Source organism: Haliotis rufescens, unplaced genomic scaffold (assembly GCF_023055435.1).
Source record: "Haliotis rufescens isolate VD_foot unplaced genomic scaffold, xgHalRufe1.0.p SCAF_11, whole genome shotgun sequence".
Lineage (NCBI taxonomy): Eukaryota > Metazoa > Mollusca > Gastropoda > Lepetellida > Haliotidae > Haliotis > Haliotis rufescens.
Genome location: NW_025963791.1, coordinates 23,487,198 through 23,631,376, shown reverse-complemented (window position 1 = coordinate 23,631,376; position 144,179 = coordinate 23,487,198). Strand labels below are relative to the sequence as shown.

At 40.4% G+C, this 144,179-nt stretch overlaps 9 protein-coding genes across 11 annotated transcripts; 5 read left to right on the top strand and 4 right to left on the bottom strand.

Moving 5' to 3' along the window:
* Positions 1-2,737: 2,737 nt before the first annotated feature.
* On the bottom strand, positions 2,738-8,611 carry LOC124132864 (ovoinhibitor-like). Of its 2 annotated transcripts, XR_007220006.1 has the most exons (6): positions 8,553-8,611; positions 7,537-7,617; positions 6,413-6,592; positions 4,243-4,343; positions 3,580-3,774; positions 2,738-2,994 (listed from the first exon to the last, which is right to left on the bottom strand). XR_007220006.1 is itself a non-coding variant. In XM_048392909.1 (5 exons), the coding sequence occupies exons 1-5, from the start codon at positions 8,584-8,586 to the stop codon at positions 3,688-3,690; spliced, it is 483 nt and encodes a 160-aa protein (XP_048248866.1). In that variant the 5' UTR covers positions 8,587-8,611; the 3' UTR covers positions 2,738-3,687. The 2 variants fall into 2 exon arrangements, 1 of the variants encoding a protein (XP_048248866.1); XM_048392909.1 differs by having other exon boundaries at positions 2,738-3,774.
* A 7,760-nt stretch (positions 8,612-16,371) lies between these two features.
* On the bottom strand, positions 16,372-24,630 carry LOC124132795 (ovoinhibitor-like). The gene is made up of 6 exons (XM_046496921.2): positions 24,500-24,630; positions 23,495-23,575; positions 22,229-22,408; positions 18,588-18,688; positions 17,866-18,061; positions 16,372-16,519 (listed from the first exon to the last, which is right to left on the bottom strand). Exons 1-6 carry the CDS (start codon positions 24,531-24,533, stop codon positions 16,401-16,403), a joined length of 711 nt encoding a protein of 236 aa, XP_046352877.2. The 5' UTR covers positions 24,534-24,630; the 3' UTR covers positions 16,372-16,400.
* Positions 24,631-32,741: 8,111 nt separating this feature from the next.
* LOC124132797 (agrin-like) lies at positions 32,742-42,036 on the bottom strand. The gene is made up of 6 exons (XM_046496924.2): positions 41,947-42,036; positions 39,905-39,988; positions 38,689-38,868; positions 35,902-36,002; positions 35,126-35,321; positions 32,742-32,886 (listed from the first exon to the last, which is right to left on the bottom strand). Exons 1-6 carry the CDS (start codon positions 41,978-41,980, stop codon positions 32,795-32,797), a joined length of 687 nt encoding a protein of 228 aa, XP_046352880.2. The 5' UTR covers positions 41,981-42,036; the 3' UTR covers positions 32,742-32,794.
* Positions 42,037-50,340: 8,304 nt separating this feature from the next.
* Positions 50,341-56,266, top strand: LOC124132796 (extracellular protease inhibitor 10-like). Its single transcript, XM_046496922.2, has 6 exons — positions 50,341-50,419; positions 52,046-52,132; positions 53,127-53,306; positions 53,845-53,945; positions 55,055-55,238; positions 56,148-56,266. Exons 1-6 carry the CDS (start codon positions 50,386-50,388, stop codon positions 56,216-56,218), a joined length of 657 nt encoding a protein of 218 aa, XP_046352878.2. The 5' UTR covers positions 50,341-50,385; the 3' UTR covers positions 56,219-56,266.
* Positions 56,267-64,892: 8,626 nt separating this feature from the next.
* On the top strand, positions 64,893-71,618 carry LOC125377993 (ovoinhibitor-like). The gene is made up of 6 exons (XM_048392431.1): positions 64,893-64,953; positions 66,197-66,283; positions 68,508-68,687; positions 68,972-69,072; positions 70,021-70,186; positions 71,251-71,618. The coding sequence occupies exons 1-6, from the start codon at positions 64,920-64,922 to the stop codon at positions 71,319-71,321; spliced, it is 639 nt and encodes a 212-aa protein (XP_048248388.1). The 5' UTR covers positions 64,893-64,919; the 3' UTR covers positions 71,322-71,618.
* Positions 71,619-73,447: 1,829 nt separating this feature from the next.
* LOC124132800 (NFU1 iron-sulfur cluster scaffold homolog, mitochondrial-like) lies at positions 73,448-87,728 on the bottom strand. Its single transcript, XM_046496926.2, has 8 exons — positions 87,654-87,728; positions 83,624-83,739; positions 82,317-82,452; positions 81,426-81,492; positions 80,454-80,568; positions 76,710-76,813; positions 75,997-76,131; positions 73,448-74,990 (listed from the first exon to the last, which is right to left on the bottom strand). Exons 1-8 carry the CDS (start codon positions 87,707-87,709, stop codon positions 74,916-74,918), a joined length of 804 nt encoding a protein of 267 aa, XP_046352882.2. The 5' UTR covers positions 87,710-87,728; the 3' UTR covers positions 73,448-74,915.
* A 154-nt stretch (positions 87,729-87,882) lies between these two features.
* Positions 87,883-91,686, top strand: LOC124132801 (UPF0728 protein-like). Its single transcript, XM_046496927.2, has 4 exons — positions 87,883-87,966; positions 88,120-88,216; positions 90,473-90,592; positions 91,554-91,686. Exons 2-4 carry the CDS (start codon positions 88,123-88,125, stop codon positions 91,616-91,618), a joined length of 279 nt encoding a protein of 92 aa, XP_046352883.1. The 5' UTR covers positions 87,883-87,966; positions 88,120-88,122; the 3' UTR covers positions 91,619-91,686.
* A 6,167-nt stretch (positions 91,687-97,853) lies between these two features.
* On the top strand, positions 97,854-118,840 carry LOC124132802 (myosin-2 heavy chain-like). Of its 2 annotated transcripts, none has more exons than XM_046496928.2 (2): positions 97,854-98,000; positions 112,638-118,840. In XM_046496928.2, exon 2 carries the CDS (start codon positions 112,745-112,747, stop codon positions 115,430-115,432), a length of 2,688 nt encoding a protein of 895 aa, XP_046352884.2. In that variant the 5' UTR covers positions 97,854-98,000; positions 112,638-112,744; the 3' UTR covers positions 115,433-118,840. The 2 variants fall into 2 exon arrangements, with proteins under 2 accessions (XP_046352884.2, XP_046352886.2); XM_046496930.2 differs by lacking the exon at positions 97,854-98,000 and adding an exon at positions 108,441-108,526.
* A 17,971-nt stretch (positions 118,841-136,811) lies between these two features.
* LOC125377992 lies at positions 136,812-140,508 on the top strand. Its single transcript, XM_048392430.1, has 2 exons — positions 136,812-137,132; positions 137,168-140,508. The coding sequence occupies exon 2, from the start codon at positions 138,535-138,537 to the stop codon at positions 139,153-139,155; it is 621 nt and encodes a 206-aa protein (XP_048248387.1). The 5' UTR covers positions 136,812-137,132; positions 137,168-138,534; the 3' UTR covers positions 139,156-140,508.
* Positions 140,509-144,179: the final 3,671 nt, after the last annotated feature.

Here is a 144,179-nt window from a genome sequence, read left to right as displayed (position 1 = left end):
TTAAAGCCGCACCCAGTTTGGTCACATGTCATGAACTTTGGTAGATTTGATAATGTCATGATATGCTAATAATACTAACGTACGAAATTTTCATAAAACAATTGAAATATGCGATATTTCATCTGCCTATTACATCAGATTTTCCTATGTGTTTATGGCCCGTGTGATATGTTTATAATAATTTCTAAAATGCTGGCCCACTTTTCCTGCCATATATGATGGTCGAAACCAATGGGCTCACATGTGTATACCGCCAAGCTTCGATAGGCTGGAGAAAAGCTGATAATCAGTTTCTAAATGTGGGCCCACTTTTCTCCCCACAGCGATTACAACAGAAGGGACCACATTTATAAATGGCGAAGCTTCATTATGTTGGCTTAACTGATGACCATTTTCTAAAATATCGACCCACTTTCCGTCAAAAATAGTGATCCAAACAGGTAGCGCACGTTTGTAGGTGGCTCAGTTGGCCAACATTTGTAGTTATAATTCTTTGCATGGATATATATATATAGCAACAACAATTATTCTCGTTTTGCCACATTGATGAGAAATGTCATTAAAAATGAGTTAGTGTGACGTAACCTCTGCGATAAGTATAGATGGAGTTTTGATAGTGTCACCAGGTGACCACTCTGATTGGCTATTCTTTCGTTAAGGCTACCAGAGTTAGTTCCCTTCTCGACCCACCGTTATTAGAAGATTAAGCTGAAGCGCTTGGTTCCAAATTATAATAAGTGATATCTAATCTACAACAAATTCTAAAACACATTAGGTTTATCTACGTTCTACCATTACAACAAGAGCGCTTTGAACACTGTGCTCTCTTGGAACGCGTAATGACACATTGGTTCAAAGGTCCGCTGTCTTAGAACATTCCGAAAAGGGGTCACAGGCAGTTAAAAATGTAACAAATATTTCTAAAGTTTAAGATTAAAATACTCATAGGCTCGACTAGTTCAAAATAATGGTTCCAAACACATAGGTTTTAATCAAAAGTTTCCAAATAACCCTCTGAAGGTAGATGTTTTAATTTCAGTGCAACCTGTGGCATATTTGCACTGTTTGGGCTCAACCCAGTAAATTCTTGGAAGTCATTTTTCACCCAGGGGTTTAAGGTTATAGAAATAGTGAACGAATTTATTTCTCCAACAAATAACGGATTTTAGTTATTTTGAAGTTGTACTAATGTAGAATTATACGTATTACGACTGACGATCTCTCCACCCCGAACTTCGACCTGGCTGAAGTTAAGCTGCAGACGACGACACGAGAGTAACTTCTCATCATTGTGACCGATGAGTATGTTACCCTCATACAGTGTGTGTTTTACTTACTTGTGTGTGTTCTGAAACAGTTTAACCAACCAGAATCAGTATCATGGCTTGAGTTGTTTGTGCAGGTTGATAATGTCATTATGTGCCTAATATGGCAGCTGGGAGTGACTGGGTGTATTTTATATGTTTCAATATACAGTTGTTTATGTGTAAAATAGTATGTGACTCAAGATGACGTTTTTGATACATGTTTGTACTGCCTTAACCTAAATCAGATTGGGTCAACTACTGATTCATGTTCACATTTTAAAGCATGTTTAACGGAAAGCTTCAATCAGCTACTATGTGAACTGAAGGACTTGCTCATAGACAACTTATATGTGCAAGTTGGCGATATGACATTTAGGAAAGTAAATGGGCATCTCCCATTGGCACCAATTGTTCTCTCCTTCTTGCAGATCTTTTTCTCTATGCATATGAATCGGAATTTCTGCTCCGATTGGCAAGATCAAAACGAGAATTTGGCCAAGAAGTTTAGCTTATAATATGCTTCAGGTATATCGATGATCTGATATCGTTCAATAACGGTCGAATAACAAAGTAGCTTCCATCGATATACCCACCTGAACTAGAAATGAAAGACAGCAATTAAACCGCATCATGTGTTTCACAGTAAGATTTATGCAGAAAGATTCAGAGTGGTTTACTATTCCCAACATGACTGAAACACAAGGGATGACTTAATCTTCCAATAGTCATTTTTCCCTTTATGTCGAGCAATATTCAAGTAACTCCAGACTTCGGTGTCTATGTTTTACAACTTTTGAGGTGCAACTGAGCCGCGATTCTCTTTGCATGACGATTTCAAACAGCGTCATACGACTCGAGCTCAAACGTTGTTTGATCAAAGTTACAACTTTCAAGGCCTCAGAAAAGCTTTCAAAAGTTTTTATGGTAGACATGTGGAGGGTATTTACAAATTTGACGCACCAGGTACAAATATTATGTCGGATGCAAGTACCTGATTTGACTTGTACCATATGTTCCCGTGGTTTCTTTTTTCAGGTGAACAATTGACTTGCCCTTGCACGTATTTGTGACGGTGCCATCGATTGAGCAGGATACGCTCACCTTTTCGCGAACACCTGCTATCATCACTACTTGATGAGCACATGCTCATAACATAGTAAGAATATTATAATGATTTCGTACAGAGCTACACCACTTCGGCCTGTACGAAATCGAGGCTGGCCAAGATGAACCAGTGGGTTATTTCATGACCCACGCTAACAGGATGACACACACTTGTTGAAATCGTAACAAGGTGACAGACTGATCCTAGTGTTCGTGGGTTTCAACCACAAGCTTGAGGGTTTGGCCAGGGTACATAGTCCCACATAATGATGGACACCTAGGACTTATTTAGGCATATTCTGACCAGAGTTCAACATGGAAAACCTGTCACTCTGATGAAGGAGTTGTGGGATGACGTTCGTTTTTCAGGTTTATGTACACCTCACGGGATGCAGCTAACGTGATACTAACAGAAACTTACTTTGACTCATTATCGAACGTTCATATATTTATTGTTTCAGTTTTTACTATCTGACAGTTTCATCAGTTTAGGAGGGGTTAGCGACGACGGGGTCTCCAGGGTAGTACTGTGGTTATCCGATATAGTGGCATGTGCCACTGTAGAGGATCTTGAAATCTGGAACTGAAACAAATGTATGGTGTGAATAGTTACCAAAAAACAAACAGTTCACAGTCGTGCTTTCAAATTTGCAAATCATTGTTCATACTTCCCTGAATCTGAAACACATACAACTATATTACTGTCGGTAATCCTTACATATTCCTATATTACTATATTTACATGTGTCATCTGACTGATCCTTTAGAAAGAATGTGACACGGATGCCCCCGTTGTTAAAGACACCGCAATTGGATGTGCGTTAATTATTATTTTCAGACTCCTTTGTTCGAATGCTCAGATGTGATCTTGACCTTGGTTTGTGAGTACAATGCTTGGGTTACATAAATGTCTAAGGCCTATTTGATTGTAGTTTTTACTCCCACTTAAAGCCGACATGGCGTGATAGGAACGAACGGATGTTCAAACACACAAACTTGCTCGCTCGTCGTACTTAGAAAACATTGACGTTGAACACGGGATATGGTTTTATGAACATTGATACATCCGTATGACCTTACAGTTTTCCAACTGTCGAATTAGCCTTTAAATAGCAGATATCCACTTGTCTTATCAGTCTTACCAGTGGAAGCGTTGCATCAAACGTACCTTTAAGTGAAGGGTTGATCTTGACTTTCTCAATGAATGAGTCGATGTATCTGCACAGTTCGCATTCACCCCTGAAGGTTCCATGGTTAGTACAAATTGACATTTGCATCAGGGGACAGAATGTCTGGATGCTACCACCGAGAGGTCACCCATGGCGATGTCAGATGTGTTTACTGCAAACTTCTCACAGTTAGCCTGGATAGGGTATATGAGCACTGTGTCAATCTCTGTTCATAGTTGCTCACAGTTTGGCTCGTTCACTCATTTTTGCAATATTCGTATACACGAAGAAGGAGAAGTAAGAAAATCGTGCAAGTGTATGAAAGAAAAGAGGCTAATTTGTCAACTGTTTGAAATTTCCAAATGGCCAAAAAGGGCCCACACCCTACCTCGCCCTTTATAAGTTTGGCACCTTTCTGATACTCATTCAGTTGCGCTGACTACTAAAGTATGTCTGCACCCTGCATCCGCTATCCTTGGACAATTCAACTTGAAATTTGGAATTATTGAATGCATTCAAATGAATAAAAGCGACAAAACCCCTTTCATAATCACAAGAAATCTCTGACAAAAGCAGATTCAATTGAACGATTCCGACTATATCATGAACATGTGTTTATGAATCGTCATCAAACAGTGATACCAGCATTTTGGAAGACTTACTTCCAAAGGCGTGGGGCAGAAAGTGGCGTGCGACACAATGGAGAGACGGGTGCCGTTCTTGGAAGCAGCACACTGGGCCAGGGTGAAGCGACATTTATTTTCTGTTGAAAAACAATAACCATTGGTTGCAGTTTTGTGAAGTCTTCACATGTTCTGGGTGGGTTTGAGTAGGCAGCGTTTCCTGGGAGAAGTCCCATTCGCTGTCTGGGCTGCGTGTAGAGGGGGCAAGGGCCCTGAGCTGATGGTGAGCCTAATCAGCCTGACTGTGCCAGGATCACCCAAACCCTCTTTGCTGCATTTTTTTTATTTTAATATATACATAAGAAGAAGAAGAAGATATCAGCATGTCCTTTAGACTCGAAAAGTGCAACCTTCTTCATCTGAAACGTGGCAAGGTAGAAGAGGGAGGATCAGTCAGTTTACTTGGAGGAGGAGTTATTGACCATCTTGTGGAAGGTCAGGCCTATACGTACTGAGGGATGCAGATAAGGGACAAACTTCAGAATGCCCATATCAAGGAAAGACTTCGGACAGAGTACAAATGTAGAACATCTGGAATTCAGAGCAACAAATAATTATGCTGTATCCGCCCTTTCCTATTTTTTTGGGGTGTTGTTGATTGGACGAAACAAGAAATTCAGGGTATTGGCACCCTCACACGAAAAATCATGGCCGACAATAGATCCCACCACCCTCGCTCTTCCCTCAATCGCTTAAATTTACCAATCATTATGGAAGGGCGTGGTTTGGTGAACGTTTTGGACTCTTCATGATAGAATTGTTTTCTGCACTTTTGCACACATTTATTTGTCTGATGATCCTCCTGTGAAGCATGTCAAGACTCATGATGAAAACAAGGCATTCAACCGATTTCTAAAACGAGCCAAGGATGTGGGACATAATCTCGATGTCGATGTTGATTTCGTTGATGCTTCTGTACTGCTGGACGGTACAGAAATGAGTGTCAACCAGGTGAAGTGCTGTCATATCGGCCCAGACTGAAGGAGAGGCTATCTGAACGGCCACTGCATCGAGTTTGTGTGCAGTGTGTTGCGAAGTTCAGCAACCCTGCAAACAATGTCAGTCAACAGATTGGGAGGTACCAAACCTAAGGCACCGAGAACAATGGGGAGTCGGACAACTTGGTACTTGGGATGCAAGCGTCACATTTCGAAAGCGAGGTCCGCATATATGCCATGTTATCCCTCATTCTTGTCAAAAACATTAGTGTCAAAAGGGACAGAAAATTCAATAATGTAAATGATTTCATTGGATTTATCAAAAAGGACCAGGTTTAAATGGGCCTATTCCAAAGAATGTTCTATTTATCATTTTCCATGACGAACTCTACATATTCCGGGTCGTAACATTGGTGGACCTTTGTGTCAAAACCACAAGCTTGGCGAAAATGATAGAGCTACACCATCATGTCGCTTAAGATACTGTGTTTGTGCCAAAGCTGGGCAATCACTGACAATGTGTCATTAAATTCATTATATAATCGACATTATAATTATTATTATTTAAGAGGGGTCGGAATCGGAAAAAAAATCAAAATCTTCCAGGCCACCATCAGGAATAATAACAAAAAATTAAACCAGGCAACTCTGCTGTGCGATTACAGATGTCTACACACATACAGCTATTACTTCGTAATTATTTGATATATTTTCACCGAACGATCGAGTCCACTTGAATGTTGTCCGAATAAGGTTACACTGTATACAAAAAATGTTGAACATATGTTTAGTTATTAGTATGCATTTTGATTGGCGCCGGTATATTGCCTTGTGAACGAAACACGATATTACGACACACCAGTTATGCTATAATCAGTGTGTGCCTATTGCATCAGCTACAAATCTCTAGCCGAATTGACAAAACACTGCCAGACACGCAGTATACCCCCGCGAAGATCCGGGTTAGAATTGGTATTTAGCAACCCATGTTTGTTGTTAGAAGCGATTCACAGGATCGGATGGTCAGGCTCGTTGGTTTGGTTGATGCATGTTAGTATCCCAATTGCGTTTATAGATGCTCATGATGTCAATCACTGGATGATCTGATCCAGGCTCGATTATTTTCAGACCGGCGACGTATAGCTGAAAAGTTGCTGAGTGCGACGCTACACAGCAAACAAACAACTAAACTCCAGTTACAAATCTCTCACCGTACACAACACCGTCAGACGCGCAGACAGGGGATTTTTCCTCGTCGCAGATCTGGTCACAAGTGGCGACATGATAGCCGCCGAGGATGTTGCCACAAGGTCCGGCATAAGAGAGGCGGATGTGTGGGAGGCCTAATTGCTCTTTCTTGCAGTTGGTGATGTCCAGCTGACAGGAACTGCCTGAATATCACAAATAATGTATTTGAGTTTCATACCGTATTTACCAATATCTAAGTCACAGCCATATTAGCTGAAAAAAATTATATGAATTCAAATTTGCGGGTGTTATTTAGTATTTAATGGCAGCAAATGTCATTTGTAATGGTCAAATGCACACGCTTATCTGAAAACAGGTAATGTTTATCAACAGTGTAAAATTATGAAACCATCAGTAAATTTCTGTAGCTCTCTTTTGGATGAAGCCGGGATCCGAACTGACGAATATAAGATCATTCCAGGACTGAGGGACACAAATCAGAGCAGAAAATTGCGACGCCGTAGACCGATTGGACAAGCTGTGTCAACGCTAAATATCAATTTGTATGACTATCAAGTAAGAAAGCAGACTATGAAGGGTATGGACATTGAAAAGAGCATTTTAAATCATGATACGCATGTGTTTGTCACATTTATTAAGTACAGATAAACCAGACGAAAAAGTGTGTGGCAAAATAGGAACGTCATGGCAACGTCTGGACTTCTTGGTGTGTTTTTTTTAAAATACAATTTTTACCATTTAATCACAAATGTAAACAAATGCGACGAATCCCTTTCCATAAGAATCATAAGAAATCTAAGCTAATTGTACCATTCCGATTACACCACAACGTTGTTGGTGTGCGCCAAAAGTTCATCGTATCCAACCCGCAAACACATGCAAAGGCACGTCACCCGCACAAAAAAAACGCTGGAACACATGGTTCAAGTCAAAATAAGGAATTACATCTGACAATATGTTGGTCACTGATGAGTCGTATTTTGAAATGTGTTACACATGTCTTCCATAAAAACTTTCGAAAGTCTAAAGACTTGAATGCTGTAACCTTGATCAAACACCTTTAGAGACATTTGAGACTCTTTGAAATCTTCATAGTAATTGCAAATTATGATAAAGTAATACTTACTGTAAGTTTGGCCGTCCGATCCACACACAGGCGAGGATGTGTGACAGGCCAAGTTGCAGGACGTAGGGGCACCAAGTGACACTGAAATTCAAAAGTCAACGCCAGAGAGTATCAGTCTCGGGTATCTGCCGAAACAGATTTCAAAGGGCGTAAAAGCCACAATTGGGATGAAGCTTATATGAATGGGTCACTGAAAGTAAGTGATGACACCAGGTACGGAAGGATAATACATGTACGTAACTGCTGTTTTACTGGCACAGTTGATTGCAATAAATAGAGTCTTGATCTTGATTTCACCTGTTTCACAAAGCGATCGCTGCTTTACGGCTGTCGTAAATCTATATTAAACTATGGATGTTACGACAGTCTCAGATCTGCAATCTCTTTGTGAAACCGGGCCAAAGAGAAAGCTTAAACGACATGAATAAACTGTTCAGATCGATCTGAATGGGATTTACAAACTGCGCCTAAACAGTAGATCAGTGATAGAAACAAATGAACAAAAACACATAAAATTCTACTGAAACTTCTCAGCCTAGTTTCAGGGTGAGTTTAGAAAGACTATATATACAATGTCATCATATTAATTTTTCTTATTCACATCAAAGCATCAGGCAAAAGTACATATTTCCAGAAATCAAGGTACCTGTGACAGAACAAATATGCAAATCAATGTTATACTACCAATTATCCGTAGTATAAACATATATAATGTATGATATACCAATAAGCTTCAAGTTGCTTTTCCTACAGTGCTGAAAGTAAGTGTTTCAAAATATTTTGATGCAGAAAACACGACAGAGAGTGACAGAGAACAAAGTATATTACACTTAAAGAGACAACAGAGAGCATTCGGTTCTAAATTCAATTTACCACAGTTCAAAACACAGGTAACACAGCTCAACTTTGAAATCGCCGTATGATTATATTCCATCTGTAAAATTTGCAGATCCCCTTTGGTCCTTGTACAACAAAACTACGTACGGCCTTCTGATCTAACAACCACGGATACATACCACCAAGAAAGGAAAGACAAACAAGAGCCAACATGTCTGTTGTCCACGAGATCTGTACACAGAACTGGCCTATACGTAATTTTGTCCTATTTCTAGTTTTTCCTTTCTAGGTGACCTCTGTTTTTCTTTCTTGATTTTGTTTTGTCATATGATAAAAGCACACGAGTTAAATGTAGACTAACTTTGGCTAAGTGCCAATGCTTGCAATTTTGGTTCACGTCTCACATCATCTGCTTGTTCAAACTTTATGATGGATAACGATTTACTCGTTAATGATAAGTCTATTTTTACGGGGACAATGTATGTCTTGTATATACTGCTGCGCGGCGTCAGGCAACGAACACATACTTTTATGCAAGTAATTGGGGCGGCGGGTGCTACTGGTAGGGCAGGACATGCTTGCTATTTTCACAAACACCTTGTGTCATCACTGATTTTCAGTGATCCATTCATATAATTTTCACTACTATCATATCTTTTACGCCCAAGGGAATCTGTTTCAGCAGATAATCGAGACTGATTATTCTAGGGGGCACGGGTGGCCCAGTCGTGTAAGGCGCCGCGAGTTGCGTCCCTTGGGCACGCCAGAAACCTATGATTGTTGGTTCGAATCCCGGTTCGCCCGATTATGATTCTAGGTTTTTCAACACCATACCCGTGCTCGTCACCATGGGTTTCACCGAAGTGGTAAACGTCTGAGACCTGCATCACTTCGGGCTTTCCTCCCACATTAAGCTGACACACCTTGATTTAACTGGAATAATGTTAAAAGCGGCGTTAAACCCAACTCACTCACTATGGCCTTGACGTTTCAGATTCAAATCATGGAGCATCGTCTCCCTTTGAGGTCCATGTGTATGACAACCTTATTATGAAGCACATGTCCTCGGGGGTATGCTGTAATATGATGCTTGCCATTCGTGGGTTCTCCATACTCATTGGCAGGGTTCCAAGAGGTAATCAGTGTTATTTAAACGCTTCTTAAGATGTAGACACGTGACAGAAACGTGTATAAAAGTATACTTTGTCCCACATACGATTCCTGGAAATTATACAATGTGACACACCTGTACCCACAAGACGTTAACAGTGCGAAGCAAACGTATAGTGAAGAGTAAATAATGTTCTCGGAGATCACAATGTCACATGTTCTAGTTGGCCGCACTCAGCAATATTTCATCTTTATGACGGCGGTCAGAAAATAATCGAGTCAGGACCAGACAGTCCAGTGAATGACATCATAAGCATCGATCTACGCAATTGGGATACGATGACATGCATCAACAAGGTTGAGAACCTGACCAGCCGATCCCGTTAACCGCCTCTTGTGACAAGCATCGGTTGCCGAGGGCACACATGCGTCCTCAGAGGTTTATCCTCAGAGATATAGTATATAATGTGACACACACGTATCCTCAAAGGTACATAATGTGACACGAACGTGACCTCAGAGATATATAATGATATCACATATGCATCCTCAGAGGTATATAATGACCCACTCACGTGCCCTCAGAGGTATATATGATATCGCGTATGCATCCTGGGAGATATATAATGTAATTACACAAGTGCCCTCGGAAGTATAAGATGTGACACACGAGTACCCTCAGATGTTTGTTTGTTGTTTAACGCTGCACTCAGCAATATTCCAGCTATATGGCGGCGGTCTGTAAATAACTGAGCGTGGACCAGCGGTCCAGTGACTGATGTTATGAACATAGACCTACTCAATTGGGAGACGATGACAAGCATCAACCAAGTTAGCGTGCCTGACCACCCGATCCCGTTAGTCGCTTCTTACGACTTGCATAGTCGCCTTTTACGGCACGCATGGGTTGCTGAAGACCTATTCTACCCAGATGTATATAATGTGACACTTAGACGTATATTGTGTGACACACACTTGACACGGGTAGACCATAGTGTTTCAGTTAGATCAGTGTTTCAGTTAGGTTCGAGCAAGGGTGTTTTAGTTAGATCACAGTATTTCGTTTAGATCACAGTGTTTCGGTCAGATCAGTGTTTCAAGTAGGTTACAGTGTTTCATTTAGAGTACAATGTTTCACTTAGATCACGGCGTTTCGGTTAGATCACAGAGTTCCACTTATTTCACAGCGTTTCAGTTAGATCAGTGTTTCAGTTTGATCACAGTGTTTCAGTTAGATCACAGTGTTTCGGGTAGATCACAGTGTTGCAGATATATCACAGTGTTTCTGTTAAATCAGAGTTTCGGTAAGATCACAATGTTTCAGTTAGATCAGTGTTTCAGTAAGACCATAGTGTTTTCAGTTAGATCGGTGTTTCAGTTAGACCACAGTGTTTCAGTTACATCAGTGTTTCAGTAAGATCACAGTGTTGCAGATGTATCACAGTGTTTCAGTTAAATCAGAGTTTCGGTAAGATCACAGTGTTTCAGTTAGACCATAATGTTGTCAGTTAGATCACAGTGTTTTCAGTTAGATCACAGTGTTTTCAGTTAGATCACAGTGTTTCAGTTAGATCACAGTGTTTCAGTTAGATCACAGTGTTTCGGGTAGATCACAGTGTTTCAGATCTATCACAGTGTTTCAGTTAAATCAGTGTTTCAGTTAGATCACAGTGTTTTCCGTTAGATCACAGTGTTTAAGTAAGATCACAGTGTTTTCAGTTAGATCACAGTGTTTCAGCTAGATCCCAGTGTTTCAGATCTATCACAGTGCTTCAGGTAAATCAGTGTTTCAGTTAGATCACAGTGTTTCAGTTAGATCACAGTGTTTCGGGTAGATCACAGTGTTTCAGTAAGATCACAGTGTTTTCAGTTAGATCACAGTGTTTCAGTTAGATCACAGTGTTTCAGTAAGATCACAGTTTTATCAACTCGTTTATCCCCGTGGTACATCCTTCGAGCAAGGGTGCGGTGATGTGACCAAGGATTATTATCAAGATGAATCTATGATCCAGTGGCTCATCGCATCACTGTCTTACCCGGTTGGTCAAACGTGCTCACAACTAGATTACAGATGAAACGATAACTGACAATGATGCACCAGCTAATTGCTTTTTAACCAACATCAGTGAAAAGAAAGAGTTTCAATATCACTAAGGTTACATAACCATGGTGTTTAACATCTCTCCGCCTGTTAATCAAGTCTAATGTATTGCAGCACCCGTCTGGTCTGAAACACAAAACACATTAAAGGGTTGTTTGTATGCATTAAAAAAACCTAAGGTGGTCGTTTTATGCTTTTAAAAAGCCTTAGATGGTCGTCAAATGGAACAAGGTTATCGTCCTGAAGGCAGCATACATCAACATGATTTTTGTTGATTCTCGTAGATTTTTTTATGTGCTGGCAATGTGTAGGTAAACTCTAAACCTATAACGTCATTGTTTATCAAAAATGGTTATTTATGGGGAGTATTGACGGAAGATATTCTATCATCCGAAAAGTATGTCAACATAGATGGTGGAGAGAACAAGCAGGCTTTGCAACACACTTTTCACCATTAAAAATAAAGAATTAAAATGACTGACCTAGACGGCTCCAACAATAGATTTCTATCACCAGATTAACAACTGATAAACCATTGTTCTGACCTAATAGCTATGGGAAATATGTACCTGGAAAGTAATGAAACAACGCTCACCATATATATACTTCTTCTTTATTGACTCGACGAGGCATACAGTGTATGAGCCTCCCCGTAGCGTTTTGAAGGAGTCTGTCCCACTCATCTTGCAGCGTTTGGTCACGTTCAGCCAACGTTGTCGGCGGCCAATGACTTTGACGCACACGTCATGCCCCAGACATTGCTGGTCATGACATTCTGTGGATGCTGTCCTTTTGTACGTGAGCATTGACGATTCGTGTACAATTTACACAGGCGATGTCGTCCTGAAGAATTCACACGACTTCCGAACAGGACAACAAAGAATGTCAGTTTGTTGTCCCGAATGTTCTGTCCTGTGACCCTTTCCTTGGAGTGGGGATCGCACAGTCATAGTAACGCCACCCGATAACCGATCCACCAACCAACATTGGCTTTACGTTCATTTGGGCGTCGCCAGACAAGACAACGCCTATCAAGAAAGTGAAAAGTGAATCGGGACTCATCAGAACACATGACACGCAACCAGCGACGATTACCCCTTGTCGTTGTCCTGAGACGCCCTGAACGGGGTCGATCGTCAACAGTTTGGGTTTCTTGGTACCCGTTCCATAGTCTGCTAATCAGAGACTGTTAAACATTGAACTATTGACCACCGCACGCTGACTTCTGCATGTTTCCAGCATGCCAACAGCCCGTAGAACCTCCATGCGTTGTCGACGCCGCATCGCTAGTTTATGCACAAACAATCGAATCAAGTAAAACACAGCTGTACGATCAGCAGAATCGATAAGATTGATTATAATATTGGTCCACAGAGATTAACACACCTTCCTTGAAAGTGTCAAAAGAATGCCACCCTACGCACGTGTGTGGCGCTGCTACGTGAAGCACGTGAAAACTATAAAGGTTGTGTTTTGTTCTCAGATTTTACAGACATGAACGCTCTTGCACATGTTTGTCGTCAACACTTCCCTTTGTTCTAAGGATTGGCATTAAAATATATATTTCATGATCCACTACTTGTTTAAGTAGTAAATTTCACTATTAAAGAGGCAATTCCTAATATTGTATCCCACATTTTATTTCTTAACAAAACACAATTTGCTTTTGTTTACAAAAGGACATACTTATATTGAGATACATGGTTGGTGATTGATTATCTCACTATATGTTTTGTAACGGCTTCATAGCGACAGTTATAGAGTACCCATTGAATCATCTGCTTCTTTGCTTCATAAAATATGGCCAAGTACTGGCGGCCATCTGAAGACACTTACAGTGTTGATAATCAACTTTTCATTAATAGTGTCATACATAACGGAACGCAACTCCTGCTAAAATCTGATAATCACGATCACTGCCTGAACTAAAACAAACTTTCCGTCAAAACACGTCCACTGTATATTTACAGTGACCACACGTCACAAGTTTATTTAAGAATTGACCTTCACTTTGTGTGAGTTCATTGGTGTATGAACCTTCATAGAGTGAGGGCCAAACTGTATGAACATCGGAGCTTGCGACAATTTCTTACCTTAAAGGATGTAGGCCAGGATCTAAACACAGTTTTTTTTTGTACGTGTGACTTCTTGTTTACACTCTCAGCCATACAACAAGCAGTTTTACCGCGGAATAAAACAGTTCCTCAAAAAGAGAGGTGACATGAGCGTATGGATGCACAACTTGCTCTTCAGAAACTTCTTGCGCAACACATGTGTTCAAATAATATCACCATTAGATGAGAAAGGTCTGTAAAGAACCACCTCAGTAAGTCAATCACAATGACAGCGCGTCGTAGGACATTTACATCAAGTCCAAGACGTCAGAATGGCCGGCACTATAAACGTGACGCAAGAGATTTCCGAAGTTGAACCTGTGGCAGTTACATGTGTTAGTCATCATTGATCAACTGGCTGATCATTGATGGTGATTAAAGATGCGTCAAACAGACACTAAGGTTAATTCATAGATTGCTGGAGACGGTTAGCCCAGACACGGATCGAGTCGATACTACGATAGTTGTTCATAAGGATGGGCCGTAGCGAGGAAATTCGTGACCAATCATGCAGTCAAGCTCTCTGGCGTGTCCCAATGTATACTGAAACGTTGAGACCAAGATTAAAGGTTCTAAATGATCAGAAAGAACGCTTATGTATGTTTTCGTGCTTGGGAATTCCCAGAAGTTTCCCCAGAATTGTGGAAGTCGTCCGTCATTTCAAGAACACGGTCTCGTGAAAAACGTATGAACGTCAATTTCGCGGTCATGTGACCGACCTCTCGTCCAATGGATAAGCCGAATATCGTGTAAACGTCAAATTAAAAAATTATATAGAAATATCAAATGTAACGTAGTAATAAGTTTTATAGAATACTGAAGTAAACAAAAGAAGGCTTAGGGAACAACAGCTGCAACATGTTTATGGCTCCAATATGGATCGTGGTCGCTGTCGAACACGTCGATCCATGACATCCCAGGGGTGTTCTACGAGGATTATGTCATCCGTGTAACGCTGAGCTGTCATTTCCCATTAACGATAACCACTTGCGTCCTCTCCTCCCCACATCATAACACCCCCTCCACCATACGACACGACCTCCTGAATGCAACAGGCCGCCGTTCGTTCTCCCCTTCAGCGGTAAACACGTTGTCTTACATCAGATCTGAACTGACAGAACCGACCCTCTGCCAGTCATTGTATGCCTCATTTGTGACTGGGAGCATTTTATCTATTTCAATCTGTAGTTGGTTATGTGTAAAAATGTATGTAACACAAGATGAAATTTTTACTACATGTTTATACTGCCTTAACCTAAATCAGATTGGGCCAACTACTGGTTCATTTTCACATTTTGAAGCATGTTTCGTGAAAAGCTAAACAATCAGCCACTATGTGAAATGCTTCACTTCCTCATTGACAATACATATGTGAGAATTGGTGAAAGATCATTTAGGCACGTAATAGGCAACACTGAATGCTCCCTTCCTTTCTTATCTGTTTCTTTGTGCATATGAATTGGAATTTTTGCTCGGATTGGCAAGACCAAAACGAGAATATGGCTAAGAAGTTGAGCTTATAATATGATTTAGGTATATCGATGACCTGATAACGTTCAATAACGGTCAAATAAAAAAGTCCCTTCTATCGATATACCCACCTGAACTAGAAATGAAAGAGAGCAGTGAAACCGCATTATTTGTTTCGTATTTAGATTTATGCAGAACGAAGGTGGTTAAAAACTCCCCACACGACTTTATCAAAAGGGATGACTTAACCTTCCAATAGTCAACGTACACAACTTTTGAGGTACAACTGAGCCGCGATTCTCTTTGCATGAAGATTTCAAACAGCGTCATACGATTCTAGCTCAAAAGTTGTTTGATCAAAGTTCAAGGACTCAGCAAAGCTTTCAAAAGGTATTATGGTAGACATGTGGAGGGCATTAACGAATTTGATGCATCATCTGATGCAAATACCTACTTTGACTTCTACCATATGTTCAAGTGTTTTTTCAGATGAACAATTGATGTATTTGTGACGGGTTCCATCGATGAACACATGCTATCATCACTACTTGATAGTGATTTATAAACACATGCTCATGATATAGTAAGAATCTTTCAATGATTGCGTACAGAATTTCGAATGATTATGGAAAAGGTTTTTGTCGCTTATATTTCCATCAGTGTGTTATGTGTACACCAGCATATGTCATTTCTTTCCAGTAACGTATGCATTATTTGTCGATTTAAAATGAAGTATTTTAAGGATACCTTTCATTCAATATCAAAAGTTCATATCATAAAGTTTTAATACAGTTCTACAATATCTGTACAAAATTACTGTGAACAATAAACGACTTTAAAACATCTTTGCCCATTTTGTGTATCAATAAGTTCAAAAACATTTCAGTGGGTGGCACAATCTGATGTAGTCGAGCTACACCAATGTACGAAATCGAGCCTGGACAAGATGAACCAGTGGGTGATATCGTGACCCACGCTAATAGGATGACACACACTTATCGAAATCGTAACAAGGTTAATCCTCGTGTTAGCGGGCTCCTGCCACAAGCTTCAGGGTTTGGCCAGGGCACATAGTCCCACATGTGGACCATAGTTCAACATGGGAAAACCCCATGCGAGATGACGTTCGTTTTTCAGGTTTTTGTACACCTTACGGGATGCAGCTAACGTGATACTACCATAATCGTACTTTGACTCATTATCAAACGTTCATATATTTATTGTTACAGTTTTCACTTTCTGACAGCTTCATCAGTTAAGAAGGGGCTAGCGACGACGGGGCCTCCAGGGTAGTAGATTGGGTATGCGCCATTGTGGCATGTGCCATTGTAAAAGATCTTGAAGTCTGGCACTGAAACAAATATATGATGTAAAGAGTTACAAAAAAACAAACAGTGCACATTCGTTCTTTCAAATTTGCAAATCATTGTCCACACTTCTCTGAATTTGTAATATAAAAAAACTATATCACTGTCGGTAATCCCTACATATTCTTATGTTATTATATTTTACATGTGTCATCTGACTGATCCTCTTGTACGTATGTGACACTGGTGTCCCAGTTGTTAAAGACACCGCAATTGGATGTGAGTGAATTATTATTCTCAGATGCCTTTGATCGAATGCTAAAAAATGTGACCTTGACCTTGGTATGTGAGTACATTGCTTGGGTTACATAAATGTCTACAACCTTTTTGATTGTAGGCGTTTCTCCCACTTAAAGTGATAGGGGTTAAAGAATGTTCAAAGTCAAAAACTTGCTCTCTCGACGTACTAAGACAATTTTGACGTTGAACTATTTAGACAGACAGACAGACACGTTTATTCAGTATTATGGCCATATAGCCTAAAGTACAATTGATACTAGTTCATAATAATGCCACGTACATATACAGAAATTACATATTCTTGTTTCTGATAGTAAGAACTTGCTACGTATAAGTAGCCACTGAAAAAATGACATGTGAATTGATAAAATTTATCATTAACATTTCAGATTTATCGTCATTATTCAAGAAGGGGTGATATGTAGATCTTAACTTGGAATACTTGTTACACTTAAATGAGACACGGAATTCATCTTCAATTTCACCTCAGTCACAACTGGGACAAACACTGTTAATAACATCAATATCTTTCGATTTACGACACATATTTACATTAAAATTGTGTAATGAGATTTACAAAACGATCTTATTAATGACTTGTGTAAGACAGATAAATACATTTCCCGTTGAAGATGTGACTTTAGTTTACTATAATTGCTAAGATAATGTCAAGATGAAACAGTTTCATATATCGTAAATATATCTTTCACTCGCTGCTTAAATAATCCCATAAACACTTGAATGTTACCAGTTTTTGTGCAATCCACATAAAAGAAAAAATAAATAATAGATTTCTTACTTCAGATACCCAATTATTTTTACCTTTATCATCCAACTGAACTATTTAGTAGCTACGATAAGATTACTTAACGCGAACAGCGATATATATACACTGCCGTCAAACAAAATATTAAACTTGACTTAATCAATCCACGTGTACTAATGACGTAACGTTATAAATATATAATGTCATGAAAAGATGATATGATTCTGTAAACATTGATGCAGCCGTATGACGTCACAGTGTTCCAACTGTTGAATGTGACATGTCTTATCAGTCTTACCAGTGGATGGGTTGCATCAGACGTACCTTTAAGGGAAGGGTTGAGCTTGACTTTCTCAATGAATGAGTCGATGTATTTGCACAGTTCGCATTCACCCCTGAAGGTTCCATGGTTAGTACAAATTGACATTCGGCTCAGGGGACAGAATGTCTGGATGCTGCCACCGAGAGGTCCCTCCAGGGCGATGTCAAATGTGTTTACCGCAAACTTCTCACAGTTAGCCTGGAATAGGGTATATGAGCACTTTGTCAATCTCTGTTCATAGTTGCTCACAGTTTGGCTCGTTCACTCATTTTTGCAATTTTCGTGTACATGAAGAAGGAGAAGTAAGAAAAACGTGCAAGTGTATGAAAGAAAAGAGGCTAGTTTGTCAACTATTTTATATTTCCAAATGGCCGAAAGGGCCCTCATCCTACCTCGTCCTTTATAGGTTTGGCACCTTTCTGATACTCATTCAGTTGCGCTGCCTACTAAAATATGTCTGCACACTGCATCCAATGTCCTATCTGGACATGTAAAAGTTCAACTTGAAATCCGTCATATGCATTACAGTTTTTCCTGATCTGTACTCATGCGCATTTGAAATTAATGAATGCATTCAAATATATAAAAGCGACAAAACCCCTTCCATATTCACAAGAAATCTCTGAAAAAAGCAGATTCAATTGCACGATTTTGACTATATGATGAACATGTGTTTATGAATCACCCTCAAACAGTGGTGATACCAGCATGTTGGAAGACTTACTTCCACAGGCGTGGGGCAGGAAGTGGTGTACGACACAATGGAGAGACGGGTGCCGTTCTTGGAAGCAGCACACTGGGCCAGGGTGAAGCGACATTTATTTTCTGTTGTAAAACAATATCCATTGGTTATTCATTCGACATCGTCTTTGAAAACAGGTGTGTATCTCAGTCTGTGCTTTGAAAAGCAAGCGCCAGATACAAATCTCTGTTCAACAGTGAACGTTAAACTGGTAATATTGCATCTTTGACGAAAACTATTAAACTATCAAGATAATAATAATAATAATAATAATAATAATAGTGCCAGAATCACCCAAACCCTCTTTTCTGCATTTTTTATTTTAATCTGTATATAATAATAATAATAATAATAATAATAATAATAATAATAATAATAATAATGCAACGTTCTTCATCTGAAACGTGGCAAGGAAGTCAGTTTTGGAGGAGTTATTGACCATCTCGTGGAAGGTCAGGCCTATACGTACTTAGGGATGCAGATTAGGGACAAACTCCAGAATACCCATATCAAGGACATACTTCAGGCAGAGTACAAATGTAGACTTAAGAAAATCTGGAGTTCAGAGCTGAATGCTCCCAACAAAGTAAAAGCCACAAATAAACTGACGGCGTAAAGAAACGTTACCAACGATATTTCTAGGATAAAATATGACCAACACAATTTGAAGCAGCAATAACAATTGTATTGTAGAAATTCTTCATTAAGAACAGTAAAATGCGAATGTACTAATTCAACAAAAACGTTTTTGATCTCCAACAGGGACATTTCTTGACAAGGGGTCATTCGTCAAGTATTCGATCAACAACATTGGTTACAACTTTAAGGTGACGACGGCCCAGACAGTTCAATACGGGATATGACCTCCATGAGCGGCAATGCATTTTCGAATACGGCGTCTAACTGAGTAGACAAGCCTTCACACATCGACTGCAGGTATCCGATTCCATTCCTCACGGAGGGCAACGATCAACGCTTGTCTCGTGAAGGGAGGATGTTGACGTTTCCGAAGACGACGCCCCAGCTGGTCCCAGAGATGTTCTATGGTTGACAGATCTGGTGATCGAGCTGGCCACGGCAGGGCAGTCACGTTGTTGACATTGAGGAAGTCTTTCGTATTACGGGCTTTTTGGGACGTGGCGTTATCTTGTTGGAACACCGTCCGTTGTTGACGCTGGATGAAAGGAAGAACCACTGGCCGTAAGATATTGTCAATGTAGCGTTGTGCTGTCAGATTGCCTTCGATGATGACAAGTTCCGTCTTCTCGTCCCCGCAAATGCCGCCCAAGACCATCACACTTCCGCCCCCGTAAGGTTCCACCTCCTGGACACATCAAGGAGCCGTACGTTCACCACGTCGTCGATAAACTCGCGTCAGCCCATCAGGTTTGAAGAGTTGGAACCTGCTCTCGTCACTAAACAGCACTCGCCGCCATTCCCTTTGTTGCCATCGCTGAGTTTGCCTGCACCACGTCAATCTGGCACGTCGATGTTGACGGGTCAAGGTCATCCCCTTGAAACGGCGATAAGCCCGGAGACAATAATGTCGTAGTCGTCTCGTCACTGTTTGTCTGCTGACCGGATGTCCTAAGCGATTGGCCGCTGATGACGTCACAGTAAGAAATCTGTTCCTCAGTTGAAGTACCAGTAAAAAGCGGTCATCCTGCGGGGTCGTGACCTTTGGACTGCTACTCTGCGGTTCTGCCAGTCTGTCGGAGACGTGCGACCAGTCTGGTAATAGTCATCTTGGAGCAGTTCATGTTAATGGCAACCGCTCTCTGTGTCGCTCCCATCTGCAGCATACCTATGGCTCTCTCCCTCTGGACAGCGGTCAGTCTTGGCATGTTCGTTGGTGTTAATCATCGCAACCAGTGATAGGGAACAGATCCGTGCGTTATTTATACCAGGAAATTGCACGATAATTTGGGAAAGAATGTTTTAAAAAATTGCTTAAAAACACCAATATCTCCCAAAATCCGCAAAGCACGTGCAATGAACGACAGAGGACATGAAGGCTGTATTCGTGAGATGTGTTTTTTACTGTTTTTGAACAGGTTGGCATCTTTGTTTCAACGTGGCAAATCAGTTAATGTTGGTAACATTTCTTTTGGCCCTCAGTTTACTTATGCTGTACCCGTCCTTTCATATTCTTTTGCTGTTGTTGATTGGACGAAACAAGAAATTCAGGGTATTGACATCCTAACACGAAGAATCATGGCAGACAATAGATCCCACCACCCTCGCTCAGTCGCTTATAGTTACCAATCATTATGGGAGGGCGTGGTTTGATTAACGTTGGGGCTCTTCGTGATAGAATTATTTTGAGCACTTTTGCACACATTTATTTGTCTGATGATACTCTTGTGAAGCATGTCAAGACTCATGATGAAAACAAGGCATTCTACAGTTTTCTAAAACGAGCCAAGGATGTGGGACCAGTCACTTCCCACTCGAAACCGTCAGTTTGTGATTTTGCATCATAATGTTAATATGAAATGTAGATTAAGTAATGAATTAAATAAGACTGTCCAACACATTGTCAGTGGATGTCCAGCTTTGGCACAAACACAGTATCTTAAGCGACATGATGGAGTGGCTCGATCATTTTATTACCGTCTTCGCCATGCTTGTGGTTTGACACAGAGGTCCATCCATGGTACGACCCAGAATATGTAGAGGGCGTCGTAGAAAATGACAAATACAAAATTCTTTGGAATAGGCCCGTATACAAGTTGTCCGAGTCCCCATTGTTCTCGGTGCCTTTTTGGTACCTCGCAATCTGTTGACTGACATTGGGAGAGTACCCGGGTTTGCTACCAGGAATACAGCCCTTCTGACATCCTCCGGAAAGTTCTGGGTGGGTTTGACTAGGCAGCGCTTCCTGGGAGAAGTCCCATTCGCTGTCTGGGCTGCATGTAAAGGGGGCAAGGGCCCTGAGCTGATGATGAGCCTAACCAGCCTGATTGTGCCAGGATCACCCAATTTTTTATTCTGTATATAATAATAACAATAATAATAATAATAATGATAATTGTAATAATAATTGTAATAATAATAATAACAAAAATTGAAACCAGGCAACTCCACTGTGCGATTACAGATGTCTACACACAAACAGCCATTACTTCGTAATTATTTGATATAAGTTCACCGAACGATCGAGTCCACTTGAATGTTGACCGAATAACGAGGTAACACTGTACACATAAAAAAATGTTGAACATATCTTTAATTATTAGTATGCATTATAATTTACCCCAGTATATTGCCTTGTGGAAGAAACATGATATCACGACACACCAGTTATGCCATGATCAGTGTGTGCCTGTCAGTGCTACAAATCTCTCACCGAATTGACAAAAAACTGCCAGACACGCAGTATCCCCCGTGAAGATCCGGGTTAGAATTCGTAATCAGCAACCCATACTTGTCGCAAGAAGCGAGTCACAGGGTTGGATGGTCAGGCTCGTTGGTTTGGTTGATGCATGTTATCGTATCCCATTTGCGTAAATCGATGATCATGATGCTCGATTATTTACAGACCGGCAACATATAGCTGGAATGTTGCTAAGTTCGACCTTAAACAGCAAACAATAACCAAATTCCAGCTGAAAATCTCTCACCGTACACAACACCGTCAGACGCGCAGACGGGGGATTTTTCCTCGTTGCAGATTTGGTCACAAGTGGAGGCATGATAGCCGCCGAGGATGTTGCCACAGGGTCCCCTGAAAGACAGGCGAATGTGTGGGAGGCCTAATTGCTCTTTCTTGCAGTTGGCGGTGTCCAAATCACAGGAACTTCCTGAATATCACAAATAATGTATTTGAGTTTCATGCCGTTTCATGCCGTTCTGTTGTAAAACAATATTTATTGGTTATTCATTCGACATCGTCTTTGAATACAGGTGTGTATCTCAGTCTGTGCTTTGTAAAGCAAGCGTCAGATACAAATCTCTATTTAGCAGTGAACGTTAAACTGGTGATATTGCATCTTTAATGAAAACTATTAAACTATCAAGATAATAATTTTAAGTCATAGCCATATTAGCAGATAAGCATTATATGAATTAAAATTTGCGGATGTAATTAAGTATTTGATGGCAGCAAATGTCATTTGTAATGGTCAAGTGCACACGCTTTTCTGAAACCAGGTAATGTTTATCAACATTGTAAATTAATAAATTCATCAGTAAATGTCTGTAGCTCTCTTTTGGGTGAAGCCGGGATCCGAACCGACGAATATAAGATTATTCCAGGACTGAGGGGCACAAATCAGCGCAGAAAATTACGGCGCCGAAGACCGATTGGGCAACGCTGAATATCAATTTGTATGATTGTTAAATTCATTGTATGACTATCAAGTAAGAAAGCAGACTATGAAGGGCATGGACATTTCAAAGAGCATTTTAAATCATGATACGCATGTGTTTTTCATATTTATTAAGTATAAAAAAACCTATGTGCTGATTATAGTGAAGTTGATAAACCAGACGAATAAGTGTGCGGCAAAATAGGAACGTCAATGCAACGTCTGGAAAATACGTTTTTACCATCTGGTCAGAAATGTAAACAAATGCAACGAATCCCTTTCCATAATTAGGATAAGAAATCTAAGCTAATTGTACGATTCCGACAACACAATGAGCATGTATTTGTTAATCACTATCAAATAGTGATGACACTTGGAATATTTAGGGAACTGCATCGGACAATATGTTGGTTACTGATGCGTCGTATTTGGAAATATGTTACACATGTTTTCCATAAAAACTTGCGAAAGTTTTGCTAAGGACTTGAATCCTGCAACCTTGATCAAACACCCTTAGAGACATTTGAGACTCTTTGACATCTTCATAGCAATTGCAGATTATGAATAAGTAATACTTACTGTAAGTGTGTCCGTCCGATCCACACACAGGCGAGGATGTGTGACAGGCCAAGTTGCAGGACGTAGGGGCACCAAGTGCCACTGAAATTCAAAAGTCAACGCCAGAGAGTATCAGTCTCGGGTATCTGCCGAAACAGATTTCAAAGGGCGTAAAAGCCACAATTGTGATGGGTCCCTTAAAGTTAGTGATGACACCAGGTAAGAAAAGGTAATACATGTATTAAACTGCCATGTTTTACTGGCACAGTGGAACATATCGTTGATTGCAATAAAAAGACTCTTGGTCTTGATTTCACTTGTTTCATAAAGCGAATGCTGCTTTACGGCTGTCGTAAATCTGTATTAAACTATGGATGTTACGACAGTCTCAGATCTGCAATCTCTTTGTGAAACCGGGCCAAAGAGAAAGCTTAGATCGATCTGAAGGGGACTTACAAACTGCACCTAAACAATAGATCAGTAATAGAAACAAATGAACAAAAACACACAAACGCCTGCTGCAACTTCTTAGCCTTTTTTAAGGTAAGTTTAGTCAGTTATAGGAAAGACTATATATACATCATATGGATTTTTCATATTCACATCAAAGCATCAGACATGATTATATATTCCCGAAATCAAGGCACATGTGCCTGTTACAGAAAATAAGCATAAGACACAAATTTAAAAAGTTCCAATGTTCCGTAGTATAAACATTAATAAGATGTACCATTTAGCTTCACGCTGCTTTTCCTACAGTGCTGAAAGAATGTGTTTCAAAATATTTTGAAACAGAGAGTGTCAAAGGTAATAGTATATTACACCGAAAGGGACAACAGAGAGCCTTTGGTTCTAAATTAATTTACCGCAGTCCAATACACAGGTAGCATAGCTCAATTTTGAAATCACCGAAGGATTATATCCCATCTGTAAAATTTAAAAGGTGACAACATTTGCAGATCCCCGTTGGTGCTTGTACAACAAAACTACGTACGGCCTTATGATCTAACAACCACGGATACATACCACCAAGAAAGGAAAGACAAACAAGAGCCAACATGTCTGTTGTCCACGAGATCTGTTCAGAGAACTGACCTATACGTATTTTTGTCTTTTTTCTAGTTTTTCCTTCTAGGTGACCTCTGTTTTTATCTTGATTTGGTTTTATCAAATGATAAAAGCACAAGCGTTAAATGAAGACTAAACTTGGCGAAGTGCCATTGCTAGCTATTTTGGTTCACGTCCCACATGATCTGCCTGTTCAAACTTTATGATCGATAACAATTTACTCGTTAATGATAAGTCTATTTATACAGGGACAATGTCTGTCTTGTTTATACTGCTGCGCGGCGTCAGGCAACGAACACATACTTTTATGCAAATTGTGAGTGGCGGGTGCCTGGTACCCTATTCCCCTATTCGCATAAACCTGGTGTCATCACTGATTTTCAGTGATCCATTCACATAATTTTCACCACTATCATATCTTTTACGCCCAATGGAAGCTATTTCGGCGGATAATCGATCGTTATTCTATGGCGTTGACGTTTCAGATTCAATTCCTGGAGCATCGTCTCCCTTTGAGGTCCATGTGTATGACAACCTTGCTCTGAAGCGGCGTCAGGCAACGAACACAAACTTTTATGCAAATTGTGGGAGCGGCGGGTGCTACTGGTAGGGCAGGACATGCTTACCCTTTTCACAAACACCTGGTGTCATCACTGATTGTCAGTGATCCTTTCATATAATTTTCACTACTATCATATCGTTTACGCCCCATGGAATCTGTTTCGGAAAAACATTGAGACCGATTATTCTGTGGCGTTGAAGGGGGCACGGGTGTGCAGACTTGTGTCCCTTGGGCACGCCAGAAACCTATGATTGTGGGTTCGAATCCCGGTTTCTAGATTTTTCAACACCATACCCATGCTGGTGTGTTTCACCGAAGTGGTAAACGTCTGAGACCTGCATCACTTCGGGCTTTCGTCCAACATTAAGTTGACACGCCGTGATATAACTGGAATAATGTTAAAAGCGGCGTTAAGCCCAACTCACTCACTCACTATGGCGTTGACGTTTCAGATTCAATTAATGGAGAGTCGTCTCCCTTTGGATCCATGTGTATGACAACCTTGCTCTGAAGCAGATATATCTCATGGGGCTCTTCTTCACACATGTCCTCGGAGGCACACTGTAATATGGTGCTTGGCATTCATGTGTTCTCTATAATCTTTGGCAGGGTCCCAAGAGTGTTTCAGTTTATAATCCCCTTTATTTCAGTTAGATCACAGTTTTTCAGGTAGATCACAGTGTTTATCCCCGTGGTACATCCTTCGTGCAAGGGTGCGGTGATGTGACCAGGGATTATTATCAAGATGAATCTATGATCCAGTGGCTCATCGCATCACTGTCTTACCCGGTTGGTAAAACGTGCTCACAACTAGATTACAGATGAAACGATAACTGACAATGATGTACCATGCTATTTGCTTTTTAAACAACATCAGTAAAAAAGCACTCCGGTTTTCTTCTGGTCACTTGGCAGTTTCAATATCACTTAGGTTACATAACCATGCCGTTTATCATCTGTTCGCCTGTTAATCACGTCTCATGTATTGCAGCACCCGTCTGGTCTGAAACACAAACACATTAAAGGGTTGTTTGTATGCATTAAGGCGCCCAAGGTATTCGTTTTATGTTTTTAAAATGCCTAAAGTGGTCGTTTAATGGAACAAGGTTATCGTCATGGGAGCAGCATACATCAAAATGATATTTTTTTTATTCTCGTAGATGTTTTTATGTGCTGGCAATGTGTAGGTACACTTTAAAGCTACAACGCCATTATTTAATAAACATGGCTATTTATGGGTTGATATTTTATCATCCGAAAAGTATGTCAACATAGATGGTGGAGAGAACGAGCAAGCTTTGCAACACACTTTTTACCATAAAAAAAAGAAATATTGACTGACCTCGACGGCTCCAACAATAGATTTCTATCACCAGATTAACAACTGATAAACCATTGCTTTGACCTAATAGCTATGGGAAATATGCACCTGGAAAGTAATGAAACAACGCTCACTATATATACTCTTTAAAAAGTAGGGCGTAATACCGCCACGATTTGTCAAACATTTATTCACTCGACGAGGCATACTGTGTGCTCCCGAAAGCTTTTGGGGGAAGTCTGTCCCACTAATCTTGCAGCGTTTGGTCACGTTAACCCAACGTTGTCGACGTCCTATGACGTTGACGCATACGTCATGTCCCAGACGTGTCCAATTTGGGAACGGTCTGGGCTTATTGCTGGCCATGACATTCTGTGGATGCTGTGCAGCTGTACGTTGGCATTGACGATTCGTGTACGGTTTACACGGGCGATGTCGTCCTGAAAGACAAAACGTCCATCCACACGACCTCCAAACGGGTCAACAAAGATTATCAGTATGTTGTCCAGAAAGTACTGTCCTGTAACCCTTCCTTGGAGTGGGGATCGCACAGTCATAGTCCTGCCTCCTGACACGATAACCGATCCACCAACTAACATTGGCTTGACGTTCATTTGGACGTCACCAGGCGAGACCACGCCTATCAAGAAAATGAAAAGGGAATCGGGACTCATCAGAACACATGACACGCAACCAGCGACGATTACCCCTTGTCGTTGTCCTGAGACGCCCTGAACGGGGTCGATCGTCAACAGTTTGGGTTTCTTGGTACCCGTTCCATAGTCTACTAATCACAGACTGTTAAACATTGAACGTATCGGCCACTGCATGCTGACTTCTGCAAGTTTCCAGTAGAAACTCCACGCGTTACAGACGCCGCATCGCACAAACAGTGACTGAAATCATGTAAATCATAACTGTATGATACGCAGAATCAATAGGACTGATTGAAATAATGGTCCACAGAGAAAGTGTCAAAATCAGGTATGACACCCTACGCACGTGTTTGGCGCTGCTACATGAGGCATGTGAGGTGTGTTTTACAGACGTGAACGCTCATGCACATGTTTGTCGTCAACACTTCTCTTTGTTCTAAGACTTGGCATTAAAATATTTCATGATTCTCTACTTTTTTAAGGAGTATATTTCACTATTAAGGAGGCAATTCCTGACATAGTATCCAGCATTTTATTTTTAACAAAATACAATTTTGTTTTTGTTTATAAAATGACAGACTATTGAGATGCATGGTTGTTAATCGATTATCTCACTTTATGTTTTGTAACAGCTCCATGGCAACAGTTATAGAGTACGTACCAACGGGATCCTCTCCTTCTTTGCGACCTACAATATGGCTAAGTACTGGCGACCATCTAGAGATACTTACAGTGTTAATAACCAACTTTTCATTAAACGTGTAATACACAAGGGTTGTGATTTGTTCTCAGATTTTACAGACATGAACGCTCTTGCACATGTTTGTCGTCAACACATTTCATGATAATTAATGAAATACAATTTTGTTTTGATTTACAAAAGGACATACTTACATTGAGATACATGGTTGGTAATCGATTATCTCTCTACAGGTTTTGTAACAGCTCCATGGCAACAGTTAAAGAGGTCCTACCAACTGAATCCTCGTCTTCTTTGCTTCATACAATATGGCTAAGTACTGGCAGCCATCTAGAGACACTTACAGTGTTAATAACCAACTTTTCATAAATAATGTTACACATAAGGGACACAACTCCTGCTAAAATCTGATAATCACGATCACTGCATTAAAATAAACTTTCGATCTGAACACGTCCTCTTTATATTAACAGTGACCGATGGGTCCATGCCCACAGGTCACAAGTTAATATAGAAACATGAAATCTAACGTATTAGTATGTTTCATAGAATACTTCCGAAAAAAAGATAACTCGAAAATAGCTAAGGGAACAACAGCAAAAATGTTATGGCTCCAATATGGATTAATGTACAATGGTATTCTGTATCGTTATTGCTCTAATGTTGGGATCTACGTGAAGATGTTCGTTGTAGAAGTGGTGATGATGAGGAACGTTGAGATGGTAGTCGTGTCAGGGATGTTAAAGCCGGTCGGATACTGGTTATTAATGTTGTGACTGGTATGAATGTGTAGGCCTCAGGTCCATTCTTTAACTGTTAGTAGCCCCAATTCGATATGTAGGCATCACCGGTTATATATTTAACTCGAATGACGGTTCCAAGCACGTTTATACTAAATAAAGAAATGGTATAAGAATACAGAATCATAACATTCATCATACCAAACTAGAAAATTGATTATATCCATATAAAAATGCACGGGACAGTGTCGTCGGTGAAGTGTTAAAAATATAAACTACCGGGCGAAAGAAAGTATACACCCATGTTTGAGTGTGGTTAAAATGAAACAAGCAAGAAATTCTTCGATGGTGACGTATTTGATACGGGGAAAATAACTGTGTTTAGGACCTGACGTTTGCAGTGCCTCGGCGACTGTTTTCAGCCTAGTAACGTTTTCATAACGTTTGTAATATTTAGGTCGAATCCACTTTTCGAAAAAATACTTTCTTTTGCCTGGCAGTATATATAGCAGTGGAATGATGGATATGTATTGTTTTTATCTATTATTTCACACACATCTTACAGATTACAAAGAAATGTGTTCGTCCTCAACTAAAAGTTAGCATTCTGAGATTTATATTTCCATTTCATTACTTTTTTAACGGTTTTGATCAGTTGCCTTCATTATTTTTTCATCAAATTTACTATCAAAGAACGAAATGGTTGAATCGTTAAACCCTTTCTTTTATTAGTAATGTTTTGCTCTGAAGTCTAGCTCCTACAAGGAATAGGTTAAAATAATACTAAAAGTAAGTAGAGGTTGTGGTAGTTTCGTCGTCATGCTATTTCACTGTGCAACATACAGCAAGAAAACTAACTCTTGAAAAGTGAGTGAGTGAGTAAGTTGAGTTTTAAGCCGCTTTGAAAAGTATTCCAGTTATATCACGACGTGTCAGCTTGACGTGAGAGGACAGCCAGAAGTTGATGCAGGTCTCAGACGTTTAACATTTTGGTGAAACCCACGAGCACGGGTATGGTACTGACAAACTTAGAAACATAAATGGGGCGAACCAGGATTAGTCAACGGCATACGGGCTTTTTACCATGTGTGATATAGCTGTGTACGCAGATGTGAAGACATATGGAGAGGTGCCAGTTGAACGAGCCCACATATTTCAATGTTAAAGAAATGACTCAATAACTGCATTGAAAAGGTTTTGTTTTCATGAGCCACTGACATACGACGTATATGGTGTTGCCTACGAGGAACCATTGTTACATACCCTTATGATATAGTCGGAATCGTACAATGGACACTGCTTTTGACAGAGATGTCATGATTATGGAAATTGTTTTGTGGATTTTAAATACCAAGAACCATTGCCATACATGCAATCCGACATAAGAACCACTGGTTTTTTCCTTAAAGAAACGCCGACTTCGTGTTTATTATGAATTATTTCCATACATAAAATCCGACACATTCTTTCCCAAGAACCACTGACACACACTTTACCATAGTTTTAAATCACTTTAGTTTAAAAAACAGAACAGATAGTATGAAGTAAAATGTATTGAAAAGATCAAAATCTCAACGAAATCCACTTTTAGAATGAGTCATACAGCATCCGATATTGGTATGCCCGTCGCCCGAATTGATGTGCGGTAGCAAAAACAAGTTTTCAACGTAATGGACAAAGGGAACACACATCTAAAATCGCTCAAGTTCAAAGACACGTCATAGCAATAGCGTATATGACCAACCCCTGCCACAAGACACGCAAAAGCTCTCCGGCGCACAGGTCGGTCGTCAAAGGTCGGTCGTCTGACGTCACGTGTGATACGTTGCCATTTTCCTTGGAGGGCCTGGGTCAGTTTGGGGGATGTGGTCGCTGTCGAACACGACGATCCATGGCATCCCAGAGGTGTTCTACAGGGGACATGTCGGGGGAGCGTGCAGTTGTTGGCTGCAAAGAAGTTCTGTACGATTCTGGTGTTAGTACTGCTAGTGAAGGATAGGATTCCCCTGCACGAAAAACAGTTATTAAACAATGCTTCTGAGCAGACTATCTCTATCGAGATATCTAACAATATGATCTAGGCGAGAACATAGGTTATGGAAACTTGCTATTGATAGACCAGAATATTATACTACTAGACTTTTTCGCTTAGGTGCAATGTCAATAGAATCAAAGGAATGTATTTGTGGTTGATATTTTACACACGTTTTATGTCATGTCAAAAGTATTTAGAAGAAAGAAGTATCATGATTGATTAAATGTGTCTATCCATCTATCTATCTATCTATCTATCTATCTATCTATCTATCTATCTATCTATCTATCTATCGTAGCAGCTGTTGTAGAAATTGTACGACAATCGGACGAAGAATGTCGTCCGTGTAACGCGGAGCTGTCACATTTCCCGTTAACGATATTCATTTGTGTCCTCTCCTGAACACAAATTCCTCCCCACACCATAACAACCCCTCCATTATACGACACGACCTCCTGAATGCAACAGGCCTCACGTTGTCTTAAATCATCTCTGAACAGACAGAATCGGCCCTCATCAGTGTAAACGACTCTCTGCCAGTCATTGTTTGCCTCATATGGCAGTTGGGAGTGACTGGAAGCATTGTATCTGTTTCAATCTGTAGTTCTTTATGTGAAAAAAAGGATGTAAGTCAAGATGACGTGTTTACTACATGTATACGGCCTTACCCGAAATCAGATTGGGTTAACTACTGGTTCTTGTTCACATTTTAAAGCATGTTTCATGAAAAGCTAAACAATCAGCCACTATGTGAATTGCTTGACTTCCTCATTGACAACATAGATGTGAAATTTGGTGATAGAACATCTAGGCACGTAATAGGTATCTCTCAAATGAAGGCTCCCTTCCTTGCTGATCCATTTCATCGTGCATATGAATTGGAATTTCTGCTCGGATTGGCAAGATTAAAAGAGAATATGGCTAAGAAGTTGAGCTTATAATATGATTTAGGTATATCGACGATCTGATAACGTTCAATAACGGTCAAATAACTAAGTTCCTTTCATCGATATACCCACCTGAACTAGAAATGAAAGAGAGCAGTGAAACCGAATCATTTGTTTCATTTTTAGATTTATGCAGAACGAAGGTGGTTAAAAACTCCCCATATGACTTTATCAAAAGGGATGACTTAACCTCCCAATAGTCAACGTACACAACTTTTGAGGTACAACTGAGCCGCGATTCTCTTTGCATGAAGACTTCAAACAGGGTCATACGACTCCAGCTCAAAAGTTGTTTGATCTTAGTTACAACATTCAAGGACTCAGCAAAGCTTTCAAAAGGTTTTATGGTAGACATGCAGAGGGCATTTACAAATTTGATGCATCATCTGATGCAAATATCAATTTTGACTTGTTCCATATGCTCCCGTGTGTGTTTTTCAGGTGGACAATTGACTTGCCCTTGCACGTATTTGGGACGAGTGCAGGAAACGCCCAACTTTTCGCGAACACCTGCTATCTTCCCTATTTGACAGTGGTTTATAAACACATGCTCGTGATATAGTTCGAATCGTACAAAGATTTCGTACAGAATTTCGAATGATTGTGTTAAAGGTTCTTGTCGCTTGAACTTCTATCAGTGTGTGGTGAGAGCCTTATCCACGTCATGTGTTCACGAGCATATGTCATTTCTTTCCAGTAACGTATGTATTATTAGTATTTTAAGCATACCTTTCACTCAATATCAACAAATATATCATAAAGTTTAAATACACTTCTACAATATCTGTACAAAATTACTGTGAAAAAATACGACTTTAAAACATTTTATACATGGCGCCTTATTTGTGTATCAATGAGTTCAAAAACATTTCAGTGGGTGGGTGTTCTTTAATTCCACAATCTGATGTATTCGAGCTACACCACTGTACGAAATCGAGGCTGGACAAGATGAACCAGTGGGTAATATCATGACCAATGCTAATAGGATGACACACACTTATCGAAATCGTAACAAGGTGACAGATTGATCCTCGTGTTAGCGGGCTCCTGCCACAAGCTTGAGGGTTTGGCCAGGGTATATAGTCCCACATGATGATGGATATATGTGGACAGCTAGGACTTATTTAGGCATATCCTGACCACTCTGATTAAGAAGATTCGGGAAGACGTTATGTTTATGTACACCTCATGGGATGAAGCTAACGTGATACTAACAGAAACTTACTTTGACTCATAATCAAACGTTCATATATTTATTGTTTCAGTTTTTACTATCTGACAGTTTCATCAGTCTAGAAGAGGCTAGCGACGGGGCCACCAGGGTAGTACTGTGGGTATCCGCTAAAGTGGCATGTGCCATTGTAAAGGATCTTGAAATCTGGCACTGAAACAAATGCATGGTGAAAAATAGTTACCAAAAACAAAGAGTTCACATTCGTGCCTTAAAATTTGCAAATCATTGTTCACATGAATCTGTAATACATATAACTATATCACTGTCGGTAATCCCTACATATTTCTAAATTTTTATATTATACATGTGTCTTCTGACTGATCCTTTGGTAAGAATGTGACACTGGTGCCCCCGTTGTTAAAAACACGGCACGTAGTTGTGTTGGAATTAATTATTCTCAGACTCCTTTGATCGTATGCTCAAATCTGACCTTTACCTTGGTTTGAGCGTACAATGCTTGGATTACATAAACGTCTTCGTCCTTTTTGAGAGTAGATTTTCCTCCTACCTAAAGCCGACATGGCGTGATAGGAATTGAACATACAAACTTGCTCGCTCGTCGTACTTAGAAAATTTTAACGCTGTACTATTTAGCAGCAACGATAAGATTCCTTATGAAACCAAATATGAAACTTGAGCGAACCCAACCTGGTGTTCTAATGACGTAACGTTATAAATATATACACATGCACAAAAGTTAAGCGCCACCATATTCATAGACTCTTGATTTCACGTGTGGGAATCAGAAATACGAACTATGATGATGTATGACTGAATTAGGCTTCCATAGTTTCATGAACCCAAATTTGTCCAGATACCACAAGGAAAGCGTGTTTTACGTGTTGCTGCAGTTCCCCTACCCTATAAATAGTGAAATTCAAGTTTCAGACACGTGGTTGCATTTTGCTCCTGTGTGAGATCCCCCATCCAATAGAGGTTGAAAATCAGCCATGGTGAGGAGAAAGTTAAACAACGCTGAAAGATGGCAAGTGATAGGCATGAAAAATGCTGGCATGTCATGCAGGGCCATTGCAAGACAAATGGGTCGTCATCACAGTGTTATCACTCGTTTGATTGTCAAACATGGTCAAATCAATGATGTCAATGACAGGCATAGGTCTGGTAGGCCAAGAAAGACCTCTAACCGAGAAGATAGACGTCTTTTCGGGATAGTCAGACGAAATCCATTTGCCACTTAAACAGATTTAAGACTGCAGTGGATTACCCATCAGAGACTCTCGACGGTGACCGTAAGGCGTCGCCTCAGAGCGGCTGGTTATAACGCCAGAAGACCAGTAAAACGTCCTCAACTGACTGAGGGGCACATGCGGAATCGTCTGATATGGTGTCGTGCCCGTAGTCGATGTAACTTGGCCAACTGGAGAAGGATCCTTTGGTCTGACGAGACCAATGCTGCTACAAACTGTTGATGGTCGAATACGTCTTTGGAGGCAACGTAACACTTGTTTTGCACCAAGGAACATCCAGAAGACCTTAGCATGTGGCGGGGGTTGTGTTTCCTTCGGCTGCAAACTTCATCTGGTGACAATTCGTGGAAACCTGAATGGCAAACAATACCAAGATGCCGTTCTTCGTCCAGTGGTAGTCCCTCATTTTGACAACCATCCTCTTCAGACAAGACCTGTTTACATGGACGACAATGCTAGACCACACAGATCTCGGGCAGTTTTGGCTTATTTGCGTCAAGAAGCTATTGCCACTCTTCCTTGGCCGGCCTGTAGTCCGGATCTTAATCCGATTGAGCATCTCTCGGACATTCTTGGCCGGAAAATCAGACATCGTGATCCCCCAGTTCAAAATCTCGCTGGACTTGAAGCCGCACTTCATGAAGAATGGATCCGTTTGCCTCAGAGAAGCATTCAACGACTTGTAATGAGTATGAGGCGTAGGGTTAAAGCTGTGGTCAATGTCCTCGGAGCATACACACGTTACTGACGTTTCTGTCTTGCAATAGACTCTGCACTCCCTATGGTGTCTATGTGACACCTGATATGGTCAGCTGATATCATGACAGTTTCTGGTCTTCTGTAAAATTCCTTTCTGCTCATATTCTTTTCGATCACTAGATAAACTTGCTTGGGGACAGGTTTTGCATCACATGAGGTTTACATATACGGCTTATAACAATCGTACATCTCGTTATAATAGTCATCATTAAGTGCCAAAAGTAACAGCTCACAAATATGGTGGGTGGCGCTTAACTGTTGTGCATGTGTATATAATGTCATGAAAACGGGATATGGTTTTGTGAACATTGGCACAGCCAGATGACGTCACAGTGTTCCAACTGTCGAATCAGCCTTTGAAAAATCGCAAATATCCACATGTCTTATCAGTCTTACCAGTGGATTGGTTGCATCAGACGTACCTTTAAGGGAAGGGTTGAGCTTGACTTTCTCAATGAATGAGTCGATGTATCTGCACAGTTCGCATTCGCCCCTGAAGGTTCCATGGTTAGTACAAATTGACATTTGGCTCAGGGGACAGAATGTCTGGATGCTGCCACCGAGAGGTCCCTCCATGGCGATGTCAGATGTGTTTACCGCAAACTTTTCACAGTTAGCCTGGAATAGGTATATGAGCATTGTGTCACTCTCTGCTCAAAGCTGCTCACAAATTGACTCGTTCACTCATTTTTTTCCATTTTCGCGTACACGAAGGAGAAATAAAAATAACTTGCAAGTGTATGAATGATAGGAGGATAGTTTGTAAACTATTTGTACATGTCTGATAATATTCATACCATTATCAAAAGGTATTTTTGTATCTTTTTTTATTTGACATTTCCAAATGGCCAGAAATGGCCCTCATCCTACCTCGTCCTTTATAGGTTTGGCACCTTTCTGATACTCATTCAGTTGCGCTGACTACTAAAGTCTGCACCCTGCATCCACTGTCCTATTTGGACATGTAAAAATACAACTTGAAATCCGTCATATGCTTTACAGTTTTTCCTGATCTGTACCCATGCGTATTTGGAATTAATGAATGCATTCAAATGAATAAAAGCGACAAAACCCCTTCCATAATCACAAGAAATCTCTGACAAAAGCAGATTCAATTGCACGATTTTGACTATATGATGAACATGTTTTTATGAATCACCATCAAACAGTGATGATACCAGCATGTTGGAAGACTTACTTCCACAGGCGTGGGGCAGGAAGTGGTGTACGACACAATGGAGAGACGGGTGCCGTTCTTGGAAGCAGCACACTGGGCCAGGGTGAAGCGACAGTTATTTTCTGTTGTGAAACAATATCCATTGGTTATTCATTCGGCATCGTCTTTGAAAACAGGTGTGTGGTTTTGTCCACATCTACATACAACATTATTAATTTGACATCGTCTTTGAATACAGATGTGTATTTCAGTCTGTGCTTTTAACAGAAGAGTCAGATACAAATCTCTGTTCAGCAGTGAACGTTAAGCTGGTAATATTTCATCTTTATTGAAACATATAACACTATCAAGGCTACCTTACGAATGGGTTTTGATGTCACTGGAATGTATTAACCTCCCCGAGCGACAACTTGTTGTACTCTAGTCTTTAACGAATTGTAGGTATTCGCAGGTGCAGGTGGTGACTTCGGAACCCCTTTCTATTAGAAGAGAAATATTTCAGGGCGATTCTTTTAGCCCTTTGCTTTTCTGTTTGTCACTAAATCCTTAAAGTTTTTTGCTCAGCAAAGAGGAAGGTTATCACCCGGGACCTCCTCAGCACAGATCCCCAACACTCCTTACTTACCTCCTTTACATTGATGACCTTGAACTTATTGGCAATGGAGAATCTACACTAAAACAAGAGATTCTGCTGATCGCGTCCTTTTCTAATGATATCGGCATGTCCTTTGGAGTCGACAAATGCAACAGTATTCATTTGAAACGTGGCAAGGTAGAAGAGGGGGAATCAGTCAGTTTGGGGGAGGAGTTATGGACCATCTTGTGGAAGGTCAGGTCTATACGTACTTAGGGATGCAGATTAGGGAAAAACTCCAGCATGCCTATATCAAGGACAACCTTTGGGCAGAGTACACATGTAGACTTAAGAAAATCAGAGCACTCGCAATAAAGTCGAAACCACAAATACTTATGCTGTACCCGTCCATTCGATTTCTTTTGGTGTTGATTGGACGAAACAAGAAATTCAGGGTATTGACACCCTCACACGAAGAATCATGGCAGACAATAGATCACACCACCCTTGCTCTCCCTCAATCGCTTATATTTACCAATTATGATGGGAGGGTGGGGTTTGATGAACGTGGAGGCTCTTCATGATGGAACTGTTTTGTGCACTTTTGCACACATGTACTTGTCTGATGATCCTCTTGTGAAGCATGTCAAGCCTCACGATGACATCCGTTTTCTAAAGTGAGCCGAGGATGTGGTACATAATCACAATGCCGGTGTTTGATTTTGTTGATAGTTCTGTACTGCTGGACGGCACAGAAGTGAGTGACAACGAAGCGAAGTGCCATATCAAGTCGGCCCAGACTTTTAAAGGAGAGGCTTTCTGAACGACCACTGCATCGAGTTTATGTGCAGTGTGTTGAGAAGATCAGCCATCCTGCAGTCCTTCAATTGGATGAAGTCGTCTGGCCTGAAAGTGAAACAGAAGGCTTTCTGTTTGATGCTCAGGATCAGTCACTTCCCACTCGAAACCGTCCATATGTTGATTTTGCAACAAAATGTAAATTTGAAATGTGTATTATGTTATGGATTTAATGGGACTGTCCAACACATTGTCAGTGGATGCCCACCTTTGGCACAAACACAGTATCTTAAGCGACATGATGTTGTAGCTCGATCATTTTATTACCGTCTTCGTCATTCTTGTGGTTTTGACACAGAGGTCCATCCATGGTACGACCCACAATATGTAGAGGGTGTCATGGAAAATGATAAATACAAAATTCTTTGGAATAGGCCCGTATACAGTCTCATATGTATCCAGGCCAACAAACCTGATCTTGTCCTTGATCCAATAAAATCATTTATATTATTGAACTTTTTGTCCCTTTTGACACTAATGTGATTGACAAGATTCAGGAAAAGCATGGCAAATATGTAGACCTCGCTTTCACGCTTGCATCCAAAGTACCAAGTTGTCCGACTCCCAATCGTTCTCAGTGCCTTAGGTTTGGTACCTCCAAATCTGTTGACTGACATTGGGAGAGTACCCGTGTTTGCTGCCAGGAATACAGCCCTTCTGACAGTCTGGTTAATGCAGAAGGCTGAAGTTTTGGGGAGTCCTCACATTCTCCGAAAAGTTCTGGGTGGGTTTGACTAGGAAGGGCTTCCTTGGAGAAGTCCCACTCGCTGTCTGGGCTGCGTGTAAAGGGGGCAAGGGGCCCTAAGATTATGATGAGCCTACCAGTCTGACAGTGCCATCTGTACATAAGAAGAAGAAGAAGGAGAAGAAGAAAAAGGCAGGCAACCCCGATGACAGATGTTTACACACATCTTCGTAATTATTTGATATTGGTTCACCAAACGATTCCACTTGGATGTTGTCCGAATAACGAGGTTACACTGTATACATATAAATATGTTGAACCTATATTTAATTATTAATATCCATTATAATTGACGCCAGCATATTTATTGCCTTGTGCACGAAACACGATATCACGACACAATAGTTATGCCATGATCAGTGTGTGCCTATTGCATTAGCTACAAATCTCTCACCGAATTGACAAAACACTGCCAGACACGCAGTATACCCCCGCGAAGATCCGGGTTAGAATTGGTATTCGGCAACCCATGCTTGTTGATGCATGTTATGTTATCCCAATTGCGTAAATCGATGCTCATGATGTCAATCACTGGATTATCTTGTCTGTGCTCGATTATTTACAGCTGGAATGTTGCTGTGCGACCTTAAACAACAAATGATCAACCAAACTCCAGCTGCAAATCTCTCACCGTACACAACGCCGTCAGACGCGCAGATAGGGGATTTTTCCTCGTCGCATATCTGGTCACAAGTGGAGGCATGATAGCCGCCGAGGATGTTGCCACAGGGTCCCCTATAAGAGAGCCGGATGGGTGTGTGGCCTAATTGCTGGTTCCTGCAGTTGGCGGTGTAGAGGTCACAGGAACTTCCTGAATACCACAAATAAGGTATTTGAGTTCCATACCGTATTTACCAAAATCTAAGTCATAGACACATTAGGGGATAAGCATTGTATGAATTCAAATTTGCGGGTGTTATTTAGTATTTGATGGCAGCAAATGTCATTACTACCCGCAGATGTTCAAATACACACGCTTATCTGAAACAAGGTAATGTTTATCAACATTGTAGCATATTGAGCATACAGGATCTACAACAAGTCAACAGTCATGCTCTTATGGTATCTATGCCGTTTACATCTTGATTGGGGGCGGTCGGGTAGCCTAGTGGTTAAAGCGTTCGTTCGTCACGCCGAAGACCCGTATTCGAATCCCGACATGGGTACAATGTGTGAAGCCCATTTCTGGTGTCCCCCACCGTGATATTGCTGGCATATTGCTAAAAGTGGCGTAAAACCATACTCACTCACTTCTTGGTTGGTCTATAAAGCTAATACAACTAGTAGTCCAAATGTATAATAATTCAATTGCAAAAATAGTTAAACCTATATTTGGTTTTGTCACATAATGTGTATTATACATGTGTAAAATATTGTTTTTGTGGAAAAATTAAATAAAGCTTCTGGGTTTTTTTAGAAATATATTTTTACAATCTAGTTACGAACGTGAACAAATGCGGCTTTCCATAATAAGGATAAAAAACCTATGCTCATTCTACGATCAGCATGTATTTGTGCATCACTAACAAATAGTGAGGATAATAGGTGTTCGCAAACAGTTCATCGTATCCAGCCCACTGGTGGCACATGTCACAAACACATCCAAGACACGTCAACCGCAAAAACAAAGCTGGACCACATGGTTCAAGTTAAAATAAGGAATTGCATCAGACAACATGTTGGTCAATGATGCGTCGTATTTGGAAATCTGTTGCACATGTCTTCTAAAAAAACTTTCGAAAGACTAAAGACTTGAATGCTGTAACCCTGATGAAACACCTTTTGAAACATTTGAGACTCTTTGAAATCTTCGTAGCAATTGCAAATTATGATAAAGTAATACTTACCGTAAGTTTGTCCGTCCGATCCACACACAGGCGAGTATGCTGATTGACAGTTCATGTTGCAAGACGAAGGGGCGCCAAGTGCCACTGAAATTCAAAAGCCCAATTCCAGATCAGTCTCGGGTATCTGCCGAAACAGATTTCAAAGGGCGTCGAAGCCACAATTGTGATGAAGCGTATATGAATGGGTCACTGAAAGTAAGTGATGACACCAGGTACGAAAGGGTAGTACAAGACCAACACACAAAGACAGGAATTGTTTAGACTTAGAACCGAGAATCCAAATACCAGATATTATTATGAAGGAAATAAACTTGTTGAGGTGGCTAGGGAGAAGAATGAATAGATAGAGCACAACCGAATCCCTCGTGACCCACACAGTAACGTTGGCACTGGTGTTGAACATCAACGACGATCTACAACTGGATCACGACGAGTGACCATATCCAACTCCCGCCGTCCGGCAGGGGACATACCAGATAGGATTGGGGCCAGGGTCATGATAGAGACAGCAACAGAGATTGTATGACACTTTATGCTATAGAAACAGACACTTGTCATCCCCCACCATTGAAGACCAGTCTGCCGCAGAGCCTACAGTACCAGATACATGTAGATCCGCTCGATATGATACAAACAAAAATGTTACCGAGAATATTCTTGATTCTCCAATAACGAGAGATGAGATTTTAGACAGCATATATAATCTTAAAAGTACCATGGCAGCTGGTATAGATGATAATATTCCTGAATTCTTTAAACATTTTTCAGATTTACGACTTACATACTTAGATTTAATATTTGATTTGATATTAGAAAATGGGCATTTTCCAAATTCATGGTCGATTGGTATTATCGTCCCAAGCCATAAACAAGGTGATATAAATAACGTAAATAATTACAGAGGTATTACCCTTTTAAGCATATTCAGTAAGATATTTACATCTATCATTAACAAGAGATTTGTGTTCTGGGGTAAAACTATGGATAAAATAAGTGAAGCCCAAGCTGGATTTAGAGAAGGTTATACAACTATTGATAATATGTTGTTCACATGATCAATTTATTGAAACTTGACGTTACACGGGTATTAAAAGAGAAGAACGCATTTGTCCGTTGTGCGCCCTGAATGACATTGAAGATGAATACCACTTCCTTTTTATATGCCGATTTTATATACCTGAATATTACTTTGTCAATCCCAATTTCTTTAAATTCTAAGTGCTTACTTTTACAAAATTTATCTATATACATATAACATGCAATGAGACACAGGAAAAACATTATGTTAAAGACTCTACTGCTCTGAATGTACAAATTATAAAAGTACTATAGGCCTGTAGCTTCCTTAGTACGTAAAATAAAGAATGCGATGTATGTAAATGCTATGTTTTAATGGGACACTGGAACTAATCGTTGATTGCAACCAAAAGAAGCGATCGCTGCTTTACGGCTGTCGTAAGTCTATGTTAAACTATGGATGTTACGACTACGGATGTCTCAAATCTGCAATCTCTTTGTGAGAAAGCTTAAAAGGCATTTTCTTATTCACAGCAAAGCATCAGACATGAGTATATATGTGCTAGAAACCAATGACTTTGACCGGAAAATAAGGTTAAAACATCAATTTTAAAAGTTCCAATGTTCCGTAATATGAACGTATATAATGTATGATGTGCCATTTAGCTTCAAGATGCTATTCCTACAGTTTCTGAAAGAATGTGTTTCAAAATATTTTGAGGCAGAAAACACGACAGAAAGTGACAAAGGTCATAGTATATTACACTGAAAGGGACAACAGGGAGTTTTAAATTCAATTTACCACTGTCCAAAAATCACCGTAGGATTAAATCCCATCTGTAAAATTTACCTACAATTTTTTACCGGGAAACGAAAATATCTACGAGAGTATGGCCTCTGTGACAAAAATTATGTTGAAAACAGTGATTCGATGAACCACTTGAACATTTGTAGATCCCCTTTGGTCCTTGTACAACAAAACTACGTTCGGCCTCCTGACTGATCTAACAACCACGGATACATACCAGCAACAAACGAGAGACAAACAAGAGCCAACATGTCTGTTGTCGACGAGACAGAGAACTGACCTGTACGTACTTTTTTCTAGTTTTGCCTTTCTAGGCGACCTAGATTTTATCATATGATAAAAGCACATGCGTTAAATGCAGACTTAACTTGGCGAAATGCCATTGCTAGCAATTTTGCTTCACGTCCCACATGATCTGCCTGTTCAAACTTTATGATGGATAACAATTTATATTGGGGATGACCTGAGGTCAGATTATGACGGACTACTTTACTGATCGTAAGTCATTGATAAGTTGCTCGTGCTTCAGTCGAATGTCAACCTACGTCTGTGTAGAGCGATATGGTTTCAGACTGTCACGCACACTAAAAGTTTTGATTCTGTTGGAAATGCCCTCTTCTGCAATGCAAAATTACTGTGTGTTTAGATATCTAAATATCGGATATTTAGTCGAAGGATTGAATTTCAAATATAGCATATTAGTGATCACGGGAATTTGTTTTTCACCAAAACACCAATGATAATTCTGAAACGTCGCCGATGAACCTAGAATCCGTTAGAATGTGTTGGAAAATACGCAAACACGAACGCCGAAGTGTACTTTCCGCCATATTGAATAGAGTTCACAAAATCACGTTTCACGTATGCCGGTTATGAGACGCCTATTAGATCACGTACAATTCAAACTCAGCTGAGATACATACATCCCTGAATTCCTCATACAGAGTAGAATCAAATGACAAATGCTCTTTGTCACCAATACAAATAATCTCGTTGAAATCAAGCGAAATAAATTAGGTCTGGAAACGAACACTGTGCTCGGAAAACTGTTCCTTTTGAAATGTAAACAAAGCAAAATTCAGATTTTACACTCATCTATATTTTGAGAGATCAATTCGTCTAATTGTTGCATACATTGGGTGACGCGTTTAAGAATATTCGTGGGAAGAGTATCCTAGCACGAATTATGGAATAAAAAATATATACATTAAAATGATCAGGTAACTTCAACAGAAATCGTAAAAGTTTCCCTCCTGTGTATCTCGGTCACGTATCTCGATTAAAATGTGTTGTCCTTTTGTCGTTTTGTCCTTTTGAACAGTGTTTCAGTTTATAGATCCAAGTATTTCAGTGTTTCATTTAGATCAGGGTTCAGTTAGATCAGGGTTTTAATAAGATCACAGTTTTTCAGTTAGATCACAGTGTTTCAGTAACATCACAGTGTTTCTGTTATATCAGTGTTTCAGTTATATCACATTGTTTCAGTTATATCAAGGGTTTCTGTTCGATCAATGTTTCAGTTGGATCACAGTGTTTCAGTTAGATCAGTTTCAGTTAGATCAGTGTTTCAGTAAGATCACAGTGTTTCAGTTAGATCACAGTGTTTCAGTTAGATCAGTGTTTCAGTTTGGTCACAGTGTTTCAGTTCGATCACAGTTGTTTTTTTCATCTCATGGTGGTCGTCGACGTTTATCCCTGTGGTGCAACCTTCGAGCATGGATGTGGTGATGTGACCAAGGAATATTATCAGGACGAATCTATGATCAAGTAGTTCATCGAATCACTGTTTTCAACATAATTTTTGTCACAGAGGCCATACTCTCGTAGATATTTTCGTTTGCCGGTAAAAATTTGTAGGTAAATTTTACAGCTATAACGGATATAATTACCAAATTGGTTCTTTATGGGGAGTATTGACGGTAGATATTTAATAATCCGAAAAGTATGTCCACATAGATGGTGGAGAGAACAAGCAGACTTTGCATCACACTTTTCACCATTAAACAAAAGATTTAAAATGGCTGACCTAGACGGCTCCAACACCAGATTAACAACTGATTAACCATTGTTTTGACCTTACAGCTATGGGAAATATGTACCTGGAAATAATGAAACAACGCTTACTATGTATACTCTTTAAAAGAGTAGGGCGTAATACCGCCACGATTTGTCAAACAGTTATTCACTCGACGAGGCATACTGTGTATGTGCTACTAATAGCGATTTGAGGAAGTCTGTCCCACTCACCTACCAGCGTTGGGTCATATTCTGCCAACGTTGTCGACGTCCTATGACGTTAACGCACACGTCATGTCCCAGACTTCACACCCGACACGATAACCGATCCAGCAACTTACATTGGTTTGGCGTTCTTTGGGCGTCGCCAGACAAGTCCACGCCTATCAAGAAAGTACAAAGTGAATCGGGACTCATCTGAAAATATGACACGAAACCAGCGACGATTACCCCTTGTCGATGTCCCGGGACGCCCTGACCTGGTCGATCGTCAACATTTTGGGTTTCTTGGTACCCGTTCCATTGTCTGCACAGACTGTCAAACATTGAACGTATTCGCCAACGCATGCTGACTTCTGCAAGTTTCCAGCATTCCAACAGGCCGTAGAAACCCCACGCGTTGCCGACGCCACATCGCATGTTTATGCACAAACAACGAATGGAATCACAGGTGTATGATAAGCAGAATCAATAAGATTGATTGAAATAATGGTCCACAGAGATTAACAGACCTTCCTTGAAAGTGTCAAAATAAGGAATGACACCCTACGCACGTGTATGGCGCTGCTACGTGAGGCACGTGAAAAATATATAGGTTGTGTTTTGTTCTCAGATTTAACAGACACGAACGCTCTTGCACATGTGTGTCATCAACACTTCTCTTTGTTCTAAGAGGTGGCACTAAAATATACATTTCATGATAATTTTCACATACATTTCACTATTAAAGAGGCAATTCCTAACATTGTATCCAGCATTTTTTTATTAATGAAATACAATTTTGTTTTGGTTTACAAAAGGACATACTAATATTGAGATACATGGTTGGTAATCGATTATCTCACTACAGGTTTTGTAACAGCTCGGTGGCAACAGTTATAGAGTATCTACCAACTGAATCCTTATCTTCTTTGCTTCATACAATATGGCTAAGTACCGGCGGCCATCTGGAGGCACTTACAGTGTTAATAACCAACTGTTCATTAATAATGTTACACATAGGGGACACAACTCCTGCTAAAATCTGATAATAACGATCACTGCCTGAACTAAAATAAACTTTCGGTCAAAACACGTCCACCGTATATTAACAGTGACCGATGGGTCCATGCCCACATGTCACGAGTTAATATAGAAATATGAAATCTAACGTATCAGTATGTTTCATGGAATACTTCAGAAAACAAAATATAACTCTAAAATAGCTAAGGGAACAACAGCTGCAAAAATGTTATGGCTCCAATGTGGATAAATGTACAGTAGTAAAATTGTATTCTATATCGTTATTGTTGTAATGTTGGGATCTACGTGAAGAGGCTCGTTGTAGAAGTGGTGACGTTGAGGAACGTTGAGATGGTAGTCGTGTTAGGGTTGTTAAAGGCGGTCGCGATGCTGGTTGATAATGTAATACTGTTATAACAGTTTAGGACGTGGGTCCATTCTATAACTGTAAGTAGCCCCAAATCGATATGTAGACATCACCGCTTATATATTTAACTTGAATGTCGGTTCCAAGCACGTTTATACTAAATAAAGAAATGGTATAAGAATATAGAATCATAAAACTCAGCATACCAAGCTATTAATTTGAATATATCTATGTAAAAATGATAACGGGACAGTGTAATCGGTTAAGTGTCATATACGTGTCGTCTAAACTGCCGGGAAACAGAAAGTATACACCCATGTTTGAGTGTGGTTAAAATGAAACAAGCAAGAAATTCTTCGATGGTGACTTGTTTGATACGGGCACAATAACTGTGTTTACGACTTTAGGTTTTCAGTGTTTCCGCGACTGTTTTCAGCCCAGTAACGTTTTCATAACGCTTGTATTTTTTGGGTCAAATGCAATTTTCAAATGTATACTATGTTTTGCCTGGCAGCATATATAGTTGTTGAATGATGGATATGTGTTGTTTTTATCTGTTATTTCACATACGCCTAACAGATTACAAAGATATATGCTCGTCCTCAAGTAAAAGTTAGCATTCTGAGATTTATATTTCCATTTCATTTTATTTTTTTTATCAGTTTCGATCAGTTGCCTTCATTATTATTTCATCAAATTTACTATCAAAGATCGAAATGGTTAAATCAATCAATCCTTTCTTATATTAGTAACGTTTATCTCTGAAGAACGTATTTTAAAGTCCAGCTCCTACAAAGAGTACGTTAAAATAGCTCTAAAAGTCAGTAGAGGTTGTGGTAGTTTCGTCGTCATGCTTTTTTCACTGTGCAACATACGGCAAGAAAAGTGACACTTGAAATGAGTAAGTAAGTTGGTTTTTACGCCGCTTTGAAAAATATTCCAGTTATATCACGACGTGTCAGCTTGATGTGAGAGGACAGCTAATGGATTATGGAAATTGTTTTGTTGATTTTATATACCAAGAACCATTGCCATATATGCAATCCGACATAAGAACCATTGTTTTCCTCAAAGAAACGCCGACCTAGTGTTTATTATGAACTATTGCCATACGACTTTGTGTGCAGGCAATTTGGTGCCTCACTCTGACTCAACCCCAAAAAGTAAGAGAATCTGTACTTTACTCAGAAAGTGCTATCCCAAATATAACATTTGTTACAATTGACGACTTTCTAAATGGCATTGTGTGTTCATACAACTTTCTTGTCGTTCATGTTGAAGAGAGCACAACTACGAGCCGTCATGCACATGCACGTGCTGCACGTGTCGGCATGGACTAGGACCGATCTGAAGCTTTGTTTGTTTACATCGCTACTGATGATATTTGTGGATGGTTCGCCGGCAATTTCATCGACAACGATGATCAGACGTATCTTCCTGTCGATGACGACATGAACTATTGTCGATGACGACATGAGTCGAGTGTTTAAAGAGGCAATCACAAGACAACAAGATGGGTCATTTTCTGTTGTCGTTTTGTAATCTTTTGGACTGCGTATATGTAACTGTAGATTGTGTAGTGTGAGTGGTGTCGGGAAAATCACTTTAGCCAATGATAACCAGAGTGTAGTAGACTATGTATATTGTGATCCTAATTGTTTTCCTATGTCTACACAGTTTGATATATCCTGCGAGGTTGAATGTACCCATTTATCAATCACCTATTCTCTTGTTATCAGGGGGCACGGGTGGCCCAGTCGTCTAAGGAGCCGCGATTCGCTGTGCAGAGTTGCGTCCCTTGGGCACACCAGAAACCTATGATTGTGGGTTCGAATCCCGGTTTGCCCCGATTATGTTTCTAGGTTTGTCAGCACCATATCCGTGCTCGTGAGTTTAACCGAGGTGGTCAACGTCTGAGACATCACTTCGGGCTTTCCTCCCACATTAAGCTGACACGCCGTTATATAACTGGAATACTGTTAAAAGCGGCGTTAAAAACCCAACTCACGAACTCGCTCTTGTTATAAGTAATACGACAGCTGGCAATCACGATGAGAACCTGACTGATCAACCTAGATAAATCTGGAATTAGTATAAGCGAACTTATTATATTATTTTTTGGACTTCGATAGAAATCTCGACAACTGATACTTTTTATATTAACATTGAAAGTAGAAATGAGGAAGATGCTTTTGGCTGTTTTGAGGCTACATCAAAATCATGTTCTGTTATCTTTAGAAAACCTTGTGCTGGGAGGAGGGATGCAGGCAGGGGAGACGATTGGTATGATAGTTTATGTGTTAATGCGCGACCGACAGCACGTCAACTGCTTCGTGCATTCCACGGCAGTAACCACGCTTGTGATCGACTGGCCTACATCGAAGCACGGAAACACTATTAGGACTTTTGTTGTCAGAAATCTTCAATTTCATTCAGCATAAATGTTTGTAATAAACTGGAAAATGCCCTTCAGTGTAGCAATAATTTTATTGTAGACTGTTTTGGTCGCCAATAAGATCAAAACTATCACTGAGTACCAGTAACATTACAGTATCTGCATGGATGAAACATTTTAACCAGTTAATCAGTAGTTCCAAATGTAACTGAACTTGATTTTTATATTTCAGTGAATGACTTTGTTTCATCTATCAGAGACGATTTGATCAACAGTGCTAGTGACATTGAAAGTGAACTTGATAAAGATACATGATGTAATTCTCTTTCAGAAATCCAGGATGCTATTTCCAGTTTGCACTCTGGTAAGGCTCAAGTTATAGTGGGGTACCAGTTAAGTTTTATAAGTATGCTCTTCTACAGTGTCTAGAAATGTTGAGACACCTATAAAATCTTGTTTTTTCTTTTTGTATTTACCCAAAACAATAGACATTCGGTGTAATAATACCAGTACAAATGACCCCTCAAAGACCATAGACCAATAACTTTGCTGGAGGTATCCGGAAAAATATTTCGACGTCTTTTGGTATGGCGCGGCCGGGGATCGAACCCCGGACCTTCCACTCCGGTCAAGAGGTCAAATAGCCAATTCCCTTTCATTGATTAACTCACCTGAACATGAAATGAAGGAGGCCAGTGAGGCCGCTTCATCTGATTCATATCTAGATCCACGCATAACGATTCAGAGTAACAAAACGCTCTTCACAAGACTGTATGACAAGAGGGATTCAACTTTCCTGTAGTCAACTTTCCTTTGTGCCTGCAGCGCCAGCCCTTGGTGTCTACATTTCACAACTTTTGAGGTACAATTGAGCATACTCTTTCTACCACGATTTCAAAGGGCGTCAAACAACTCGTGCTCAGAAGTTGTTTGATCAAGTACTTGTACCATATGTTCCAGTATTTCTTCAGGTGAACAGTTGACATGCGTTTACATGTGTTTGTGACGAGTGCCACCAGTGGGACAGGATACGCTCACCTTTTCGCAAACAATTGGTATTATCACTATTTGATAGTTATTCATAAACATGTTCCTGTCGCTTCTGTTACCAAGAACCATCCACATATACAAAACCAAGACAAGTGTTTATTGTGAAATATAAGATAGCTACGCAATAAATCGCAAAGAAGAACGAAGAACGAAGCGTGGTTTATTTCACGATAAAATATTGTTTTATTATGACGTCACTTCTGGAGATTCGAACATTTGCTCGCAATTTGATAACGACGAATATTGGTCAACGTTATTCTATAGAGGAAAGTGTCTAGTGAGTTGTAGCTCTGCAACGCTGATAAACACAACGAGATCTCGCGAGATATGACAATCGGTATTGGGAGAAAAGGTACAAATAATCGACGTTAAGATATTCGGGAAATACCAATCTTAACCCCCTGTTCATAAATGGACTTGTCAGACATTGCCACGGTCGGAGTGTATTGTATTCAGGGAGTCATCATTATTTAAATACGGGTGAATATTTTATAAAGCGTGTTCATCTTAATAAGATCCTTGAAGAGGCTTACGCAATGTTGATATATTAAATAAGAAATAAACGACTCATGCTTATCGTTCAATAAAACAACGACCACGAGTCGTTTATTCATAAACTATTTTCTTACATAAACGCCGACATATTATCCAAGAACCGTCGACACACGAAAACAGTGACCAGTATTGTTTATTAGGGGGCAAAAACAATTGTCATAGACGCCCACATCATTTGACACAACCTAAAAGCATTTTCAAATTAGAATGGCCAATATACACAGATAACCAACATATGTTGTTTTCTCAGGAACCTACATGTACAGATACCATCAATGTTACACTCAACTACCACGGATTGGCCATTCTAATTTGAAAACATATATATACAATGTAAAACAGTACAAAAGTGTAACAGACCTAACTGTGGTACTTGCCCCCATGTTTTGCAATGTTGTCCTTTTACATTCAAAGACGGAAAAAAATTCTATATCCGTGACAATATGAATTGTGCTTCGAAAAACGTGCTTTATGTCATACAGTATGCTGGATGCAAAGCCGGATACATTGAACAGACAAGGGATACCCTGAGAGCGAGAGTCCACAGACATCAAATAAGAACCCTGTCTTCCCGGTGTATCCCACTCAGTCAACACATTGATCAATGTGCCGAGAATAAAACACCAAATTGGATGATATTTCCGTTTTACAAATGTGAAAATGTCTTATTCTGACGTCACAAAGTTAGATTGCACTCTGACGTCATAATATGTTAGAGTGCACTACGACGTCAAAACAGCGTAACGGTATAACTGTACTCTTGAAAATCACATTCGTGAAACCGATTGAGTAAATTATACAACTCATATTTTGTATGTTATATACTACTCATATAGATAGATAGATAGATAGATAGATAGATAGATAGATAGATAGACATACTACTCATTTTTTCGATTGGGATAAGCAGGCATGTCCTATTTAAATACACACTTGACATATTTCGAAGTTTTGTGTGTCATAGTGAGATTTTTTTAAAATAACCTTATCAAAATTGGAATGGTATGAGAGATACAGTTATTAACATACAGTTCACCGAGGAAAGGACAACCATGTTGGGTCTACTTTGTCTGACATTTGTAGTTGGTATGTATACCTATAACAGTAATTAACTGTATGGTATGTAAATATTTCAAACGGTGAACATTTTGTTGGAGTAAAACCTCACATGACACATATCATGCATGAAAATGGACTCCAAACTTTCATCTTTCATCAATTTTAATTTGTACTGTACGGAAAGGTGTTAAATGTTTTCGCAGTTGGACATGTATAGCTAAACCCTATTAATCCAAATTGACAGAACTGAACTTTATTATGCAAACAGGGACCAAATGAGGCACAGTTTTAAATATATAGATATTATACATTCATTCAGTTACATACGAAGACATAAAACTATAACTGTATACAGGTGTTTAGCGCTAAACTCCAGTAAACTAATGCTCAAAGGCGCTTTACGTTTGAGTTATGTCATGCCAGACAGATCGATCAAATCTCTACAATTTGTAGGCCTGCTAAAAAAAATGTGTTTTTAGTGTGCAAGTTCCTGAATTCAGTTTGGAAGTTCCTAAATGAGCGAATGTGCAAAAGTAGATTACTCCACAGATGTGGGCCCGCTGTCTGAAATGTTCTGTCACCAACTGGCTTGGGCCAAGATAGCACAATGATGACCATGTTTTGACCACAAGATCTCAGCGATCGTTGGGGCTGGTGTTTCTGTATGAGGTCTGAGGGGTACACAGTTGTCAGGACGTGGAAACCCTTGAACACAAGCTCAAGTAGTTTGAACACAATATGCAGGCGGATTGACAGCCAGTGGAAGTCTTTTAGGACTGGCGTGATGTGCTCAAACTTTAGTTTTGCGAGTTTGGTTGTCACTCATTTCCGTATCGTCCAGCATTACAGAACCATCAACAAAATCAATGTTGACACTTAGATTAAGTTCCACATCCTTGGCTCGTTTAAGAAAACTGTTTAAATACCTTGTTTTCATCATGAATCTTGACATGTTTCACAGGAGGATAATCAGACAAATACGATCCTGTGGGGGTTCAACGTTAATCAAACCACGCCCTCCCATTGTAATTGGTAACTATAAGCGGTTGAGGGAAGAGCGAGGGTTGTTATTATTAATTATTTTATTTATTTATTTTAATATTATTTTTTTTATTATTATTATTATTATTATTATTATTATTATTATTATTATTATTATTATCAGATTGGCTTATCGCAACGACACTATCTCCTAGACACAGGGGATACACGCTGTTCATGCCAGAATATATACATCACATAAACGTTATACATTGATACACATTCTACAATAGCCTAACAAAGCTAAAATTGACACAAATGAGCGCTAGTAAAAAATAATAATGACATTTTCACGCCGCAGAGAACCTTATTTTCGACTTATCTTTTATCGCACCAAATGACATCAAAAGTGAAAAATAGATATTAAACACTTATTGAATGTTGAATATAAATAATTTAACATAATATAATCCGGAAGCCATTCGGTTTGTGATATCAGTTAAATTTAGTTCAAAATATCTGTATCAAACTTGCCCATGTGTTCGGGTGAAATCACATGTTTTACTGTCCAGAGAGAAAACGGTAGTCCATACATACCAACTTCCGGGGATGGCCACCTGTGTTTGTGATGAAATGCTCATTTGACAAGTCACTGACTGTCTCCTCTTCTAGGTGCTCTTGGAGCCCCGTCCGGTTCCTGTCCGACGAGTTGCCATTCTGCGAACCAACCTGTGTGTGGCTCTAATGGCATCACTTACAGTAAGCATTATCACAGAATACTTGCAAACGGCATTACATGTATATCCTCCAAGATCAAAGTTGCAAGATCAGTGTCGTTGAATGTGTACATTTCAAGCACCATCCTTACGAGGTTGTCGCGAATAGCTGCAACTTTGATGATGTGGTGCTACTCAATATTCACTCACTCTTAACGCAGTGCAATGCACACATTTAGTTAACGGAATACATTGAATTTTTCCAATAGAGCATGTAACATCAAGCTCAGCGTTTTCAACATTTAGAACTTACATCCGCTAATTCCAATTTGAGGTGAGGTGAAATGGGGTTTAACGTCGCGTCCAAGATTATAGCACTTATATAGCGACGTGCATGCACGTGTATGTGTGTGTGTGGCTGCTTGTACTAGTCCGGACTGATGCCGATTTAAAGTGCTAGCACACTGAGATACCATGCCGCAGTTTAACACGAATATCCAATTCAGACACAGTATACTGACTCCGAGCCGACCAGTCCTTGTTTTAGCCCCTTAATGCCGAGCGCCAGACAGCGTAACAACAAGTACCATCTTCTAACGTCTTTTGGTATGACGCGGCTGGGGATCGAACCCCGGACCTTCCGCTCTCCGGGCGGACGCTCTACCATTAGGCCACGGAGGCGGTCCAATTTGAAATAAGTGAAGTCACTATGGCTTTCATAAGCTCTAAATGAGTTCTTAAGACATTTGAAGAACTCTGTTTGCATATACAGTAAAGTACGGTTATAACGAACTCAAATGGACAACTAATTTTAGTTCGTTATAACCGTAGTTCGTTATAAGCATATATACAGTATAACAACAGCAAATAGTCGGGACCAAAAAGGTAAGTTCGTTATATCCGTCAGTTCGTTATAAGCGTGTTCGTTATAACCGTAGTTTACTGTATATTATATGCATTTAGACTACATCAGATGGTGATGACAAGACAGTTGTTAAGTCGCCTTTGTGTTGCGACCTTTTCATGTTCTGTTACAGCCAACGACTGTGAGATGGGTATCGCTTCTTGCCAGTTGATGCTCCAAGGGCGTACTGGTGTCTACTTGAGTTACAGCGGCAGATGCAACTCTCTGTTAGGCGGTACGACCGGATGTGACATGATCTGTGATGAGCAGGAGTTGAGGAACCCCATCTGTGCCTCGGACGGCGTCGTGTACGGTGGGGATGTCAAGCTTTCTCAATGTTCCATTCCTTGAAACTTTGTCAGTTTGGTGGTTCAAGAGTTCGCTCGCCAAGCAGAAGCCCCGGTTCGATTCCCCACATGGTTACAACGTTTGGCGCGCATTTCTGACGTCCCTTAACATGATATATGCTGGTACATGCTAAAAACTCACTGAAACTATCGGAACACGGTATACGTGATCTACGTGATACCGAGGCAAAAATGTGTCCCTTTGATAGTCATGGCAGTTCGTCTTGGGATTAGATACTATACCCATTTGTGTTATATTCAGGGGAGATCGGGGGGGGGGGGGGGGGATATCAAATGGTCGGTTCCGTCTCACAAACACTACCTCTTTAAGACTATTATGTCCCTTATCTCTCCAAAACGATGGTCAATTACAAATCCCACACTCACTCCTTGGATACATCATGCTATCATGTGATAAGTCAATTCTAGGACGCTTAATTCCAAGTCAGTGTTTTATACAACAATGCGGTATCAATATTCCTACAATATTTTTTTTGTCTCCAGAAAACAAATGTCGCTTCAGCCTGGCTTATTGTGCTGCTGTCAAAAATGGCACCTCCCTGTTCGTTGTGTCATACAACAATACCTGCATTACCCCCGTAGAGGTGAGTGCTGCGAAAATATGTTTTCCTACATTGTATATGCATAGAGAAGATAGGGAAGATGCTGAAGGATCGAGTACTCCAATGGCATGAAAGCGACCTGCAAACTGAATCCTGCTCATCAAGTCTGGAGCAGGCAAACCAAACAGTTTGTTTGATTGTTGTTTAACTATATCACGGCGGCCTGAAGTCTGGACAAGACAATTCAGTGATTGATATTAGCAACGATCCATATCGTCAGGGTAAGATGACACGAAACCAACCAATTCACCGAGTTGCTGGATACCTATTCTAACCTATCCAGACTACAGACATTGGTGAACTAAGTGACTTAATCTGACAAAGCATTCTAAGAGAGGGTAAGCGGTTTTCACTTTATATAAGTACGTCTCTAAAATTCATATTTTGCGGGGGCGGTCGGGTACCCTAGTGGTTAAAGCGTTCGCTCGTCACGCCGAAGACCCAGGTTCGATTCCCGACATGGGTACAATGTGTAAAGCCCATTTCTGGTGTCCCTCGCCGTGATATTGCTGGAATATTGCTAAAAGCAGCGTAAAACCATACTCACTCCACTCCACTCATATTTTGCGGATTATTTGTGTAAGACTATAAAGATGAACTGATCTATGATGGAAGGAATGATGATGGAAGTTGATAAATCTGTCGGTGGAAATACCAAAGTCCTGCATTCAAAAAGGCATAAAAATAAACAGGTGTTACCTTATTAATTATATGCAACCTTAGCCAGTGTTGTCACAATGACATGTTAACATCCCACTGGTCAGTGAAATACATGAAGTCAGAGACAAATAAACAATATCAAGTATAATGCTGTTGGTAGTGATTGTATGTAGTTTGTTGATTAACACTTCACTCAGCAATATTCCAGTTAAATGACAGCGAAATAATCAAATCTGGACCAGAGAAACCGGTATGGCATTATGAGCAACGATCCAAGCCGTCGGAATACGATGACATGCACTCAACTAAGTCACCAGTTCCTGACAAACCGATCCATTAAGTCACTTCTCCCAACCTGCAGTGGTTGTCTAGGACAAAATCTAACCCGGAATCCCGATGGGGATTAACTTGGTATTGTGTCGCTATTGCAGCCTGACTGTGAGAAATATGCCTTCAACACAACGGACCTGGCTCTGGGAGGCCCTCTGGGGAGCAGCAACCTGTGTCCCTCCACCTCCGAACCCATCTGCACCAGTGACGGCTCGTACAGCAACGTATGCTTTTTCTGCAGATACCTCGACTTCATCATTGCCAAGCCCAATCTGAATATCAAAGGTAAAGAGTGGGTGTATATAAACACTGAATAAGGCTGGATCGGCAATTGTCAGCTTAAAGCAGGTACTCAAAACAAGGAGCTATGTTTATCGATTGCTTTCTGCAAATTTGCTGACCAAACCATGTTATGACCAGTGACCAATCCTTCGTACGTAATTGGGGACACTATGACACAAAGCAAAGAAAAACAATTGAGTCACAAGACTGTGAAGCTCTCCTGATGTTTTAGATATGAGAAACATTATAGATCAAAACCTTAACAATAAAGTCCAAAGGCTCCCAAACTCAAAGCCCAAGACCATGAATGGAGAGGGAGTCAAAAGTATATTTCCCAACAAATACAAATAGTCAAACGAAAGCAGAGGGTAGCCAGATTAATGTGCACATGTAAAGGACAAAGATCACAGTGGGACACCAAAACGAAAGTACATGACATATTTTGTAACAAATTCCACATAATGCACATCAAATTTCACAATCAAACGTTGTAGAAATGATTGACGGTATTGACATTTTAAAAGGTATGCTATAGTGTCCATTTACCAAATACAACCAAATACAATCTCTTACTTGATTGACATAATCGGTTTTGTTCAGATTTGTATTGGGTACCGGGAAATTTACTTTGGAACGTAAGCACCAGGTTTCAAATATTAAAATGTACGGACATCAAATCAATAACACCAAGAAATCAGAGCACACAAAATGTGTATTGACATCGTAAAACTCAAACGTTATCAGTTATTTTTCCACAGCAACTTCTGATAATACTAATGAAACTTAATAATGTATTTGTGAGGTATCCAGCACACACAGATTCCAGCACACACTCCCATTCATTTAACAGTTATCTATATTGCATAATTACTTATGTAGTCATTACAATTACGCTGTTTCTATCAATCACAGTTGCTGATCACAAGATCCTTCATGAAGGAAGATGCCAAAACTACATCCCAAATGGTCCGTTTGGTAAATGAGCCGTCCAAACCAGCACTCCCACGTTACAATAAAACATAGCACATATATGCTTATGTCACATTTACTTCAACAACATAATATGTCAACAATAACAACCACATGAGATATTTCGGTCAGTGTTCCGGTAATCATTTATCCATTGGGATACACATAACGCCGACTTGAACAATATTCCAGTTATATCACGGCGTGTCAGTGATGCAGATCATAGACGTTTACCACTTTAGTGAAACCCAGGAGCACGGGCATAGTGTCGGCAAACCTACAACCATAATCAAGGCGACAGGGATTTGAACCCAGAAGCATAGGTTTTTCGGCGTGGCCGTGCACAAGGGACGCAACTCCACACAGCGAATGCAGCGCCATAACATAGTGGAGAACTCAAGTGGATCTGTGTGGCATTAATATAAAAACTATTCCTTGTCCTATCACACCAAAACATCATTTCATGATCCTAACCTTGCTAAACAAGGCCATCTTTGGTAATCTAGTGTATCATCTCTCCTGCAGTCTGCTCAATATAAGCGAATGATGACATGGTTATGGTAATTGTCTAGAAGAAGAAGAGTTCATACGCTTAGTGGAAAACATTAAGCTTTTCTCTTCACTCATTTACTCAAAACGTGATACATAAATCAATAGTTGCGTTGTTTAACACCATGTGTTTATAAATATACTACAATTGCAAAGTGAAGAAGACGTATTCATCGAATAGAGGCCCTACCAAAACATGATCTCCAATACAAATAACATCAAACATACTATTTTACATTAATGTGTTTGTGGTTTAATGCCGAACTCAACAATATTCTTGCTCTATGGTATCAGCCTGTAAATGATCAAATCTGGATCATACAATCAAGGGATTGTTACTGTGAGCAACGATCCATTTTGTAGACCAGTGCAGAAAATGGTCAAAAGTACAAACTATTAGTTCATTAACCAAAGCCTCGTTTTCTTGGATGAAGTAAATGAGGTCCGTTTGTATGACAACCTTACTCCTCACAGATGTCCTCGGGCGTATTCCAGGCGAGCATTGCCGGGGTGTCATGCTGCTTGGCATCCATGTGTTACACACTTTGGTAGGCTTCCAAGAGATCATCAGTGATATATAAACGTTTCCTAAGAAGTACACACGTCTCAAAGCAAGCATGTAATCAGCTGTACTTTTCTGTTTGTAAAACAAGTAAAATTGCCATTTACGCCTCCCTGAAATCATCCATTATTTATAAGTGAAGAAAATAATTTGCAAATTTGTAACAAACGTCTTTCAAAACTATATATTTCTCAAGTGTTCGTTGGTGAAATGTCTATGTAAGGACTGACAGTTCCAGGAAAATAGTGAGATCTTTCCTGCTTCATGTTTCTGTTCTTGCTCATTCGTTTGTCGCTGATGGGCCTGGCCGAACCCCTATTCTTCTATTGCTGCTTGGCTCCTAGATGAGGGACTATTTATCTGTGACGTGTTTGATTTCGGTCGCTGATGATGATGCTAGTTATCGTTAGCAGAATACCCCATCTTTCCTTTTTGTCTAAGTGCTGCTAATTTACCTCTCTGTCTTTTAGTGAGATCAGTATCAAACTTTAATCCTTTGGCATTAAACTGTTCCCCTGCTCTTCTTACGAGCATTTGGTCTTCGGTATGAATGAATTTGGCAATTATAAGTTTGTTTTCACTACTTTGAGGTTTTCCCTATCGCTGAGCCCTCTGGATGTCTCTCTGAGGGCGATTCATTCGTGGTATGACCATATTTATGGTTTCAAGTATTATGGCTTTGGATTTAGAGGAGTCATTTTCTTCTCCTGCAATTCCATAAAAAATCAGGTTATCGTGTCTGCTTTGTGATTCTAGTCTGTCTAGATTTTCTTCTCATCGTTGTGTTTTTATTCTCAAGATCCTGTGGTTTATTTGCTTGCGCCGAGCCATCTTCGTTCAACATTTCATAATTTCGCTGTTCTTGACAAGGATGATTCTGACCACTTCCCCCTTTCGTGTAATTCCCTGGTGGATATTCAGAAATTTCAAAATGATTCATTTGTTCACGAATTCCCTTTTTATAAATATTTATGGAAAAACGAGCATAAAACCATATTCCGTGATACCTTGGCTGACCATCAATCCATAAACATATTAAGATATAGATTCAGAAATAGAAGTAAACATTAGTTTGAAGGTTTGAACAAGTGTTATCACATATGCGCATATGAGGTCACGTGACTGCTTATCACAACTGCCATGGTGGAATGAGGAGTGTGATCGCTCAAAGCGACACAAATTCTTCAGATGTGTTTAGACAATCAAGTACTAATAAATATTTGCAAAATTATAAATATCTTAAACAAAACTTAAAGACAATGTGAAACTAAGAAAGAAAACCATAAAATGGTGAATAGAGAAAAGCTAAATAAAATAAATCAGACCAAGAAAGTCTATGGTAAGAAATCCGCAAGCTTAAACGTATGAGAGTAACTAGTTATATATCTGCACATAAATGGTATTCTTATTTTCAAGAACTTCTAAATCATGTATATTCTTCCATATCAGACCTGGTTAACACTATAATATCACCATTGCAGCTTCCCTTGTAATGACTGCACTCAAAATAATTGAATGATTTTAAATTGTAACATTACTAAAAACGAAAACTCGACAACTATTCTTAACCAAAAAAAATATAATATCCGCTGGATTAGATGGACCAGTTGAATTATTTAAACATTCATTGACTTTATCGTACCAATCTGTTATAAACTTTTCAGTAGCATTCTAGACAATTATGTTTACTCCGAGTTCTGGTGTAAAGCCGTTATCTGTCCTATACATAACAAGGGTTCAACCACAATTGTAGACAACTATTGGAGTATAACATTATTTCCTGTAATAGGAAAAGTGTTCACAAAAATCCTAAATGAAAGAGTTAATACATGGACAGATGCATGTGTTAGTATTACAAAAAATCAGTTTGGTTTCTGTAAAAGCTGTTTGACAATAGATCCTATGTTTTCCCTTCATCGCAGGATTTGTAAATATTTAAGAGAATCTAAAGGTAGATTTTATTGCTTTTTCATTGATGTTAGTAAGGCGTTTGATTGTGTAGGTCATACTTTATTGTGGCATCGTTTGATCAATTATGGATTAAATGGCAAGGTTTTAACTGTATTACGTGATATGTATTGTCAAAACTGAAAATGGAGGAACAGCTTTCTTTGATTATTGTATCAGCACTCGCCAAGGCTGTAAGTCCAAATATGTTCCTATAATATATATTTATGAATTGGTTTCAGTGTGTACAGACTGTAGAGGCATTTTTATTTGAAATGATGCACCAAATATCTGTTCTCTTCGTTTTGCAGACGATGTAGTTAACTCCTCTGATAGTATTGGGCGGCTTCGGGAACAAATTGATTGTATTGACACATTTTGTGATAAATGGGGAAAGAAACTAAATTCAAATAAGTAAAAGAATATTGTCTTTAGAAAGGGGGACTACTTTAAAAGAGATGACAAATGACTTTATGGAGGAAATCAAATAGAAACCCTTTCACTTTATAAGTACCTTGGTATTACCTTTACTCCAAATTAATCTGGACACGCGCAGTTACTTCTCTTTCACAACAAGCTGAAAAAGTATGTCAACAAATTTAAAAAGTACACTATTTATGTGATCGCTTGTCTTTAGAATGCGCAGGATGGTTTTGCCAATATATCATCCCGTGCCGAGATTTGGGGAAATCAAAGCTGTGATGTAACAGAAAGGGTTCAAACAAAATATTTCAAGAAAATATTGAATTTGCCCCATTCAGTTAGTAACAGTGCTGTCCTCGGAGAATGTGGAAGACGAAAGATTTACACATGTCATACCACTAAAGTGATAAAGTATTGGATACAACCTATCTCTATGAATCCTAAAATAATGCCAAAGCAAACATATTTTATGCTATATGCTGTATATAGATTGGATGAATTGGGTAACATTTATTAAAACTTTTTTATTTGGACATGGTTTTGATTATGCATGGAATATTCAAGAAGTACTAAAACATGTCACATATGTTTAATCAAAGGAATATAATGCTCCACACATGTCCCATAGATGTATATAATAATACCACTTATACATCCTCAGAAGTATATAATGTGACACACGCGCCCTCAGAGATACAACATGTGACACACTCGTGCCCTCCAAAATACATAATGGTATCATATATGTATCCTCAGACGTATATAATGTGACACACACATTCCCTCAGACGTATATAATGTAACACACACGCGCCCTCAGACGTATATAATGTGACACACACATTCCCTCAGACGTATATAATGTGACACACACATTCCCTCAGACGTATATAATGTGACACACACATTCCCTCAGACGTATATAATGTGACACACACATTCCCTCAGACGTATATAATGTGACACACACATTCCCTCAGACGTATATAATGTGACACACGTGCCCTCAGTCGTATATAATGTGACACACACATTCCCTCAGACGTATATAATGTGACACACACACATTCCCTCAGACGTATATAATGTAACACACACGTGCATTCAGACGTATATAATGTAACACACACGTGCCCTCAGACGTATATAATGTGACACACACATTCCCTCAGACGTATATAATGTGACACACGTGCCCTCAGACGTATATAATGTGACACACGTGCCCTCAGACGTATATAATGTGACACACACATTCCCTCAGACGTATATAATGTGACACACGTGCCCTCAGACGTATATAATGTGACACACACGTGCCCTCAGACGTATATAATATGACACACACGTGCCCTCAGACGTATATAATGTGACACACACATTCCCTCAGACGTATATAATGTGACACACACATTCCCTCAGACGTATATAATGTAACACACACGTGCCCTCAGACGCATATAATGTGACACACACATTTCCTCAGACGTATATAATGTGACACACACATTCCCTCAGACGTATATAATGTGACACACACATTCCCTCAGACGTCTGTAATGTAACACACACATTCCCTCAGACGTATATAATGTGACACACACATTCCCTCAGACGTATATAATGTAACACACACATTCCCTCAGACGTATATAATGTGACACACACATTCCCTCAGACGTATATAATGTGACACACACATTCCCTCGGACGTATATAATGTAACACACACATTCCCTCAGACGTATATAATGTGACACACGTGCCCTCAGACGTATATAATGTGACACACACATTCCCTCAGACGTATATAATGTGACACACACACATTCCCTCAGACGTATATAATGTAACACACACATTCCCTCTGACGTATATAATGTAACACACACATTCCCTCAGACGTATATAATGTGACACACACATTCCCTCAGACGTATATAATGTAACACACACATTCCCTCAGACGTATATAATGTGACACACACATTCCCTCAGAGATATATAATGTGACACACACATTCCCTCAGACGTATATAATGTAACACACACATTCCCTCAGACGTATATAATGTGACACACGTGCCCTCAGACGTATATAATGTGACACACACGTGCCCTCAGACGTATATAATGTGACACACACATTCCCTCAGACGTATATAATGTGACACACACATTCCCTCAGACGTATATAATGTAACACACACATTCCCTCTGACGTATATAATGTAACACACACATTCCCTCAGACGTATATAATGTGACACACACATTCCCTCAGACGTATATAATGTGACACACACGTGCATTCAGACGTATATAATGTAACACACACGTGCATTCAGAGGTACATATTAAAATCACATGCGTCCTCGAAGGTATACAATGTGACACACACACACGTGAACTCAGAGGTATATAATGTGACACACACGTGTCCTCAAAGGAAAATAATGATATCTACATTGACACTTTACCAGCGAAGGGACTATTACTTTACTGACTTGCATTGTGAGTGAGTATGGTTTTTCGTCGCTTTTAGCAATATTCCAGCAATATCACGGCGGGGGACACCAGAAATGGGCTTCACACATTGAACCCATGTCGGGAATCGAACCTGGGTCTTCGGCGTGACGAGCGAACGCTTTAACCACTAGGGTACCCGTCCGCCCCCGACTTGCATTGTCAACACACATTCTCCTGGCGATTGCAGAGTCCTTTGAAAATGACTGCGTCAGATATCTCTAGTCTTGATTCGCCTATTCGCCTGACTGTTCTGAGACACACCAAACATCAAGCGTTGTTTTTAAACATTTAAAATACCTGAGATGGTCGTTAAACGGAACAATTTCATCGTGCTGAGAGCAGCATACATGTACATCAACAAGATCTTTTTCTAACAGGCCATACTCTCGAAGATTTTAAACTTTGCTGGTAATTTGTAGGTAAACTTTAAAGCTAAAACGTCATTCTTTATAAAAAAAATGGTTATATATGAGGAGTATTGACGGTAGATATATTATAGGTCTTTGAAAGGCATTTAGAAGTGAAACACAAAAGGGAGAGAATATATGGATGTCAACTTCTTTATTATGAGGAACACATGATAGTCTCGATGATCTGATGGCGAAGGGGCCAGTTGTTGAAGTCCACTCTCGATGCTGGTGAAGAAGGCATCGGTGTTGATCTTATAGGCCTTTGGCGAGGAGGGAGGTCTGTGCAAGTGTGAGGGTCTTGCTGCTCAAATTAACTACAGTTTTGTTGGTGGTTCTGGGGCTGTTCCTCATAATTAAAAAGTTGACATCCATATATTCTCTTCTTTAGATATTTTATAATCCGAAAAGTATGTCCACATAGATGGTGGAGGGAACAAACAGGCTTTGCATCACACTTTTCACGATTAAACAAAAGAATTATAATGGCTGACCTAGACTCCTTCAACAAAATATTTCTATCACGAGATAAACAACTGATAAACCATTGCTTTGACCTAATAGCTATGGGAAATATGCGGCTGGTAAATAATGAGGCAACGCCTACTATATACATGTATTTGAATAATAAATGGGCAATTCCTGACATTGTATCCAGCACAAATGTTTTAACGAAGTACTATTTTGTTTTTATTCACAAAATGACGTGCTAATATTGAGATACGTGGTTGGTAATCGAGTATTTGATTATATGTCTTGTAACGGCTTCATGGCAGCAGTTATAGAGCACCCACCAACTGAATCCTCGTCTTCTTTGCTTCATACAATATGGCTACGTACTGGCGTTGCAGAAGTGGTGACGTTGAGGAACGTTGAGATGGTAGTCGTGTAAGGGTTGTTAAAGGCGGTCGCGATGCTGATGGATAATGTACTACTGTCATAACAGTGTAGGACGTAGGTCCATTCTATAACTCTAAGTAGCCCCAATTCGATAAGCAGACATCTCCGCTTATATATTAAACTTGAATGACGGTTCCAAACACGTTTTTACAAAATAATGAAATAGTATAGATATACAGAATCATAAAACGCATACTATACCAATCAATAAATATAAATATATCCATTTAGAAACAACAGGACAAATGTCATCGGTTAAGTGTTATATACGTGTAATGGCTGAGTGTGGCTAAAAAGGAAACAAACAGGAAATGGCCATTCGATGGTGATGTAATTGATGCGAGTATCATAACTGTGCTTTGACCTTAAGTTTGCAGTGTTTCGGCGACTGTTTTCAGTAGTGTTTTGATAGCGTTTTTAATTGTTTGGCCAAATCCGATTTTCAAGTCTATGTTTCCTTTCCTGGCAGTATATATAGTAGCAGTATGATGGATATATATATTGTTTTTATCTGTTATTTTACATACACCTTACAGATTACAAAAATTATGTTCGTCCTCGACTAAAAGTTAGCACACTGAGAGCTATATTTCCATTTTATATTTTTTTCTATCAGTTTAAACTGCCTTCATTATAATTTCATCAAACTTATAAAATATCGAAATGTTTGAATCGATAAGATACTATGAGTAACGTTTGGCTCTGAAGAACTTTTTTCACCTCCCAAAAGAATAGGTTAAAATAACACTAAAAGTCAGTAGAGGTTGTGGTAGTTTCGTCTTCAAGCTATTTTCACTGTGCAACATACGGCAAGGAAACTGACTCTTGAAAAGAATGGGTGGGTTGGGGTTTGACGCTTTGGACTGTATTCCAGTTATATCATGGCGTTCCGGCTTAATGTGGGAGAACAGTCTTGTGATGAAGGTCTTAGTACTAGTCGTTTACCAATTTGGTGAAACCCGCGTGTACGGGTATGGTGTTAACAAACCTTGAAACCTCGAACCGCGATTCGAACCCATGCACAACGAATTGCAGCGCCTGACAAGTGTTTTGACAAAAACCTAAACATGCTAAAAGAATTTTCAAATTAGAATTGCCAATCCCTGTATGAATACCTCAAGTGCTGTATAGTCTTTCACGTAGTACTTAAGAGAAACATATCTACATTGATAGTATATGTGAATTCCTGAGAAAACAACATTTGTCGGTTATCTGTACATATATTACTCAACTTTTGACTGGGATAATCAGGCATGTCATTCTATTTAAATACACACTTGACATATTTCGAGATTTGCTTTGGTGTATCATAGCTTTTTTTTTAAATATCCCTATCAAAGGAGGAATAGTATAAGAGATACAATTATAAACATACAGTTCACTGAGGACAGGACGACCATGCTGGGTCTACTTTGTCTTTCATTTGTAGTTGGTATGTATATCTAAAACAGTAATTAACTGTATGGCATGTATATATTACTTAACATGGATCAGAGAGTAAAAACTCACATGACAAGAAGCATGCATGTCAATGGACTCAAAACATTCTTTCATTAATTTTCATTTGTACTGAAACGTGTTAAATGTTTTCGCAGTTTGATCTATACAGGGAAACTCTATTAATCCAGATTGACTGAACTGAACTTTATTACGCCCAGGTATATTTGTACAAGTATCACTTGTCCCCAACTTGATTCAAATAAAACTGTTTTCTATATAAAAAAAAATCTAGGGGGGGCAACTGCTCTCCCTGCCCCCGGCTGGCTATGGCACTGCTTAATGACACAGTCGCCAATCGTGATGTTCAGATATTCTCAGTCTCTTATATTTGGAAGAAGGGAATGATCAGTTCCGTTGTGACTTCATTCAAAAGTTCGGTTTGGATAGTGTTACACATACATGTTTATAATTATTTAAAAAAAGACATGATATACTGGCACAGTTTTGATAATATACCAACACAGAGCCATGGATAATTTACCCAACAAGCTAAAATTGACACAAAAGTGCGCAAGTATGAAATGATAATGTCGTTTTTACGTTGAAAAGCATCCAATTGTCGACTGGTCCGTATCGCGCCAAATGAAATCAATAGTAAAGATAACAATAGTGAACTTTTTTTACTGAGTGTTGCATACAGATAATATAACGGTTAGCGTCTGGAAGCCTTTCGGTCATGATATAAGTTAAATTAAGTTCACAATATTAATTCAAACGGCTAAAAACTTGCCTAAGTCATGCTCCATGTGGTCGGGTGAAATCACATGTTTTGATGTTCAGAGAGAAAAGGGTAGTTGCTACCTACCGGCTTTCCGGTTTGGCATGGACAGCGCTTTCCCCCTGTGAATGTGATGAATGTCCCTTCACTGACTGTCTGGGGGCACGGGTGGCCCAGTCGTCTAAGGCGCCGCGATTCCCTGTGCAGAGTTGCGTCCCTTGGGCACGCCATAAACCTATGATTGTTGGTTCGAATCCCGGTTCGCCCCAATTATGTTTCTAGGTTTGTCAGCACCATACCCGTGCTCGTGGGTTTCACCGAAGTGGTAAACGTCTGAAACCTGCATCACCTCGGGCTTTCCTCCCACATCAAGCTGACACGCCGTGATATAGCTGGAATACTGTTAAAAGCGGCGTTAAACCAAACTCACTCACTGACTGACTGTCTCCTCTTTCAGGTGCGCTTGGAGCCCCGTCAAGCTCCTGCCCGACGGCCTGCGATACCGAGTACAAACCTGTGTGTGGATCCAATGGTGCCACATACAGTAAGCCGTTATCCTATCAGACTGTGGCAGAATAACTGCAAGTGGCATTCCATGTATAACCTCCAAGATCAATAATGTGAACCGTTTAAGTACCACCCTTACGAAGATGCCGCGAACAACTGCAACTTTGATGATGCGGTTTTAACCGATATTCACTCACTCACTCTTTACACAGTGCACTACATACATTTTTTTATGGACAACTTTGCATTGTATCCAATATCATTTGATATAATATTCTGAATTGTTTGACAGGCATTTCTGAGTTGACGGATCACAAAGTAGATGTTTTATGGATAACAACATCGGTTTCGCTGTACATTCTTATACCGTTGTCAAGTAAGACAATAACCGCAAGAACCCAAGGATGTAGTTCACAAAATTGACTGTGACCGTGGAAATCTTATGTAGGTGAAACTTTCCGCTCAATCAACACTAGAATCAAAGAGCAGAAAACTGCAACCATCAAATCAAGTAAATCATCCATCTCGGATCATATCAGCAACTGCCCCAATTACATCATTTGGGAAAATATCCAAATCCTCTCCAACAACCTCCACGACTTCACTATCAATATAAAGGAAACTAACAGAAGCAGTCCAGATTCGCCGCCACAAGCCTTCCATCAACAGAGATCTAGGCTATCTCATGGTCATACCACATTTGTCAGGTACGCGAATTGTCAGACAGCGGAGTAGGGATGGCTTGTCCAAACATACGATATGTACTTCTTATGGTAATGGACCAGTCTTAAAAGACTTCAACCTCCGTATTATTAAGATGAAATAAGTAAAGACATTTGAAGTTAATGGTTAAATGATTCATATAATCAAATACAATAGGAACATCTAGTGTTTTATTTTCTACCCGTATATATAGATTAAATTAATGAAACATTCGATTATAAAAATAACTTAAATTTGTAAGTTCTCACCTTAGCTTCTAACGACAGTATTGTGTTTTCTAAATTTACATGTTTTTCGAAATTGTGCACATATTGCCAGAGATATATGAATTTGTCACTAACATAGCAGGTTTGCGGGAAGTAAACTTTGTAACATCGCAGAGAGGTACGCCCCCTCAACACTTTCAACATCACCTCTACAGCAAAAACAAGATTGGGTGATTCTACTAATAGTGGAAATGGTGACACATGCTTTCATCACAAATTCAGTTAATAAATTTATTTGTTTTGGCATCTATCTTCAAATAGCATGTCCACATACGTCTCATTTAGTTTCAAGTTGCAGTCAGGTTATTTAAAGTTTACTGATTGCATACTCAATACCAAAGGGCACACCAAGGTGAATATGTTTCAAGTTTTATAATGAACAGATTTCAAAAGCGTTTTGTTTTACATAAAAGTAATAAAACGAATGTGTTTAAAGCTGAATGAATTTTTAACTAATAACATCCAAGATCAGCAGCAGAATCAACATTAAAAAAGTATTTCTATATTTTAATACATCATACTGGTAGCGTTGAAACACAGAAGTGAAAATCCCTTTCATCAAAAAACAAGAACGCTCCATGTGTTAGTCAGTGACAATTATTATAAGTCTTATATTCTCACCAGGTGTTTGATATATGGGGTAACAAGCATTAGATAGTGGGACAACTTAACTGCGGCATTTGTGATTTTAAGGTATCTGTCAAATGGGGTGGGACGTATTTCATCCCACCAGCCAACCATGAACTAATCCAGCACTAGTTTTTCCAATCATCCCACCATTAATAGTTTAATCCGGTATAATGGACTTCCTCATAGTGTGTTCTTTGTCCACCATGTTGGTACAATTTTATCCTTCTGTTGTTATTAGATAACCTACTAATTTTAACCTCCCTCATGTATGACAATTGTTGTTACTGTTAATCCAAAACCAACCATATATTGTTCTGCACCACGCTCCTTTGCCAGGCTTGCTTGACAACGGTATAAAACGGAATCGTCGCAATCACAGCATAATAAAGAAGTTATTATCCATAAAACATTTTTGCCTATTTGTAATATCATTCTCACCGTTTTCTACATTAAAAAACTTACATCCACAAATTCCAATTTGAAACAAGTTGACTCACTACGGCTCTCGTATTAGCTGTGAAATGAGTTCTAAAGACATTTGGAGAATTCTAATTGCATGAATATTACATGTGACTACATCAGATCTGACAAGACAGTTGTTATGTCGCCTTTGTGTTACGAGCTGTCCATGTTCTTTTACAGACAACGCCTGTGAGCTGGGTATCGCTTCTTGCCAGTCGCTGCTCCAAGGGCGTCCTCGCGTCTACGAGAGTTACAGTGGCAGGTGCAGCCCTCTGTTAGACGACCCGATCCGTTGTGACATGATCTGTGATGATCAGGACGTGAAGACCCCCGTCTGTGCCTCGGACGGAGTCGTGTACGGTGGGGATGTCAAGTTTTCTCAATGTCCCGTTCATTGAAACTATGTCAGTTTGGTGAAATAACTTAGATGCATTAAATCTGCATTAAACCCCACCTCACTAACACACTCTTTTAAGGCTATTGTCCTTTAGATCCAACCAAAATGATGGTCAATTACAAATTCCTCACTCACTCCGTAGACACATCATGGTATCATGTGATAAGTCAAATTTAGGACGAATAATGCCATGTCATTATTTAATGCAACACTGTGGTATGAATATTTCTTTAAAAAATCTCTTCAGACAACAAGTGTCGCTTCAACCTGGCTTATTGTGCTGCTTTCAAAAATGGCCACCTCCTGTCCATTGTGTCAAACAGCAATACCTGCCCTGGCCCAAGAGAGGTAAGTGCTGCAAAAAGATGTTTTCGTGTTTGCATCGTAAGGGGGAGGTTCTAAAAGGTCAAATACTCCAAGGGCATGAAGGGGAAGTCTGTTCATCGAGTCTGGAACAGGCGAACTAATGGTTTCGTTTGATTGTTGTTTAATGCCTCACTCAGCAATATTCCAGTTCTATCACGGAGGCATGTAAATAATCAAGTCTTGAACAGACAATCCAGTGATGGAGGCAACGATCCACGCCATCGGGGTAAGATGACACGAAATGAACCAAGTCACCGAGGGGGGACTACCTGACCCGTAAGGTTGCCCCTTACGCCCACCACAGGTTGATGGGACCTATTATCACCTGGAATCCGCTCGCAAACCAACGGTTGATGCAGTGAACAATTTGTCTTTCATGGAAGCACCTTCAATACAAATTCAATCGCAAATAGTTGCTTGTTACTACACACATTAGAGAACTTAGTAACTTAACATGACAAGGAATTTTCACATATTAAGAGCGTTTCTCACTTTCGCTAAAATTCATATTTTGCGGATTATTTGTATTATTTGTATTTGTAATGGTGATGTTGAACTGATCAATGATAAAAGGCAATGTCAACCATGTTGACATCCCACTGGTCAGTGAAGTCTGAGACAAGTAAACATTATCAAGTATAATCCTGTTGGCAGTGATTTTATGTAGTTTGTTGATGAACACTGCAGTCAGCAATAGCCCAGCTATAAGACAGCGAAATAGTACAACATAAATCGAATCTGGACCAGAGAAACCGGTATGGCATTATGAGCAACGATCCATGCCGTCGGGATACGATGACATGCAATCAACTAAGTCACCAGTTCCTGACAATTCGATCCATTAAGTCACCTCTCCCAACCTGCATCGGTTGTCTAGGACCAAATCTAACCCGGAATCCCGATTAACCTGGTATTGTGTCGATCTTGCAGCCTGACTGTGAAAACTATGCCTTCAACACAATGGACCCTCTGGGTAGCAAGCACCCATGTTCCTCCACCGTCCAACGCATCTGCACCACCGACGGTCCATTCGACAACGAATGCGATTTCTGCAGCTTCCTTGACGGCATGATGGACCGATGGCCGAATTTCAAAGGTAAAGAGTAGGTGTAAATAATCATTGAATAAGGTTGGATCGACAATTGTCAGCTTAAAGTTAGTACTCAAAGCAGGAGGCCATGTAAATCTGATGCTTTCTGTAAATTTGCTAACAAATGACAAGTGGTCAACCTCTTATACGTATTTGAGGATGCGATGGCACAAAATAAAGAAAAAATTGAGTCACGAGGCTCTGAAGCTCTCCTGATGAATTAGAAATTGAAAACATTATTGATAAAAAACTAAACATTTGATAACAAAAAGTCCTAATTGGCCCAAACCATGAATGGTGAGCTAGTCAAAAGTATGTTCCCCAACATATTCAAATAGTCAAAAGAATGCAATGTGTAGCCAGATTAATGGCCACATGTAAAGGTCAAAGATCACAGTGGGACACCAAAATAGATATACATGACATAGTTTGGGGAACAAATTCCATATACTTAGTGGATATCAAATTTGACAATGACACATTGTAGAAATGGACGAAATTGACATTTAAATATGTCTGCTATAATGTCCATTGACCAAATACAACTTAAGAAATACAACCAATCTCTTACTTTTAGGAGATAGACATAATGTCTTTTTCATATTTGTATTGATGTCGATAGATTTCATTTGGGACCAACAACATTAGCAGGGAGTTTCAAATATTATAATGTTCGGGCATCAAATAATCGATTTCACCCAGAAATCTGAACACACACAATGTGTATTGCCAATGTAAAACACAAACGACATTAGTTATTGTCCACAGCAACTTCTAATAAATATTAATCAAACTTAATATTGTATCTGCGAAGTATCCATTATGCCAAGCCGAATGGTAGTTATTTTTTCAAATTTGGGATTGAGAAAAAAATGAATGTGCATCAATAAGATTAAGAGTACAATTATTAATAAGTGAAAAGTCAGAACAATTTCACAGTTCCAATACCATTTAACGTATTTCAACCAATCAGATTACAGCACACACACACACATTCATTTAACAAGTGTCTATATTGCATAATTACTTATGTTGTTTCATTACAATAAAACTGTTTCTATCATCCACAGTTGCTGGTCACAAGATTCAATATGATGGAAGATGCCAGGACTACTTCCCGGATATTCAAGTTGGTAAATGAGCCATCCAAACCAGCACTCCCACGTTACAATAAAGATGAATATAGTAAAGCACGGTTATAACGAACTCAAGGGGACTACTAATTATAGTTCGTAAATAACTGTAGTTCGTTATAAGCATATATACAGCATAACTACAGCAAATAGTCGGGACCATAAAAGTAAGTTCGTTATATCCGTCAGTTCGTTATAAGCGTGTTCGTTATAACCGTAGTTTACTGTACATAGCACACATACGTTCGTGTCACATTTACTGTAACAACGTCAAATGTGAACAATAACAACCACATATGATATTTCGGACAGCGTCCATTATTTGTAATCATTTAACCATTCGCGTACAAATCAATTCTTGTGTACATTTTGCTACTAATTGTGTTCACGCTTGAGTTGGATATACAAGGCTTAATGTCGATAGCGAGGACACCACAAATTCTAAAATCTGGAAGAAAATGTACTTATTGTAACCTAAACAATATCGAAGATTTTTATCATTTCATATTTATATGTCCACTCTTAGTGAGTGAGTGCGGGATCGGGGGGTCAGGCTAGCTGACTTGGTTGATGGATGTCATCGTATCCCAATTGCGTGGATCGATGTTCATGATGTGAATCACTGGATTGTCTGATAGTGGGTGCTGTAAATAACGGTGAGTTGGTTCGACCTGCCAATAAGTTCACAAACGATTTCACCGAAATTAATGTAAACAATATTGATTTTGTTTGTTTGTTTGTTGTTCAAATCAGCAATATTCCAGCTACATGACGACAGTCTGTAAATAACCAAGTCTGGACCAGACAATCCAGTGATTGACATCATGAGCATCGATCCACCCGATCCTGTTAGTCGCACCTTACAACAAGCATAGTCGCGGCAAGTATGGGTTACTGAAGACCTATTCTAACCCGGATCTTCACAGGTCATAAACAATATTGAATGAAATTTTGAATCAAATTAATAAAATAGATTACAAACACAAGTCCAGATATACAAGGAACACATTTTATAACCAGATATATAATGTTAGTGTAATAACAGGATTAAATTGTGTACTTCAGTATGGATTTATTGACATGGTATTTCTGGCGTTGGGGGTTCATGGTATGTCTTTGATTGGGGAGAAACATCAAGAGCATATGGGTGTATTATGCACACACCATCTACAGAGCAGAAATTGTTGGAAATTGGGCGCACTCAACTTGTTATCCCTTTAACTCACCATGAAAAGACAACAGTGCATGCAACAGATTTTGTGGAATGGACGGGACGGGACTCAACCCAAAAAAGTACGAGAATCTGTACTTTACTAAGAAAGTGTTATCCCAAATATAACATCGGCTACATTTGACCGCTTTCTAAATGGCATTGTGTATTCATAGCTTTCGGCCATGGGAGCTGTGCCAATTTACACTTGTCAGAGGGGTACTCAAAGTACGTGATCTAGACTACCAGTTGTCGGACTTTCATTTTTGTGGAAGCCTCGGCGGCTTTAGTGGGTTAGATCACTGACTTTGTTTGCTGGCGATAAGGTGCCTCACTCTAGCAAGTGTGGGTTCGAATCCCGGGACGTGACTCAACCAAAAATAGTACGAGAATCTGTACTTTACTAAAAAAGTGTTATCCCAAATATAACATCTTTCTAAATGGCATTGTGTATTCACTGTAATTGTTGTTTAATGCTGCAGCTATATGATGGCAGTCTGTAAATAATCAAACCTGGATAAGAGACAATCAACTGATTGATACTGATATTGAGGGCAACGATCCATGCTGTGCCTGAGCTCCTAAAAGATTAAGTCATACGCCCAGCATAGGTTGCTGGGAACTAATTCTAACCTGCAATCCCCACAAGGGATATAACAATTAAGTTTCATATGATTTTACATCTTCTCCATATATACACTTGCATAGTTCAGTACTGATACATGACCTCAAGCTAACATATCTGTATAATGCTATATTGCACTGAACCTTCTGCTTATCATTTAGCCATTTCCTTGAAATTTAACTACTTAAAAATGTCTGTCTTTGAAAGTCTTGGAAACTATAGCTTTATAAATCTCCATGCAAAGCCACAGTTCACCATTAAAGATAAATGTCCAATATGAGCAGATTGACCACAAACTCTTTCTTCACAGAGGGGTATTTATTTCAATCAACAAATTCCTGTATTAACTATGGTAACATACAACACATGTAATAACACATATACAAACAGCATTGTAGGTTCCATATGACATAGTTCTTGCAATGAGTTTCACTGCAACCAAAATCTCACCATACACCATGATAAACTTCTAACAAATACTAACATTATTTTATAATTATACCTAGAGGGCTTCCACTGTTTTCTCTCATGGTTATATCTTTAAGTTGTGAGGCCAAGCCAATTTATTTTAGTAATTTAATTATAAGCCTTACTAAAAGCTTAATGTGTTTCAATGAGAACATCTTTGTCTAACTATTTTTACTGAGTTTATTTGTGCGTTTGACTGCTGTTTAATGCCACACTCAGCAATATTTGAGCTGTATGTCTGAACCAGACAATCCAGTGATCGACATCATGAGCATCGATCTATGCAATTGGGATCCCAGGTTTGTCTGTGTGTTTCTGCTTGTTTGTTGCTTAACACCACACTCAGCAATATTCCAGCTATATGACGGTGGTCAGTAAATAATCAAGTCTGGACCAGACAATCCAGTGATCGATACCATGAGCATCGACCCACACAATTGAGATACAATGACATGCATCAACCAAGTCAGCAATCCTGTTAGTCGCCTCTTACGACAAGCATAGTTGCCTTTTATAGCAACCATGGGTTGCCGAAGACCTATTCCCGGATCTTCACGGGATCGGAGGTTGGTAGTGTGAACAACAACATAAGCCAGTGGCGTATAATAACACAATAACAGTCTGGTAATGCATTTAGATCCCCATTTTAGTTTTCTCTCACCAAAGTGCAAAGAAAGAAAGTAATTAAGAATTCTTGAACCAAGGGTAGGAGTGTTGATCTGCCAACACTGATAGACATTTAGACATTCTTCTGCAATAACACAACAGTTATGGATTTACAAATTGATAACAATTTCTTTTTTATCATCTCTCATCTCTCTTTCATTTTTTTTGTCAAGAAAAGGACAGAGTGAGTAAATGTTGTCTTTTCTCACAGTCAGCAATATTACACGTATGTCACTCTTAAATCAGGATTAGACACACCAGCGGTTGATAGCATTATCCACACCATACTGTTGAAATGACACACAATCAGGTCAAACACTAACCAACCAATCCCCTTTTAGTATACTTTCACACAAACAAAGATTTTCACTCTTTCCTATGTCACATAAAACAATTCCAGTGCTTTGAGTATAAATGAGGTATCAATATTCCAAATATACACCTTAAATACAGTTTTTTCACATGTCAAAGGATTCTGTCATAACAATAATATTAACTAGCATAGATTCTGCAGGTCCCTAGATACAGCAGCAAACCTCAAGGTTCTAACACTGCTTCTGAAAATCAATCTAGAACACAATCACATCCCTTCATCACACAGATCTCTCTTCATCCTTCTGTACCTGGGGATGTTCAATCTTTCTCCCCAATCTTCTCTTCCAGTTTCCTCAGTTCACTATGTGCCATTTCATCAGCTTCATCTTCAACCTGGAAAAGACAGGGGTATGTGAAAGGGAGACATGGTACGATGATCCTGCTCACCCATTACTCATCAGCTACACTATAACAATTACATAATTCATTCAAAGTGTCCTTGCAGAATCTGTTTACATTGCTTTGTTTACTTACCTTTAACAAACAAACATAGGGTCATTGGTAAAGAAATATCAAAATAACTTCTGTTTAAATAAAGAGATTATAGTGGAAAAATTTCTTTCAAAAGACATTAGCATGAAACCACCCTTCTCACATTAACCTGATAAAAAATAGACACAGTAGGAGGAGAAAATGATTGTTCTCAAGATTTTAACTTTATTCTACATTTGTTGATTCTGCAAATCTGAAAAGCAAATAAATAGCCAAATTGTATGGAAATAAATTTTCTATTATGCCTTATTGCTAAACAAAGTTAAGAAAATGTTCAACATTGTGAAATACATTGTCCCTAAGAAATAATATTTTTGTCAAGTGAAGATGGGCACATTGTATTCAGCTGTCTGTTTGTACATCCCCCTGTGTTAAGTCAGCCAGACATCTCAAGAAAGGCTTCATTTATTGTGTACATAAGTAATGGCTGTTGAAAATGTTGACCTTAACTTTATTTTCAAGATGACAGAGTGTTTGAATCATTGGCTTTTTACTTGGAAAGATTTTTCAACATCATTAATATAACTTCTTCAGAGGTAAACTAATGTAAATATGCAACAAAAAGAAGGCTGCTTCATGGGCATAATGAACATGGTGAATTAAAGATTTCAGATGCTACTCAAAACTTGATCCGACCAATAAGAAGATACACCAAAACAAAATATCAGCTCAATCCATCAACAGTTCTTGATACCTTGAGACGTGATAAGTTTCATACTGATAGCAACGCCTGTCTTTCCATATCATGTACTCAAATAACCCATCAGGGCAGGTGAGCTAAACATGCTAAGGAGACCATGAAAGTTCCCACACCTTACAGCAACAGCCTATGTATGCTACAACTGACCTGCTCCACGGACTGTACTTCAGGTATGTAGAACTGCAGCATATTCTGTACCCCATTCTTTAGTGTGACGACTGAGCTGGGACAACTCGTACACGACCCTTGCATCTTCAGTTTCACAACGCCATCAACAAAACCCTGGAAAATAACAGTAATTACTGACAGTATCATCAATACTTTAGTGTTATATAGACCACTGTATACACCAACGTATACACCAGTGTATACAACATGTTTTTCCAAAGAAGACCATGAAATATTGAAAATTGAAGATGTATCTACAGAGGTCCTTTTCAAATACTAACCAATCTCGCCATATTCAATTCACGAGAGAGAGAGGAGAGAGAAGGAGATAGAGAGAGACAGACAGACAGCAGAGAGAGAGAGATGGAGAGAGACAGACAGACAGCAGAGAGAGAGACGGAGAGGGAGGGAGGGAGGGAGGGGTAGTTTATTTAAGTCTCACTTTCTGTACAGTTGTATCAAGCAGATTACATTCTCCTTGGCATTAAACAGGTTACAAATAATGTACAGAAACCACCCAGAGGTTATGAGAGACTTATAAAATCAATGGAAACAGTTTGATATAAATATCATTAAAATGAAGGGCCATTAATCTCAGCACAGAACTGTATATTGATTAACACTGATGTAGGAGCAAATGGCATTTTCGTTATGGCTGCCATGGTGTCCATCGGTAGAACAAGACAACGTACCATGTAGACAATGTCTCCCCCATCCTCCTGCACTGTTGGCCTGATGCGAGTGTCCAGCAGCTCCTTGATCATCAACACTGTCTCATCATCATCAGGATGGGCTGCTACAAGATGAAGAAGTTGTTTCACTCTCACAGGAACACTGACATACAATCTGACCCATACAAGTCAGCTGGCTAGTCGATGAGATCAGGGTTAGTTTTTGTCCACTAGTCCTTATAATAATAACATATAGCAAAACCCTTAAAATGGGCCAATTTCTACTAGTCCTTAGGATACCTTTACTATTGGGCAGTTTGGTAAGGACTATAGGACTAGTGCAAATTTCTAACGCTGGAGATGCCACTTACTTGTCGTGTCGCAACTGACCCATTTGACTTTCCATACTGACAGTCAGGTGGCCGATAAATGATAAATTTAAATGTCACACAACAAGATGTCACAGAAATTTGTAAATCTTACACTTAATTGTATATTTATATACTTATCCAATCAAAAACTATGCATTTCTTCCTTCTTCTTTCAATCATATGTGGAAACGTGCCTGAACAAAGTTTTCCAGCTTCTAAAATCAAATCACCCGAACACATCCCAGCATCACCATCGTCACCAACAAAACAAATGGGTCATACACTGTAATCCCGTGCATAGTCACCTACACAACCTGATAATCTGAGTACCTCTACCACATCATTCTCTTTCTCAGAGCTAACAGGCTAGTGGAGCTGTGATGCGGGGATGGTCCTGTGAGATAGGATAAGTATATAAATATACAATTTAATGTAAATTTTACAATTTTTTAAACTTATCCTATCTCACACAATGCATTTATCCCATGTACGTGTCACAAGGACAAGATCTCGTGAGCAGGGAAACACACTATACGTTTGTTGGACATAAAAGCATGAAATCAGGTATAATATGTGTAACATGTTTTCATGAATGACAACGTTACATGAACCACAGGGTAGCAGTGTACGACTTATCATCAATCCGGAAGGGGTCTCCAGCCAATCAATTCTTCAAGACAGGTCAGACCACTATTTCCTGTGGACAATAGGGCGCGCTAGCTCGGCATCTCTTTAAACGCATCGTCAGAACTATCAATCACACCAGAGACATTGAAGCATGCTAAGATAAGAAGAGGAAGGATCGACAACATCCATCTTCAAATCAATATCAGGTAGCACATGCATAAAGCAGAGGTAAGGATTTGGGAGACTATTAAAACTCTCTTCAGACGATTGATCCTACCCTCCGATTGGGTACTCAGTCTGGGAGCCCAACTAATAAAAAGACAATGCACACAGCAGTGACAGTTCTGCGATTTAATCTGTAAATACTGGATACGTAGTACGAACAGACAGGAGCGGTACACATATCAACTATCTGCGCTGGCATGCAGTCAACACCTGCTGTGCAAGAACCAAGGGACCGAACTGCTGAAGACTCTGGACATCTGTAACATAGATGTCACAGAGATTGTGGGAAATGAAGTATCTGACTTCCAGAAGCACCCTCCCATAATGGCGGACAGGGTGCAGTTGCAGGGTGCAGTTACTGGGGTGGGCAATCCAGCGAAGGTGAAGGCCCGCAGTATGGTCAAACGAAGCCAAATGGAGACTGTAAAATGGGAGGCTTCCGTTGTGGTTGCTGCAGAAAAAGGGATGAAAGGTCTCTTCCAGGGTCTCCGAAGTGGTCTCGCAGCCTCAAGGTCATAAAGAGGTATCTTCTAGGCCCTCAGGGCTCAAGATGGATGCAAGCAACAGGATGGGAAAAGAAATCCCGACGAAGGCCCAGAAAAACCTTCCCCTTCTGTAACATCTCAAACTGGACCCTGTTAACATCCAGAGAATGGATTTCACTAACTTTAGCAGCAGTCGCAAGAGCCAGGAGAAAGATGGTTCTGAAAGTGATCAACTCAAAATCCTTGTCATCAAGCAGTTCATATTCAGCCAAAGTCAAATGATGGAGAATGATGTTGAGATCCCAAGTTGGTGTCCGGAAAGGGATGACAGGTCCACTAACTTTTAGGACCAAATGAGGAACTGTAGCACAGCAACTGTAAATATCTCTGAACCAGTTGTAGTAGCAATGACAGTGTTGATGGCAGCAAAATAGGTAACCAAGTGGACCCTTTAAGCTTCCAGGAAAATCATAAATGATGGAAGTGGTTGGCGATCTGTTGCATAGAAGAAGTGGTGGGTTTGGTGATGTCATGAGCTCAACAGTAGGCCTCAAACACTTTCCATTTGTGATTATAGAGGAACAGTGAGCCTCCATGATGGTCATGGCCACTTTCCTTCCATACCCTTTGGCGACAAGGGACCTCTATAGATGCATAGATGGAGGGTGAGGTTGAAGGAGAAGATCGTCCCGCAGTGGAAGAAAGTAGTGACTTCTGTCTGCGAGCTGTACCAACTTTGTGAACCAGCCCCGAGTTGGCCAACAGGGCGCAACCAAAATCAGCTTCAGGAAGCTGGTGGATGCAGTTTTCTGAAGGACCCAAGGCAGAACACCGGTCAGGGCAAAGATGTAAGGGATGGGAGAGACAAACCGGGACAGCTGAGAATTGAACCTGGATGCAAACAGGTTGACGTCTGGGCTTGAGTAAAGTTGGCAGATCCACAGGAAGATCATCGGGTGTAGGCAGTCTTTCAGGATGGGATAGGGATTCGGCTATGACGTCATTGATCCCGGATATATGTCTCGCTTGAAACCTGAATGTTCAGGAAGTCGATCAGCCAGCAGAAGTCGATCGACAGCGACAGGATCAACGTCTACTTGTCGCAGCCCATCTTGTTTATATACCAATCAACCGACAGATTGTTTGACTGGATCATGAGGTGAAGGAGCTCTGCCCAATGGGACACCTCCAGAATGACTGCCTTGAGCTCGAAGTTGTTGATAAGGAGCTGCTTCTTTTGGGGGACCAGCGCCCTGCCACCTCCCCAACCCACAGTGGATGCATTGGCAAGGAGATGTTGAGACAGGACAAATGTCCGCAAAGAGACTCTCGTGCAACAATTCGATGTGACCAGCCACCACAGAAGATGTGGAAGTAGAGATATCAACAGGGATATTGAGACCTGGCAATCGCACTCTGGAGGTAAGGCTGCAAGAAACACTGAGTGAGGGCTTCAGGCCGTGCAGGGTTTCTTATCTGTACTCATCTTCCCTCCAAAATATATGTAAAGTCCAAATGATGTTGGAGGGAAATCCAGCAAAAAAATGTATTCTCTGAACTCTCGGTGCACGTCTCCACAGTGTGGCAATGAGATAGAGAATAATGTGGCAGGGGTATTCACATGATCAGGTCGTGAATGTCACCATGCACGGGGTTACAGTCCATGACCCATTTGTTTGGGTGATGACCATGGTGATGTTGGGATGTGTTCGGATGATTTGTTTTTAGAAGCTGGAAACTGATCAAGCATGTTTCCAAATAGGATCGAAAGAAGAAAGAAATGCATAGTTTGAGACAGGATAAGTACAAATATTAAGTCCATAACTTATATACAGTTAATGATAGATCTGTGTCACTAGTACAGGATTTTACCAGCTTCAACCTCAAGGTCAAAATCCTGTACAATACAATCTGTGGAGACACTCATAGTGTAATAATTACAAGGGGTGTGAGTGAACTGTATACACACCGGGGGATTATTACTTTATACTGACTGCTTGCTATTTCTGTGTGTATTGATTTACACTGGTTAGAGTCCATTACATCCTAGGACCTACATGTATCAGAGGAGGGCTGTTCATCTGTAAGAACAGGAAGGTTGGAAGCAAAGAAGTCCATGATGGTGGCAAAGATGTCTGGCTTCAAAATTCCCCACTCCACATCTTCATCAATCTGTAGAAGATTAATGAACACATGATGATAGTGACACAGCATAGACTAAGCAGCTATTCATGCATTACACCTACAGTGAATTTTTCTAGGAATGCATAAGATATTTGAAAATAAAACATGAACAGGATCATAAATTTATCAGAATATTTCTGTCTTACATCATAGACAATAATCTGAAACTCTCAAGCACAGTAAAAATTTTGGTCAAGCATGTCTAGTAGTGAGGGAGTGTGTGAGTTAGTGAATTCTGTTTAATGCCGCTTTTAACAGTATTCTCGTAATATCATGGCATGTCAGCTTAATGTGGGAGGAAAGCCCAATGTGATGCAGGTCTTACACGTTTACCCATTCACTGACACCGCGAGCACAGGTATGGTGCTGACAAACCTAGAAACATAATCGGGACGAACCGGGATTCAAACCTACAATCAGGTTTCTGGCCCCCCAAGGGACACAACTCTGCACAGCAAATTGTGGCGACCCGTGCCCCTGCATGTCTTGTAAGCTAAGCTAATATAAATCTGTACATGATGTATGTTCAGATTAGAAAATACTTAACATGATGTAAAATGGACATGGGGCAAAGAATGTAAAAACCCTCAAAAGGCCTTTGCTCAGATTGATGTTCTAATATTGATTGATGTCATAATTATGTGATCTAGATCATGTCTCAATAATTAATTCTGTAGGGCTTCAACCTTGCACATATTCTATCTGTGAAGGACAAGGTGTGACACATTATCCACAACAGATAAGGAAAACATAATTCAAAGAATAGTGACTCTGCTGTAGCCTTAAAACACATGTTAAATTCTTCCTTTTTCATTTGTTCGTTACTTTTGTATTTTCTTTCTTACCCTTGTTATTGTGATAAAGTCTGTTGCAAAAAACACTGCTTTGATGCCCTCAATCCTGAATAGTTGTCTGAAACCAAAAGCAAGCTAATCACAACACCTGATAATCCTATAGGTGATAAGCAATAGTAACCCAAATCAATTGTTCCAGGAAAATATTATCTCTTTGTATGAACAATGAACATATTTCTCTTATCATGTTTTAAATGTTAAACCCAAAACAAGGACAAAGAGTGAGTGAGTGAAAATTGTTATTAAGGTCAGATCATTTCACACTTATTGAGGATTATTTCACTCATTGAGCATTGTCCATGTGTGTGTGTGTGTGTGTGTGTGTGTGTGTGTGTGTGTGTGTGTGTGTGTGTGTGTGTGTGTGTGTGTGTGTGTGTGTGTGTGTGTGTGTGTGTGTGTGTGCGCGTGTCCCTTTGTGCGTGTGTGGGAGGGGGTTTGGGTGTGTGGGTGTGGGTGTGTGTGGCTGCTTGTACTATTCCAGGCAAGACAGTTTTATAGTGCTGGTCCACTGAGATACCATGATGCAGATTCACATGAATACCCCACTCAGACATAGTATACTGACTCTGAGCTGACCAGCCCTTGTTTTAGCCCCTTAATACCGAGTGTCATGCAGGGTAACAACAAGTACCATCTTTTAATGTCTTTTGGTATGACATGGCTGGGGATCAAACCACCGACCTTCCACACTCCGGTCAGACACTATCCACTACACCACGGAATCATCCCCATGCATCAAGGTACAATGACACCCAGACCGGCAGGTCACACACTCTAACCTTTGCTCTTATCATTATATACCTTCTTCTCTTATCCTGCATGGTACTGGGGAGTAATTCTACCCTAGAATCCCCACTGGGATCAATCATCAGGAGAACTCACTTTGCTAGCGGGGAGCAGTAGGCTGACTGGGGGTTAGGAAAGTCGAAAGTTCCAGACTCCAGCACTGTCACACCAGGAATAAACTTGAGGCTGTTAGGATTAGGTGTCTCTTGAGTCTGGATGAACATTGTCCGAGCTGAAAAATTCCAAACAAATTATTAACATTCTTAGAAACCTATGATTGATATGATACCATAAGCATCATCTTGTGTATGCTTGTTTGTTGTTTAATGCCACACTCAGCAATATTCCAGCTGTATGATGGGCAGTCTGTAAATAATCAAGTCCGGACCAGATAATCCAGTGATTGACATCATGAGCATCAATCCACGCAATTGGGATACGATGACATGCATCAACCAAGTCAGCGAGCCTGACTACATGATCCTGTTTGTCGCCTCTTACAACAAGCATGGTCGCCTCTTATGGCAAACATGGGTTGCTGATGTAGTTCTAACCCTCATCTTCATGGGTCTCCCCTCACGAATATGATCATGATGATACATATAGTCTTTTTCAGTTACATGCCTAATTGTGGTATAGGTTGTGAGTTCACTACTTGAAAGCTACTCTATAATGTTTATTGGCACAATCTGTTTCAACTTGCTTATTGGTTGGTTGGTTGTTGTTTTACGCCGCACTCAGCAATATTCCAGCTATATGACGGCGGTCTGTAAATAATCGAGTCTGGACCAGACAATCCAGTGATTGACATCATGAGCATCAATCCACGCAATTGGGATCGATGACTATGAGCGAGCCTGACCCACTTGCTTTTTTAATTCTGTGGTCATCAGTGTTAAATGAGAGCGGTGGACTGACAGTAAAAGTACCAGTTAATCTAATAATCACAAGTCCCAAATGTTTTCAACAAATTGAAAACCTTAAATACTTAACATATTTAGAAAGACTAATATGCATAAGTTTTTTAAAATCTATCCTAAACTGCACTCAAATGAGACAATTGAGTGATATACAATGTGTTTAAATACTAGTGTGTATATATTTCACTTAGTTTCTGTAGAATTTTCACCTTGTCCATGGTGAACTTTAGTGCAAAACTTTACTTGTTCAACAGTCAAATCGACTTTGTCACGTGTGTAGGGTACATCTTATGTCACAAACATTAATGATCATGAACCAGGACCTCCAGTGATGGTTAGGAATAGCCAATGTAATGGTCCTGGCTGGAGACAGGGCAAATGATTTTCAGGCATGGTAAACACCCAAAGTATATCACTAAAGAAAAGACATCATAGACTAAGAATATGTTGCTGTTGAATGAGTTATGACTATTGTTTCCTTACCTTGTTGTGTGCCCCAAACAGGCCTGTGTCTGGTAAAGAGATTTGAGCCTGTGTTGCGCTGGATGTGTTGACAGAGACATCGTGTTGTCACAAAGCTCACAGACACTGGTGCGGGACTGAAACATACACAGCAAGAACTATCACATCAACAAACCAAGCACCTTAAAAAAAATCAAGATATCACTATATTATCAGTTATAGTGTTAGAAATGGTTAGATCCTTTTTCAGCACTCAATTTCTGCAATTCCAAGAAGAAATAATCCTTTTTTCATGCAGCATTTCTCATGTTTAGATGGGTACCAGTGATTAGACTATGACCATGAAGATTCATCTTTTGCATGAAGGCTTGGAAGCAGTTGTATTTTTTACTGATATGTCTGAGTTAAGTATACATGGTAAAGACCAATGGCATTATTGTTTGCTTGTTGTTTAACGCAACACTCAGCAATATTCAAGCAAAATGATGGCTGTCTGGAAATAATCAAGTCTGGTCCAGACAATCGAGTGATTGATATCATGAGCATTGATGCACGCAATTGGGATATGATGACATGCATCTACCACGTCAGAAATACCAATCCTGTTAGTCGCCTCTTAAAGGCATGGGTTGCTGAAGACCTATTCTAACCCGGATCTTCATGGGTCTGGAATTATTGAGAGAAAGTGATGATACAGAGTACATCACTCCCCAGTCAAGACTATCATGTCTTTCATTCTGAATACATGAATTGAGAGAAAAACATACTGAGTTTCTAATGCAATGGTCTGTACCAGTCATTTTGCTCAGCATGACTTTTTCATATTTGAAAAATGTATAGGTTTCATATTCCGAATCTTTAAATCTCTAATTCATGTAAAATGAACAGTAGGATGATCTCCTTTCTGCCTGGCAAATTAAAAGATGACGGAAGTGATATCTGATGTCATACCAGTTGAGTCAATTACTATGATAAGGTTGAATGTTTAACACATGCTTGAATTCAAGCATCAAGGACAATCCATACATGGTTACTGCAGTGTTAAAAAAGAACAGTGATCCCAGAGTTCTTAGGGTTTGCTGCAATACTATTTGAAAACCAAGGGATCCCTTGTTTCTGTAGGGGGTGGAGGTAGATTGAAACCTGAAGGTGTTTCTTTGATGACATGTTAAGTAACTTCCTGGTATAAGTGACATTATGGTGATTTACCAAGGGCAGTATTTGAGGTGGCCGTGGCGACGTAGGTTGGGAACGGCCCCTAAAAGATGTGTGATCAAGTCCAAACATCCCGGAACTTGTCATGTATAAGCACCAGGGCTCCTCTGATGTGAGCTTCTTCTGATGGTTTCGCATGGGCCACGGACATTGCTACCGCCTCAGTAGCCAACAGTATGGTAGATACCAGTGCGCCAGATGGTAACGTCTAGATGGGCCAGTTCCCAGTCTTCGATGATAGAAGTGTTGGATGAGCGCTTAGGATTAAGAATCACAATATCCCTGTCTAGCTCTGTATATGTAGCAATGGAGTATATCAGTCTCTATAATGGTGGTTGGGTCGACTGCCTGGTGCACTGTTGGAAGAGCGCAGTCAAGGACAGTAGAAGCAATTCAAAGTCTGAGGTCGATAGGGCAGGCTAATCTCAATGATCCCACAAAGTGATTAAGGGCAGAGTTCATGACAGGAGGTCAAGGTGCAGGAGCAGGTGACAGAGAATCCGATCAACTGCGGAAGTGATGGTCCAGATGCTTCACCCTGGGAGGTAGAATGAGGGTGAGAAGAGGGTCGATGTCAATCCAACTGAAGATGTCAATCCTGATGTCATTCTTGTGGTGGTGTATAACAATAATATTCTGACATCTACCTGTAGTCTGGGTAAAAGGGGTATCGATGATCCCCATAACAGCTAGGCAAAGCTTTAAGGGATAATAGAGCATGTGTTGATATTGATCTGAGGGAGAGGGGTGTCGACCCCAGCCTTGATCTCTGTAAGTACTTTTGCCCCAGGAGGAATGTTGATAAGGGCGACGTTGAGGGCCGGAAGATCGTGTATGGTGGTTGGCAGAACTAGAAAAGACCATGCTCTTGGTTGCAGAGTTGATCCGCTGAGTGATGACGATCAGTAGAGTCAGAGTAATCATCATTGTGAGACGTCGATCACTCTGTGACTTCCTCTTCATGGAATGAAGTCGATCTGCTGACAGTCGATTCCCAGAAATTCAATCTGAAGAATGTCGATCCTTAGAACATTGATCTCTGCAATGTTGACCCTTGAATGTCGATCATACGAATGTCAACCCTTGTGTCACTTCTCTGGCTGTCAATCCCTTGATTGTCTCTCCTTGGATCAGCAATTATTCCCATGTCGATCTTTTGAGCGACTAAGTTGGTCTTCTTCCTTTCTTCGTAGGTGACGAGTAGATCGTGTGTCAAGTGTCAATACCAGACCGGGGCAATAGTACCGGCAGAACCTGTAGAGAGGCTGTAGAATATGACACGACTTCCTCAGGTAAAACTGTGCTATCCCATGGAGGTGAATATAGGCAACTTTCAGCTGATGGTTGAAGAATGCCATAGGGGTTACTCAATACTGTAGACGGGTCCATGTTGTCTATAGCCAAAACAGTGTGTTTGTCCAATATAGGTAACAGGGACTTTGCGGTGCACTTTTACGTGATGAAGGTATGTTTTTTTTAAGGAATTTCTTAATGAGGAAAACTGTCGGAGACCACATCATCTTCAACCAAGGAAATGTGATGGTAGACTTCGGCAGTTGCTTGACAGTTGACTTGACAAAGGAAAGGACAGTTGCTTTAGCAGTGACACGTCAAAGCTTCTTTTATCGATGGAATGTTTCTGGCATTTACGCAAGTAATTAGGAAGAGCTTCTTCTGAGAACAATAGGAACATCGGTGACCAGGTTTACTAACTCCACGACAGTCACTGCAAAGTTTATGTGGATTGCAAGATGAAAAGACGAGGCACTTCATGCAAGCTGGGCACTTATACTGATCTGTTCCCATGGTATAAAAGTTGAAGCAAATAAGAGGAAACTCTTTTTAAGAAAAAGAAAATCTATTCTCTACTAAATGTCTCCACAGTGGTGATGAAAAAGAGAATGATGTGGCATAGGGTGTCAGGTGATCCCAAGACATACATATGTACGCCTTTGGGTGATCAAACTACTTAGGTCACTGCGCATGGGATTGTAGTGAGTGACCCATTTGTTTGGATGGTGAATATGATTATGCGAGGGGTGTTCCGGCAAAATATTTTTAGAAGCTGGAAACTTTGTTTTAGGATGTTTCCACTCAAGGATTGAAAGGAGAAGGAAGAAATGCATATTGTGAGATAGGATAAGTTCAAAAAGTATTAGTTTAAAAAAAAAACACACATTTTTTTTATCGCGCTTATGAGCAATTAAGTGATAATAATTGCATCATTGTAAAACTGAAGATGATACTAAAAGGGTGAAAAAGCTATAATAGTCATCTTTTAATGTATAAATGGAAATGGACTTTCAATGAGCTATTAATCAATGTCAATGTCATGCAAGTGTGATTCCTGTATCATGACAATGTGCCTCGCTGCACTCAGAAATTTGAGTAAACTGCTACCTTTTATCATCCCCCACCGTTTATATGTGATCATTGACAGCATTTTCACAAAGCATGCACACACAGTATTTGACAAACATGTTTTGCTATTATGCCTCACATTCACGCCTAATTTTAAATGTTAGACACTGTTAGACACATGTTAGACCTTGGCTTTGGGTAGCCGAGAGCCGCGATGGGGTCCAACTTTCAGGGCATGGCCCTACATCGGACCGCTTCGCGGCTCTCCGCTAACCTTGGCCGATCATGTTTGGCTGAATAGCTGAAGAGTGACATGAACAGAAGAGGATAAGAAGAGAGTCTGAACTACAGCACCGATTATTCAAGTTTTTGCCTTAGTCGTGAAGCGTACCATGACAGGGCACATTCACGATATATGTGCACACAAGCTGTCACTGTAATTCAACAAACAAACTTTTATTGTTAGGCTAATTACCTCAAAATTGATTTCTGCGCTTTCTGAAGCTGACGAAAAAGTCTCCTCGACGCCATTTTGAAGGACCGCGTTAACGGAAATATAATACGCAATATCCTATAAACAATTCTTATTGAATGTCAGACCATTACACATGATATTAAAAGACATTGAAATTATGTGTAAATAAATAATAGCGAGCGTGATATTTTACTGGAAAGATACAATTCACGACAACAAACCGGAAGTTGTCAGTTCATTAAGTGCGAGTCTGACAAGCTTCCTTAGAAACTAGAGCTGCCTGCTGTTTTAGGTTGTAAAGTGACAAACGTTTGTGAGTATTGTTTTAGATGTTTATTTCAATGTGTTATATGTTTGTTGATGAAGTGAAAAGAAAGGCAAAATAGTGTGAGGTAGAATAAGTATATAAATGTAAATCTGATGTAACATTTTCAATTTCATATTTTTATTCCAATGTTATTTTCAGAAAATGCCAGCCCATGCCAAAGTGTTTATTCATTATGGCCCTTACGAGGCCTGTGGGATAGTTGACCACAAAGAATCTAGACTGGAAGGTCTACGTAGTGAGTATCCTAGATTCACCATTGTTTCATTATATCCCCAAATGTGTCGTTTCAGTCAGTGGATGAGTAAATGAAAGTTGTTTTACTTTTACCATATCACAGAACTGTTTCCAGCAACACAACAGCTGTCTTAGCCTGGACCACACAATGTAGTGTACAGTGACACTGCTCTACAGCTGTACTAACATCATTCCAGTGTTCTGTAGGAAATCTGAGGCCTACCTTTAGAATACAGTACCACAAACTTTTCAAACACGTGACAATACCCTATGACGTAATTTGTCGTACAATGTATTTTGTTGCAACTCACACCGGGTAAACAATGCCCTGTGACATCAGGGGTCATCGAGTGTGCATAAGCTCCTCCCAGTGAACTATCATCTCTACACACAATGTCATTGAATACGCCCAGCAGTGTTGAGAGTTTTGAATATTTGTTTACTAAATATTGCCTGCGGTGGTACATTTTATAGCAAGTGCTAGTTTACGAAACCACTTTTATTTTTTATATGTTTTTTATTTTGTTTTTCTCTTATTTCAAGTGGCTAAAATGGTTATAAATGGTAACTAATATTCATATATTATTTTTTCGGTTCATTAATTTTCATTATTATGCACAAGAATGCAGTTTATTAGGGATATTATATTGGCGCTGAACACATCCAAATGTCGCCAGTGTTAGGGTAGGTTACCCCAAACTCCATCCTTAGCCCTTGGATCCCCTTTACAATCAATCACCCCTTAAAAATCATTAGGGTTAGGTACCCGTTCAGTGGCTATTAGATTACACAAACTCTATCCTAAGCCCTTGGCTCCCCTTTAGGATCAATCATCCCTTTATGATCATTTGGGTTAGGTACCCGTTTAGTGGCTATTATAGATTCTAATAGCAGCTCCTAATATTCTTGACACAAAAACATCGAGTAAAAAGGATGAAATGGTTTTGTGTCGAATATATTTTGGCTACTGGAAACTCCTGGAACATTCACAAAAGCCAATTTCACCAGCTACATTTTTTCAGTACTGATTCTAAAGCAAACTCTCTGTTGTCTGGTCACTAGCCATGCTCATGCCTCCCTCGTTCCTTACTATTATCCACATCATCCTTACAGTGTTCCCTACCACACTTTTCTGTCACAAAATCCACCCGACTAATTATTAAATACCATGTCATTCACGCATACTCGCGAGTTCGACGACTGACGCCTGGAGCTGTTTTCAGTTCGCGCCATATCGGTTCATTCCTCACAATTCGTTATCTTGTAGATTAGGGAATGGGACGAGTGTGCCAAATGGCATGGGGATCATTCGTAAGTGTCCGTAGACTAAAGTCACGAGACACCATGCCTACCAATAACCTTCGTAAGTGTCCATCACCTATTCCACCCTTTTCGTTCAGTTTCGTAACTTTGTAGGCACGGCTAGGTAAATTTGCACTTTCTTTCACAGTGTGGACGTAGCTCAGTCGGTTAGCTGTCAGGCTTACAATCCGAAGGTCGTGAGTTCACGTCCGACGGATTCTCACAAAAACTGGTTGCTTGTCTTTGAGACATGTGACCTATGGCAGAGATCGTCCTCACGAGAAGTTGTGGTACTGTATTCTAAAGGTGCTCCTTGAAAATGTTTTTGCCTTTTTTTTATAATTTTGTTTTTACAAATACATCTTTACACTGTGGGGATATTGTTCACATATACACTTTGAGGATACTGTTTATGTATATACTGTGGGGGTATTTTTTTTATAGATACTGTGGCACCATTGAAATCAGCATGTGTGTCTGTCCATAATCATTTACTGGTCAGGTCTTTATTTCTTTATAAATTACCACCAAAGACAATAAATAGATCTTAATTGTGCACTCCTCCCTTTTCAAAAAAGCTGTATCCGCCCATGAGGTCCATACCCACCCAATTACCTATAGCTTGGTTGTGTTCCCTGAAATAGAGACATATTTAACAAGTCTCAATCAAGTTAATAGAAACAAAATAATTTGATGATTCTTTTCAGATAAAACTGTTTATGCTTTTTTAATAATATTTTTAGAGACTTTTGCAAGTCTAACTGACACAATACATCCCATTGTGACCCCTGACTCCCATTACTGTCAACCGCAAGCAGGGTACAGAGGTCTACTTTACTCCCCACTGTGAAACAAGTTGAATAATTCAGCATCATGATTTGTATCATGTGAAGGCTAAAGTTACTGGATCAGTTTCCTGTCATCAACTTCACGTTATGTTCACTACATGTTTCAGCTGTATTGAGAAATGATGGACACAGCAGTGAAATGGTCCAGATAGATGACCGCAACACAGTGAACATTTTTGTAAATGGAGAACAAGTTTACAAATGTGACATCCGAGATTTGGACTATGGTAAGTCTCCTCCTGCAGTCCCTGATGGATGCTACTGCATCAAAAAAAATTAATTCAGTAACACATTTTGCCAAATGATACTGCAAAATATCTTTTAGAATTGCAAAATTATTCTTCATGCTATAAGACAGTTTTCTATTCAAAACATAGGAAAGAAAAATGGTTTTGTTGAAAATGCATGTGTTTCAGTGTTTTGAAACCTTGGTATAAAGTCAGAATTGCCATCTGTAAGCATTGAACAAGTCATAATCAGAGTACATGGTCTCTGTCATAATATACCATGACCATGTAAAATGTACATCCATCTTTGGCCTGTTTAGTTCCAGAATTTTACTTTTATAAATTCTGGTCAATGTGTCATAACCTACTTACTATCTGATGTCATGTTATCTTTGGAGTTTACATGTAAAATGTAACCTTGTGCAACCCTGTACCAAAGTGCAACAACAACAAAATATTCTTAAAAACTAATATATCCAAAACATGAATGTAGGTTACAATAAAGTCAGTGTTGTGCATGTTTTGATTCTCTGAGAGAATAAGATTCTTTTGGTTATAATGCCCACTAATATTTGTACTTTTTAATAAGTCAATCTTAAATCTTTATTTCATCCAAACAGTCAAGGGGTATTTATCTCTTACTGAAAGACAGTGTTGTTTCCATCCTTCATGTTTGACTGACTGATCTAATGGCAAGTAATTACTGTGCAGAGTTGTGTCCCCTTGGCCAGGATCAACTGGTCTTAGTTTCAATCCAAGATCATTCTCTGATTGTGAACCTTGATATGTCTACATATGCCCTGTCAGTGGTTTATGACAAAGTGGTAAACATCTAAGATCTGTGTCTCTTTCAGATTTTCTTATATTAATGTCAGGCTATGTTAGGACTGAAAAATGTTTAAAGCATTGTTAATTCAGTTTCCCTCACTCATGCTTACTATGTAATTATCTCTGCATCCAGGTGGAGATGGAGGATTGGATGTCTTGTGCAAGGAGGCCCTAGCAGCTGTTAGAAGGGCTTTCTGAACCCCATACATCACACAGGGGTGGAGGCTGGGAGCTGGAGCAGCCTGAAAAGAGGGGGGCGGGGGTCGGGGGTCGGGGGTCAGGGGTGTATTGTAACTTGTTTGCCAGGCATCTGTCATGCAGCTTGATGTATCTAAGGTTTATTTTCTCTCACCACATCAGCTTATTGTTCTTTGTCCTGTTGTAAGGGTGGCCTGTCAATGCTGATCAGAATATTGCAATCTCTCTGAAAAGTGAGACCACTTTGGAAGCCTTTTTATTTTTTTTAAGTGTAAGTTAGTTAGTTTGTTAATATTCATTTATGTTGGAGTGTGTTTTTATCAACCTCAGGAACACTTCCAAAACGTTTTCTTTATTGCTATGAGACACATATGCGTTTCCTTATAATTCCACATTTGTGCAATACAACTCAACAAGATTCAGATTAGGTTTTTTTTCAGATGAAATTAGTGCCAATACTAAATTTGAAACTTTGATGCCTAATTACTTTGAAAAACCTCTTCAAATTCAATCCATGGATAAATTTGAAATTATGTGTGGTGAAAATCTGATGAATGCAGATCCAAATGTTTGAATGTTCAGAAACACTTTGTTTGAGCAGATAATCGAGACTGATTATTCTATTGTGTTGATGTTTTATATTAACTTTGTTTACTTGTGTTTGTTTGGAAACATTTGACAATGTGTATTCTGTGCTATAGTAGGATTACTTTAACTAGACGTCATACATATTGTTTAGCATAACTTTCCGTTGTTCAAAATTTCTTGCTTTATGCCAATGCTTTGCCACACTGAGTTGATGTCATATAAACAAATCATTGAATAATTTCATAACAATACAAAAATGACAATTGTCGGTTTCTACTTTTGTCTTGTCCATGTTCTATAAATATAAACAGCATTACTAGGAATTCCTTTGTGGAAAACCACATTGTTACTGTACATTGAACAGCAATAAAATAATTTAACATTTTACGGGAGCTTCGTGGACATGTCGTGAACAATACGCGTTGGTGAGTGTATGTCGTTTTATGCCGCAGTCACCAATGTTGCAGCTATCTCAGGTGGGGGCACTAGTGGTTAATAGCACACAAAACGATTTACATCTTCAGAGTATGATAGCAGTTCATATATTGGGACCATTCTATGCTCACTTTGGTGCACAAGTGTGGTGTATTTGGGACTCATTCTAGCTAGGACTCCTCAGGCTTGACTAGGAGCTGAGACAAGTTTTCCATTAAGCATAAATAACCTTTTCACAGAATAACAACCATGACCTTGTGATTTGAATAAACACAACATGGGGAGGATACCTTTCATGGATAGTAAGACCCTCTTTTGTGTATCATAGATACACTTGGGAAAAGTAAAGAACCACCCCTTTTATACTGATCTCAATATGATGTATGTCTAAGATACCAGGGATACCATTACAAAAACAATGTATGTTACCCTAAATGATCCAGATGTTCGCATCATGTGATGCAAAGACGCAGAGACAGAAATTGAAACGTATTTGAATACCTTTTTCCATTCCACAGTTAAAAAACGTCATTCCATAATCGATGTCCGTTTTGTGTATTTGAAAAACAGTATGTCACATTGTGTACAAAAACAAATGTTTCGTTAGAATATCAATACCGCATACGATATTTCAAAGTGGCGTCGTTAGGTGGTAACATACAGGACTCCTTGATAGAAAATCGTTCTTTTTTTCTTTTTCTTTTTTTTTCTTTTTTTTTGGGGTGGGGGGGTGGGGGTGGGGGGAGGGTGATCTCAGCTGACTAACTTCTGTTTTCATTTCGTATCTTATTTTGCTGACAGAATAACAGATTACGCACGTCTTTAGCAAGAAAGGAACACCCGTGGCCTATTATTGATCACATTTACATGTATGAACCATACGACACGTACTTTAACATATTAACCCCAGGAATCTTGCAAAATCGAAACTGCCTCTTATGCTTAAGTACCCAGCCCTTTGAGTGCATGGCCAGATCCTACTTTATTCAATGCATAAACACTCACCGTGTGCACGTTACATGAGCTACGTATAGGCCTATGAGAAACACCACCTAACCTGAAGTTTGCACAAAGAGTGATTCATGAACTCCTGCCCCAGGGCATGAAGTGTCTACGGTGATTACCTTTGCCGACAAAGTGTCATATATGTCAAAGCTGGCTTTTGTAGATCGATTTCTGAGGTGTGGACTGCATGTTGTTCACGAAGCAGTTAGGTGTATATCTTTATTTAGCCGTCCTGAAACTAATTAATCTGATCACACAAACCGGTGGGCGATAGCATGATCACAACCAACGAGTCTGCTGCGAACCAACTGGCTGATGTTATTATATGGTAGTTTTCATGTCATTTCCCATATCAACCCGAGGTCTTCATATCAGCCCGAGGGCTTTTTATCATATATCATAACATCAAATTGTAAAATGTATCCATTCATAAACATCTCACATTCCTGTATGTCCGTAAAAACATGTTCATGTTGTTTTGAAGACATTGTCACGGGAAACTGAGCCGAGCAGACGACGCACCAAGGGACGTAACTCTAAGTTTCTTGCCACCCGGGCTGAAATCGATGCCCATTCAAAGTGGTAATATCAGCCTGGCATATTACGTCACATGTGTGGTTGGAAGAGGGTTCGGCATCAGTTCACTTTTTAACGGGGAACTCATCATAAGAGATAGACATCATTTTAAGAGATAGACCGATCGATAACAGATTTGTGCACATGTGTTTTGTCCTGGTGGAACAACACACCTTTAGTGAAGTTTTCTTGATATTCTCACGCACTCGCCTCAGCAGAGTAGCATGATATTAGCCATTAATGATCTGACCTTTCGGGAAGTAGACCACCAGTAGGATTCCTGTGGAATTCCAGAAATCCAATGATGGAATAGACTTCACCTTCTTCAGAGTAGGAGAAGTTAGATGTTTCCACTGCCTTGACTGTTTTTTAGTCTATGGTTAAAAGTGGTGAACCCAAGACCAATAATACCCATGGTTACAAGTCGCTCAACAAAATCAGCTGTGTCTGCTTCAAAACGACGTAAATTTTCTGGCGAGATGGTTGACCTCGAGCGTTTCTGATCATGAGGGTCAGAAGCCTTGAAAACACGTTTTCCTCTCTCTCATGACAGATGGCTACTGTATTGGCTGTGTGACGTGTGCTAAGTCCCCCACCACCCACATCTATCTTCCCCTCTTGAACTCCGCTTCCCATCTTTTGACTGACAATGGAAGGAGCCAGAGCAGACACAATTTACGGATAACAACTTCTTTATTTGCTTAAAGGCGACGTTTCCGTATAGAGCCTTATACCGTTGTCAAGCAAGACACAATTATGGATAACAACTTCTTTATTTGCTTAAAGGCGACGTTTCCGTATAGAGCCTTATACCGTTGTCAAGCAAGACACAATTTATGGATAACAACTTCTTTATTTGCTTAAAGGCGACGTTTCCGTATAGAGCCTTATACCGTTGTCAAGCAAGACACAATTTACGGATAACAACTTCTTTATTTGCTTAAAGGCGACGTTTCCGTATAGAGCCTTATACCGTTGTCAAGCAAGACACAATTTACGGATAACAACTTCTTTATTTGCTAAAGGCGACGTTTCCGTATAGAGCCTTATACCGTTGTCAAGCAAGACACAATTTATGGATAACAACTTCTTTATTTGCTTAAAGGCGACGTTTCCGTATAGAGCCTTATACCGTTGTCAAGCAAGACACAATTTATGGATAACAACTTCTTTATTTGTTTAAAGGCGACGTTTCCGTATAGAGCCTTATACCGTTGTCAAGCAAGACACAATTTACGGATAACAACTTCTTTATTTGCTAAAGGCGACGTTTCCGTATAGAGCCTTATACCGTTGTCAAGCAAGACACAATTTATGGATAACAACTTCTTTATTTGCTAAAGGCGACGTTTCCGTATAGATCCTTATACCGTTGTCAAGCAAGACACAATTTATGGATAACAACTTCTTTATTTACTGTAAAGGTGACGTTTCTCTATAGATCCTTATATCGTTGTAAAGCAAGACACAATTTATGGATAACAACTTCTTTATTTACTGTAAAGGTGACGTTTCTCTATAGATCCTTATATCGTTGTCAAGCAAGACACAATTTATGGATAACAACTTCTTTATTTACTGTAAAGGTGACGTTTCTCTATAGATTCTTATGTCGTTGTCAAGCAAGACACAATTTATGGATAACAACTTTTTTTATTTACTGTAAAGGTGACGTTTCGGTATAGATCATTATACCGTTGTCAAGCAAGACACAATTTATGGATAACAACTTCTTTAATACTGTAAAAGTGAATTTTCTCTATAGATCCTTATACCGCTGTCAAGCAAGCGTTGTTACCCATAAAAGTGTGTCTACTTTGTCGTCCGTCATTTTCTAAGTAATGCCAATCAAAAAATTCAAAGGAAGGAGCATCATACCCTAAAGTTGACACCGTGTCCGCTGGATGGCTATTGGGGTTGGCCCTTTCAATGGGAGATGCTTGATGACAGCGCGGTGGCCAATTTCGTCCATTTTCATCAAGTCACTTTGATGCCTGAAGAAATATGCTGACTGGTTGTATATTTGGTTAAAATCCTGCCTTTTAGCATGGCATGTATTGTACTTACATGCAAACTGTTAAGGATGTACTATGCATCAGAACTTTTCAGCCAACCCCCGTGAAGTCAAGCAAACGAAATTACATAAAACCGTATGTGACACAATGAAAAATGGTTGACGTCATGTTCACGGTTGACGTTACTGACAATGCGTCGATATGGGCGACTTTCCACAATAAAACTTACATGAACTAGCCAATCACCTTGAAGCAAAAATCACAATTCTACGTCAGTGCCCTTATGGATTTTATTTAAAGAATAACCAACGATCAAAGAGGAATTACAGCCTGCGTCCGATTTCGAAACCCAGACGACCCAGGTGAGTGAGTATGATTTTACGCCGCTTTTTAGCGATATTCCCGCAATATCACGGCGGAGACACCAGAAATTGGCTTCACACTTTGCATCCATGTGGGGAATCGAACCCGGGTCTTCGGTATGACAAGCGAACGCTTTAACCACTCGGATACCCCACCGCCCCTCCGCACCCCAGGGCTTCAGTAGGTATGCAACTTACGTCAACCGAAGTATGACGTAAATGAGTTAACGTCTAGTCTTTGGTCAAGCAAGGTTATGCCTTCGTCAACATGGGTTCACCTGCGTCGTCTCGGGGGCGGTGGGGTATCATTAATATATTCATTTTACGTTTATTTTATGTGTGATTTCAAGAGTTTGTTTGTTTGTTTGTTTTTACGCCGTACGCAGCAATATGTGACGGCGGTCTGTATATAATCGAGTCTGAACCAGACAATCCAGTGACAGATATCATGAGAATGAATCTACGCAATTGGGATACAATGCCATGCATCAACAAAGTCAGTGAGCCTGTCCACCCGATCCCCTTAGTCGCCCCTTTAGACAATCATGCTTTGTTGAAGACAATTCTAACTCGGATCTTCACGGGTACCGGCAGGGATGATTCGTATTGACCTTATTAATGGACCAGGTTTTTTTTTAAAAGGTGATATCCTAAAACATAACAAGTCTAAAATTCACCCAATCTTATATTTCGATAAGGATATTGATAAATGTAAGCATATATGTTCTATATCTTCTAACTTCGGCTTGTAATCACTTCGGTGTTTCTCGGAAATATAAAAATATCCCTTTCATAAGTTGGGTAGTATACAAACGACGAAACCGACGTCACTCGGCTTTAAAGGGGTCAGAATTAGGCCGTTTTCAGAATGATTTTCTCCTTAGTCTTTTGTCTCTGCGGACTCAGTCATGTGTCTGTCCTAATGCTTTATCAATAGTAGGCCGCCAATGGAACATGGCAGGTGACAAGTGCTTAATAAACACTCTTAGAATCTTTGCACAACAATCCGTTAAACCCGTCCAAATAACCATCCACAATGGAAGCCGTTTGTCCCCATAACGTGCATGCGCGTTAGCGGGGGTGCTAATCGACAGGCTGTTTAGTTCTATTGGTAGCAATGTGTTTTTCAGTGCAGGATCGCTCTGTTATATACATATCCCGTCACGGGCGCGGCTTTGACGATATAAGCGACGGAGAGAATAGCAACAGACGTCGTACCTAAGTCGCCATATCTATTATCGCGGCATTGTGGTATTGACGGATTGAACGGCCTGACCGTGTTGTCACGTGACAACGGTATGGCGTTGAGCGCTGAATCGGTCTTGAGTATTACACAGTTTAAGCCCTGGCATACACCTAGAGGATATTCAGGTGGCCCACACCGTCGTCAGGCTGGAAGAGGTTAGTGTTTTGTTATTACTTGTGTTATAGTTAGTTATACAGACATGAATATGTTTTGTTTTTTACGAATGTATATGCTCACCCCGATATGAGCCTGTATGTTCTCGAGAGTGTTAGATTCATGAAAAAAAATATCATTGAAGTGTTCAGCAAACTTGTAACACCCGTCCATTTAACTGTTTGATTTATATCTACCAAGTGAATAGCATGAAATGTTGAATGCGATTTCTGATTATTTATAACTCGTTTTCCCTCTCACTCAATCCATTGCAATCTTCCCTGATTTTTCTCCTTTCACCGACCCCCCCTCCCAACTCCCCCAACCGCCTCTCATTCATATATACTCCTCTCCTTTATTAATTCCATCCTCGTTACTCGCGCTCATATTCTGTTACTCATTTTATATAATTGGTAAGTCTTTTCTCCGAAAAAAACTCCTGTTACATTGAGTAAATCTCGCGCGCGCACACAGAGAGAGAGAGAGAGAGAGAGATAGAGAGAGAGAGAGAGAGAGAGAGAGAGAGAGAGAGAGAGAGACCATTTCTGGTGTCCCCCGTCGTGATATTGCTGGAATATTGCTAAAAGCGGCGTAAAACCATACTCACTCACTCACACACACACACACACACACACACACACACACACACACACACACACACACACACACACACACACACACACACACACACACACACTCTCACACTCACACTCTCACACTCACACTCTCACACACACCTTACTTTCTCTCTCTCTCTTTTCTCCTCTGATGAGATACAAGTACACATAAGTCATGTACATTTTCACATGCATGTATATATTTACAGCCATACGTTTCTTCACCTGTGTACGTTCATGCGAATACAATCATACCACCGAGTGAACTTTGGCAGTCGTACACATAAACACGCATAAACGAGACGCTAACCACAAAAGTGAAGTAGTCGCCTTCAATGCACACAAACACCCACATACATATAACAAGCATGAAGACTAAAGACCCCACCAATCCTCGCTATTTTGTGACCCAGTGCAGATATACAGGCATGGGCTGTGTGGCAACAATCACGCAGTCATCCGGGTGAGTGCACAAATGTGAAAGATATCAAACTAAAATCTGAGCATACTTTGGGCTCACTACCCAGTACTCATGATATATTAACCAAACACCCATCCATGCCAAAATGATTAGATATTAAATACATAATTTATACCACCATGTATCATAATCCTAGTGATATACCAGATACCCACGATATATCATAATACTAGTGATATACAGTCAAGTCCCGTTAATCCGACCTGGTTGGTTGCATATGATTAAGTCGAATTAACGAGTATGTCGGATAAACGAAATTAAGTCTAGTATCAACGTTCGTGATCGAAAATCGGACAACTACACGATAGATAAGAAAACAAACACGTAAGAAAAAAGAAAAAAGGAAATATTCATATTATTATTATTAACATTGTTAGCGGAACGTGTTTTCTGGATACCCACGATGCACCATAATAACAGTGATATGCCAGTTGTTCACGATGTGTCATAATACCAGAGATATATACTGGATACCCTCGATGTGTCATAATACCAGTGATTTATACCAGACACCCAAGATGTATAATAATATCAGTGCTATACCTGTTGACCAGGGTGTGCCATAATACCAGTGCTATACCAGATTCCCACGATATATAATAATACCAGTGCTAAAGCCTGTTGGCCAGGGTGTGTCATAATACCAGTGCTATACTAGATTCCCATGATATATAATAATATCGATGCTATACTTGTTGACCAGGGTGTGTCATAATACCACTGCTATACTAGGTGCCCACGATAATATAATAACACCAGCGCTATACCAGTTGGCCAGGATGTGTCATTATACCAGTGCTATACTAGATGCCCACGATATATAATATATAATAACATCAGCGCTATACCAGTTTGCTAGGATGTGTCATTATACCAGTGCTATATTAGATTCCCACGATATATAATAACACCAGCGCTATACCAGTTTGCCAGAATGTGTGATTATACCACTGCTATACTAGATGCCCACAATATATAATAACATCAGCGCTATACCAGTTGGCCAGGATGTGTGATTATACCACTGCTATACTAGATGCCCACGATATATAATAACATCAGCGCTATACCAGTTGGCCAGGATGTGTTATTATACCAGTGCTATACTAGATGCCCACAATATATAATACCACCAGCGCTATACAAGTTTGCCAGAATGTGTGATTATACCACTGCTATACTAGATGCCCACGATATATAATAATACCAATGTTATACTTGTTGACCAGGATGTGTATACCAGTGCTATACTAGATTCCCACAATATATAATAACACCAGCGCTATACCAGTTGGCCAGGATGTGTTATTATACCAGTGCTATACTAGATGCCCACGATATATAATAACACCAGCGCTATACCAGTTTGCCAGAATGTGTGATTATACCACTGCTTTACTAGATGCCCACGATATATAATAATACCAGCGCTATACCAGTTGGCCAGGATTCGTCATTATACCAGTGCTATACTAGATGCCCACGATATATAATATATAATAACATCAGCGCTATACCAGTTTGCTAGGATGTGTCATTATACCAGTGCTATATTAGATTCCCACGATATATAATAACACCAGCGCTATACCAGTTTGCCAGAATGTGTGATTATACCACTGCTATACTAGATGCCCACGATATATAATAACAGCAGCGCTATACCAGTTTGCCAGGATATGTCATTATACCACTGCTATACTAGATTCCCACAATATATAATAACATCAGCGCTATACCAGTTGGCCAGGATGTGTGATTATACCACTGCTATACTAGATGCCCACGATATATAATAATACCAGCGCTATACCAGTTTGCCAGAATGTGTCATTATACCACTGCTATACTAGATTCCCACGATATATAATAATACCAATGTTATACTTGTTGACCAGGATGTGTATACCACGGCTATACTAGATTCCCACGATATATAATAATACCAGCGCTATAACAGTTGGACAGGATGTGTCATTATACCAGTGCTATACTAGATGCCCACGATATATAATAATACCAATGTTATACTTGTTGACCAGGATGTGTATACCACGGCTATACTAGATTCCCACGATATATAATAATACCAGCGCTATAACAGTTGGACAGGATGTGTCATTATACCAGTGCTATACTAGATGCCCACGATATATAATAATACCAATGTCATACTTGTTGACCAGGATGTGTATACCACGGCTATACAAGATTCCCACGATATATAATAACACTAGAGCTATACCTGTTTGCCATGATATGTCATTATACCAGTAATATTTCAAATGGTCACACTGTAAGAAAAGCCCATGCTGTGGTGTGGTGTACTGAATGCCCCTGCAATACCAACACAACGTTACGATGTGATGATCAAAGGCGACATATTGGCGTGGTGCCTCGAACGGCATCGTCATAATATTCAAGCCTGGACACTAATTCACTGGTCCGATAAAAGTCCGTTCTCACTGCATGCAATGGACTGGAACATTTTGTTATAATAGCGCAAACATTGAAAAGCAACAAAAATTCAAATTTGAATCATTGCTTCCAAAACGTTTGAGAGTTTTAAAAGGTGTATGCATTTGTAACACGCCATGGTAGACTAACATCTAGTCTCTGAAAAGAACATAAATTACGGATTAAAACAGTTGTTAAATTATAGCTATGAAATATAATAAAAAAGAGCCCAGAAACTCTCTTCACCTGCAGAAATCTAGACTTGCTAAATATAATAGACTTGCATGGGCTGTATTGGATATATTTGTTTCAGGGTCTGTATGACAGACTAACGCCAGGGGAGCGTGAAAATTATGTCGAATGTTTTAGATTATGTTTAAAATTCATCAAGGAAACAGGGACGGCATGCAGTCTATGCATGCAACTGACGGACGAGGACAACCTATGTATCTACTGGATAAGCTCCCCGACATACCCAGGCATACCATGGCGATCCCCATGAAGTGTGACCCCGCAATGTTACGGGAGGAGACGAGTGGAGATCGGAAGTTATGTAGTACTTCAGTACTAATTTCAAGCGAAAACTTTTGTTAGGCTATGATTGTCTCCGTCATTTAGAATCTATTTTACAAATGTAGTCCTTATCCCTGTCATTGAAGACAAGCGACCGTACATGGCACTAATGTATTGAAGTTACTAGGTTGTTAATATCAAACAATTTCAAACAATCATGCCCTTTTGATCTCCGCCGCAGTACAAATATAACGACCACGATGTCGTGATTCACCGTGTCCACTGTCTATTTTCTAAATGCGGCTGTCATCATGGTGATTAAATGTACAATTCATTAGTTGTTTAGATGTCCATTTGCCCCATTACAGATGTAGAATTCATCTGCTGTCGTGATGTTCTGCGTCCGCTAATTGATGACATCCTCTTCGATTGCAGAGGCTTCTGACTGAGCAAATAATGTACGCGGACAGGTGATTATCAAATTGCAATGTTACCGTGGAAACGGGATTTGATTATTTTTTTATTTTTTTTGTCGTTTGTTTATTTCTGCATTGCTCTCTCCACGGGTAAGTCATTGCAAAACGCTAGCTCCCCATTCAGGTTTATTAACGTGATACTTAATTTCGTAAATTGTAAATTTGTTTTTATAACATTTGACGTGATGTCGATCACGATGATAAAAAAAGGAGTTGATGCCATGGTATTTATTAACATAACGTCTATCCATATAAATTGTTTAGAAAAGTAAGTAAGTGAATTTTATTTATTTATTTCGCCCATTTTGACCATGAAAAACATGATAAACAGAGCATCGTGAACTTTGAACTTGCGGACATGGTGCCAAACAACAGCGTTTGCACATGCCTTTCTAAACACGCCTGACGTATATTTATATCCCCAAACTATATTAACCTGTGTATTTTCTTTCCGAAGGTTTTATTACAAGCGTCCTACATAAGCTTATTTCGATTAGAAATAACTCTGTGTCTATTATTTCTGGCAGATATCCATTCCCTTTATTGCTAAATCGTGGATAGGTGCGCCCGTAATAAGCCTGGTATTGATTTGTCTTGGTGTAATTGCTATGTATTTTAGGAATAATAAGATGACACGCTGATTAACAGTTTCAATACGTCGAGTTTCTGTTTCAAAATCCATAATCGCAGTTATCTTTACCTGACAGTGTCATGAATGAGGGTGTACCTACCACCTGTGTTAATAATGAGTGAGTGAGTGAGTTGGTTTAACGCCGCTTTTAACAGTATTCCAGTTATATCGCGGCGTGTCAGCTTAATGTGGGAGGAAAGCCCGAAGTGATGCAGGTCTCAGACGTTTACCACTTCGGTGAAACCCACGAGCACGGGTATGGTGCTGACAAACCTAGAAACATAATCGGGGCGAACCGGGATTCGAACCCACAATCATAGGTTTCTGGCGTGTTCAAGGGACGCAACTCTGCACAGCGAATCGCGGCGCCTTAGACGACTGGGCCACCCGTGCCCCCCTACCTGTGTTAATATCTGACAGATTACAGCTCACAGTCCACGCGACAGTAGGGTGATCAACGTATACAGAATTGGTCTTTGTTACCAATGATTACGATTGAGAGAAACAGTAACCAGTAATGGCAGTTCACCATAACGGTCTGTGATGTATTTGAGACTGGACTGCTCAAACAAGTGAGTGATAATGTGAGTATCGCCCCAGGTCGTCGGGCATTACGCACAATCAATCCGGTGTCTTAGTTGCAATGGTTGTCCATTCACCACTCTACGCAATCTTCATACCCAACGTCCATTGTGACCAGCCGATTCACGTCTAGTCAGTTCTAACGACAAGGGCATGGTACCATCTAGTCAGTTCTAATGACAAGGGCATGGTACCATCTAGTAAGTTCTAACGACAAGGGCATGGTACCATCTAGTCAGTTCTAATGACAAGGGCATGGTACCATCTAGTCAGTTCTAACGACAAGGGCATGGTACCATCTGGCCCGTTTCACAAACAAGCGTTTGGTACCATCTAGTCAGTTCTAACGACAAGGACGTGATACCATCTAGTCAGTTTTAACGACAAGGGCGTGGTACCATCTAGTCAGTTCTAACGACAAGGGTGTGGTACCATCTAGTCAGTTTTAACGACAAGGGCATGGTACCATCTAATCAGTTCCAACGAAAAGGGCATGATACCATCTGGCCCGTTTCAGAAACAAGCGTGTGGTACCATCTAGTCAGTTCTAACGGCAAGGGCATAGTGCCGTCTAGCCAGTTTTAACAACAAACACATGGTACTGTCTAGTAAATTTTAAAGACAGACAAATGACACCATCTGATCAGCTCTAACGACAAACATAAAGCATCTAGCCAGTTCTAACGATGAACATATGGTACCATCTAGCAAGTTCTAACGATGAACATAAGGTACCCTCTAGCCAGTTCTAATGATGAACATAAGGTACCCTCTAGCCAGTTCTAACGATGAACATAAGATACCCTCTAGCCAGTTCTAATGATGAACATAAGGTACCCTCTAGCCAGTTCTAACGATGAACATAAGGTACCCTCTAGCCAGTTCTAACGATGAACATAAGGTACCATCTAGCCAGTTCTGATGATGAACATCAGGTACCATCTAGCCAGATCTAATGATGAACATAAGGTACCATCTAGCTAGTTCTAATGATGAACATAATATGCCATCTAGCCAGCTCTAACGATAAACATATTGTACCATCTAGCCAGTTCTAATGAAAAAAAATCGTGATACCGGAGGTTTGAAATACATGTTAAAGAATTGATTCCAGTATACCATGCATGACATACGACATAGGTAATGCGACATTGTGATTTATTTTCAAAATTGTTAAAAGATTAAAGCACGTTTGGTGAACAAAACGGGGGAAAAATGTCACCGCAACATGCACTTGACGCTTCCAAATACGTTCCTTGTCCCATAACATAAACGCGCTTAGACACATAAACATGTTTCAAATGTCTGTTGATCTAAACATTATCTGTGCATCTTTAGGATATATTACATGTTTCAAATCTTAAAGGCTTAGTTACTGACTGTATTTAATCATCATCATCATCATCATCATCATCATCATCAGTGTCATCGTCATCTTTGTTGTTCTTATTATTAACATAATAATTATTAGACCAAGAGACACTGTTTCTTGTTAAATCGGTACCACGGTAGATATAGAAAACTCTTATTCGGGTTGTAATTCGTTTTATCAGAAGAACCAACAGTTTCATTTTCATTGCAATCGCCCAACTATGTATTGCCAACATTGAAAACAGTTGAAAGCAAGATTGTTTTGTCAACAGGACCACAATGACATATCCTTCGGGTGTTTATCATACTCCTCATCAAACTGCCATAGCCGTATGATAGACAGCAAATACTCGAGCAAGCTCTCAAAGCGAACTCTTCGTTCACACACCATACACAAACATCGTATATCATCGACATGTGTTTGAAGCCGATTTCATAAGACAATTATAGCTTCTGTTTCATGGCGCTCGACAAATAACGCCCGGCCCCGGAGCGAGAAGGACAATCCCCTCACAGCTCAATTGTCCGATTTGATTTGCCATCACGAGCTTCCAATAATGGATGGCTTTAATTTCTCATTGACTCTGGTCGTCTTGGTTGTTATGTTCGTGGGTGGTCTCTGATGTATATTTCTGTTTGTTTATTTATTGAGTCGATGGAGTTATATCTGTGGGTGTTAAGTATGTTCTTTATTCCTGTCGAGCGTTCTGTGAAAACCGTTAACTTAAAGTTCTCAGTAAACGAATATATTCCGAGTTATCCGGAGTTCGAGACAAGCGGAATGCTATTACATCACACATATGTGTCGATAAGGGTTCCACTGCAACCATACACTTACATTCGTCTTAAACGAATGTCGAGTTACAGGAGTTCGAGATAGGAATTATCACTCTGGTGTTGTTTGATTTCGATGGGTCCAGAGAGAGTAAGGATAATATTTGCTTTTGGGGTTGTTTTTTCTAAATTACTCAAAAGGTTGCAAGGCAAGTGGTGGGGTAGGTAATATTAGCTTAATTACAATATTCACGAAAACATCGTGGGAAATAGTGTTGGTGTTTCGGCCCAGGTATTGTTTTGTGGTTGACACATTGTATGTCGAAGATGGTCTATATTAACCACACATGCTGCACATGTACACAAATGAAAACAAAGGTTTTCTTATGCCATACGCACTTCAAAATCAACGTCATTTTAACAAATAAAAGACCCAAACAAACAATCCCTTTGATATGCAGAGATAGGTGATCGATGTCTTTCATATCAATCAGACAGAACAAGCAAGGAGTTCAGTGCTAATTTTCGTGTGTATGTTTACATTAAAACAAACGCACAATACAGCAGGTATACAACGAAAGAGGTGTTGAGTATCTCATTATTTCTACGAGTGTCAACTCAAAAATGCTTCTTAAATGTTGACATATGGTTTTTTCATACCAATACAAAATTGTGTTACTATCTTTAATGTGGAGTGTCTGCCTGCGCGGAAACACAGATATGCAAAAGGAGCACTCTCTTAATGTAAAAGAGGAATATTATCTCTGTACGGGTTGTGGAGGGCAGCTCAAGAATCAAGTGTATAACAACAGACCTCTCAAGTCTGGCAGTAAGAGCAGCTACAGGTAGTCGGCCTGTGTGTGACTATCACTCTCCATCTCACAGCCACTCGTGTTGGGACCCCGCACGATCCCCGGGGAGCGTCAGGTCTTGATTGTATCATGTATATAACATTAGTCCTGGAGTGGCTGACATTGCTGTTTTTATCTATCAGTAATTACATTATTGTCGTGGAGTTCACTTTGAATACTTCTTAATATTGACATACTAAAGTTATACATGTTTTATGTTAGCAAAGAAATATAATAGACTACGATAATTGATTTCATACAAATGCTTATAAATCAAGTTTTATTAAAAGCATACATTTTGTTTATGGAATCTGTTTCGGCAGATAATAGAGACTGATTAGTCTCTGGCGTTGACTTTTTTTTCTTTTTTTTATATTTACCTTCTCATCTTTAGTTGGGAGGGGTTATATATAGTACGTAACTGCGCTATTTTGTGATGCGCACTTGTTTTATAGTATTGATGGTGAAAAAGGAAATTATGAAAATGTAACACAACAACGTCAATGACGTCGACATACAAATCTAGGTGTTTGACGTTATCAAATTTAAGCGTTTAAAATGTAATGAACGTCTAATGCCTTATCGTGATTGCACATGTGGATGTATATTATGGATTATGAAAGCTGATTGGTCAGTTGATGCAACGTTCAAATAAGGAAACACTACATCATCCATTTTTCATTACGTCATGGACTGATAACGAGCAAAACAACGAGTTGATCTCGACAAATAAGCCCAGAGGTCTAAGGCGCCCAAAATTCCCGAGGCAAGGGAGTTAACTGACTATAAAAGTGGAAACTGGACTTTTACAGTCAGTTAACTCCTTGCCTCGGGAACATGATCCCATAGATGTCCCATAGATGTCCCATAGATGTCCCATAGATGTCCCATGATCTGCCCAACGTGTGTTCGAATCCCCAGTTCACTCCGATTAGGAGCCATGGTGTGTCACAACCTACCCGTGCTTGGCCCCGTTCCACAAAGCGATCGTAGCGCTACGACTGTCGTAAGCCTATGCTAAAGAATGGGAGTTACGATCATCTTAGCGCTAGGATCGCTTTGTGGACTGGGGCGCTGGTGAGTGCCACGGTATAGCTGGTTATTGTCTCTGGTTTCACGAAGTGGTAGTTGTCTCATCCCTTTTAATACACTAACCTGACTTAGATCAATTGAATGAATTAAACTAGATAAATTAAATGACTTTATACCAAAAAATAAAATAAATGACTAACTTAATAAATAGCTTCTACTCAACTACATTCCTAGCTTAACAGATTAGTAATCACTTTAATGTGGTTTTACTCTTATAAATCACAATGTGATATAACGGACACACAAAGCGACGTTGACCTAACTCACTCACTCACTACCTCACTCACTCCAGGCTAGAAACTATCATCTCAACATCTTGATACTCAAGTTGGTCAATACCTATCTACACGTCTTTACCGTCGTGTTATTCCGTCCGTTTACGATATACATCAAATATTTATAGGCAGTATTGACTTACGCGAAAGCGGAACACACAATTGTTCCTTTCTAAGCCATACACAGAAAAGATTTTGACTTTGGAAAGGCCTGTATTTATCGTGGAAGCCATTTCACACGCGATCTTCTAATCTCCACAGTGCGTGCCCTGCGCTCGTGAGAAAGGTGTTGATGTGGGACTGGTATTGATCCCCAGGGAGTAGAGGTAGGGGCAGCAGGGTGGGGCAGATGTCTGCTGTGGTAGGCGCGTGTGGAGTGTACCTCTCTCCTCTCACGGAGTATCCTAGGTAGGTGAGGAACCGGTATTTTTAGGGAGTAGATTTCGTACGTTGTGTCTTTTTTGGCCATTGGGAAAAACAAAGAATTTTCTTTCTTTGTTTACGATGTCTGTGATGTGTATTATGTTATTATAGTACATGTATTACGATGTCTGTGATGTGTATTATGTTATTATAGTACATGTATTACGATGTCTGTTATGTGTATTATGTTATTAAAGTACATGTATTACGATGTCTGTGATGTGTATTATGTTATTATAGTACATGTATTACGATGCCTGTGATGTGTATTATGTTATTATAGTACATGTATTAGGATGTTTTATTGGCATCTTAACGCGTCTTGCTGCTGGTGACAGAAAGTCCTGATACTGAATATGGCTACAGAAATCTGGTTATGTTATTTCTTAATACAAATATCGTTTTGAATAATTAGGCGACATTACATCAAATGTTTCACTCTCTCATGATGTTTTCGCTATACTTCCTAGGCCTTCTATTCCATATGGTCACGGGTATAACATTATGGGATATATAACACTGATTAAACCCGTAAACACCCAGCATCGCCATACCCTTCTTTAACCACTGAGGTAAATTTCTTTGGTCTGTCAAACATTTCAATTCATTTATAAGCAACTGTTTGGCATTCTAGATGTAGTTGAGCAAGTAGAGCGCGCATCTCAGTCAACAATTATCCAACAGTTGTCTATCACGGTCGGTCCAAGACATACTGGATAATTTACCCGACACACTTTGAAAATGGCATCACCTCATTGCCACGACAATTCAACATATAATATATCCATCTTATGAAACTGTCGGGCAAAATAAAATATACACAAATTGAATTTGACCAAATAATTTCAAACGTCATCAAAACGTTACTTTACTGAAAACAGTCGCCGAAACACTGCAAACTTCAGGCCCAAAACACAACTTTGATTCCCGTATGAAATACATCACCATGGAATAACCAATTCATGTTTGTTTCATTTTTAGTCACCGTCAAACATTGGTGTATACTTTCTGTTTGATGATAGATACCCTGGGCCTATTCACTACCTCTGCATCGTTTTTTATCAAGGAGGCCTATATTTCCTTGATTCATGTTTCCTAAGAGAAATTGGACTCTATTGTATGTTTTTATTACTTGTGGAGTACGAGTATACATGTGGTCGAATTGGTTTCTTCCGTGTTTTAGATCTGTTATTGATTATCTGGTCTATTTTCAATTGTAACAGAGATACGAATATGATTACCCCTATTCACAACCTGTTTATTATAACGACCGGGGAGGGGTCTTAAACAAACTCTCTTCGTACCAACCGAATTATTATTCACATTGATGTTTTTAACCACACTGACTCCTCGGAAGCGTTATAGCCGATATCTCGTTATATCCGACCTCGTTATATCAAAAGAGCACTGCAAGTAATGGACATACCAAATACAGTTTATCATAACTGTGTTTCGTTAACGGCAAGTTGTAACAGTATGCCACGTATGTAGCACCAACTTTAACTGTATATGTGTCACCTGGTTATACAATATCTGTATTACGTCCATCAAATAAGTCAAAATAATTCGATTACAAACGATTTCTATGCTTTCCATGATAAGCAGCGGGGAGTGTAAGTCGATCAGCTTGTCAGCCAGAGTTACTGATCGGGTTATATACCCCGGCCATGTAAACTGGCAGCTTGAATGCCACCTGGGTTTGTTGTAAGAAAAATGGATCTCGAGGATTTGAGGTTATGTGATGTGAGGTGACATAGGCCATAACCTCGCGTTCAAGACTGTTATTACACTCATATTGCTGTGTACTGGTCCCTGCGTATGCTGGTTTTACAGTGCTACCCCATTGAGGTAATATGACACAGTTTAACATGGATACCCCACTCAGACACAGTATGCTGACTCCGAGACGACCAGTCCTTGTTTTAGCCCTTAATGCCTAGCGCCAGGTAGACGGATATGAATGCAATATATTATTACCAAGTAAATACACAGTACAGTGTCGTGTTGCGGTGGGGAAGTGTCGAAATGGTGATTTGGCGTTGTGTTGTATAAAGTCGAGTTGGTGTTGGCTTTGCAGCAGTTGACGCGCGGTGCAGTAATGTCGAGTTGGTCCTGTTGTAGTAGCGGGTTGGAGGTTGTGTCAAGCTGGTGTTGTGGCAGTCACGAGCTGGTGTTGTGGCAGTCACGAGCTGGTGTTGTGGCAGTCTAAAGCTGGTGTTGTGGCAGTCACGAGCTGGTGTTGTGGCAGTCTAAAGCTGGTGTTGTGGCAGTCACGAGCTGGTGTTGTGGCAGTCTAAAGCTGGTGTTGTGGCAGTCACGAGCTGGTGTTGTGGCAGTCTAAAGCTGGTGTTGTGGCAGTCACGAGCTGGTGTTGTGGCAGTCTAAAGCTGGTGTTGTGGCAGTCACGAGCTGGTGTTGTGGCAGTCTAAAGCTGGTGTTGTGGCAGTCACGAGCTGGTGTTGTGGCAGTCTAAAGCTGGTGTTGTGGCAGTCTAAAGCTGGTGTTGTGGCAGTCACGAGCTGGTGTTGTGGCAGTCTAAAGCTGGTGTTGTGGCAGTCACGAGCTGGTGTTGTGGCAGTCTAAAGCTGGTGTTGTGGCAGTCACGAGTTCTAAAGCTGGTGTTGTGGCAGTCACGAGCTGGTGTTGTGGCAGTCTAAAGCTGGTGTTGTGGCAGTCACGAGCTGGTGTTGTGGCATTCCCAAATTGGTGTTGTGGCAGTCGGAAGTTGGTGTTGTGGCCGTCTTAAGTTGTTGTTGTGGCATTCTCGAGTTGGTGTTGTAGTAGTCTAAAATTACTGTTGTGGCATTATCAAGTAGGCGTGGGTTCGGTGATACTGTGAAGTATTAAGTAAATAAGTCCCAAACTGTACAGCACTTTAAACCTACATCACTGCATCGACATCATCACGTTACATCTGGTAACAGTTTGATATGGCATCAGTGACGAATATGACTTTAAACACGAAATGACATCTAGATAGCTCGTTTGATCTTCAGTTGCTATGGAAATACCAACTGTGCTGCATTGGACAGAGACGTGTTGACATTTGTTGCAGTGTTTGTTTAATATTAATGGACTTGCACCAATGTTTTCAAACCAACACTCACACTGGAAACCTATAGGGGGATGGAGCGTGCGTGATGCAATCAGCCACGGCAAGAAGCAGTTATAGAAATGAATCTAGTTTGGGCCACATGGCATTCTTACCGCCCTAAAACATGCATTGTCAAAATTATCATCAAAATTCCACATGAGTAATATGAATAGGTGGCTTTATAATAACCTGGCATCTGTTTCAGCCCTTAAAGAGATCACGTCAAATTTTATGTGGACTATAAACAGGTTGCATTACATTCTAAAATGTACATGTTGATAGTTACTGAACAATGTTCAACCATACATGTAACATAGGTAGTCAGTGTCGTTTCTTAACACTGTCATTGGTGTAAGCCCAGTCAACTTATTGTGCAGAGGTGCGGTACTTTGGCACGACAAAATGATCGTGGCTTCGAATCCTGATTCGCACCAATTTTATTTCTAGATTTGTCAGCACCATACCCATACTCGTTGGTTTCACCCAAAAGGAAAACGTCTGAGACCTGCATCATTGCGGGCGTTCCTCCCACATCAAGCTGACACGCCGTGATATAACTGAAATACTGTTACGATCGACGTTAACCCAATTCAGTCACTCACTGGTAAAGCCTTGACTTTGTGACATGGAAAAGACCAGCGTGGTGATTTATTGTAATTGCATGTGCGTGATTGTGTGGCTGTGGATACTTGGTTTGTCCACAGTTTATTAAATACCCAGGCAGGCATACAGAGGCTGATGTGGACCACATTCTTCATAACCTTCACTCAATGGCTGTGTCGTAATCTGGTTATATTTATATGTTGGCTCACCTGCCGAGAGCTACGACATATCAAGTCAATCTTACACCCGCACCGGTACAGGATTGTAACCAACCCGGGTATTTACCCCGGTGTCACGTAATCTAAATTATCTCTTTGTCACTGATTACTTCACTCCGCCGACTGGACTGTTTTATGATTGTGTGATCGATGAGCTCAATATTGTTCTTCATTTTTTCAGACTGACTGGGACGCGGTATGGCAAGGGATCCAAAGCTCAGATCATAACGATTGCTGGCTGTGATCGTGTGCTGAAACAGGAATGGGGTGAAACACTACAGTGATATAATGTCGCAGATAGGAACTATTGCTCGGCAGGGCACATTTGACACAGCACCGGCCGATTCTATCAAAGGGAACAGCATTAAACGAGGTGATATAGAAATACCTGTAGTAGAGCCTGAGTCGGCGGCCAAGAAATCGAAGAGGGAAGCTAAAAAGACTGACAAAAATGCTAACAGTGTATCTGACAAAAGTTCAAAGGATTCGAAACCTACCGGAGGGAATAATATTAGCAAGTTTGCCAATGTACCACCAGTCAGTACCTCTAAACCTGAGGTCTCAAACGATTCACAGCAGCAGACTACTTCGTCGAAAGGAGCGCTGAGTTCACTCAACAGTAAAATATCCAAGGGTAATTCTCCTGCTCCAGTTCCAAACCACCCCAAAACAGACGACAAACCAAGGCCTCCTCTCTCTGATTCTCTGTCCAAGCGTCTGCGCGAATCACCAAGACGGGACCCCAGTCCATCGAAGCAGGTTGAAGGTGGGAAGAAGGCCAGAAAAGATGACCGGAAACATTCGGATAGTTCGGCGAGTTCGAGTAACAGAGGTAAACAAAGCGAAACATCTGCTCAAGCTTCTCCTTCCTCGAATTCAAAGAAGGGGGATAGGCATGTTGATATGTCAAAAAGAAAACGATCTGAGTCTGATGTGTCTGTGAGCGATAATAGGCCAAGTAGGCCCCGGAACAGACCGGATCGTGGTATGACGAATTCGATGTCACAAGACAGAGCAAAAGATGGTACTCGGTCTCGAAAACTTTCGCCCTCAAGGTACGAGGACGTTGATGTGTCTACCCCTAGAGACAACACGTTTCGATACGAGGAAATGAAAGATGATCCAGTGCCTTTACACCCTCAAAAGGGGGTTTATAAACCAACACGAAACTCTGACACACGGATTAATACGGGAAGGGACGAAATGTCCCGAACAGTGCCAAATGCCTATGGGCAAACAAGAAACTCTGTTGATTCAGATAGGCGGGAAACTTATGAACAAATTCGGCTAGAAAGGGATGGTTTGATTCGAGCCGAAGCCGCATATAAAAAAAGGATAAAGCAGCTGGAGGATGAAGCGAAACTGTTTGTAAGCGATGTTGACAATTTGTCAGAAGAAAATAAAACCTTACGTGCCAGAATGGAGAGTTTGGAGACTAACAAGACCTCCCATGTGGAGGACGTAAGAAAAGAAAATCAACACCTACTGCAGAGGTCGGAGAAGCTAGATAGAGAGAACCAAGAGTTGTGGATGGATAACCAAAAACTCAAGACTGAGAAGTCCGATCTGGGCAACAAAGTTCATAGACTCACGTCTGATATAGAAGCATTGCAAAAGGCCCTCAATTCCACCGAATCTAAGAAGAATGAGGAAATTCGGGATCTTCAAAGCCAAAACAAGAAGATTGAATCTGACTATGATAATCTGAAAACTTCAGTTTCCGATCTTGAAATGAAAATTGTTGATCTGCAATCTGAGAATAAAGCATTAACTGAGAGTTTAAGTGAGAAAAGACGAGAACTTGAAGAACTAGGGAAAGCTCTCCAAAGTGATAAGGAAATTCAAAAAGACCTCAAACAGAGCCAAACAGAGTTAGAACATGTGCGCAAAAATTTGAATAACATCACGCGAGAGTTGGAACAATTCCAGCAAAAATTCAAAGACCTTGTGGCAGAGAAAGGTAAGGTTGACGAAACAGTAAAAGAAAAAGATGTCGAAATTTTCAGCATGAAAGATGCACTCAGGAAAAGAAAGTCAGCCAATGCAGATCTGCAAAATCAGATTGAAAGTTTGAAAAAAGAAATCGAAAAATTGAAATCTGAAAATGCAGAGCTGAGATTACTGAAGAAAGATATATCTGACATGAAAGAAAAGGTGAAAACATTGAATGATGAGCTTGGGAAGAAGGCTGAAGGAAACAAAAAACTTAAGCGTGAAAAGTCTGATAACAAGAGTTATATAGAAGAATTGAAACGAGGGCTTGCTAATGCTGCGGCTTCAGCTGAAACTGAAGCTGAAACATTCCGGGAAAAGTTGTCCACCGAGCAACAAATGATGAAAACGACGAAAGAAGAGATGGAACGAAAATCAAACTATATATCTAAACTGGAAACTGAAACATTTGAAATGAATATGAAATTTGATTCCTTGAATGAGAAAGTTCGAGAACTGGAACGGGAACAGAAGGAATGGGAAAGCAAAAGAGATCACGTAAGCGAGATAGAAAGTAATAACAAGAAACTGATAGACGAAAATAGACGCATTCGGCAGATGCTTGTTGAGAGAAACATGGAGGTGACAAACCGGAAGACTGAGAAAACAGTGCTTACGTCGAGGCTTGAGAAAATGGAGAAGAAGCAGGTGGACTCGGACATCAAGGTGAAGCAGCTGCAGGGATGGGTGGACGATATATACAAGGAAAACGACCCCATCGTCGTTGTGACAACTACACCTCTGCAGGAGCCTGTTCGTGCCAGAGCCAACAGGCCAAAGGCAAAAAAGCCAGCTTCCAAAAGTTTGGAACCAATTTCTAAAGGATCCAGTATCAGTTTAGAGGACCTTCGGCAAAGTGAACATCGAATCCCCAGCCCTCTCACACCACCAAGTCTGCCTGCCATTGACTTTAAGGTCCAGAACTTTGGCTATTATGATATCTATAAACAGAAGCTAAAGCTGATGAGAGGGAGGCGGTTTTAGATGTTGTGAGCAATGGGTGGCGTTGAACGGATTATGTGAGGGAAGAAGAATGTGTTCCTGAGTGCCTTTGGGTTTCCTACCAAACAGATGCAAATATGTTGTGCATGTGAGTGGATTATCACTTTATTATTCGAGATACAGACAGTCCTCCCAAGAGAGTTCTTTTGTAAATGTGCGGGGATGCATTTTGTTCCAAATCGGGAGGCCAACATGTATAAATGACCCCCTACTAAACAAATACTAACATTTTTTCAATTCACCAATGGATTTATTTGGCCAGGATGCTCGAAAATACCGATCTAAGTATCATAATACATAGATTATAGTGATGGTCATGTGTTTCCGTAATCGGCATGAACGGAACAGTACTGTTTTGACAGCATTCGACAAACACACTGTTAATTTACTATTGTGCATATTTTCATTGTGGACGAACACGAGTGGAAGGTCATCCAGGTAACTAGCAAGTGCTAACCGAAATAGTTGGATCCTATTGGGACAAAGCTGGCTCAAGTAGGATTGATTTACAAAGAGGATTGCCTGTACATGGATTCCCGGGGGTCGTGGAGGATTTACCAAATGGCACATTGCAACAAGTGACAAGTCCTGTTAAACCACAAAACGTTGAACACGTATTACCTTGAAATACTATTTTAATCTGTTTGACACTTGTGTGAACAAAACCCATCAACCATCATTATATTTATTAAGTTTCGTTTGACATGTTTTGGGAAACTTTCAGATGAATTTTAATTAGTTTTTTCTCCTTGAATATTAAGTCTGCATTTATTATTTATGAAATCTTATATACGATTTTATGCATTGTGAATTTATTCTTGGAACATAACAGTATCGTCCAAATGGTTATATATTCATACCTATATACTAAAAATCCAAATTTCTTACAGCAGAATACATTACTTTTCAGTTTGATTTAGCTCAGTACGAACAGTGAACACACAATCATGTCAAGGACCAAAAACATTGTCTGAGACTGGTGTGAAACAAGGTCTCTTATCTTAATGCCACTATTACCTACACTGCGGGAAGGACGTCTGTGAGAAAGCTTCAACTCAACCTGCACTCGAGGCTGGGTTAAATAGAAGCACCCGTGTCGTCACTTGGAAGTAGCTGCGTGTAGGACTTTCATGCAGGAACATAGGAACGCTCAACAGTCTGTGATACTTATCTGTGATACATCGCATAGCGTGATAGGTCCATTAACAATCACATGGAAACCTTTTACCTTCAGTATTCGTGGAGTCATTACTTGATATTATGTTATCTGATTCTTCTTGTGGTCACACAATGCAGCAGATAGCCTATAGACACGGTGCCTAATGGTGGCTCTGAGGAACATGTGTTCACAGTCAGTTTTACGTTAGAGTCACACAATATTAACCACGTGGTTGGGAAACTCTTAAATTAATGTTACACAGTACTTCTCTTCATGGATCAAAGTGGGTATGTGTGTAGCAGTGTTCTTGGGCGTCGTTTTCCTAAGTGCCAATTAGTTTGCTAGGATCCGCTGGTTGTAGGTTCGAATCCCAGATACGCCCAGATTATGATCCTTGGTCTGTCATCTATACCTATACCCGTGGTTTTAATCAAGATAGTAACGTCTACGATCTACGTCACTTTGGTGTGTTTATTCAAAGTTTAGTTGTTAGATACACCGTGGTAAACCTCAAGTATTGTTCAAAGAGGCGTTAAATTTACACACTCTCTGCTTGGCACTCGTGGAATGTTTTTGGTTAGTCCCGTTGGAAAAATAGTCTTATTTCTCATGATGTTATCAAAACTGGTTTGAAAGGGAGCGCGCGTGCGTGCGTGTGTCGATGAAAATATACTTGATTCTAATGTACCTTGTGGCCTCTTTAGGCTACGTCAGCTGCGGCTCAAAATAGGCGGGTTGCTTAACTTGACCATAATGCGTGTTTTCTACAGCATTCTTGCTGTTGGTTGCGAGCATCATGTGCGTAAAATTTTATTTGTAATCTTTGTATCGTCAAACGGTCAATGATGATTAATGTCATTTTAATAGATGATCTCAAATGCCACCGTTGCTTAAAGAAAACCTCTTGAATTATCTTGAATCTACGGACTCCATAAATAGAAGCGTAAGTGCAACCAAGGACATGATAAGGTACCACAGCCTACTCCCGTATGGATTTATCCCAGACACTTGAGTACGCAGGCGTGGCTTCATCATCCCCATCTCCTTCAGATCAATGAGGATGAACAGTAATATTCCTGATTCCCTGTCGGTTGTTCTAGCGACTTAGCTTCATCGGGGTCCAGCCTTGCATGTCTCTGGCTTAATTGTTCCATCCCCGGACAATGACCATCGACCAGCTTACATTCCTGTTTTGGAATTTAAAGTGCCTTTTAAGTCATGTAATTGTCTCTGTACTCCGAAGTATGGCTTATGTGAACGTGTGTATACTTGGCATTGTGCTGGAGTCACGGCTTGGCGGTGATAAATATTTATGGTTTCGAAACCCGATCGTTATGGATTATTTTCATGGGTGTATACACAGTGCATAGAGCATGTGGAAGGACGGTGTGCAGGTCTCACATGCTCGCCGCGGGGTAGTATAGCTGCATATGGGCTTACTCATGGGAATTAAGCATTGCTGATAATGTAATGCGATTATCCTTTTTCAGCTTATACTTCTGTACGTGATTGTTCTCATTGCTTTCCTGTACATTAGGATATTGTTAGGCATATATTCAATCGCGTTCAGTTCAAAGATAAAGTAGAATTTCAATACTGTGAAATGCCATTAATCCGAACATCGTCTAATGCGGACACCTGCCTTCCCGGGCAATTATTGTCGGATCTTCATTATATACTACTTAAAAGAACAAAAGGACACCCGATTCTTTCATATTATAATAGTTATTCTGTCATGACAATTACTTTTGATAGTATATAATTACTACATTCTAATAATTCGTTCATTCCGAAATGTGTCAATCCAGACGACGTACTAATAACGGTACCGTTCGTATTAACGGAGTTCACTCTACGTCATGCTGGTTTAAACTGAAACTCTTTATGTTATATATGGCACATTATGCTCCATGTTTTTATGTTGTTAAATTATTGTCAAAAGTTGAAAATGAAAAAGGATGAAGCTGATAAATTGTCATTGTTCACAATCGGAATGCTGCGAGCTGCATGCATCTTTTCGAATGCTTTTTGTATTGCCACGACTGTGATCATCACGTTGTAGAACCCCTGTTCATAGAGAACAATTGTTTGTTTGACACACTGTACAGATCCTGTATTTACTGTATCTACGCACCATTGTACAAATTGTATCATACTTGTACATAAGGATCAGATAATTTATTGATGTGACAAAAAACTATCATGTCTGAAAATAAATCTTTCTTACAGAATATCACGTTTTGTTTTTGAAAGTGACATTGTTAGTTAGGCCAATATGAAAGTTTTGTCCATAGTTAGCGCCATACTTGTGCTTGTAATAACCTTCAGATCTGCAGATTCTATTGTACTGGGGTTCCATGTGTAGAAAACACGGTGTGGTGTAACTGAAATACTATTGAAAGCAGCGTTAAATCCCTTAACTCACTCACCATCTTATCCAATCAACCAGTGAAAATCCGGGATAGAATAGGTCTTCAGCAACCCATGCTTGCCGTAAAAGGCGACTATGCTTGTCCTTAGAGGCGACAAACGGGATCGGGTGGTCAGGCTCGCTGACTTGGTTGATGCATGTCATCGTATCCCAATTGTGTAGATCGATGCTCATGATATCAATCACCAGAGAGTCTGGTCCAGACTCGATTATTTACAGACCGCAATCCCAAAGCTGGAATGTATTGCTGAGTGCGGCGTTAAACAACAAACAAACAATTTGAAACATTCATTCAATCATATACAATGGTTAACTTAGTTTAAAATACTAATATCATAAAGTTCTCTTTATTAGGAAATCGATTTCTCACTTGTACATTTCGTTTAGATTAATCTGTAACTCAAGAGTCAATGGGCGGTTTTACGCCGAGATTTTTGCAGTTATCCAACCATATCACAACGGCATGGGTTTCACACATGGTTTCCTTGTGGGAAATGGAACCCGGGTCTTTTTCGTTACGCGACACTTAAGCCACTAGACCATCTCAATGCCCAAGAGTCAATGGAGAAATGAGCTTCCATGTGTGTGAGTGTGTGTCTGCGTGTCTATCTGTGTGTGTGTGTGTGTGTGTGTGTGTGTGTGTGTGTGTGTGTGTGTGTGTGTGTGTGTGTGTGTGTGTGTGTGTGTGTGTGTGTGTGTGTGTGTGTGCGTGTGTGTGTGTGTGCGTGTGTGTGTGTGGTTTAAAAGTTTATTAACATATACCTACATAATGCCCAAGTTTTTTTCCCATAAGACTTACATACACGATAAGTGTGCAGACTACGTTCAAGACCGATATCTCCCGAACGTAATCTGTCGTCATTTATTACCGGTCTTTGATGTCACAATGCAGTGAGCCGTGAAACCTGTGGCTGTGAGATTATAATAATCCTATTGGCTTCCTTTGTGTAGCACACCCTCCTCGACGATATAACCAACTACTTAGAAGATTACAGATTGGATTTGAGTTGTAAAATGTGCCATTGGTTTATTTTCTGTATCTCCCACAGCAATACAGCATATGATAAATCGTGTTGAAAGATGCATAATACCATACTCACTCACCAGCGATTCTTGCCTTTGTCACAGCACTTAAAGTTGAGTTGAGTGAGTGAGTACGTTTTTACGCCGCTTTTAGCAATATTCCCGTCAGAAATGGTCTTCACAACTTATAAACTCCACTGTTGTGACGTGACATGTTTGACTGAAGATAATAAGCTTCTGGGCCAAAGAACGTACACACCCATGTTTGAAGGTGGCTAAAAATCACCGGCGTTTCGGCGACTCTTTTTTTTAGCCTAGTAACGTTTTAATAACGTTTGTAATTTTTTGGTCAAATCGGTTTTCCAAGTGTATACTTTCTTTTGATCGGCAGTTTATTATTTGTGAGTATACAAGAAACAAATCAATCAGCATCATCGACTTCATTTCTATAGGTTAGTTCTTTGATTTGAAAATATATATATATTGTTAAAGAAAGATTCATCATTCTGATTATTTGTCCTGTGTGTAACTGAAGCATTGTATGTGGGTAATTAAAGCACTGTTAGCTGCAAGCTTAATACATCCTGAATTTGAGTAAGTGACCAACATGTTTTTTTAATCACTTGAATAAATCTAAACTTGGTAAAACTGCCACCTGACTTAATACCTCTTTAACACCATTGCTGCTATTAACCTCTTTTTACATGTCGTCTTACACAAACATTGAGCCGATTTTCAATACACCAAGCGTTTGAGATTTCTTTCCTGTGAGACGCGAGCGATCATTCATGCTGTCAATGTGGACACGGCATTCAGTACAATGATCACCAGTGAACCATATCATCTCGTATCTGTAATAACGAATGATTCCCCATTCAGCCGACACCCAACACTTAGTCTACCTCGGTCTCTACAGAAGGCACGGTACCCGAAGGCACCTACCGTATTTCCCGTAATAAGCGCCCAGGGAGCTCTCAAAATTAGAGGGGACACGGGTGGCCCAGTCGTCTAAAGCGCCGCGATTCGCTGTGCAGAGTTGCGTCCCTTGGACACGCCAGAAACCTATGATTGTGGGTTCGAATCCCGTTTCGCCCCGATTATGTTTCTAGGTTTGTCAGCACCATACCCGTGCTCGTGGGTTTCACCTAAGTGGTAAACGTCTGAGACCTGCATCACTTCGGGCTTTCCTCCCACATTAAGCTGACACGCCGCGATATAACTGGAATACTGTTAAAAGCGACGTTAAACCCAACTCACTCACTCACTCACTCACTCTCAAAATTAGAAATAGGGGCTCTTATTAGAATATTATTTTGGTGGGAAAAGAAAGTTGAAAGATCGTAAATTTCGTCTAAAATGTTTATATACGACAGATATATTTTTCCAGAATTTAATTGCCCATACTTAAGGATGCATGTAACACGCGAGTGTGTATTATACACGAATAAATAAGTCTTGTGTACATTGATCAATCGGTGGGGGTGCTACTTGAGATTGTTCACTAGCCAGTCGCCATGGTCGCTTATTAGAGCGGGGCGCTTATTACGTCGAATATGGTATGTTGTATTTGTCGGGTTGATTGTGGTGATCATGTAGGCCTAAAGTGGAGGTCAACGACGTGGATATGAATGTCCGCTATGGTGGCGGTGTATGGCTGTTGAATGGAACATACAGATCAAGGGTAACAAACTTGTTTTGCTTGCTTATTTGTAATACCGGAACGACGCTAGTCTCGTTGTTAGGTTTCCTTTGTTTGTTTGGTGCAGGGGTTGTGCTGGCTGACTTGCTTGATCCATGTCATCGTATCGCAGTTGCGTTGATCGATGTTCATGATGTCACTCACTGGAATGTCTGGTCCAGACTCGATTATTTGCAGACCGCCGTCATATAGCTGTAATATTGCCGAGTGAAGCCTAAAACAACAAACAAACAAACAAACAAACAAACAAACAAACCTAGCCAAAATCTGGCGCAAATGTAGTTCCCGGATAATCGGGGTCCAGACTTTAAAGTCGTAAGACATATGGAGATATACCAGCTCAATGGTTTAAGAGTGAACTTGTTATGCCGAAACACGTGTTTTCTTCTGAAATTGTATATTCAGCACATTTGTTGGTGTCTTCGACCTTTCCCTTGTCTCCATTCCTGGATTCCGGGTTAGAATTGGCACCAGCGACCATGTTTGTCGTACCAGCGTCGTATCCGACTCGCTAACTTGGTGTGTCACTGGATTGTGTGGTCCAGACTCGATTATTCACAGACCGCCGCCATATAGCTGGAATATTGCTGAGTGCGGCGGTAAACTACAAATTGCAACTTCTTTGCTCAGTAGCCTTACCAAACCACATGAAACGTAATAAAATCTCCCTCCCTGCCCGTGCCACATCAATGGCGTTGACTCCTGAGAGGGATGCAGGTAGGGAGACTCCGTGAGTCGGCTAGGTTATGTTTGTAGTTTAACGCCGCACTCAGCAATATTCCAGCTATATGACGGCTGTCTGTAAATAATCGAGTCTGGGCTAGACAATCCAATTATTGACATCATGAGCATCGGTTCACGCATTTGGGATACGATGACATGTATCAACCAAGTCAGCGAGCCTGACAACCCGAGCCCGTAAGTCGCCCCTTACGACAAGCATGGGTTGCAGAAGACCTATTCTACCCCGGATCACGGGTCGAATCGGCTAGGTAAGGGGATGGAGGGATGCTGTCGGGTAAGGTGAAATGGGGTTTAACGTCGCGGTCAAGGTTATTGCACTTATAGAGCATCGCGCAGGTGTGTATGTATATGTTTCTATCTGTCGACCGCCGTCGTGGTCTAGTGGTAGAGTGCCCGCCCGGAGGGCGGAAGGTCGCAGATTCGATTCCCGGCCGCGTCCTACTAAAATACATAAAAAGATTGTACTTGTTGTTACCCTGCCTGGCGCTCGGCATTGAGGGCTAAAATGGACTGGTCGGCTCGGAGTCAGTATACTGTGTCTGTTAAACTTCGATATGGTATCTCAGTGAGCTAGCACTAAAAATCGGCATCAATCTCATCAACTCAACTCATCTGTCTGGCTGCTTGTGCTCGCCCGGACTTACTCTGGTTTTATTACATGACACGGCATGTTTTCCCCCATTAATGCCGAGTGCCAGGCAGGGTAACAACAAATGCATCTTTTTAATATGGCTCGGCCGGGCATCGAAGCACCGACCTTTCACTCTCCATGTAAACGCCACAATAATGTTAACATGTGCAAATTTGTCACATAAAAGCCCAATAGACTTGGGCAATTCTGCAAACGGTAATCAACGGGGACCCCAACCAAACACGTGATGTTGTTACCTTCATTTAGAGAAGTTATCAGTTCTCCCAGGTTTAAATCACCGCAATGGCGCACAGGAAAACACTTGCTGATGGCAAAATTATGCGTCGGCCAGAACAGCTCAAGCTGGACAAAGCCACGGATTTAAAGATCCCATACATTATGCTGAGACCAACGAGAAATGAGAGGATCTGCAATAAATCAAGACCAGAATGAATAAACTTACTGATACACCAATAAACAAGGTTTACTCGTGTAAACAAGCTGACTAAAGTGTGTTTGTTGTTGGCATGGATGTGTATGTCCGCTTTGTATTATGATGGTATATAAATGTCGGTCATTTTATTAAGTCTTTGATTGGCATATAGAAGTGATACACATAAGGAAGAGAATTTATGGATGTCAACTTCTTTATTATTAGGCACACAACATTTCGGAGTATATACTTACTCCTTCATCAGATGAATACATTCTATGATGCAGAGAACATTGTATGTTATTTGGCGGTGGTACACACACACACACACACACACACACACACACACACACACACACACACACACACATATATATATATATATATATATTAATAATTAAATGAGTGGAGTAAGATATATATATACTCTTCCTTATCATTTTATTGATGATATACAGTTCATATCTACAGTAGAAGGTACACTACAGGTTTGCTCAGTCTTTAGGTATTTAATCTATATTAACCTATGTTATAAATATGTACAGACCTCCAGGGTTATAATGTCACCTGTCGTCCAACTGAAAAAATGGCATTATAACAAGGGTGGCATTATAATCAGGGAGGTGAAGACCAGACCTTACTGACTTGATGGAAGAATACTGATGTATTGAAGCATATAGAAGATGTTGTTATAATGGACAAAGTGGATGATTCTGTGTGTAGGGATCAGCTGTGAAAACAGCTGATCTCAATACAATTAGATTTTTATTTAGAAGAGGGAATTATCTCCTCTTCCTTGCCATTGTTTTGTTTGAAATACATTGGCATTGGCATTATAACCAGGGTGGCACTATTACCAGGGGCATTATAACCAGGGTGGCATTATAACCAGGAGATTTTGCACTGGGGAAATCCATTCTGAGAAAAACGCGGCATTATAACCAGAGGCACTATTACCAGGGGCATTATAACCCGGGTGGCACTATTACCAGGGGCATTATAACCAGGGTGGCAATATTACCAGGGGCATTATAACCAGGGTGGCACTATTACCAGGGGCATTATAACCAGGGTGGCACTATAACCAGGGGTATTATAACCAGGGTGGCACTATTACCAAGGGCATTATAACCAGGGTGGCACTATAACCGGGGCATTATAACCAGGGTGGCACTATGACAAGGGGCATTATAACCAGGGTAGCACTATTACCAGGGGCATTATAACCAGGGTGGCACTATTACCAGGGGCATTATAACCAGGGTGGCAATATTACCAGGGGCATTATAACCAGGGTGGCACTATTACCAGGGGCATTATAACCAGGGTGGCACTATAACCAGGGGTATTATAACCAGGGTGGCACTATTACCAAGGGCATTATAACCAGGGTGGCACTATAACCGGGGCATTATAACCAGGGTGGCACTATGACAAGGGGCATTATAACCAGGGTAGCACTATTACCAGGGGCATTATAACCAGGGTGGCACTATTACCAGGGGCATTATAACCAGGGTGGCACTATTACCAGGGGCATTTTAACCAGGGTGGCACTATAACCAGGGGCATTATAACCAGGGTGGCACTATTAGCAGGGGTATTACAACAAGGGTGGCACTATTACCAGGGGCATTATAACTAGGGTGGCACTATTACCAGGGGCATTATAACCAGGGTGGCACTATTACCAGGGGCATTATAACCAGGGTGGCACTATTACCAGGGGCATTATAACCAGGGTGGCACTATTACCAGGGGCATTATAACAAGGGTGGCACTATAACCGGGGCATTAAAACCAGGGTGGCACTATGACCAGGGGCATTATAACCAGGGTGGCACTATTACCAGGGGCATTATAACCAGGGTGGCACTATTACCGGGGGCATTATAACCAGGGTGGCACTATTACCAGGGACATTATAACCAGGGTGGCATTATAACCAGGAGATTTTGCACTGGGGAAATCCATTCTGAGAAAAACGCGGCATTATAACCAGAGGCACTATTACCAGGGGCATTATAACCAGGGTGGCACTATTACCAGGGGCATTATAACCAGGGTGGCAATATTACCAGGGGCATTATAACCAGGGTGGCACTATTACCAGGGACATTATAACCAGGGTGGCACTATAACCAGGGGTATTATAACCAGGGTGGCACTATTACCAGGGGCATTATAACCAGGGTGGCACTTTAACCGGGGCATTATAACCAGGGTGGCACTATGACCAGGGGCATTATAACCAGGGTAGCACTATTACCAGGGGCATTATAACCAGGGTGGCACTATTACCGGGGGCATTATAACCAGGGTGGCACTATTACCAGGGACATTATAACCAGGGTGGCACTATTACCAGGGGCATTATAACCAGGGTGGCACTATTACCAGGGGCATTATAACCAGGGTGGCACTATGACCAGGGGCATTATAACCAGGGTGGCACTATTACCAGGGGCATTATAACCAGGGTGGCACTATTACCAGGGACATTATAACCAGGGTGACACTATTACCAGGGGCATTATAACCAGGGTGGCACTATTACCAGGGGCATTATAACCAGGGTGGCACTATTACCAGGGGCATTATAACCAGGGTGGCACTATTACCAGGGGCATTATAACCAGGGTGGCACTATTACCAGGGGCATTTTAACCAGGGTGGCACTATAACCAGGGGCATTATAACCAGGGTGGCACTATTAGCAGGGGTATTACAACAAGGGTGGCACTATTACCAGGGGCATTATAACTAGGGTGGCACTATTACCAGGGGCATTATAACCAGGGTGGCACTATTACCAGGGGCATTATAACCAGGGTGGCACTATTACCAGGGGCATTATAACCAGGGTGGCACTATTACCAGGGGCATTATAACCAGGATGGCACTATTACCAGGGGCATTTGAACCAGGGTGGCACTATTACCAGGGGCATTTTAACCAGGGTGGCACTATTACCAGGGGTATTACAACAAGGGTGGCACTATTTCCAGGGGCATTATAACCAGGATGGCACTATTACCAGGGGTATTACAACAAGGGTTGCACTATTACCAGGGGCATTATAACCAGGGTGGCACTATAACCAGGGGCATCTAAACCAGGGTGGTCTGTACATTGGATACTTCCCTAAAACTTTAGCGCTGGAAGGTGACATATAAACTGCAGGGCAAAAGAAAGTATATACTTGAAAATAAGACTTGACCAAAATATTACAAACGTTATCAAAACGTTACTAGGCTGAAAACACAGAAACACTGCAAACGTCAGGTCCAAAACACAACAATGATACATACTATGATAATATACATCTCCTTCGAATAACTATTGCTTGTTTTTTGTTCATATTTAGTCACCATCAACCTAGCTTTTGACCGGCAGTTTACTTGAAGTACTGCACACGGATTAATGTTTGGAACCAGCACGATTTAATAGTTGTGTTAGGCGTGTTTAAGTAAAGAAAAAATATGGATACCTCTACGCCTTAAGATTCTATTGAGAAAGCTTTAGCATCCTACAGTTAGAGCGAGAGAGTGAGTATGGTTTAACGCCGTTTTTAGCAATATTCAAGCAATATAAAATCAAAAAGTATGACGATAACTTTTGATCCAGATACTGCTTTGTCAGTTTAATACGTAAACTCTACAATACGCACTTTCAGAAAACTATCAAGCAGATTTCTACCAACCGTCATCGAACATTTTTGTTTAGCACATGAATATTCAAGTCGGAGATGAAAGGAGTTTCAAGACAATTTTAGATAAAACTTTAACCCCCTTCTACCTTGCTTAGAAAAGAACACGCCTGTCTTGATTTATTTGTCGTTCGTCAGCACTCGCTTTTCTGTAAGCTCTCAGAAGCGTGTACCGGACTGACAGTGACAATTGAATAAAAATATTATATAATATAATGGCTCTATTCTTTTTAATTGATAAAACAGCGTGGTATTGGTCCTTACAACCTCCACCTGTTTGTATTCGTACTAAAAACTGTACAATAACGGTACACGCAATCTCTTTAATCTGACCTCTACTATGCATTTATCGACACACATTTCACCGGCACCTGGTATAAATCACAGGCGTGACAGCTACACATAGATTGATGACGTAAAACACAAAAATCATGACTGATTAATGTCAACGTTTAAAGCCGACCATTGTTACCACGTTAATCGAACATACGACGTGGCTGAAGTGAATGAAGTGCGATGACTTAACGACCATTTACGTATATCGGGATATCCTGTATACTCCGTCTATTAAAGAGGCTCGGGTGTTTGTCTATGATAAGGCTTCCTTATACAAATAGACCGCCTCCGTGGTCTAGTGGTAGAGCGTCCGCCCGGAGAGCGGAAGATCCGGGGTTCGATCCCCGGCCGCGTCATACCAAAAGACGTTAAAGGATGGTACTTGTTGTTACCCTGTCTGGCGCTCGGCATAAAGGGGCAAAAAGAAGGACTGGTCGGCTCGGAGTCAGTATACTGTGTCTGAGTGGGGTATTCATGTTAAACTGCGGCATGGTATCTCAGTGGGCTAGGACTTTACATCGACATCAGTCCGGACAAGTACAAGCAGCCACACACACACACATACACGTGCATGCACGTCGCTATATAAGTGCAATAATCTTGGACGCGACGTTAAACCCCATTTCACCTCACCCCACCTTACACCTTTCACACACACAAACTATGTAGCGCCAAGTTGGTTGGTTGGTTGGTTGTTTAACGCCGCACTCAGCAATATTCCAGCTATATGATCGCGGTCTGTAAAATAATCGAGTCTGGACCAGACAATCCAGTGATTAATATCATGAGCATCGATCCACGCAATTGACATCGATGATATGCATCAACTAAGTCAGCGAGCCTGACCACCCGATCCCGTTAGTCGCCTTTAACGACAAGCATAGTCACCATTTACGGAAAGAATGGGTTGCTAAAGACCTATTCTACCCCGGAATCTTCACTGGTCAAAGTTGACATCAATAGGTTATTAACGTGAGGCACTATCTTCACAAGGGCAGCTCAACCATTTTGAAGTTGAAAAAATAAAAATATTATAATTTTAAATAAATATTTGTCTGGTCACGTCTGTATAAGTGAATGGCGCACTGCGTAGTCTCTAATAATAACAGCTATAATGATAACAATAATGATATATATAGATATATTCTTCTTAAATGCTAATTATTCGTTTAGGCGAAAGTTCGGTTAACTTTAAATCGTCGTCATTCGAATTTTAGTCCAGTTTTTATTTTCCCAGACCAGAGAACCAGGTAACACATGTCTCTCATGTTATAAAAGATAATTCATGACACCTCTCCGATGAGGACGCCATCTTCTTACTGTACACGAACAGAACACATCAACCTTGACAAGGGGTATGTGAACATGTGACGCCAGATTTCTTTTGTGAAAGTCTTTTAACAATAAATCAGTTCGAGTTGTTTTATTTAACCTTAATACAGTTGGCATGAAGAACGACATCCATGTGTCTGCGCTGACACTGACGTCACCGGCTGTCACACAATAGAGGGTCACATCACAGGTATTCTGTGGAGCGATTGGGTTCACGAAGTAGAACACTTACCAACGCATTCCTGATAACCCAGCGGGCACCTGCACTTGAAAAATTAAAACTAAAATAAAAACAGATTTCTTTAAACATTGCCGGTTTGTTTGTTGGTTGGTTGGTTGGTTGGTTGGTTGGTTGGTTAACGTCACAGTCAGCAATATTCCAGCTATGTGACGGCGGCCAGCAAATATTGTTGACCAGACAAACCTATGGTTGATATTATGAGCAACGATACATGTCAGTCACACTGAGTCTGACCACCCGATCCATGACAAACATAGGTTTGCCGGGGGTTCAAATTTAACACAAAAAATCCCACGGGAGTATGTACCGATGGGTATTTTCAAACAATATGACAGTCCAAAATCTGTAGTACCGTCCGACCTAGATGCTTCTTAACGCAGACACAATCATCGTTTCGTGCATGTCGTGTCGAAATTTGTCAAAAAACACATTTCACGTACATATCAAACAAATTCTTCCCTTTTATGTAACTACTCGAAAGAAGTTAAAGAACACCTGATTCTTTCATATATATTTTTCAGATCAACTAGAGTAATATGAAAGAATCGTGTGTTCTTTTACGTCGTTTGATAAGTATATATGTACCCTTTTTGTCCAACAGTAAATAAGTTTAATCGCACAAGCCACGCTAGAGAGTCCTTGCAATGACGGTATTGTCCCTAGATATAACGATGTGTGTTGTTTCGTGTCAAAAATAATAACGTCCACACTATCTAGTTAAAGGTGCGAGGTACGATTTGCATGTGTTTCTAGTGCCTTTATGGTTTTTTGCGTTGTCTGATAAACACATGGTTCGTCTGAGCACTAAGATTTGTTTATTTGGCTCAACTAAATCCCTCCACGTTCATTCCTTCAGGTGTGTCTCAGGTATGAGAGATATGTTTTATGATTCAGGTCACAGATGTTTACCACTTTGGTGAAACCCACGAGCACGGGTATGGTGCTGACAAACCTAGAAACATAATCGGGGCAAACCGGGATTCGAACTGACGATCATAGATTTCTGGCGTGCCAAAGGGAAGCAACTCTGCACAGCGAGATATGTACCTAGATTTTGCTCATGCTCCCTGCTCCGTGCTCCATGCTCACCGATGTCACGATGCCTTTCGAGAGTGTCGGGCGGCCTAGCGGTTAGAGCGTTGGCACGTCACGCCGACGACACGGGTTTGTTTCTCCACGTTGGTAAACTATGTGCAGGCCATTTCTGGTTTTACGACCCGACAATGCTGAAGTATTACTAAAAGCAACGAAAAACCCCTCTCACTCAACCACTCAACCACCCGCCAACTTACTCACCATAAAAGGAGGGCCTAGATTCGCATCGATAATTATCATTTGAACGTTCACGACCGCCAGTTGTCCTCTCGCATGCGAAGATTCACGAGATTTCACGAGCGTTTATTTTGTTCAAATGAACTTTTTTCTCATGCGTCAGGCTCAAATAAGAAGATCATCCATTTGAGGATTTACAATGGAGGATGTTCAATCTTACCTGGAGTTACTATCGAACAATACCAGGTTTCCTGATCTATATGGGGTACAAGGGGCCTGTTCTCCAAGGCGCCGCTATTCGCTGTGCAGAGTTACGGCTCTTAGGAATGTCAGAAACTTATGATCGTTGGCGGTTCGCCCTGATAATATTTTGACATTTTTATGTGGCCATTTTGACTCGGGTTTGTGGCCCTTTTGGCATGTTACTTTTTAGACTTGTCAGCACCATACCCGTGCTCGTGGAGTTTAACAAAGTGGCAAAGGTCTCAAAACTTTATCGTTTTCAGGGCGGTCGGTGGCCTAGTGTTGAAAGCATTCGCTCGTCACGCCAAAGGCCCGGGTTCGATTCCCGACATGGGTACAATGTGTGAAGCCCATTTCTGGTGTCCCCCGCCGTGATATTGCTGAAATATTGCTAAAAGCGGCGTAAAACCATACTCACTCATCGCTTCCACATGAAGACCGAATAACCATGATATAACTGAAATACTGTTCCTAGAGGCGTTACCCACTCACTCTCGATCCATAGCTGAACACAGATCTCTGTGTCTCTGTCATGGCGTCGTCAGGTTGCTGTTTCATCGACATCGCTCAAGACCCAGTGGTGAATCCAGGTTCCGGTCCAGGTTTGCAATTCAAGTCAGGTCAAGTCTTCTTTGAGAGGCATTTAGAAGTTGGAGTACTAAGTAGGGATAAGATTTATGGATGAACAACTTCTTCATTACAATTAGGAGCGGGAAGATGTATTAAGATGGTGATGTGGAGATATTCTAGTATCATATATATTATATAAACTTTGGAATGTGCTAGGGTCATTCTCACCCTCATACATCTGATTATTACTCTGACACTGAATCAGACCTAGCATTACATGGAACATTTACATTACTGTGTCACAAACTGACTTAGGTCTACCGATAGCATTTATATCATGTTTATCACCCACAACACCACTTCATGGATTAGTAACGTCATTACATTTAGCATTTACATTTCTCTGGCCCACAGAGTCACATACTGATTCAGAAGTAGCACGCGCCAGGTGGTGAGGTCGTTTCCCGCTAGTGACCGGGTTGATCAAAAGCCTTGGGACCAACAATGTTTACAGGTCTTTATAGTGTTGTCCCTACCCCTAGAGTACAATACGTTCACCGTGTGCACTCAAAAAGAACCCACTCATCCGACGGCAGGTCACCGGATGGTGGAAACACGACTACATACATACACCCGAAACACAAGTGTTAAAACGTGGAGTGTGACCCTGGGTAAGTGACTTAGTTCAAATATGCCTCTGTTCACCAAGCCCCTCCTCCCCGATGTGTGGGGTGCATGACAAATCCATCTAGCGCCCGTAGGCAGCTTGGGTTGTATAATGCTCAGGGAGTTGAGAATGATAACTGGGATGCACACGGATCCACTGGTCAGGGAACAAATAAAACCGCATTTGAGCTGATACCAGTACCTGGACACCTGCGTAATATAAATGTATTATTGTTTTTGTTGTTTTGTTTTTTTTTGTCGTTGTTGTTGTTGTTGTTGTTGTTGTTATTACTAGGTTTGTCAGCACCACACCCGTGCTCGTGGGTTTCACCGAAGTGGTAAACGTCTGAGACCTGCATCACTTCGGGCTTTCCTCTCACATTAAGCTGACACGCCGTGATATGACTGAAATTCTGTTAAAAGCGGCGTTAAAACCCAACTCAGTCATTATTATTATTATTATTGTAGTGTACCATGGTTATAACAGGTCACATTAGATTATGTGGGCTGGCATAACCTACAGTACAGGCGCCATCTAGTGTGGTGAGGGAAGTGTGATGAGGTTTTGAGACTAGTCGTAGTACCCTTTTCGCAAAGGTTTGGCCGCCCACATTCGGCTCGTGTGTCAATGGACATAACATCCGGTACTGCCTTGTCTAGCTTGTAGAACCACTGCCAAACAGTGGACTTCTAGCTGAGAATGGTGAGTGAGTGAATGTATTAATGTTGTTTCACATCCGCCTGTAAATAGTCGATACAGTACAACCAGAGGCTAATAGCACGAGCACTGATCATGCATGACACACAGTCAACCAGGTCGAACATTGAACAAATAAGACAATACTTTATACTGTGCTCATTCTATTTATCAGGGTCTTTTATATTTTAAAGGGGTTGTCAGCACCATACCTGTACTCGTGGGTTTCACTGAAGTGGTAAACGTCTGAGACCTGCATCACCTCGGGCTTTCCTCCCACATTAAGCTGACACGCCGTCATATAACTGGAATACTGTTAAAAGCGGCGTTAAACCCAACTCACCCACTCACTCACTATATTTTAAAGGAAGCCAAATCTGGATGTACGGGTGTATATTGCTTAAACAAACATGATGGGCATTATCCCTTGGCCAGCTGCTGCCGGGACAACTAGGAAGTCGTATGTGTGTAAGTCGTAAAAAGCAGTCATTTTGGGGCACTTTACTTGCCCTTTAAGCAATTAATCCCCGGTGAGTGATGGCCCTGTACACAGTGGTTATTCTTAGCGTGAATCTATTCATTAGTTAACCCAATGTATGTCCTCTACGCCTACTATTGGATGTGACCACTTATGCGATCCCTTATCCTTCAGTGCTTAGTGCACATCCCCTATTTGTTCATTCCTACGTATATACAAACACCGTTAATAAATACATGTAGTTATGATAATGTTATATTCCTTTTCAAGGTTTTGACGATCTTTACCAAATATTTTACCATTTAAACATATGTCTGGTCGACAATTGAGAGTAAGTTCCCCGAAAACGGAAATTTAAACACATTGTGGAAAAGGATCCAAGAGAAAAGCACGTGTAGTTAAGAAAGAAACCATCACCAGAGAGTCATATTGCATTTTTAAAACATTCTTACTATCGACCTATTTCAAGTTGTAAAACATAACAGGTTCGAATCAGTTCTAAAATCCTATTAGTTTTAAAACAAATATGTATCAGGCAAACTATATTGTAAATTTACAAACAAGTGAAAAACCTTTTACTTAGGATTAGATCAAGATAGTTTCTTAAATATGTTTTTAAATATTAAATTAGACATATGGACCTGATCTTGGTCTACAATGTGAGATGTTACAAAGTTTTTGTCACGGTCAAAGGAAGACAATGCAGTCGATTATTTTTTTTATTTCATGCGGTAAAGTTTGTGGTCAAAGGGAAGTAATTCAGCTTGGTAATTAGACTGTGCTCCTGTCTGGCGGAAAGCGCTAAATTTGTGGAACCAGTTTACTTGGTAATTTCCAACGGAGTTACGTCAAATGTACAAGCTCTCTTCAGGGTCTACAGGCAAACTTCAGACACTGCGTTGTGTTATCAAAGGGAAGTAATTTTGTTAGGAATAAAGTCTGTGCATTGTGCCATTCGTCACCACTCGCCCCTTTCCGTAACCTGCTTGTCCCGGAATGTGCTTTGCGCATGTTATGACGTCATTCGACCTTGTGGCAAGGGAGATAACCAGTAGTTTCTAAGCATTGTCATAACACGATTATCTCCCTTTGACCATTAACTGCATAGATGGCGCTGCTTGCTGCCGTCACAACACACAACGCTGGCGGGGTAATCTTTCAACGACGTTTATATAAACGTCTCGTGTGTTTAGTTCTGTCATGATTTATTATTCGTTATTTATGTACTTCTGTTTGAATCATGCGACGACATTTTATGTCACAAAAGCACGGAAGTATCCTAAGCGTCTGATGCCTTGTTGCACAGATCGGTCTTTCAGAATATCGTTGCGACATAGTGAAACATCAAAGCACTTAAAGGGGAAGTGTACACGCAAAAATCACTTTCTTTCTTTTTCTAAAAAAAACGCAATTTTAGAATTAGTTAGTATCTGTGTTTGAAAATAAACACTCATTTTTTTTCACACTGAAAGTAGGAAGCTCACAATAGTGTTAAAATGATATGCCGTTATGAGACCTTCGTTTTACGAGCGAAATAGGCCTGAGTTATCCCCCTTAGATTATGACGTAATTGGTGCCAATTCAACTGGGTCCCTGTCTATTCTCAACGCAAAAGATATCAAGGACCAGTTTGCGGTAAAACAACATGGTCTGTGACACACTCCGGCGCAGTGGTGACTCAGCATAACACAATTCTGGCTGGCATCTGAGACGCTAGAATCACAAAACTGTACCTACACCACGTGAAGCGGCTCTAACAAAGCATGATGACGTCATAATGTTTATCAATTGGCACCAATGACGTCATATTGCAAGGGGCATAAGCCATGGTGTTTTTGTTATGGAAATAGAACACTTGGTAAATGTGAAAAATATAAATCGTTTTAATGCAAAAAATATGTTAATTAAATATGATGTTTTTATATTTTTGTCTATGACACTTCTATGTTAACACTTTTAATGTGGAAAAAGTACAAGAAAAATTGGTTCATTTCCGTGTGAACTTGCCCTTTAACCTATTTACTCAAAACCAATCTGGCGTAAACCACATTAGGTCAAAACTTTGACGTCGCAATATATTGTTTGTAATGTAAAGAGGACATGGCGTATACTTTAGGATTTACCGATCTAAAGTTATGCAGAGGGTCCTTACTTATTTTTGTATTTCCAAAAGTGGGGCGGGCGGAAAAGGAAAAAAAGACCTTTTCAAATCTTTGACGACCAGTACCAAATGTTTGACAAAATTTGAACGTTTGTCTGGTCGACTTTTGAGAGCAAGAGGAACCCGCAAACCGAAATTGTGGGAAAGGATTTAAGGGCGGGGAGCTGTTTGGTGTTTCAGAAAATACATGGCATGAAAACCTGCGACAATGGCAATCACACAGATGGACCTCTCTATTATTTGTGAAGCTACTTTGAAACCTGCATTCCAACTTTCAACGCATACTGTCATTTACATTATACGATCTCGGTTTTCAAAACACTGTGAAACTTGATATGTTTTTCATGAAGCGCCATGCAAATACAGATATACGGCGGATATTTCAGGCGGGAGTGAGTGAGTTGGGTTTAACGCCGCTTTTAACAGAACTCCAGTTATATCGCGGCGTGTCAGCTTCATGTGGGAGGAAAGCCCGAAGTGAAGCAGGTCTCAGACGTTTACCACTTCGGTGAAACCCACGAGCACGGGTATGGTGCTGACAAACCTAGAAACATAATCGGGGCGAACCGAGATTCGAACCCACAATCATAGGTTTCTGGCGTGCCCAAGGGACGCAACTCTGCACAGCGAATCGCGGCGCCTTAGACGACTGGGCCACCCGTACCCCCATTTCAGGCGGGAGGGAAATTTGCAGGCGGCGGGAGATGAAAACACAGAAATAGGTAAGGACGCCCTTATAGCTCCACTCCAGGTAAAACTGGATTGATTTTCTTTCTTGGGGACCAAAACTACATCGAAATGAAACTCTTGCTATGATTTAGATGACATAGCTTGTCTGGAAGCAACATGTGTGATATAAACGGTGATAGGCAACAAACAAATATAGTTGTATGCAAATTGTGGGAGTGGCGGGTGCCACTACGAGACATGCTGGCCCCTTTCACCACCACCTGGTGTCATCGCTGATTTTCAGGGATCCATTCATACAATTTTCACCGCTATTTTGCCTTTTACGCACAAACACATCTGTTTCCGCAGAGACTGATTGTTCTCTGGCGTTGATGGCTTGTATTATGTTGTACGATGAAGCCGTACGCAGAATGTACTGTATTTGTATAGAAACTTCTGTCGTGTATCTTCCATCTGCCCACTTTACTTGATAAACACAATACGATGAAGCGACTGAATCGTGACTACATCAATAAAGATGTGCGTTTCAGCTGAAACAGTATGAAGTTCATTGTGATGCTTATTATAAACCCTCAGAATCGGAAGTTCATTTGTTGTTACTAGCAACGCCAAATACATCTACCATCGTTATAACGCACATGATACGTGGGCATTTCCCATAGACCTACTTGGTAAATATTCAATACTAGGGTCGAAATAATATACTTGTAAGCCTGTGCTGCTGAACAGATCCATATATATACAAGAGACACAACGTTAGCATTACACGGTGTTATAACGGGGTTAGGGGTAAAAGCGAAATTCAATACCGAATAGATCAATATATATAAAATAACCACGCGGTGTTATAGTGATCTGTCCATCAAGCTAGACAAATGTGTGTTACATGTAAATCCAAAGGTACAAATTGCGAATAGGCAACGTATCTTGCGAATTGAAGGGAAGCGATTTGGGAAAGGATTGCACAAGGCTTACCGATGGAGAAAAGACACGGTGTCGTGAGAGGTTAATTACGGGAATATGATTAAAGCATCAGATGGAATCATGAACTGAGACGCTGAATGATGGAGGTCAGTGGCGGCGGGGTGCTGTGTGACACAGTTAAGAGAAGCAGAGTAACTATTGTATGTTTATATGATCTGTGATAGTCACGTGTACCTTGTGGAGGTGTCATCCACGATACTGCCCTGTGCCTTGTGGAGGTGTCATCCACGATACTGCCCTGTGCCTTGTGGAGGTGTCATCCACGACACTGCTGTGTACCTTGTGGGGGTTTGATCTGTGACACTGCCTTGTACCTTGTGGGGGTTTGATCTGCGACGCTGCTGTGTACCTTGTAAAGGTTTGATCTGTGACACTGCTGTGTACCTTATGGAAGTTTGATCTGCGATACTGCTGTGTGCCCTGTGGAGGTTTGATCTGTGACACTGCTGTGTACCTTGTGGAGGATTGATCTGTGACACTGTCTTGCACCTTGTGGAGGTTTGATCTGTGACACTGCTGTGTGTCCTGTGGAGGTTTGATCTGCGACACTGCCTTGTACCTTGGGTTTTTTATCTGTGACACTGTTGTGTGCCCTGTCGAGGTTTGATCTGCGACACTGCCTTGTACCTTGTGGAGGTTTGATCTGTGACACTGCCTTGTACCTTGTGGAGGTTTGATCTGTGACACTACCTTGTACCTTGTGGAGGTTTGATCTGTGACACTGCTGTGTACCTTGTGGAGGTTTGATCTGTTACACTGCTGTGTACCTTGTGGAGGTTTGATCTGCGACACTGCCTTGTACCTTGTGGAGGTTTGATCTGTGACACTGCCTTGTACCGTGTGGAGGTTTGATCTGTGACACTGCTGTGTACCTTGTGGAGGTTTGATCTGTGACACTGCCTTGTACCTTGTGGAGGTTTGATCTGTGACACTGCCTTGTTCCTTGTGGAGGTTTGATCTGTGACACTGCCTTGTACCTTGTGGAGGTTTAATCTGTGACACTGCCTTGTACCTTGTGGAGGTTCGATCTGCGACACTGCTGTGTACCTTGTGGAGGTTTCATCTGTGACACTGCTGTGTACCTTGTGGAGGTTTCATCTGTGACACTGCTGTGTACCTTGTGGAGGTTTCATCTGTGACACTGCTGTGTACCTTGTGGAGGTTTCATCTGTGACACTGCCTTGTACCGTGTGGAGGTTTGATCTGTGACACTGCCTTGTACCTTGTGGAGGTTTCATCTGCGACATTCGTTATTGCTTTTCTGATTGTTGTTTTTGTTTTTCTTTCGTAATGACGGGAAGTTTGTCTTTTTACACGATCGCCTATTGATGAAAGATTATCTTATATCAACATGGAGGATCGACTATTTCAATTCGATCGCGAAATCAAAAGAATGCCCTTTGCATACAAACATTAGTTACTGACTTCTTACCGACTTGAAATTTAAATAAAAATGTAGGAGGAGAATTCAAAGATGATTCCAACCAAAGAACCATATCACCCATAAAATAAAGTTGTTAAACATGTGAAACCGAAAGAACTGAAATTTAAACAACTCATGTTTCCTGTGCTGCAATTGTAAGCCATGTCTTCTCAGGCAGCACCAAAATCAAAACCGGCTTCAAAACCAAAAGGAGGCACTGTGAAAAAGAGGCCAGTGTTTGTGGGGAGAAGGGGGGCAGGGGGGCCTCCAGGCTCCAAGCCGTTGAGTATAGCCGTGACAGCTGTGATCGGACTCGGGTTCGTTGGTGGCGGTATTGGCATGATTGTCTATAGCGACCACAACAATACAACAACTGACTTTGTCATCATCGGGGGGTGTATGATCGTTTTCGGCCTCATGTTCCTGGGTGTTGCATCTGTGTTCGTCATCAAACCTCTTTACTTGCAACGACGCGTCCAAGCCGTCATTGACGAGAAAGCTCGGGAAGACGCTGCTCTCGGGGTCGACGACTACGTCGGAGGTCAAGGCCTTTCGGTCAATGTCGCCGACGGCGCGAAACAGCGCCGCCCTAGCGCCGTAGACCTGTACTATGGGGACGGGGGTGTGGAGATACCTGTGAGGGGTCACCCCGACACCTTGCCCCGACCCCCTCCACCCCTCGTGGCCCTGCCAGGGAATGACAGACACAAACAACTGGTGCCAACCTTCCAGGCCCCTCTGCCCTCCGAACCCCAGAACAACGAGAACATTAGTCGTCAGTAGACACAGAATCCGCGCGGTCTATTAACGAAGCATGTTTATACTGAGGGGAAGAACTAAGGGAACGTCGAGAAAGGAAAGCGTGTGTTCGGTGTGGATTTGTGAATGTTCCTCGAAGAAAGTTCGGTAATATAATGAATACATGGGATAATATCATTTTTTCGAAATGAAACAGTTTTACTGAAAACGTCAAAATCGCTATTCTGCAACATGTTCTCTTATTTATTCCCACCAGTATTTAAATATGTATATAGCTTAATGTATGTATTATAGGATTGTGTTCATAGTATGTGGACCGCCTCGTGGTCTACTGGATAGAGCGCAACGGAAGGTCGGTGGTTCGATCCCAAGCTGCGTCATACCACAATCCGTAAAAGATGGTAAATGCTGTTACCCTGATAAAACAAGGTCTGGTCGGCTTGGAGTCAGCATACTTTCTCCGATTGGGGTATCCAATTTAAACTGCGGCACGGTATCTCAGTGGGCTAGCACTCTAAAACCGGCATTAGTCCGTACTAGTACAAGTAAGCAAACGCACGCACGCAGCACGCACGTCGCTATATAAGTGCAATACTCTTGAATGCGACGGTACACCCCACCTCACCCCATTGAGTGTACAACATGTGTGTACGCTTTACAGTGGGAGACTCCAACATGACGTTTGAGCCATATTTACCCTTTTGTTCGCGATCCCTTATATCTGGCGTTAAATAAAAATATGTGTTCAATCAACTACTTGCGATGTTTTAATTATACCCGGATATATACCTAGAGAATCCAGTGGGTGAGAATCGATATTGTTAGCAACGATCTGCGCCGTATGGGTACGAGGCCTGTCACGGAGCCTGACCACCCATTCACTAAGTCGCCTCTCACTACCAGCATCTGTTGCTGAGGACCAGTTCCATCCCGGAGTCCCCACGGAGACCAGATATCAAGTTGAAGTCCCCGGCATGGTCACCTGCTGAGACCCTGCTTGGTTTTATTAAATTTTGTAGTGATTGGTCATGATTGGTCATTTGTTCTAGAACGATATGATTAAAAAGACTTTGTCATGAGCGCTAACTATTATTAACCAGTTCAATTTTAGCTGTATTCGCCTTGACCTTAATATGACGTCTTTTTCCTAGATGAAATTAAAGCCTAAACAGACACACCCCAATGCATGTGAAATCATCTACAATACATGGCGTCAAGGAATAGAAAGAGTTTGTTATTTCGTGGTCGGCGTTTGCTGGAAGTCACTGTTACATACGTCGTCAAATGCATGCGCCTTATAGCGCGCGTTGTTGCCGTGCGTGTTGTTATTACTGCTGAGTCATGTTTATGTTTCCACAAACAACCTGCAACATCCCCGGTGGCTTAAACATATTATTTTGCAATAAAAAATAATTACAAAATTCTCAGGACTTCTCTTATCTCTACACTATTATTTTGAAACAGGATGTTGGGCGATTCATATGACGATCGTTTACACGATACGCTCATCCCACCACCACCCCACCCCCATCCTACACTCACCCCACCACCATCTTACCACCACCCCACCCCCATCCTACGCTCACCCCAGCACCTCCCCGCTCTCTTCCTACACTCATCACTTTTCAACTCCAGCTCTGTGACATTAGGAGACGCGAGGGTTCGCTGAATATGCGTATATTCCCTCGCATAATTATTTTTATTTAATCTTATTATAAGTTTACTTCGGGTATTAAAAGACTTGAAGGTTCCCTTAATACGCGTGTGCTCCCTTTCAGAATTATTTTATTTAACATTCTAGATATCAGACTACACCTTTTTTCGGGGACAAAGAGAGCCTTTTTTCCGTATGTTCCTTTTCAGATTTATTTTTTATTTAACCTTACACATAACTCTTTTTCGGAGACTGTAAGTTATTCTAGGTTTCAGCATCCACATCAGTTGCAGGAGGCAACGGAGTTACCAAGGTGACGGCGAAACAACCATTGTTTCTCAACAATGTTTACATGCGGAGTCTCAACCCATTGAGATCGATAATGTATAACGACGCTTGCACCATAAATACATGAACATGCGCGTTCAAAAACCACTTCCCCTGTAGTCGATGTTTTCAACTGGGTAAAATTTGTTCTGTGTGCTAGGTACTGAAGAGGATGAATAAACGAGAATCCTCTGATCTTAAATATATCAAGTGAGCGATAGGTGTTTACACTTCGTTACCAAACTCACTGAAATGACGTTATCACATGTAGAATCTAGACAATGACGTTTTTCACAGGTAGGCCGCGAATAGCTGGAAAATTGAAGATGCGGCGAAAAATAATATTCATTCATTCATTTTCACAGGTAGATTCGAGACAATGACGTTTTTACAGGTAGTATCTCGGCAATGACGTTGTAATGTATAGGATCTAGACAATGACGTTATGGGTAGAATCTAGACAATGACATTTTTACAGGTAGAATCTCGGCAATGACGTTGTAATGTATAGGATCTAGACAATGACGTTATGGGTAGAATCTAGACAATGACTTTTTACAGGTAGAATCTAGACAATGACGTTGTCACAGATCTAGTTTTTGACGTTGTTTTAGGTTGAATGTAAACGCTGTAACAGGTCAAGTTTTTGAATGACGCTGTTTGAGACAAACTAGACATGGGTCTTTCATAGGTAGAAACTAATCAAAGACATTGTGTAATAGGTAGAATCTGGACAAGCAGGGATGGTTTTACTGGTGGGACATACTCAATGACGGTTTCACAAGGGAAACCACAAGGAAACATTATCCATTTGAAGACCTCTTGGAAGTGACAAACTTGAACAAAAACAAAGATGAAAAACATTCAAAAGGATTATGCTTAGACAATGTTTTAAGCATTGTGCAAATATTCACATACTTCTTTGGAATTGAGACATGTTGGCATATACACATGGGTACACTACCTCCTATATGTGGGGTTATCTCGCAAAACTTCTAACTGCCAAAACGTCAACACTTTGTTAAAACAACACGGGGCTTTACCTTCTGTTGTAATGGAACAGCCCAAGAGGATTAATTAGTAGAAGGACAACAGGGGCTAGTTATATCTACAATTGAGGGATTATATCTGCATGTAAGTCAGAGAAATATATAGAGAGAACACGAGTTTGAGAAGGGCATAGATGTAAAATAAGTTTGAGAAGGGCATAGATGTAAAATAAGTTGGAGAAGGGCATAGATGTAAAATATGTTGGAGAAGGGCATAGATGTAAAATAAGTTGGAGAAGGGCATAGATGTAAAATAAGTTGGAGAAGGGCATAGATGTAAAATAAGTTGGAGAAGGGCATAGATGTAAAATAAGTTGGAGAAGGGCATAGATGTAAAATATGTTGGAGAAGGGCATAGATGTAAAATAAGTTGGAGAAGGGCATAGATGTAAAATAAGTTGGAGAGGGGCATAGATGTAAAATAAGCTGGAGAAGGGCATAGATGTAAAATAAGTTGGAGAAGGGCATAGATGTAAAATAAGTTGGAGAGGGGCATAGATGTAAAATAAGTTGGAGAAGGGCATAGATGTAAAATAAGTTGGAGAAGGGCATAGATGTAAAATAAGTTGGAGAAGGGCATAGATGTAAAATAAGTTGGAGAAGGGCATAGATGTAAAATATGTTGGAGAAGGGCATAGATGTAAAATAAGTTGGAGAAGGGCATAGATGTAAAATAAGTTGGAGAGGGGCATAGATGTAAAATAAGCTGGAGAAGGGCATAGATGTAAAATAAGTTGGAGAAGGGCATAGATGTAAAATAAGTTGGAGAGGGGCATAGATGTAAAATAAGCTGGAGAAGGGCATAGATGTAAAATAAGTTGGAGAAGGGCATAGATGTAAAATAAGTTGGAGAGGGGCATAGATGTAAAATAAGTTGGAGAAGGATAAAGATACAAACTGAGGTGGAGAAGGGTATAAAGGATATAATTTTGAGATAAAATAGGATTACAAGTACAGGTATATAATCTTTAACGCATTCAGCACGTATATAAACAAAGCAGCCAAGGATAAAAATGAAATTATATCAATATTCGAAAATAGAAATCATATCAATACAAAAACAGAAATTATGTGAATACCTAACTCACAATAGATATGTATACCCTACTCACTCACGAGTCCCAAAGAGGGACAGGTCAGCCGAAATCGCTTAGGCAGAAGGCGACCTCTTAAACACTAAAAGCAACAACAACAACAGCATGGTTTATCACAATAGCTGGTTTAAGGAAGGTGGGATTTGTCATGTTACAAAAGGAGACCTCTCAATCGCTGCTTGATGGTTAAAGAATATTGCCAAAAAGACTCGCTGTCACTGGAGGTGTGGCAAGTCTGTAAAGGAAGATGTACCACTGCAGGCGATTTTCTCAGAAATGTCACTGAACAGTCCCACCCTCCAGAGGACAGCAACAAACTCTGTTTTCCAGCACCATCGGGAAGAGCCTGCGATGACACCACTCAGATGTATGGTCTGTACTATCATGGTCACACAAACATCTTCAGATTTGTTGAGGTCATTAAGTGGGACCGCCTCCGTGGTCTAGTGATAGAGCGTCCGCCCGGAGAGCGGAAGGTCCGGGGTTCGATCCCCGACCGCGTCATACCAAAAGACGTTAAAAGATGGTATTTGTTGTTACCCTGTCTGGCGCTCGGCATTAAGGGGCTAAAACAAGGGCTCGGAGTCAGTATACTGTGTCTGAGTGGGGTACTCATGTTAAACTGCGGCATGTTATCTCAGTGAGCTAGCACTATTTATCGGCAAGCAGCCACACACACACACACACACACGTGCATGCACGTCGCTCTATAAGTGCAATAATCTTGGACGCGACGTTAAACCCCATTTCACCTCACCCCACCTCATTAAGTGGATTGCAGCAGCAGACAAGGCAAAGATGGCACAGATTGACTTTGGAGCGGCCCTATCCAGCAGGAAACGAGTTTACGGAGATGCTGACAACAGGCGTGTTCGTCTCCGGCACCAGGTCAGATAAGGACCGAAGACACCTATGAAGTTCTTG

Excerpts from the sequence above, each read along its gene's own strand:
- LOC125377993 (XM_048392431.1), top strand. The coding sequence starts at position 64,920 with ATGCTGGGTCTACTTTGTCTTTCATTTGTAGTTG. Across the intron at positions 64,954-66,196 it reads TTGTCTTTCATTTGTAGTTG|GTGCGCTTGGAGCCCCGTCA; the intron begins GTATGTATATCT and ends CTCCTCTTTCAG. Across the intron at positions 66,284-68,507 it reads ATCCAATGGTGCCACATACA|ACAACGCCTGTGAGCTGGGT; the intron begins GTAAGCCGTTAT and ends GTTCTTTTACAG.
- LOC124132801 (XM_046496927.2), top strand. The coding sequence starts at position 88,123 with ATGCCAGCCCATGCCAAAGTGTTTATTCATTATGGCCCTTACGAGGCC. Across the intron at positions 88,217-90,472 it reads TAGACTGGAAGGTCTACGTA|CTGTATTGAGAAATGATGGA; the intron begins GTGAGTATCCTA and ends TACATGTTTCAG. Across the intron at positions 90,593-91,553 it reads CATCCGAGATTTGGACTATG|GTGGAGATGGAGGATTGGAT; the intron begins GTAAGTCTCCTC and ends CTCTGCATCCAG.
- LOC124132795 (XM_046496921.2), bottom strand. The coding sequence starts at position 24,533 with ATGTTGGCTCTTGTTTGTCTTTCCTTTCTTGGTG. Across the intron at positions 23,576-24,499 it reads TTGTCTTTCCTTTCTTGGTG|TGGCACTTGGTGCCCCTACG; the intron begins GTATGTATCCGT and ends TTTGAATTTCAG. Across the intron at positions 18,689-22,228 it reads GTCTGACGGTGTTGTGTACG|AAAATAAATGTCGCTTCACC; the intron begins GTGAGAGATTTT and ends GTTTTACAACAG.
- LOC124132797 (XM_046496924.2), bottom strand. The coding sequence starts at position 41,980 with ATGTTGGCTCTTGTTTGTCTCTCGTTTGTTGCTG. Across the intron at positions 38,869-39,904 it reads ATCGGACGGACAAACTTACG|GAAGTTCCTGTGACCTCTAC; the intron begins GTAAGTATTACT and ends TGTGGTATTCAG. Across the intron at positions 35,322-35,901 it reads CCTGCCCCACGCCTGTGGAA|GCTAACTGTGAAAAGTTTGC; the intron begins GTAAGTCTTCCA and ends TACCTATTCCAG.
- LOC124132802 (XM_046496928.2), top strand. The coding sequence starts at position 112,745 with ATGTCGCAGATAGGAACTATTGCTCGGCAGGGCACATTTGACACAGCA.
- LOC124132800 (XM_046496926.2), bottom strand. The coding sequence starts at position 87,709 with ATGGCGTCGAGGAGACTTTTTCGTCAGCTTCAGAAAGCGCAGAAATCA. Across the intron at positions 81,493-82,316 it reads TACTGCTCCCCGCTAGCAAA|ACAACTATTCAGGATTGAGG; the intron begins GTGAGTTCTCCT and ends TTTTGGTTTCAG. Across the intron at positions 76,132-76,709 it reads GGGGAGACATTGTCTACATG|GGTTTTGTTGATGGCGTTGT; the intron begins GTACGTTGTCTT and ends GTTATTTTCCAG.
- LOC124132796 (XM_046496922.2), top strand. The coding sequence starts at position 50,386 with ATGTTGGGTCTACTTTGTCTGACATTTGTAGTTG. Across the intron at positions 52,133-53,126 it reads CTCTAATGGCATCACTTACA|CCAACGACTGTGAGATGGGT; the intron begins GTAAGCATTATC and ends GTTCTGTTACAG. Across the intron at positions 53,307-53,844 it reads CTCGGACGGCGTCGTGTACG|AAAACAAATGTCGCTTCAGC; the intron begins GTGGGGATGTCA and ends TTTTGTCTCCAG.
- LOC125377992 (XM_048392430.1), top strand. The coding sequence starts at position 138,535 with ATGTCTTCTCAGGCAGCACCAAAATCAAAACCGGCTTCAAAACCAAAA.
- LOC124132864 (XM_048392909.1), bottom strand. The coding sequence starts at position 8,586 with ATGTTGGCTCTTGTTTGTCTTTCCTTTCTTGGTG. Across the intron at positions 4,344-6,412 it reads GTCTGACGGTGTTGTGTACG|AAAATAAATGTCGCTTCACC; the intron begins GTGAGAGATTTG and ends GTTTTTCAACAG. Across the intron at positions 3,775-4,242 it reads TCTGCCCCACGCCTTTGGAA|GCTAACTGTGAGAAGTTTGC; the intron begins GTAAGTCTTCCA and ends TACCCTATCCAG.